This window comes from Macaca nemestrina, chromosome 8 (assembly GCF_043159975.1).
Source record: "Macaca nemestrina isolate mMacNem1 chromosome 8, mMacNem.hap1, whole genome shotgun sequence".
NCBI lineage: Eukaryota > Metazoa > Chordata > Mammalia > Primates > Cercopithecidae > Macaca > Macaca nemestrina.
The window spans coordinates 82,121,017-82,260,177 of NC_092132.1; the positions used below are offsets into that span (position 1 = coordinate 82,121,017).

The following is a 139,161-nucleotide window of genomic DNA, read 5'->3' on the forward strand; positions in this document are numbered from 1 at the left end:
AGAAACTTGACTATTAAAAGTAAAATAATTAATTAATTAATTAATGGATAATACACACACACACACACATTATATATATACATACACAGGCACACCTCGTTTTATTGCACTTTACTGTGCTTTGCAGACATTGCATTTTTCACAAATTGTGGTTTGTGGCAATCCTGCATTGAGCAAGTCTGTCAGCACCACTTTTCCAACAGATGTGCTTGCTTTGTGTCTCTGTGTCACATTTTAGCAATCCTCACAATATTTCTAACTTTATTATTATTATTACATCTGTTATGGTGATCTGTGGTCTATAAGCTTTGATATTACTATTGTAATTGTTTTGGGACTCCACAAACCCTACTCATATAAGACAGTGAACTTACTGGATAAATGTGTGTATTCCGGCTGCTCTACTGACTGGCCATTACCCTATCTCCCTTCTGCTTCTCAGGCCTCCCTATTCCCTGAGACACAACAATATTGAAGTTAGGCCAAGTAATGATCCTACAATGTCCTCTATGTGTTCAGGTTAAAGAAAGTGTTGCATATCTTTCACTTTAAATCAAAAGCTAAAAATATTTAAGCATTTCTACTGCTCAGAAAAAAATATTCCGTCTAAAATATTACTGCTCGTTGGCAATGCACCTGGTCACCAAGATGCCTGGTCACACTTCTCATGGAAGTGTGCAAGGGGATTAATGTTGTTTTCATCCCTGCTAACACAACATCCATTCTGCAGCCCATGAATCAAGGAGGAATTCTGACTTTCAAGTCTTGTAATTTAAGAAATACAAATCATAAGGTTATAACTGCCACAGATAGTGATTCCTCTGATAGATCTGGGCATCTGTGCAAAGTTAATTGAACGCCTTCTAAAAAGAATTTGCCATTCTACATGGCACTAAGAACATGCATGGTTCATGGGAGGAGGTCAAAATATCCACATTAACAGGAGTTTGGAAGAAGTTGATTCCAGATCTCATGATTGACGCTGAGGGGTTCAAGACTTCAGTGGAAGAAGTAACTGCAGATGTAGTAAAAATAGCAAAAGAACTAGAATTAGAAGTGGAGCCTGAAGATGTGACTGAATTGCTGCAATCTCATGATAAAACATGAACAGATGAGAAGTTACTTCTTACGGATGAGCAAAGAAACTAGTTTCTTAAGATGAAGTCTACTCCTAGTGAAGATGCTGTGAACATTATTGAAATGTTAACAAAGGATGCACAATATTACATAAACTTCGCTGATAAAGCAGCTGCCAGGTTTGAGAAAACTGAATACTTTTGAAGGAAGTTCTACTGTGGGTAAGACGCCATCGAAAAGCATCTTATACTACAGAAAAGTCATTCATGAAAGTAAGAGTCCACCAATGCAGCAAACTTCATTCCTGTCACAGCCACCCCCATCTTCAGCAACCATCACCCTGATCAGTCAGCATCTATCAACACCAAGTCAAGGCCCTTGATTAGCAAAAAGATGTACTCACTGAACATTCAACTGAATGTGAGCATTTTTTAGCAATAAAATGTTTTTTAATTAAGGTATGTTTATGGCTTTTTAAACATAATGCTATTGCACACTTAATAGACTACAGTACAGAACAAACATAACATTTATATATATAGGGGAACCAAAAAATTCATATGACTCACTTTATTGTGATATTTGCTTTATTAAGGTAATCTGGAACACAATATCTCCGAGATTTGCCTGCTAAAGAGAGATTGGCATGGCACGGTGGCTCGCACCTATAATCCCAGCACTTTAGGAGGTCAAGGATGAGAGAATCTCTTGAGGCCAGAAGGCCAGAAGGATCACTTGAGACCACTGGACAGCCAGATCCCATCTTTACATAAAATTTAAAAAACAATTAGCCAACTGTGGTGGTGTGTACCTACAGTCCCAGCCTCAGGAGGCTAAGGCAGGAGGATCACTTAAGCCCAGGAGTTCAAGGCTACAGTGAGCTATGATCACACCACTGCACTCCAGCCTGGGTAACAGAGAAAGACCCTGTCTCTAAAAGACAGATAAATCACTAGGTAATGCTAAATTAAAAGTCATATATCATTAAAAATCCTCTCGCTACATAGTATTCCATAAGTAGCAGAGATCCAGAACACCAAAGAGAATTATGTCATTGTGATTGGTAAAACTTAGGCATTGTGAACAAAGTTCTGAAAGTAATTCTTTCCTAATCAGGCAAGCAGGCACATTAAAAAAAAAAAAAAATCTGTGCATTTTATCAACTATGGAAGAAACATCAAGGACCTGCCACAGTCTCAACTATTAGCTGGACACTGTGGGATTTCACTTGCCCTACTTTGAAGAGAAAAGGCTCCTGTTGTCCCTTCTACCCTTGCAGCTTTTTATGCTTGTAGATACAAAGGATCTCCATTACTTTTACATTCCCATTGTACAAATTGAACATTTATTCCATTGTACTATCTTATTTTTTTATATTTGTATCTTCTATTTGTCAGCCATCTCAGATGTTGAAAATGTTATCAAATGACGAAGAACAGTGGGAATTCTTAAGCACTGCTGGCAGGAGTGTAAATGATTATAACAATCTCTGAAAATAATTTGACAAATTCTAGTCTAGCTGTTAACTGTCATACCCTAAGACTCAGTAATTCCATTCCTAGATATGTTCCCTAGAGAAAATCTTTGCACATTTACATGTAGATATGCACAAGAATGTTCCAAACATTGCATCTCTAATAACAAAATAATATAAACAACTTAAATATCCATTAATTTAAAAAATGAATTAAAAATTACAATGTACTCATATACTGGGATATTATGTTAAAGTAGGAATTAATGGATTATAGTTACATGAATCAACATGAATGAATGTCACAAACAAATTTGAACAACAGCCCAGGCACAGGGGCTCACGCCTGTAATCCCAGCACTTTGGGAGGCTGAGGAGGGCAGATCACTTGAGGTTAGGAGTTCGAGACCAGCCTGGCCAACATGGCGAAAACTCATCTCTACTAAAAATACAAAAATGAGCCCAGTGTGGTGGCACGCGTCTGTAGTCCCAGCTACTCAGGAAGCTGAGGCAAGAGTACCATTTGAACCTAGGAGGCAGAGGTTGCAGTGAGCCAAGATTGCACCACTGCACTCCAGCCTGGGCGACATAGGGAGACTCGGTCTCAAATAATAAATAAATAAATAAATAAATAAATAAATAAATAAATAAATAAATAAATCCAAACAACAAAAAACAAGTTACAGAAGGAAAATGCAATATAATGTTATTTACATAAAGCTTACCAATATGCAAAGAAAGAAAATGCCGGCCGGGCGTGGTGGCTCACACACATAATCCCAGCACTTTGACAGGCCAAGGCAGGTGAATTACCTGAGGTTGGGAGTTCAAGACCAGCCTAACCAATGTGGAGAAAGCCTGTCTCTACTAAAAATACAAAATTAGCCGAGCATGGTGGCGCATGCCTGTAATTCCAGCTACTTGGGAGGCTGAGGCAAGAGAATCGCTTGAACCTGGGAGGCGGAGGTTGTGGTGGACTGACATTGTGCCATTGCACTCCAGCCTGGGCGACCAAAGGAAAACTCCATCTCAAAAACAAACAAAAAAAAAAACAAGGAAATGCCCAAAGAGATGATTGATTTGCCCTGATTTTGCCCTGATCACATGGCATGTAACAGCAGAGGTGGAATTTGAATACAAATCTGTCTAAAATCAAATGTCATGCACTTCCCATGACACATTCATTGTCTTGACTGATTTTTCTTTGTGGAAGCAACCTTCCTCCTATCTAAGGCCTATGGCTCACTCCACCCCTTAACTCTAGGGATGCACACATAATCTATAGCTAACCAATCAGGAAAGTCCATACTCAGGCAAAGTAATAGATTCTAAGGGAGACAGGTGGCAGAGCCAGGTAAGTGAGACATAATCCAAGGATTGTTACAAAATTATTGAGAAAGATATCTATTTATGGGGCTTGCTTAAATAATAGAAGACAGTTAAATTAGGTGTTGCAAGTTGCTTTGGTGTCTAGAATGGAGTTGCTAGGCTTATAGGGCGCAAACCCAGACCACTGGTAGCCATCTTTGTTACCACTTAAAGAGAACCCACTAGAGAATGAAAACAACACAAAGTAAAAAAAAAAAAAAAAAAAAAAGACAAATGATGAAAAGAGATAGATCCCTACTATAAACCTGGACTCTTCACTAAGTGAGCCATTAAATTTCCTTTTCATTAGTTCAGCTTCACATAGGTTTCTGTCACTAGCAACCAAAAGTATCCTAATACAATAATTTATTTTATTATATGCATTCATATAACTGTGGTCTTTTCATCACGTTAGTGGGTAATTATTCATTTATTTAAATGTTTTTTGATTACTCTCTCTCTTTCTAAAAGTAAGATCGATGAAAGTAAGAATCATGTCTTATTTTGCTCACCATGGTGGTGTCAATATTGCCCAGAACAACTAATAGGTGCTTATTATATATTTGGGGGGTTGGTTTGTTTGTTTGTTGTTTGTTTTGTTTTTTGGTTTCTTTTTTTTTTTTTTTTTTTTTTGAGATGGAGTCTTTCTCTGTTGCCCAGGCTGCAGTGCAGTGGCCGCAATCTCAGCTCACTGCAACCTCCACCTGCTGGATTCAAGAGATTCTCCTGCCTCAGCCTCCCGAGTAGCTGGGATTATAGTCACCTGCCATGATGCCCAGCTAATTTTTGTATTTTTAGCAGAGACAGGGTTGCACCATGTTGGCCAGGCTGGTCTTGAACTCCCGACCTCAAGTGATCCTCCCATCTCAGCCACCAAAAGTCCTGGGATTAAAGATCTGAGCCACCATACCCAACCCTATATATTTACTGAATTAATAAAAAAGCAAGGAAACATAGAGCTCTCACTTCTTGTCTTCATGGAAGAAGCTCAATAGTCGAGTAAAGTCACACCAACTATCTATGGTAATCCACCTGGTCCTTCATTCTTAAACAGAAATTACCAACCAAGGGTCTCCAGATAATTGGAGAAAACACTTCATAGAACTACAGTTGTCCCTCAGTAGTCATAGGGTCTGCTCCAGGACAGCCCACAGATACCAAAATTCACAGATGCTCAAGTTCCTAATATAAAATGCCATAGTGTTTGCATATAAGCCACACACATCCTCTTATATACTTTAAATCACCTCTAAATTACTTAGAATAACAAATACCAATGCCTACAGGTCACTTCATTTATGTGGATTAAATGTCATACTCAGCATGTTGCAAATCAAGTTTTGTTTTTTTGGGACTTTGTGAAATTTGTATTCCCCAATTCTTTCCATGCCAGCTGGTTGAATCCACGGATGTGGAATCCACAGATATAGATGCCTGACTGTACTGGGTAAAAAAAAATCTATCAAAATGGAGAACTTGAAAACAAAGAAAAAAAATGATAAAAGAAAAAAGAGGCATGGGTGTTCATTTCAGAAGGTTCAAAACAACTAACATAAAATCCAATAATGCAGAATAAGTAAAATAAGGGTGAAAGATAATCAAATAAATGCAAGAATAGAATATTGCAAAAGTAAAGAATGGCACAAATCCTGTTTGGAAGTACCCAGTACCATGAATTTAAAAAGATCCATATGTACACATATTGTAGAACTCAGGTACCAAAGTAAATGCTACAAAGGAAGACGTTTCAGATTGGCACTGGAGTTTTTATCAACAACACTAAATTTAGCTGTAGTCCCAGCCATTTGGGAGACTTGTATGGGAGGATCTCTTGAGACCAGGAGATGTGTGTGGGTTGTGTGTGCTATGGTAATCAGATGTCCACACTAAGTTCAGCATGAATATGATGACTTCCAAAGAGTAAAGGACCACTTGGTTGCCTAAGAAGTGGGGCACTGGTCCAGTTTGGAAACCAAGTGGGTCAAAACTCTCATGCTGATCACTAGTGGGATAGTGCCTGTGAATGGCTACTGCACTCCAGTCTGGGCAATACAGCAAAACCCCATCTCTAAAAAAACCAAGCCAACCCCAAACAAGCAAACAAACAAACAAAAAAAAAACACTAGATTTAGGAAGAAAACAAAGCAATGGTTCAAAATTCTGACAGGAAAACAATTTTGAATCGAAAATGCTACGTCCTTTTAGAATATCAACAAGTGGGACAGAAAACCATTTTTCGCACGTGCAAAGGCTCAGAAACTTTACCATATACTTGTCCTTTATGAAAAAAGGATTTCACACTTGCTTGGGGCCTGTAGCCCCTTTGTTTTGGCCAATTTCTCCCATTTGGAATGGCTGTATTTATCCAATGCCTGTACCTCCATTGTATCTAGGAAGTAACTAATTTGCTTTTGAATTTACAGGCTCATAGACAGAAGGGACTTGCCTTGTCTCAGATGAGACGTTGGACTGTGGACTTTTGAGTTAATGCTGAAATAAGACTTTGGGGGACTATAAGGAAGGCATGATTGATTTGGAAATATGAGGACTTGAGATTTGGAAGAGACTCAGGGCGGAATGATATGGTTTGGCTGTGTCCCCACCTAAATCACGCCTTGAATTCCCACACGTTGTGGTAGGGACCTAGTGGGAGGTAATTGAATCATGGGGGCAGGTCTTTCTGGTGCTGTTCTGGTGATAGTGAATTAAGTCTCACGAGATCTGATGATTTTGAAAATTGGGAGTCTCCCTGCACAAGTTCTGTCTTTGCCTGCCACCATCCATGTAAGACAGGGCTTGGTCTTCCTTGCCTTGGACCAGGATTGTGAGAGTTTCCCACCCACGTGGAACTGTAAGTCCAATTAAACCTCTTTCTTTTGTAAATTGTCCCTTCTCGGGTATGTCTTTATCAGCAACATGAAAACGGACTAATACATTTGCTATATATTCTTTATTCATTTTTCATAATTTATACCTTTCAAGGAATTTGTCCATTTCATGTAAGTTATCAAATTTATGGGCATAAAGATGATAATAACATTCCTTTATTATATAAACTTATACATTTAACATTTATGGGGTCTGTAGTGACATCTCTTTCATTCCTGGTTTTGGTTATTTGGGCACTGTCTCTTCATTACTTGTCCAGTCCAGCTAGATGTGTATTAATGTTACTTATATTTACAAATAACTGCCTTTTAGGTTCTTTGATTTTCTCAGCTGTTTATGTTCTATTGCATTGATTTCCATTTCTCCCATTATTATTTCCTTCCTTCTTTTCACTTTATTTTTCTTGCCTCTTAAAGTGGAAGCTGAGATCATTGATTTTAAACCTATCTTCTTTTCTAATATAAGCACTTGAAACTGTAAATTTTCCTCTAAAGCACTCGTCTAGTTTCATTTCATAAATTTTAATGGATTTTGTTTTTGTTTTATAGCTTTCCTTTTGATGTCATCTTTGACCCATCAGTCATTAGAATGAGGCTTAATTGACAAATATTTGGAGATTTTCCAGGGTTTTTTTCTCTATATGGTTTAAATTCTCCCAAGTTTTTGAGACTTTTTTATGATCTAGTATGTGATCTATCTTGAATGTCCCATGTGTACTTTAAAAAATGTGTATTATGTTGTTGTTAGAAGTAGAGTTTTATAAATATAAATTAGGTTAATTTGATTGATAGTGCTCCTAAAGTTTTCTATATCCTTACTAATTTTTTTTTGTTTTCTTGTTCTCATTGAAAGAAGAGTATTGAGATTCTAAAAGTAATCATGAATCCATCTATTTATTTTTCCAGTTCTGACAATTATTGCTTTATTTTTAGGTCTCTGCCAATGTTTTCATAATTTGACATTTTCATCATTAAGAAATTTCTTTTTTCTTTCTGTTATTATTCCCTGTCCTGAGTCTACTTTGACTGGTTTTTATATAGCCACTCCAGCTATCCCTACACTTCATGTTTTCATGCTACATTTTTTTTCATTCTTTTTTTCACCTATCTGTGTCTTTACATAATACAAACTAACCCTAGAATAAATACTACTCTAATCTGCCCTAATATATCTTAACAGCAAGCCTCAAAAAAAAAAAAAAAAAAAAAAAATCAAGCTAATCCCCAAGTAGCCTGTCAAAATAAAATTCAAATATTTTTTAAAGGAAGACAAAAACCAGGAAGTCAAGCACTTAAAATGCCAACCAAAAATTACCAGACGTGCTAAGCATCAAGAAATGTGATCTCCAGGCCGGGCGCGGTGGCTCAAGCCTGTAATCCCAGCACTTTGGGAGGCCGAGACGGGCGGATCACGAGGTCAGGAGATCGAGACCATCCTGGCTAACACGGTGAAACCCCGTCTCTACTAAAAAATACAAAAAACTAGCCGGGCGAGGTGGCTGGCGCCTGTAGTCCCAGCTACTCGGGAGGCTGAGGCAGGAGAATAGCGTAAACCCGGGAGGCGGAGCTTGCAGTGAGCTGAGATCCGGCCACTGCACTCCAGTCTGGGCGACAGAGCGAGACTCCGCCTCAAAAAAAAAAAAAAAAAAAAAAGAAATGTGATCTCTAATTAGGAGAAAAGTCAGTCAATAAAAATAGACCCAGGAAATGATGGTAATAATAAAATTAATGTATAAGGACAAGTTCAGGTAGTGATGCTGCCTGTATAGGCTGTGCTGGCCTGATCAGTCACATTGTTTTATTCTTATCTCAGTATGGACTCTTCCCAAAAGTATTCATATGGATTATATAAATGCCCCATCTGGCTGCAGCAATGCCTTTCCAGAGCCCACAGCCTCACAGAGATATGTCTTTAACATACCAATCAGTCATCACCCAGGTATTCAACCAAATAGTTATGCTGTTAGTCACAGCCCAAGAGTGAGTAAAAATAAAACATACATGGCCGTTAGGAATATTGTCTTGAGTAACAACAGTGGCTTTGAATTTAGGCCATTGTGTTGCTACCCTATTATAGTCAATCTTCCAAATTTCCTTGGGTCTAGACAGCTGCTGACATCCAGTAGATAACATTAGCTTTAACTTTGGTTCAGCAGTCAGGAAACCTCTCACTCTTTGCCAAAGGCTTTAATGAGCACAGTTATTAGCAATAGAGATCTGTAGTTCAAAGAGATCCTAGAGTCTTTGTGCCTCCCAGATTAGGGCTGCTGAAACAGCCAGTTGCACTGCCTCTATCTCTGCTCGCTGCTAAGATCCCCCGCTAAAAATTTAGCATATTTTCTCGTCACTTTATATATTGGTATCAACAAAATGCCTAAATGAGGTGTGCTATAGATTGAATGTTTACATCCCCCCAAAATTTATATGTTTAAATTGAATCCCCTGTGATGGTATTTGGAGATTGGGCCTTTGGGAGATAATTAAGTCATGAGGGAAGATTCCCTCATGAGTGGGATTAATGTCCTTATAAAAGACGCCAGAGAAGTCCCTTGCCCCTTTTACCATATGAGGACACAGCAAGAAGACAGTCATCTATGAACCAGGAAGAGCCCTCACCAGACATTGTATCTGCAAGTGTCTTATTTTGGGACTTCCCAGCCCCCAGAACTGTGAGAAATAAATGTTTATTGTTTACAAGCCACCCAGTCTATGGTATTCTGTTATAGCATCCTTAATAAACTAAGACAAGATGATGCTGTCTCCAATATTCAAATAATCAAATGGATTGCTGAGCTCCCTTTTTGGTAGTGAGGGCCAGAAGGTAACTCTTCCTTTACTGTCCCAGTGGCCAGGCTTTGAGCCTCATGCCACATTGTTTCCAAGAAATTGGCTGTTCCCTGAATCTTATCAGAATTAACAAGACATCCTGGATTGTCGTGTGAGTTAGGGTATACTCTAAATAAGTCATTGTCACTTATTTTTTTATTGGGGTATGTAGGGGTGTATTAGGGTTTACTAGAGGGATGGAACTCATAGGATATATGTATATATGAAAGGGAGTTTATTAAGGAGAATTGACTCACAGTCACAAAGTGAAGGCCCACAACAGGCTGTCTGCAAGTTGAGGAGCAAGGAAGCCAGTGGTGGATCAGTTCCAGTCCCCAAGCCTCAAAAATAGAGAGGCTGATAGTGCAACTTTCAGACAGTGGCCAAAGGCCGAAGAACGCCTGGCAAACCTCTGGTGTAAGTCCAAGAGCCCAAAAGCTGAAGAACTTGAAGTCTGATGTTCAAGGGCAGGAAGCATCTTGCATGGGAGAAAGACGAAGGCTGGAAGACTCAGCAAGTCTAGTCCTTCCAAGTTCTTCAGCCTGCTTTATCCTAGCCATGCTGGAAGCTGATTAGATGGTGCCCACCCAGACTGAGGGTAGGTCTGCCTCTCCTAGTCCCCTGACTCAAATGTTAATCTCCTTTGGCAGCACCCTCACAGACACACCCAGGAACAATACTTTGCATTGTTCAATCCAATCAAGTTGACAATTAATATTAACCATCCCAGGTGGAGAGACTCTAAGATAGTCTCCAATAATCACCATCTCCTGGTATTCCTAACCTTTTATGATCCTGCCCTTGGTTAGAACTTGCTTCTAACCAGTAGAATACCTCAACATCCAGAAGTTGTCAATTCCTCATTAGATTATATACGAGTGTGATTTCTATCTTGCTAGCAACCTCTCTCCCTTGCTGGCTTCAAGAAGCAAGCAGCTCTGTGGAGAGGCCCACATGGCAAGGAACTGAGGATGGGACCTTCAGCAAAAACCAGCAAGGAACTGAGGTCCTCAGTTCAAGAATCCCTGAGGAACAAAACCCTACCAACAGTCATGTAAGCTTAGAAGCAGATCCTTCCCCAGACTTTTACTGAAGGCACCAGCCTTGGTGGACGCCTTGATTGCAGTCTCATGAGAGACCCACCTAAGCCATGCCAGATTCCTGACACAGGAAAACCGTGAGGTAGTAAATGTGCTATTCTAAGCTTTTAAGTTTGTAGTAATTTGTTACTCAGAAGTAGATAACTAATATAGGGCCTCTCTGCATAATTACACCATGCGGTGGAACTAAACTCCCTGAGGGAGAGAAATTTGTTTCATGTTTCCGTCCACCTATTGGTGGGTATGGGAATTCTCATACTCCTGTTGCAGTACCATAAATATGCACTGAAGCCCCAACCAGGTAAATGCTACTGATCTTAATCTCTTTGTGCATAAAGGATTTAAAAAAAAAGGCATTTGCAATGTCCAAGATGACATTCCAGGTGCCAACAGTTTTGATACACAATGTCTGAAATAGCAGGAATATAACAACTGAATTCAATAGTAATAATCTACCATAATGGAAACCTCTAACCCCTATCAGCCTGTCTAATGGGCACACTGAACTACTGTAATAAATCGCATCTGTCAATACCCCTGCTGTCTTGAAGTCCTTAATTATGGTTTTGTGTTCCTTTTCTCCTCCTGTAATCATATGGTGTTTTTGTTGCCTAACATGGATGGAATTGGAGGCTTAGTAAGTGTGTTTGTCCCACTATCACAAGCAATTCTTCTCAAATGAAATTTATGAGCACTTACAAGTATGCAAAATATCAATACCAACTGTGCATTCAGCAATAAGAGCAATAATGGCAGTGCCTATGTATGCTTCAAGCAGCCCAACACAGATGATTACAGTTACTTCCCTTACATATTTCACTCCCTTTTCAAATCCGGCCAATTGAAGCTGTGGTCCTCACCCCTCAAAAGAACCTGCTAAGATAATCATGTGAACGCTAATACCCAAAAGAGCCATAAAAATTTGTATGCCAGCTGGGCACAGTGGCTCATGCCTGCAATCCCAGCACTTTGGGAAGCCGAGGCCAGCGGATCACGAGGTCAGGAGTTTGAGACCAACCAGGCCAACATGGTGAAACCCCATCTCTACTAAAAACACAAACATTAGCTGGGTATCATGGCGGGTGCCTACAATCCCAGCTACTCAGGAGGCTAAGGCAGAAGAATCGTTTGAATCCGGGAGGTGAAGGTTGCAGTGAGCTGAGATCATGCCATTGTACTAAAGCCTGGGTGACAGAGTGAGACTCCATCTGAAAAAAAGAAATATTGTATGCCAAATCCCTCCATCCTATTCCATTGTATCCTCAATTGAATGCAAGGTCTTCAGTAACTTCTAGGATCAGGGACCTTGGTCCAACCCTTAGTCTATCTTCCTCTTATAGGCTGTCAAATCAGGATATGAGCAAGGGTCAGGCAGCCTCTTGACTTCTTTTCTCCAGTAGTTGGAGGTTGATCATTTTGGAGGAATCTGATTCTAAAGAAGCACTTTGTTTCAAGTGGTGGAAAACTGCCTGCTGAAGCCCACCTGTCCCAGTTAATATCTTTTTTTTTTTTTTTTTTTTTTTTTTTTTTGAGACGGAGTCTCGCTCTGTCGCCCAGGCTGGAGTGCAGTGGCTGGATCTCAGCTCACTGCAAGTTCCGCCTCCCGGGTTTACGCCATTCTCCTGCCTCAGCCTCCCAAGTAACTAGGACTACAGGCACCAGCCACATCGCCCGGCTAGTTTTTTTTTTTTTTTTTTTTGTATTTTTTTAGTAGAGATGGGGTTTCACCGTGTTAGCCAGGATGGTCTCGATCTCCTGACCTCATGATCCACCCGTCTCAGCCTCCCAAAGTGCTGGGATTACAGGCTTGAGCCACCGCACCCGGCCCCCAGTTAATATCTTGACCCAATTACTCCAGTGCCAAACACATCAGTCTCTTCCTTGGGATCCATATCACCTTATCACCAGGTTCCTTTGAAGAGGGTTTGTTTTTATTCCTATCCTTTGTTTTGCCTCATTTTGCAGAAATATTGCTTTGTTTGCAGGGTGTGTCAATCTTTAGCCTGGGTAATCAATCATTCACAGATTCTTGCACAGTGACTCCAGCTACCAACAACAAAGTTAATGTTCCCAACATTTAGGGGTAGATTTTGGTACAGAGGTCGTTTTTGGAGTTGCCACTTTGTCCATTGTACCGTCAGTCTGGAGAAGCTATAGCTCTTGTGCTGTGATACCATATTCCATAGTATTTTCTGGGATTTTATGGCCCTGAAAAAGTCTCCATGAGTTAGCCATAAGTACCTCAGTACAATCAGAGGGCCATGGAAACAGAGATCCAAAGCCTTTCTTTGAAGCCTGATTCCACTCCAATTGAATAGTCTATGTAATGGCTTGAGGCATGGAATCACATATGAGAAGGCCTAGTTGTTGCCTTTCACATCCAACAACACAACCTTCCTCACTTTCTTGTCATACAGACACACCAACCAAGTCTCTAACAGCTTCCTGCTTAGAAATGTTTCCTTCCGGTTCTGCTCAAAAACTAAACTGTTTCTTCTTTAGTTCATCTCTATTTTTTCATGTGCAGCCAAAAGAAATCCATTCGTGCTTTTTGTTTCGCCTGAAAAATCCCTTTAGCCAAACTGTGTTAAAAGTATCTCTCTGCAACTTACCAGGTATGATACTGGACAGACATTTAGCTTCCTTTAGTTGAGATTTCCTCATTTTGCTAATATTGTTCTCATTCTTAACAGGTTGTTCAGAGGAGTATAGTGGATATATGCAAAGAGCTAGGACCGTAAGTGTATTAGGTATATTTTCTATTTTCCATGTTTTCAACTTTCTACCAAGCTTTCTACCATAAGTAACATGAGTCACCTTTTCTCCTAATGACAAATTCCTTCCTGTCCTAACAGGCTCCCCCAAAAATGTCCTCGAGTCCCTTCCAGCTTCCACCTATCCCAAAGTCAAACCCTCATGTAATAGTTTTTCATTAAGCTGCACTCCACTTCCAAGAAAAAATTTCGGTTTTGGTTTCTACTGCGATGTAACAAACCACAACAAAACTGTAGGCACTTAAGAAAACAATAGTTTTATTATCTCTCACACTTGTATAGTTTGAACTCAGTAGGGAAATTCTGCTGGTTTCTCACTTGGTTGTAGTCAGGAGGGGATGAGACTAAAGTAATTCAGGGCCTTTCCTTGGACAACAGGATAGATCAATATTGACCTCCGTGTAATGTCATGTGGTCTCTCCAACAGGAAGCTAGATTTTTTACATGGCCACTCAGGTTTCCCAAAACTGCAAAACTAAAAGTTGCCAGACATATTAAAGCTTTGAGCCACTGAGGCAAATGTCACTTCCATTGCATTCTGTTGGTTAAATGGTCACAGGGCAGGCAGATTCAAGGGGAATATAAGCTATACTTTCGTAATGCAGGGCATGACAAGGAAACCCTGAACAGTCTTATTGGAGATGTACTTTAGAAGTACTTTAGAAAGTACTTGCTACCAGGCTTAGAATTGGCATATTGACTTGATGGGCAAAGGTTTTGGTAGGGGTAATATGGGAGAATCATCTGACCTCTTGCTAGAACAATGCATCTCATTAAGAATAGATTTTGCTATTGTCATTTTATGCAAACATATTTTCACTGACTCATTTCCTGGGATAACAATCTTAGATATTAACAAAAATAGACCTTTAATTCATTCTTAGGAAGGAAAAGGGAGTTAAGGTTTAAAACAGACATTTAAAACAAAAGATAAAACAACACATCTCCTATTGCTGATAAAAAGCAGTGTCAAAATAAATAGAAAAGCTAAAACAAAGCATACTTGTGGCTTAAAGGAACTAAAGGAGACAGGCAGCACTGAATTTTTATAGGATCTATTTCTGTCATGTATTTCACTCACCTGGATGCATCACCTTATCACACTGTTGCAGTATCAGATGCCAGAAGCATTTTCTAGATAAATGAACTCTGCCAGTGGTGTTTATATGTTTGTGGAACAATCAAGTCAATCAGCGATTCTTACCATCTGAATGCTTCTCAAGAAGCAAAACAGTTTGATGATATCTCACTAAACAAATGACATACAATTAGTTGATTGGAAGGACTATCAAACTCTGGGAAAAGTCATGGATTGATTGATTCATTCAAATATTTGTGTTCACAAAACTCTGATGCAGGGCAACTGCTGCTTACAATTTCCAAATAAAAGCATAATAAAAGGCAGTCTGGTAGAGTGCCTTTAAAAAGAGGTAATTCATAAGAGAGGGTGATACTTAAAATTAGAAGACCATCCACTATCTCTAATGCAGGTAGGTGATACTCTCAGTAGCACCACCAATTTGACTGCTCCTCTCTGCTTCATACTGCACAGATAAAATTCAAACCATGGGTAGATAATACAACTAGAGACTACCCATATAGTTGGCTTAAAAATGCCAAAGCTTCACTCTGCATTTTCTATAACTATGCTCTTCCTAATATGATGCCTGGATACCACCATTGCATTCACCTTCAGGTAAGCCATTAGTGGGTTCTTAGAAACATGTCAGCAGGCTTTAGTATTAAGCCATAATCAGAATTGTTCATCCAAACAACTAGCTGAGAGCTGGCTTGGAGTGAATGAGACCATAATGCAGGTACAATTTGATACAGAAGTCTAGAGAATGAAGTCATGTCACAAGAAAAACTCAGAATAAAAAGCATTACTGTGCTTACTCAATAAAGAACCATGGCTTTAAGAATGGAGTAAACAATCTCCATTCTCAATAATAGTACCTGTTACTGTTAGAAGTGTTTGAACTAGAGCAACTCCACCGTGAATAGGGGCTGGGTAAAATAAGGCTGAGACCTACTGGGCTGCGTTCCAAGGAGGTTAAGGCATTCTTAGTCACAGGATGACATAGGAGGTCGGCACAGGATACAGGTCATAAAGACCTTGCTGATAAAACAGGTTGTAGTAAAGACACTGGCTAAAACCCACCAAAACCAACAGGTCAATGAGTGACCTCTGGCCATCTCACTACTACACTCCCACCAGCACCATGACAGTTTACAATTGCCATGGCAATGTCAGGAAGTTACCCTATATGATCAAAAAGGGGAAGCATGAATGATCCACCCCTTGTTTAGCATATAATCAAGAAATAACCATAAAAATGGGCAACTAGCAGCTGCTCTGTCTATGGAGTAGTCATTCTTTTATTCCTTTATTTTCCTAATAAACTTGCTTTCACTTTACTCTATGGACTTTCCCTGAATTCTTTCTTGTGCAAGATCCAAGAACCCTCTCTTGGGGTCTGGATGTGGACCCCTTTCCAGTAACATTACCTCTTATTGAACACTTACATATGCCTGTTGTCTTGCAATGACACTTTGCATAAATTCACTCTGCTCCTAAACAATTGTGCAAGATTAACATGTTTTCTCACTCTTGAAGTAAAGAAACTGAGGCCAAAGGAGATTAAATTTCTTGTCTAATATCACACAGCGGATAAAGGCTGAGTCATACTTTAACTCAGTTTTATGTGACATCAAAGTCCCTACTGGTTCTACTACATTAAGCTGGCTCCAGTAGAGGATTATAAGTCAGTGGCAAGAAAGGGAGTCCACCCAAACCAGACCCATGGGACCATGAAAGGCTTCAGGGAGACACTGATGCTGGAACCAAATCTTGGAATACTAGTATATTTAAATTTACATTTATTTATAAATTATAAGGTCTTGATAGACAGTTCAAACAAAAGATTTAAGGCAAAAAGTAAAACCTCTTCTCTGTCCTCCCCCACAGCCAGCAAGTCCAGCATCATACTTCAGAGGTAACCATTGTTAGGAATATTTTGTACCTACTTCCATTTTCTCTACATACAAGATCCTTTCAAAATCTGATTTAAATTTAAATTATGTATTAAAATCAAATGCAAAATATTTCAATTGTGTATTATACTTTAAAACTCATGGTACAGACCATTATTTTTTTTTTAAGAAAATGCATTAACATCTTCCCACAATGGCTTCCCATCAATGGCTATATAGTATTTCATTGTACTGAAGTTTCACAATTTAATTTTTTCTTTTTTCTTTTTTTTTTTTTTTTGAGACAGAGTCTCGCTTAGTCGCCCAGGCTGGAGTGCAATGGCGCGATCTCGGCTCCCTGCAAGCTCCGCCTCCCGGGTTCACGCCATTCTCCTGCCTCAGCCTCCCGAGTAGCTGGGACTACAGGCGCCCGCCGCCTCGCCCGGCTAATTTTTTGCATTTTTAGTAGAGACGGGGTTTCACCGTGTTAGCCAGGATGGTCTCGATCTCCTGACCTTGTGAACCGCCCGCCTCGGCCTCCCAAAGTGCTGGGATTACAGGCGTGAGCCACCGCGCCCGGCCCACAATTTAATTTTTAGGTGAACAGATTCATTCCCATTTTTTAAATCTGCAATTACAAATAATACCACAAGTAGTATCCCTGTGAACCCACACATTTTCTGTGCACTTATAAACAAAAGAACAAATTCCAGGAAAAGGAATTCAGAGTTGTCTTTAATAAATGACGACTATGGCTAACGTGTGGAGGGTGGACTTGGAGTGAGTAGAATTCTGAGGCTGAAGGACAAGTTAGTAAGCATAGGAACTGTGGGTAGGACAAGGAGAGACAAAAATATCAACAGCAGAAGTGGGTTGTACACATGAAATGTGGCATCAGGATTGTGGAGAAAGGCCTGAAACAAACCTTTCACTTCCCTCTCCCTAACCACCACCACCTGTACATTACACACACACCCCTAGCCTAAGTACAATCCTCCTCTTCTAATGAGTACTCTTCATAAAATTCTATGTATTTTAACCCTTTTAGGTCTCATAATCCACCCCTTATAATGGACAACAGGGTAGAAGACTTTAGAAGCCCAGGAGAGGTCTTCAGGAAACCTATAAAAACACAATTAGAGACAATGCCCTGTAAAGCAGTTGATTTTGCATGATCCAGATTTACACTAATGAAATAAACACATTTCTAAAATTACTATGGAAAATTATCATTATTTTTCTTATACCAGCTACATTTATAGGAGCGATGGGGGTGATTAACAGAATTTGAGTGGGGGCAGACAGAAAAAAAAAAGCCTCTTCTTATGCCACCCCCACATTCCATACACATTATCCAATATGATAAAACTTTCCCTGCATATTGATAAGTGAGATGAGAAAGACTAAGTCAAAATATTATAGTTTTTTCTTTTTTTTAAAAAAAAAAAAAAGCAAAACCCAACACAAAATATAATGAAATCTCAATAGCTCCCTCTGCTGTCCTTTTGTGTAATTTTTTGTTTTGTTTTATTTATCTTTTTGTAATTACTCAACCAGGAGCCACATTAAGCTGGGTAGTATAGAAGAGTATTTGATTAAATGCTTACCACTCTTATCTAAAAGTGGAGGCATCACTCTTGTATTATGACTAATGACCATTTTCTGGTCAAACTTTTTTTTCCTATATGGTAGGTATAGAGGTAGATTTAGAGTGATTAGATTTCTGAAAAGTTCTATATATACTTTAATAAGAAGGAAACATCATCAACCTCTAAAAACCAAACTAATTTTTAAAAATAAAACTTGTAAGTTTCACCTGTCTAGACAATCTTGGACATGTGAAAGCCGAAAAGCCAATGGCTTTGAGAAGGATCTAGAGGGTCTACAGTCGAATGCAGAAAAAGCACTAGCAAATTTAGGGAAAAAAGCAAGTTCTTCTGCATGAGGACAGCCAGGACTCCTAGAAAAAGAGGGGCAGGAGCCAAAGCTAACACAATGAAGGCTTCAACACGGACTGGGCCAGCCAGGCACAGTGGCTCACGCGCGTAATCCCAGCACTTTGGGAGGCCTAGGTGGGTAGATCCCCTGAGGTCAGGAGTTCAAGAGAAGCCTGGCCAACATGGTGAAATCCCATCTCTACTAAAAATACAAAATTGGCCTAGCGTGGTGGTGCACACCTGTAATCCCAGGTACTTGGAAGGCTGAGGCAGGGAAATTGCTTAAATCTGAGAGGTGGAGGTTTGCAGAGAGCCGAGATCACGCCACTGCACTCCAGTCTGGGCAACAGGAGTGAAAGGAACTCCGTCTCAAAAAAGGGAGGGGAGGGGAAGGGGGAGGAGGAGAGGGGAAAGGAGGGGAGAATGATGGGCTGGGCACAGTGGCTCATGGCTGTAATCCCAGCACTTTGGGAGGTGGGCGTTATCACTTGAGGTCATGAGTTTAAGACCAGCCTGGCTACAGGCTGAAACTCTGTCTCTACCAAAACTACAAAAATTAGCTGGGCATGGTGGTACACGCTCAGCTACTAGGGAGGCTGAGGCAGGGGAATTGCTTGAGTCTGGGAGGTGGAGGCTGCAGTGAGCTGAGACAGCGCCACTGCAGTCCAGTCTGGGTGACAGAACAAGACTCTGTCTCAAAAAAAAAAAAAAAAAAAGATGTCATGCATTATGCATTTTTAATTCTCTGAACAATTCTGAGTAAGGATGTTTCTCATTTTACAAATAAGAAAAATGACAGAGGCACTTAATTGTTGGGTCAGTCAACAAGTAAATATGAGTTGAGTATTCCTTATTTGAAATTCTAAACACCAGAATGTTTCAGATACCCATTTTTGTTGGACTTTGGAAGATTTGCATTATATTTACCAGGTGAACATCCCTAATCCGAAAACCCAAAATCTGAAGGGCACAGATTTAGATGAGCTTGACATTGAAGTAGGAACTAGAAAATCAGGGCTTTTATAAAGTCCTGATTCTCTCACTCACTTGGGAAAGTTATAGCCTTCCAGGCTGTTTCTTCATCTATAAACAGGAAGATGAGATTAAATGACCCGCATAGGTCCTTTCCAGCACTCTATGATCTCAGGGTAAATCACACTGTATTCCTCCCCCTTATCTGACCCAGAAAAAAAAAATCTGGTTTAAATGAGAGTCAAAGGTAATTTTGGAAAGAAGAAAACAAGGAATGAAGGGGGGAGGGGGAGAGAAGGCAGCTTCACAAGAGCAGCCAAATCGAGTATTAAAGTGGAAATGGGGATATTATCAAGTAGTCAACTTTCCCTTTGGTAGGAAAAATGTAAGTCACATGGCTTTCTTTCAAGCAGTTACTAGTATCACCAGTTTCACAGACTGACTTCTGGCTCCCTAGTAAAGCTGTCATTGCAGCATCAACAGTAATGATCCATTTGTCACAACTTAAGAATGAGCTTGGAGGATGGTCAATGACTCATTCAATCAGTAGCTGTTAAGGATGCTATGTGCCAGGCAGTGTTTACAGCAATAAAGAAGACAAAGTCCCTTCCCTCATGAATCTTGGTTTATAAAGATAAAGCCATGCACAAATTAACTTTAGATAATTTCTATGAAGTAAATAGAGGATAAGAAAATAGAGGACAGAGTTATTATTTTAGACAGTGATCAAGGACATACTCACTAATAAAGTGTGATTTTAGCAGACTCGTGCAGAAGAGAAGAAACATCTGACACAAGCAGAGAGGATAGAAAAACCTTGAGGTAGAAATCCATGTGAAAGTTTGAGGGAAGACAAGGAAGCCAGTGTGGCTGGAGCACAGTGACAAGGCAGAAGATGGGGTGAGTTGACACGTGAGAGGAAGTCCGGGGTGGTTAAAAACAGAAGAGTGCTGCGTTGGACAGAGGAAACACAGTGAGGTGGAGAAGAGGAAGCAATGATGACAATTTCCTCTGCTTTTGTTACCTCTACCTTTGCTTGGAGTTTGATGAGTTAATAAATTAGTAGTGCTGAAAGTAGAGCAGAGGGAAAAAAATGAAGCTTTTTTTCCCTGGGAGAGTTGGGGTTAGGATAGACAAGGAAGATTAAGGTTAAACAAACATTTCCCTTCAGATACTAAGTATCTTCACAAAAATCCCTTAAAAATATAAATCCATACAAATTTATGACACGTTTGTAAACACAATTTAAAGCTAATTTTGATTATAAAACTACTCGTTATTTTTATAGGCAATGAATCACCAGATAAGGTAAGAAAATGGTATGAAGCAGAAGCAAAAAAATTCACTGATAACTAAAAGCTGACTCTATAGATTCCAAGTAGTAGATACATTCCTTGAGATGAGAATGTGATTTTATGTTAATAAGGTCAAGGAAAGAGGCTGGTGTGCATCTGTAGGAGGGTGGGCAGGCCTGTACATGGCAGAGTTGCCCCAAGGCAGGGCTGCTTAAGTGATCCAACAGAACCTCTTGGGAATATCCATTCACGTAGAGGAACTCAAACTGCAAACAGTCCATCACCGACGTGTATCACCAAAGAGCAGTTCTCAAAGGACATCTGCAATGCCAAATTTATATTAATGATAATACTAAGACTTTTTCACTCGTATTCTTTCATATGTATAGTGTTTTCCAGAGGTTTCCATGACAAGAGATATCACAATTGAATGCAGAAGCAGAGATGAAAATCCAGCTGCTTTCCATTAAGTGAAACAATGCTTTAAAACTTTTCAGCTTTAATTTCCAATATGGGAAATATCAACCAACACAACCACATAAGCAAAAAGTTCTTTGGGTTCCTCAACAATTTGCATTTAAAGGAGTCCTGAGAGTAAGAAGTTTTGCTGCCCAACCTGTTAATAAATGTAAGATTATTATGTATCATCTATCATGAAAATATTACAAATTTGACATTAATAATTTTACTATTAATTATCAGGAGCATACATTAACACCAGATACCTGGGAAAGTGGATCTGAGTATCAAAACCACTCAAGAACCACTTAGGTGGTAGATGCTCATTTGTGTCTATGGTGGGTCTGTGTGACGCTCCTGAATTGCGTTTTGAAAAAAAGATAAAAAATGATGAAACTCCTGAGGTTTTCCTTGAAAACGGCAAAAGCTATGACTTCTTTGTGGAGCAGTTTCCTCACCAAACTATAAGAATGAACTAAAAGGGAAAGAGTGGCTGTGGTCTCTATGTGAATAAAACTGTACATTAATTTCTTTTTCAAATGTGAGCCTTTGTTGAAAAGGTGTTCAAAGTATCTTCTGTAAAATCTTTTTTATCTGCATTCCTATGAAAATCAACACTGACTGATGTGATTTATTTCTACATGTATATGCTATTGACATACTTTCTTTTTTTAATGCATGACCTTTCAAATACTGCCTGGCAAATAACAGGAAATTAAAACAAATTCCAAGATTAAAAGGGAGTATTATGGAGGAAAAAAAGTTAATACAAGCTCTGAGAAACAAGACCTGACATGGTTTCAGAGGCTTTAAATTTAGACACCAAGGCTGGATGGGGTGGTAGATAGCCTGTAATCCCTGCACCTTGGGAGGGTAAGGCAGGCGGATCAGTTGAGGTCAAGAGTTGAAGACCAGTCCATGCAACATGGTAAAACCCCATCTCTACTAAAATACAAAAAGTTAGCTCGATGTGGTGGCATGCACCTGTAGTCCCAGCTATTCAGGAGGCTGAGGTGGGAGGATCGCTTGAGCCCAGTAGATGGAGGTTGCAGTGAGCCAAGATCGCGCCACTGAACTCCAGCCTGGGTGACAAAGCCAGACCCTATCTCTAAATAAATAAATAAATAAATAAATAAATTTAGATACCAAGACTTGGTGTTGGGTGCATTTCTTCTCTCCAACATTTCATACAGGAAATATTTCTTACAGTTTAGACAAGTATGTGTTAGCACATTATATTTTCTAAGTAGAATGAATAATTCTTTCTCTTTATTAATTTACAAAGATATCATAACAGCTTATTATTGCATACGTTCACATGCAGCCACATGCAGAAGATGGTCAACTTGTTTAACGCGGAAGAAAAACGTTTTGGGACTTTAAGTGATACAAACCTGCCTTAAACATTTTAGTTTAAAACACATACTTTAATTCAATTATGTGATATAGGTCCAAGACTACTTCTTTAAATAAGTCTGTTATTTCAATTCCTTAATACTTTTCTTCTATGAAGCATACTTGTATCCACTAAGTGTTTTCAGTGGAATGAGAAGTGAAAAAACACTTGCAAATTAAAAACTTCCACGTTTCATGATTGTCCCATGGCTTTTAAGTTTTCATCCACCTAATCAGACAACTCACCTTTACCAGGTATTCCCAAAGCAGTCAACTTAGTTTTCTTAGAAACAACTCTTTTTCAGTTGCATTTTATCAACTTACATATTTAAATTTCATAATAAAACAAGTACAACTGGAATCAACAAGTTCAGAAAGAAGCACAAACGACTCTAGGAAGGCATATAAACATCAGCAAACTAGAAAATAGTTATGAGATACAAGTACCAATTGTACTCTCAGCACTGGCTGCTTTCCAGGGGACACCAAGTCACTTAATCCGGCAAAGTAGTAATAACAAACAATATATTTGTTGGGGATAGTAGCTTTAATATTAGCATGCAACAACATTATGTTGGAGCTTTCGTATTTCATGTGTAAACTTAAGATATAATCTTCCTTTTGAATATTTACTAGAATAGAATTGCCATCTAAGTTTGTGTATACCAAATACCTCTTCCTTTTAAAGTTGCATGACTTCACTGAGGAAATATGGAAGTAACACATCTGCATTAGTGTTTCCATTCTGTAATGATACCAAACAGATATAATGAAGTGCTTACATCTTACTTATATATTTAAATGACACTAAATATCAAGGGGCATTTGTAATAAGCAGATCAAAATACATCTAATTTTTGTCTTTGGCTTAATTTTATTCTATTGTTTACACATTTTCTTACCATTATTCCCCCATGTTTGCTTTCCTTTTAACCTAATTCGCCTTTGGTTCTGCCATCTGCTCTAGCAGGATAAGCTCTATATTGTTACATTTTACTTGGAAAAGGCATGGCTGTCACTGAAAAACACTGGAAACCAAAGTAGCAAAAACAAAAGATAAGCTATAATTTAACAAAGCTTTATTCACAGTGGCTGTTCTCAGGATCTCAATGATTTAACTCTATAAATTGAAAGTAATCAACTTTGACTACAACCTCTAAGCTGCTAGAAGCAGTAAAGGCTATCCTAAAACATCTTCAATGGCAATCAATAAATTCTAAATTCTCCCAAAGAAACAAAAGAAGATAGTTAACAACTAACTTTTGAGGGCTTGAAATGGGTCCAGGGATTGTACTACACACTTGATAATTACCTCATTTAACCTTTCTGAAATAGGTTCTGTTATCCTTCTTTTATATTTTTTAATTGACCAGAAAATTGAGGCTTCGAGTTAGTTAAGAAGTGAACCTATGATTCCAGGACAGATCAATCAGTCTCTGAAGTCCAAGGTCTTGGCCATTATATTACACAGCAGGCTCAAAAGTATTTCAAAAGAATTACATCAAAAAGCAGATGCCAAGGTATTTGGAATGTTTTTTCAAGGGAATGCACCATTCTAACCATAATATATTATGGTTTATCTCCCTCAGCTAAATCTGAATGACTATCTGTTTCTACCTACAACATAAAATCAAGATATTTTGCTTTTTTTTTTTTTGAGACGGAGTCTCACTCTGTCGCCCAGGCTGGAGTGCAATGGCCAGATCTCGGCTCACTGCAAGCTCCCCCTCCCGGGTTCACGCCATTCTCCTGCCTCAGCCTCCCGAGTAGCTGGGACTACAGGCGCCCGCCACCTCGCCCGGCTAGTTTTTGTATTTTTTTTTTTTAAGTAGAGACGGGGTTTCACCGTGTTAGCCAGGATGGTCTCGATCTCCTGACCTCGTGATCCGCCCATCTCAACCTCCCAAAGTGCTGGGATTACAGGCGTGAGCCAGCCACTGCGCCCGGCCGATATTTTGCTTTTATCTAAATATTCCCTATGACTACTTCAATCCCTTTATTACACACAAAATTAGAATTCAAGAAATACGTATAAGTCTTCATTACAATTCCTCCAATATCCAACTGTCCTGTTGAAAATGAGGGGAAAATGGGGAGTGTGCTAAAAACATATAGGCAAAAAAAAAAAAAAAAAAAATGTATTGGCACACAAGCCTGCTGAGCCCCGGTCACAGACCAGTAGTGTTATATGTAGCCTGCTGGTTTTGACAACACAAAACAATTCTGTAATTTTCCTATCTGAACAAATACCTTAGATAGAGAGTCCAGCAATAATCAGTGCATCATCCAGAGTCACCATGATCCTATCCACATAAACTATCAATCCCAAGAGGTAATGCAGACAATGTCAGAAAAGCATTCCTTGGTACCAAGAGTGGGGCATTAGGATTATTCGCTGCTGCCACTATTTCCTCCTGCTACAAAAAACAAACAGGCCTTCTCTTTCTCTTTTGCTTTAAGCGTAGTATTAAAAGCATGTAAGTTAATAAGCTCCTTGGAATGGATAAAAAATAGGGTAAACTGTTACCCTCCGTTTACAAATGGTATGAAGGACAAATGGTATGAAGACAGATTCCTGTCTTCCCCATTAAAAATATCAGGATAAGGCCGGGCACAGTGGCTCACACTTGTAATCCCAGTACTTTGGGAGGCTGAGGCAGGTGGATCACCTGAGGTCGGGAGTTCAAGACCAGCCTGACCAACATGGAGAAACCCTGTCTTTACTAAAAATACAGAAAAATTTGCTGGGCATGGTGGTGCATGCCTGTAATCCCAGCTACTCCAGAGGCTGATGCAGGAGAATCGCTTGAACCCGAGAGGCAGAGGTTGCGGTGAGCCGAGATCAGGCCATGGCACTCCAGCCTGGGCAACAAGAGTGAAACTCCATCTCAAAATAAAAATAAAAAAAAAAAAACAGGATAAGAGACCATAATTTCCTACTCAAATGTGGGCTGTGACTTCCTTCCAAAGACTTTGTACAGTACAGAAAGTGTGGGGGGGGCGGGGGAAGGGGAGGGGAGGGAGAGTAATGTTATAAAGTGGAGAAACCTAACAAACTCTACTTCAGCCAGGTGATCAAGGTCCAACATCAACAGTCGTAAAAAGCTGGTGGTATGTATCCTTGATTGGACACGATAGAAATGGCACTTTACTAATGTGGTGTTCCTCCCCAAAGCCAGTCTAAACATAAGAAAACCACCAGCCAAATTCCAAAGGAGCAGCATTCTGCAAATCTGATGTTCTGGTGCAGATAGGAGTTTTAAAACATTATCTGAGTATGCCTCAATACGATCAAGGTCATCAAAAACAGTAAGAAGAAACCAAAACCATCAATAGCCAATAGGAACCCAAGGACACATGACAACTAAAGGTAATGTGGTATCTTTGATGAGATCCTGAACCAGAAAATGGGTATTACGTAAAAACTCGGGAATTCTGCAAAATTCACTAACATTTTAGTTAGTGACAGTGTATACTGGTTCATTCATTTGTAAGATGTTAATCAAGTGCAGGGTGCTGGGAACTTTCTGTATGGTCTCTGCAATTTTTCTGTAAAGCGGTACTAAAAATTAAGGTCTATTTTAAAAATACAAATATAATATGAAATGGTAGAATGTAAAAAACAACTAGGATTTTTTAGGGACACACATTATCTTGCTTCTCTTTACTAATGCTTAGAAAAGATGGACCTTTTGTACCACTAGACCATAATTCACGGAAAGTAGTAGTCATATTTGATCAGTTCCAAACATTTATTTTCTGGGCTATTACGTATACTTTGAATAAAGGATGATTATTAAAAATCATACTGGCCAGGTACAGTGGTTCATGGCTACAATCCCAGCACTTTCAAAGGTTGAGGCAGGAGTTCAAAACCAGCCTGGGCAGAAAAGGGAGACTCTCTTACCCAGAAAAAAAAAAAAAAAAAAAAAAAAAAAAAAAAAAAAAAAAGCATGTTTGGAAACCAACATGTTATATATGAATATATATAACATCACTTTCAAAAAAACCCATTCACCATTGCTAGAATAAAGCACAGCCTACAAAGCTACCTATTTAAATCATAAATTATAAAATATTAGAACTGCAAGGAACTTGAGATGCCTTCTACTCCAACCTTCTGATTTTATTAATATGGACACTTACAATAAAAGAAATATTTGATCAGTGTCAAGCCTACTAGTTGGAAATAACTAGGTCTGGTCTTACAACTCTCAATACTGAAATCTTCCCCTAGACAGTAATCTCATTCTGGTTATAGATTGGTCTCTTAGAATTATCTAACACTGTTTTAAGTAACATTCTAATATCTAAATCCTTAAGTGTGTTCTATGAAGGAAAAAGTATGGTGGCAGAAGAAGTGGGGAATCTTCCAGCGTTATTAACCCTGCATTCATAACCTTCCTTAAACAGTAAGCTTTACAAAAACAATTTTTCATTTACATTTAGTCCTAGCGTTATACAGGTAACTAAAATTATAAAGGTGATAAATTCTGAATTTGGTGCACTATTTACAAATAAATCACATTTAAACTGCCATTACTTATGGGTTATATATACATATATATACACACATATATACACACACACACACATATATATAGAGAGAGAGACAGTTCTTTTTCTCACTATTGCACCAAGAGAAATGAGGAAAGAATACATCAAGATTATGCAAACTGTGATTAGAAAGATAGCAACTTTGGTCAGCTAACTTCTGACTGCAAGAATATGTTGGTTCATAGACTAGAATGACTAAATCCAGTATCACCAAGCAAGATAAAGCCAAGCTAAATTAGGCCCTAACTATGATTGACTGTCCTCAATTTTAATATGCTGATGAGACATACACCCTTGCTCTCTCTAGATGACCAGTAATAAAAAGGAGGATTCTGATGCTGCTGCAGTGTAGGCACCTGGAGCGACTCTTTAAGCTTGTGCCTGGGTCACAGACCAGTAGTGTTATATGTAGCCTGCTGGTTTTGACAACACAAAACAATTCTGTAATTTTCCTATCTGAACAAATACCTTAGAGAGCCTAGCAATAATCAGTGCATCATCTGGAGACACCATGATCTTATCGACATAAACTATCAATCCCAAGAGGTAATGCAGACAATGTCAGAAAAGCATTCCTTGGTACCAAGAGTGGGGCGTTAGGATTATTCGCTGCTGCCACTATTTCCTCCTGCTACAAAAAACAAACACGCCTTCTCTTTCTCTTTTGCTCTAAGCGTAGTATTAATCTGTTTAATTCCTCTACTTCATTTAAATAGTCAACTAGAAGGAGTGATATAATCTATTTGTACGTGAAAAATATATCAGGAAATCCGTAAGAGTAGGCAAAAATGTTACATTTTCTGGCAAGCAATACATACTCATGAAGATAAAATGGAAAGAACACAGATATGAGTGAACAATTTTTATTGAAACCCTCAAAGATTAAAGAGGACCAAATGGTGAGTTTGGGTACCATAACAGAAAATCTCACCTAACTGTACCATCATTCACAGGAATGAACAAACCCAAACACGACAAAATTCAAATTCTCATGTAATTGCTACAAGTGAATGTAAATGAACTAATCATTTTATCATAACCTTCCTTTAATCATACGAAAAAGGGAATTTACATGGCATAACAAAAGATATGCAAAACTTAATGAAAACACAATTCTCTTAAATTTCTTAAACTTATTTTTAAAGGATGCAGAATGCACTTGAAATGATTAAATAACTTAAGCTGATTCTTTTTTTATTGCAAACTGTTTTAACATCAGCTTAACCCCCATGCATGGTATTCAAAAAGAACACAGCTTTCGAATTAGAAAGATCACTTAAATTAAAACGAGAAATTAAGAACTAAAATTAGGAAAAGGCTGGATTTCTTTTGAAAGGAATCTTCAAGTACCAATATGTATAGAGAAATACTAATTTTGGTTACAGTTTCCTCCTTACTGTTAAATATACAAACTATAATACCTTTCAAAATAAAATACCCACATAAGATAACTTTAATAAGAAATATTCAAGCCAGAACTTGGAAAAACATTAAGCAAGAAATTTACTGGGCTCATAATGTCTTAATTTGTGATCATTCAAACATTTGATGATGTGTCTCCTTTTGTAGACCCCAGGCTCTCTCCCTTTTGGTCCCCACAGTTAAGAGACATTCAGCTGGTTGTACTTGAGACAACCTGTAATAATTTCATTTAGAGGAAAAATATTTTGCAATATAATGACAGACCAAGAAGGAAGAGAAGGTGGGTGCTCTGGAGAAAACTTATATGAGAAAAACACAAAATTATCACTTGAAAATAAAAAGTTTTTTTTTTTTCCAAAGGAATGCTGCACCCATTTCACTTAAGATTAGAAATCCAGGTTAAAGGCACTGGGATGTACTCCTCACCATGAATAGACTCTCAATTACACTTATTCACATGTCTGAGTCTATTGCAATCAGCCTGCTTGCTGAGTGCTTCCATGACACTCTTACATAAAAACCTAATGTAAATTAAACATGTTTGAAACCGTTTATAATGTAACTAGTTTTATAAAAATATCCAGAGTTGCTAATAAAGCACCAAGAAAAAGAGAACCTCAGGGGGAGGACTCAGATCCTTCCTACAAGGTCACCCTTTTATAATATTCTCTAATAGGACCTCCAGAATGACAACAGTCATCTTTGACATGTCCTACCTATGTAATCTTAGGGATGTAGAACATTGCTGTGGTGACTATACCCAAATGCCACTTTTCATTATAAATAGTTAAGAGACATGTTACAAGATTTCATGGCTTACTCTTAAAAAGGTAAAATAGGTGCAATTTTCCTTTAAGAAAGTCTTTATTTTATAATATACCATTAATATTTTGATGTTCCCTTCAGTAAACACTGATATAACTACACTGGGACTACCAAAGAACTGTGTAGTAGCTATGGTTATCTACAAATACTGTTTTCACTTGAATACAGTATTTGCACATTTTAAAAAAACATTGTACGAAACAAAATTATATAAATGAAAGCCTCAAAGAAATATCCATCACTAGGTTTTTGAGCTGAAGTGACCAAAGACCATAGTAAATGCAAACATTTCTAAACATGATGTAAACATAAATGAAGTAATGCAAAAACATCAAGGTATTCAAATCTACTGTATTGCTATTTTCACCCTTAATGTATCTTTCTACATAGCTTTCTCCTTTTGGAACGGTAATACATGGGGCAGTACATTATTTTCATAACCTTATGCCATCAAATCAATTAATACAGATGCTTGACACATTTAATTATACAAAATCAATTTGCTTCAAGATACAAAATTAATGTTGATATGTAATTAATGAAAAAAATAAGATGTTAAAAAGATAACTATAAGAATATCCAGATATATGCTGTATTCCCACTGATATAGATCTGATCAATAAAACATCAACACATTCACTTAGATACTGATTTAATCCATGGATCAAGGCCATATTTTCAAAGTATTTTAAGGATGCCAGGACACTGCAAAAGCTGGAGAAAAGAGCTGAGGAACAATATATGCTTGCTAAACAAGAACTATGTTTATTTAGCTAGTGAATACCTAGAGTAATAAATTTTTACTTCATGATAGCAATCAGGCTCGCAAACACCCAGAAATAGGAATTAAGGGTTTTAAATGTAGTTATAAAGGTCATAAAAAGTCTGATTAGACTGAGGTACATTTACTCAAAATTTTGAGATTCATTAAGTGGTAGCAAACAAAATAATTCCTCAGACAAATGCACATTTTTCAGTATACATATTAATGGGGGGAGAAGGGAAGAAGAATGTGCATTAACTGGTGAAATCCACCAAGCTGCATATCAATATTCTGTTACACCAAACAGTTTGAAGACAAGGGAAATGTTCTAATATAATTTCAGATTATGTTTCATTTGGCTAAAATAGAGCTTAAGGTTGCTTTGCCATATTAAAAGTTTACTACAATAATTTTTCACATAAACATTTAGACTTGAACTCCAGGACTAAATATGGCATGATTATTTTGCTTTTAATCTGTCAAATAGCTAAAAATCGACAATTTAAAAACTACAACAAAGAAAAAGTTGAAGCAGTGTGACTCTTACATCATTGAACCACTTCTAATGGTTAACTGTTAGTATTTAACAAATTCAAAGAGTTAATGAATCCTTGCATTCATTCAGTCTTCTGTGCCTTAGCTAGGATGCATAATTACAAAAGACAGCAGATACTGGTAAAAGCTTCAGGACAGAAAGTGCTTGACGAAGTTACAGTTCTCAAGTGTGTTTGGTGAGAGTATAAGGGCAGATGCGCTGATGAAAACCATTACGAGAAGAGTCAACTTTGTGTTAAAGTGTTCAAAGATGTCACCTTAAGCAGAAAAAAAGCTTTAATAACGTCTTCTTTTAGGCATTTCCAGAGTCTACATCGTTAGTGTTGTAAATTTAACAGGACATCTTCATATGGTTATTGTTTGTTTCTATTTCTCTCCTGAAAAAAAAAAAAACCACAGAAAGAATTACAATGAAAAACTCTCATTATTTAAAGATTTAAACTATATGCACATATAATGTAAATCATCTCCACATAAAGTTCAAGTACTAATTCAAGTAATTAAAAACAACTGATAATTACCTCTATATACCATAGTGAGATTATTACCACAAAACATTTTAAATAAAGAACTCCCAAACACAGACCACAAAACATTTTAAATAAAGAACTCCCAAACACAAAGACCTATTTCAGGAGAGTATAGATCCTTTCCACATCCCTATTGTTTGTTTATGATGAGAATATAATAACGTCTTTATAACCTTTCAATGAGTTTTTGATCTTGAGGTGTCAGACTAAAAGCTATTGGTTGAGGTAGGGGTAGGAGAAAAAGGTTAAAAGTTGCATTAAACTGCAGTACAATTGCATTCAATGAAGATTTCAGATTAATAAAAAAACTTTAAATCACAAATTTCCTCCATATCTTACACTCTCTCTTTCAGCACACTGTAACTTTTCGCATTAGAAAGTAAAACGAGGCCAGGCGCGTGGCTCATGCCTATAATCCCAGCACTTTGGGAGGCCGAGACAGGTGGATCACCTGAGGTCAGGAGTTCGAGATCAGCCTGACCAACATGTCTCTACTAAAAATATAAAAATTAGCTGGGCATGGTAGCAGATGCCTGTAATCCCAGCTACTGGGGAGGCTGAGGCAGGAAAATCGTTTGAACCCAGGAGGCGGAGGTGGCCATGAGCCGAGATCGCACCGTTGCACTCCAGGCTGGGCAACAAGAGCAAAACTCCATCTCAAAAAAAAAAAAAAAAAAAAAAAAGATGAGTGTTAGACAAATTCAGTTGAATGCTGGCTTATAACATAATTGGGAGAAAAATTATAATTCCTATTTTAAAAAGCAAAAACTACTTGAACAAAAGTTAAACTGAGTCAAATAACGTTTATTAGTAATCAAATATTTTTAATATTTCTGATGAAAAAATGACTAGCATTGTACATGCCTATCAACTGAACACATCAAGTAGTTTGTACAACCTTGTTTTAATGTGTAACTTAGTGGTTCTAAAACAAGTATCAGAGTCACCTACCTGGATGGCATGTCTGGGCCCCAGAGGTCTGACATGGAACCTGAGAATCTGAATTTCTAACAAGTTCACAGGTGATTCTGGACTGCTGGTCCAGAAACTGTACTTTGAAAACCACTGGTGTTTAACACATTATGAGACTCTCACTTTGCTTTTGCTACTCTCATTTTATTTTTGCATGAGTAAAAATAAAATGTTCTGTAACAAATACAAATCATATTTTGCAAGTGGTCAATTTAGTTTTCCATCCCCTGAAAACTGTATTGTAAATTTCAAAGAGAACCTCAGCTGTTTGTTACTAAAAGTCCTTTCTTTTTTATTTTAATACATTCCTGGAATTTGCAGAGCATTATTTCACACATAAAGCTAATAAAAGAAATGTCCTACTACATAACTATAAATGAAACTATTTCATAGACTAACGAGTATCGGTGAGATACACTGAAATGGAAGACTAAAATAACAAAAACAGACACAGCTAGCTAGATTAAGTACATTTCAAAAGAGTAAGCAAAAACAAAAATCCCACAATATCAGCAAAGGAAGAAAAGATAAAACAAGGATTTGGTACCATGAAGCTGTAGTCTAATTTTACAAAGGTCCTACAACTTTTCACAAACCAGTTGAAACATAAAGTTTAATTCACTGCTAAAGGAAACAAATAGCTTTAGATGAGAAATTTGGAAGCATACTCTAATAAGCTAGATACGAAATACATAGAGAGATTAAGTAAAAAGATATAACGGCAATCTGCTCATTCTCCCCATAAAATAACTGATCAAAACTTGAGAGAAATTTCTCAACTCCATGAAGAGTCCTAGAAACTACAGGAAAAAAATGCAACTTTTCTTAAGGATAAGTTAGACAAAGAGTAGTTTAATGCCAGTAAGATGATCAGTTATAACAATGAGGACCACATGTTATGCTGTTTCAGTTTGAATTGTAATCAACTATGTACTTTACATGAATCACTAAAATATACAGATTACATATATATCTATCTATATATAAAATGCATAACTCCCAACTCAATGGACAAGGGGAGAACAAAGAAAATACCCCAAAAGGACAGAAAAGGAAGAATGAGTTTCAAAAAAATCTAGATTAGAAAGCACAAGAGGGTAGAAATAAACATTTGTATCATTTAAACTAGGAGTCACAATAAATGTAGGCCCATCAATGAAACCACCAGATACCAGCTAAGAAAACTTTAAAATCCCATTATACATAATTTATAAGAAATAAACCTAACACACAAGGAAAGAGAAGTTAAGACTAATAGAGACATACAATAACACAAAGCAAATGAATACTCATACAACTATACTAATAACAGACAGTGGACTTAAAGTCAAAACCACTGTTGGAGACACAATGGTCACCACATGCTACATAACAGTTTTTGACAAGCTGTAACAATACTAAACTAGAACTACAATTTTAAATATATTAGTAAGTTGTCAAGTACAAAGAGAAGCTGACAAATTTCTAAGAGAGCAGGAGAACTTAACACATTTACACATTAGTAAAAATATAGATTGAGTATACAGAATACAGAAAACTGAGACAAATAATTACAAGGTACATATTTTACTAAGGTATACAATGAACTACTATCCAGTGAATCTTAATAAATGTCAAAGAATTAGTATCATACAGATCACATTTTCTGACATCAATTTTGGAAATAAAACAGATAACAAGGAAAAAAAATCATGTTTGGTATTTCTAAAACACAGTTCTAACAGTCTCCAAAACATCATAATGGAAATTAGAAAAGAGAAACAAAATTAAAAGCTGACGTTCTGGGGGGGGGAAAAAAACAACAGAAAAGTCTCTGAAATTACTGATTTTTAAAAAATGAAGTCTAGATATGAACACTTAGTATTATTAGTAAATGAAAATGTTAATCATGCTAATATGCCAATAAATCTGAATGTTAAAGACAAAAAAATAACAACTTTAAAAAGGTGGAGTTACTAAGGAGTGCATGGATTCAGTATATATTTGAAAGTAACGTCAACAGGACTTACTGATGGATTAGATCAGGGGTTAGAAAGAAGTATCAAGTATGAGCCCAGAACTTTTGGCCTAAGCAACTGAAAGGAGAGTGGTATCATACCATCTCCTCTACTAAGATGAATCAAGTTTGGAGCAGGCAAAAGAACAGGAGTTATGGCCGCGCACGGTGGCTCACACCTGTAATCCCAGCACTTTGGGAGGCTGTGGCAGGCGGATCACCTGAGGTCAGGAGTTCGAGACCAGCCTGAACAATCCCATCTCTACTGAAAACACAAAATTAGCTGGCTGTGGTGGCACATGTCTGTAATCCCAGCTACTCAGGAGGCTGAGGTAGGAGAATCACTTGAACCCAGGAGGCAGAGGTTGCGGTGAGTCAAGATCGCGCCACTGTACTCCAGCCTGGCCAAAAAGAGTGAAACTCCGTCTCAAAAAAAGAAAAAACAAACAAACAGGAGTTACAGTAAATTTAGGCTGCTTATGAGACAACTAAATAAAGATGTCAAATAGGCAACTGGATACATGAGTAGCAGACAGGGGAAAAAGGTCCAGGTGGAATACAAATTTGAAAGTCCACAGAGCATGGTAAAAATCCATCAACTGAACTCAAGTCCTCCCAAAGTTTATGATCCATTTTTTAAAAACCTCTGCTTTAAGACCAAAAAAACTCCACATTTATATTAGCAAGATGGACTGTGTCTGATAGTGTTACTATTAAAATATTTTAACACAATATCTATGGGCATACTATCAGCTACAGACCACTAGAAGCGTGAGACTAAGAAACGATGAGCAGCCAGGTGCAGTGGCTCAGGCCTGTAATACCACACATTGAGAGGCTGAGGCAGGTGGATCACCTGAGGTCAAGAGTTCAAGACCCGCCTGGCCAACATGGGGAAACCCTGTCTTTACTAAAAATACATAATCAGCCAGGCGTGGTGGCATACACCTGTAATCCCAGCTACTCAGGAGGCTGAAGCAGGTGAATTGCTTGAACCCACAAGGTGAAGGCTGCAGTGAGCCAAGATTGCACCACTGCACTCCAGTCAGGGAAACAGAGCCAGACTCCGTCTCAAAAAAAAAGAAAGAAAGAAAGAAAGAAAAAGAAAAAGAAAGAAAGAAATTATGAGCTATCAGTGATATCATTAACTTTTGATGTTATTATAAAATGAGGTATTACATAGTTAACATCATAATTACATGTACTGGTATGTTGTTGGAAAGTAACTTGGGGATAAAGGAAACCTGAATTACACAAAAACAGCCACGATCCCATATACCCGGAGAAGGACTAAGCCCCTAGTTATACTTTAGAAAAAGACACTGTGGACAGATTCTGAAATTTAAGGGCTGAATCTCTCGAGGAAAAACTAAGTGGTACCGGGCTTCTTCCCCACTGTGAACTAAGCAAATACACTGGAGACCAGCACAGGATCCTAGAGCAAAGACTGGAATTTGTCACATGGAAATGAGCCCGGAAGGAAGTTTACTGAGAACTCCTGTCTTTTTCACAGAGGTTAACAAAGGAGCTAAGACTTCCCTAGACTTCAAACCAGGAAACAGCCTGAAAACCAAGACTTTCTTCAATGTCCTAAGAGGAGCCTACCGCATGCCCTTAACAAGACAAGACAGATAAATGACTTATTCTCCTTGTAATCTTCTGTAGGTTTATCACCATTAGCAATATTTCAGTAACCAGAACTGAGTCTAAATGAGCCACAAGGGAAAAAGTAACTGTGTATCTAAAAGGCCATAGCATTCAAAAGGAAAAGAAGAATAAACACTGAGAACATAAATAACAATAAAACAGAACTGCTGAAGAAGGGCAGTGAATATCTGAAAAAGAGAAAAAGCAATCATATTACTTGATATGAAATGCAACGAACAAGCTAGGAGCAGTGGCTCACGCCTGTAATCCCAACACTTTGGGAGGCCGAGGTGGGCAGATTGCCTGAGGTCAGGAGTTCGAGACCATCCTGACCAACATGGAGAAACGTCATCTCTACTAAATAACACAAAATTAGCTGGGCGTGGTGGCACATGCCTGTAATCCCAGTTACTGGGGAGGCTGAGGCAGGAGAATCGCTTGACCCTGGCCAGGAGGTGGAGGTTGCGCTGAGCCAAGATCACGCCATTGCACTCCAGCCTGGACAACAAGAGCAAAACTCCATCTCAAAAAAAAGCAACAAACATAAAAACAATTTTGTAGCTTAGAATCTTGATTTTCAAATTGAAAAATTCAGTAGATTAATTAAGGGAGAAATGGTCACTGCTTCATTTGTGGAGTAGAATATTAAATCCAAGAAGTATCTCACATCACAGAGCAAGAATAAAGAAATGGAAAGCACAAAAAAAAAAAAAATGAGAAGACAGATCCAAGACAAAAATGAATATTCCAGAAGCCGAAAAAAGAACAAACAGAAGGGTGATAAACAACAAAAAATGTCACGAAGTCTGATATTCCTCTTTGCGGTGGGTGGGGCCTGATTTCCTCAAGTGTAGACTGCACAGTGCATGACTTGCCTCTAGGGTACACAAAGGAGAAAACAGAACATTTTATAGTGGAGAAACCTAGCAGACACTACTTTAACCAATCGAAGTTAAGATCGCTAGTAATAAGATATATGATGAGATGAAGAGGATACATCACTTCTGTGGTATACTTCTTAAAAATCCATAAGCCCTAGTCTAATCATGAGAAAATATCAGCCAAACAGAAATTGAGGGATATCTTACAAAATACCTGACAAGTACTCCTTAAAAATGTAATGGTAAACAAAGCAAGATGGAGAAACTGTAACAGCTTAGAGGAGAGTAAGGAGACATGACAACTAAATGTAATCAATGTTAGTGTCCAGACTAGATCTTGAAAAAGAAAACGACATCAGTGAGAAAACTGGGAAAATGTGGAAAATCTCTGTAATTTAGTTAATATTGTACCAATGTTCATTTCTTAGTTTAAATAAATGTACTATGATTCTGTGTTAATATTAGGGAAAATGAATAAAGAATATACAGAAATTCCCTGTAATCTCTGAAACATTTCTGTAAATCTAAAATTATTTTGAAATAAAGTTTTAAAAAATCACTAAATTTAGTAAACTACAACTTGCATACAACTACCAAATAACAAATACCCTATTGCAGAAATATGTGTGTGTGTGTATATATATTCTATAAGGTATTACTATTTTAATGGTTGCCCTGCTTATCCTTATTGTTTATGAGGATAAAAGTGTTACTGAAATTTCACCCAAAAGTTAAAGCCAGGGAATATATCAGACTGCATTTTTTTTTTTTTTTTTGAGACGGAGTTTCGCTCGTCACCCAGGCTGGAGTGCGGTGGCACAATCTCGGCTCACTACAACTTCCGCCTCCCAGGTTCAAGCAATTCTCGTGTCTCAAGTCTCTCGAGTAGCTGGGATTACAGGCTTCTGCCACCACGCCCAGTTAATTTTTGTATTTTTAGTAGAGACAGGTTTTCACAATGTTGGCCAGGCTGGTCTAGAACTCCTGACCTCAGGTGATCCGTGTGCCTTGGCCTTCCAAAGTGATAGGATTACAGGCGTGAGCCACCGTGCCCAGCAGACTGCATTTTAAAATTAAGAATAAAAATCACAGTGTGCGTGTTTCAAGAAAAGAAGACGTTCATAAACGAACAATGAAATTAAAACATCTAATAGATTCAATTATTTAGGAAAATTAATGACTTACCAGGAATGAAATCTGCATAGGTGGCTGATAGGTTTAAAAAAATTCATGCTAAAGAGTAGAACAAGGGCCAGCTGCGGTGGCTCATGCCTGTAATCTCAGCACTTTGGGAAGCTGAGGCGGGTGGATCACCTGAGGTCAGGGGTTTGAGACCAGCCTGACAAACATGTCAAAACCCTGTCTCTATAAAAATACAAAATATCAGCTGGGTGTGGTGGCGGGCACCTGTAAACCCAGCTACTCGGGAGGCTGGGGCAGGAGAATCACTTGAACCCAGGAGGTGGAGGTTGCAGTGAGCCAAGATTACGCTATGGCACTCCAGCCTGGGCAACAAGAGCGAGACTCCCTCTCAAAAAAAAAAAAAAAAAAAAAAAAAGAGTAGAACAAGGGCAGTAGCAGATGGATAAAACCCCAGCTGCTCAAAGCCTGCACATATGTCCACCTTTAAAGTGCTATAATACTTAGATATGCTTCTAGCATGCACTGTCCCAAGAACAGGATGGATCCTCTGGCATTAAAAAAGCAAAGGACAAAATTGTAAAGGAAACAAACCAATTCCGCACTCTAAAACTAATTTCAAAACTATACAATTATCAGGGGAAAGGAAAATGATTATGTTTTGGGGATGGAGATGTTCTGTTTTGGAAATCAACTCTTCAGATTTCTTCAACTTACATTTACATTTTAATGAGGCTCTAGCATTGCAAAATTCTCCAGAGAGGAAATAAACATTTGGCTTCCTAAGTAGACTGAGTTCTACAAAGGGTTATTTATCTTTGGTGGTTTACAGTACCCTTTATTATTTATCTGTTGAATGAGGGAACACAGTTAAGAAAAGAACTTGCAGGATCTAAATACATGATGACACAAGTTGATTAGAACACAAGATGTGTGCTGGAAGAAATCTCAGGAAAAAAGATCTGGTAACAGAGGCTCTTAAAGCCAAGCAAAGGAATGCATATGCAATTCTATTTGGGATGCCAAACTTTGGGCTCTTTTTGATAAAATAAAAATAATTATTATATTCTAGACCGTCTTTCACATGCAGAATTGTTCACTAATAGTTTAAGTATATCAAGCGTGTCAAATGCAGACAATACCAGAGCTGAATCATCTTTCAATAAATTCAGAATTTTCAGCCAAAAACAGTGAAGTCAATTTCACTCAGAAATTAGAGTGCAATGTAAAGTTTGGTGAGGATTCTCTACAATGAAAATGATTAACTCAACATCTGGTAAATTATATTTATTAACTAGAGACCAACTATAAGTACAATTTTATGCATACAATGTTACTTATGCTGTTAACGAAATGAAGAAATAGTAGTAAAATAAAGGTTTTACTGGCATTCACATAATTTCCTATGTAATTGAAAACATAATATAAACCTTTATTTTTTATTCTAAATATAGAGACAGGGTCTATGATGGCCAGTGTGGTCTCGAACTCCTGGCCTCAAGCAAACCTCCTGCCTCACTTTCCCAAAATCCTGGGATCACAGGCATGAGCCACCACACCTGGCTGTAAATCTCTACATAAATACATGCAATGGCTTAGATATTTCTCTCATTTTTTGCAATCCTTGTTTGATTGAAGACTTAGATATTTCTAGAGTGACACTTCAACATACCTAATTTGTATGTAACTTCCTTGCTTAAAAATTTTAAAAATGACTCCTCAATACTATCAGACTTTAGCTCCTTGAAGACAGAAATTTTCTTAACGAGCTCTAGCCCTTAAAGTGTCTAGCATGTTCAAAAATGCCTGCTGAATAAAATGTCTTCAACTTGTGATTTATCTTTCCAACTTAATCCCTTTTTCTGTACTGCCTCCCCTCCCTAAGTTTTAACTATTTTAGATTACTTCAACATATCACAATACCCTAGGCTCTGAATGCCTGTCTTGACTTTATTATGAAATCCTACATATTATCATTCAAGGCCCATCCTAAAAATTCACCTTGACACCCTGAAACTCCCAATCAAAATTGTATTTGCTAGGAATAAAGATAACATGTTTTAAATTGAATAAGGCTTTAATCTAATTTTTTGGTTTACAAATAAAAATTTGAAGACCTGATAATCATAACAAACACTGCCAGACCACCACAAATTCAAATCAGGTAGCACGATTTGATGTAACCATATGGTCCACCCATTAAAAGGTTCAAGAGTTGTGGCAGGCAGTACCACAATGGTCTCTGCATCCAGGTATTCGCACCCTTATAAATCCCCTCCCCCGAGTGTGGCCTGGACCCAATGAATGAATTGCTTCTAATCAATAGATTTCAGCAGGGGTTCAATCCCCAGTATCTCAAATTAAAGAATAAGGAAAAAAAAAAAAGAAAAGAAAAGAAAAAGAAAAATGAAAGAAATTTAAAAATTAAGTTTTAAAAGAAATTTAAAAATTTTAAAAATTTGAAAAAAATTCAGCAGAGGCCACAGGGTGTCACTTCGGTAATTAAGTTACAAAAGACTGACTTCCGTCCTGGTAGCTACTGTCTCCTCAGCTTACTCTACTGCCCTCTCAGCTTGCTCGCTTTGATGAAGCAAGCCTCCTATGGGAAAGTCCCATGTGGCAAGGAACAGAGTATAGGCAGGCTCTGGCATACAGCCAACAGGAACTGAGGATCTTAGTCCAACAACCCTTGAGAAACTGAATTCTGCCAACAACCACATGAGTTTGGACGCATATCTTTCATCAGCAGAGTATTCACAATGAGACCTCAAGCCCAGCCTTGACTGCAGCTTTGTGAGAGGCCCTAAGGCTGAGGGCCCAGACAAGCTGTGCCCAGATTTCTGACATGCAAAAACTGTAAACTGTATGTTTTAAGCCAACGAGTTTTGAAGAAATTTATTAGGCAGTCACAAGTAACTGAGACAGCAATTCACAACAGACCAAACACTATCCCTACTCATTTAATACAACAAAGGCCAAAGTACAGAGAATGGAGCTGTGATATCTTTCCCTAACTTCAACAGTATTCATGTATGAGTAGGGTAAAATACCCAACAGATTTTTATAAATTAAAAAAAATGTTTAAGCCATTCCAAGAAACAGGTAAAGTCAGTTAAGCACCTCAAACGACGCTTATGGAAGAATAACTCTTATCTTCAGTAAATACAGCTTTCTATTCATGAAAAAATATTTTCTTTCCTTGGACACACATACTTTAAGAAACTGCATGTCACATTTAAAATAAACTATTAAACTGGAATAATTTAATGATTTAAATTATTTGTGGAAACATAAGATATTTCATATCCACCTAAGGTTAAATATATGTGCTATTCAGGTTATGTAACTGCTGAAGAAAAAGATAAATGAAACACAGCTGACCCTTTAACAAACACTGGTTTGAACTGCAGGAGTCCATTTATAATGATTTCAACTAAAGAGATAAAAAACGCAGTATTCAAGGGATGTAAAACATGCCTATATGGAGGGAGAGGCAACTGCAGAGCTTGGGTATGTGCAGATTTTGGTATTCACAAGGGTCCTGGAGTAATCCCCTGTATATACCAAGAAATGACTATAAATGAAATTCTGTCCAATTTAATTACCTCACAATTACAGTATGGAAGAAGTATCTCCCAAAGATCTATGATTAACTTGATACAGTTATCGCATTGAAACATAACCACTATTAATAATCTGAGAAAAAAATAAAAACAAATCAATATAATGTTAACTGAAGCACCCCCTTTCCAATTCTAACTCATAAAAAATATTTACCAAGTTCAGAATAGAGTAACACTGAAGTAAAAACTCAATCATCTTGACTATTCAAAATACCACTCAATGTTTTTATCAAGTAATTATTTAATTAAATATGTAACATTATTTAATTAAATATGTTACATAAAAGTTTATTGTCTCAAAAGTGTTACATCCTGGGCCCAACTTCACTTTCTAGGAAAACATTCTTCAAATTTTACGATGATCAAAGGAAAAGTAGATTTTACATATTAAATTTGTTTCTGTTAATTACAATCAACTTTTTCAGCAACAGAGAACTATAACCATAGAAAAATTTACCAAAGGGTAATAGGATAGATTTCAACCCACATCATTAAAAACCGCCAGGGAAATGTTTGCTGTTGTCACAGGTATAACTATTTTTGAAGTAATTTCTTCTATGTTAACACAAAGTTGAGTACTCTAAGATAGACCTAACATCATTTCAAAGTTATTCCAAATATGAAAAAAAATTGTATCAGGCACTAAAACTTAAATCTTCAGAAATGCCCAACTTGGCCAGGCATGGTGGCTCAAGTCTGTAATCCCAGCACCTTGGAAGGCCGAGGTGGGCAGATGACCTGAGGGTCAGGAGTTCGAGACCAGTCTGGCCAACATGGTGAAACCCCATCTCTACTAAAAATACAAAAAGTAGCCGGGCATGGTGGCGCACACCTGTAGTCCTGGCTACTCGGGAGGCTGAGGCATGAGAATCGCTTGAATCCCAAAGATGGAGACTGCAGTGAGCCCAGACTGTGCCACTGTACTCCAGCCTGGATGACAGAGCAAGACTCTGTATCCAAAAAAAAAAAAAAGAAAAAAGAAAAAGAAGGCCGGGCGCAGTGGCTCACGCCTGTAATCCCAGCACTTTCGGAGGCTGAGGCGGGTGGATCACAAGGTCAGGAGATCGAGACCATCCTGGCTAACAGGGTGAAACCCCGTCTCTACTAAAAATGCAAAAAAATAGCTGGGCATGGTGGTAGGCACCTGTAGTCCCAACTACTTGGGAGGCTGAGGCAGGAGAATGGCATGAACCCGGGAGGCGGAGCTTGCAGTGAGCTGAGATGGCGCCACTGCACTCCAGCCTGGGCGACTGAGCGAGACTCCGTTTCAAAAAAAAAAAAAAGAAAAAGAAAAAGAAATGCCCAACTACGTAACAGCATAAAGAACTAAAATACACAGAAAATTCTAGAGATTTTACTATAATTATGCCTTGCTTATTTCTGCATAAACTGCAGGGCTCCATCTCTTTCGGGGGGATAAATAATGCCATGATTTGAAAGTTTATCTCAATGTTATAGGCAACTGAAAACTCTAATTATTCCTATGTGGAATTAAAAGAGCAACTGAACCAAAAATAGTCTCAGATTATGTTTCCTGATTAATGAAGATTTACAAGAACGAAGGAATATAGGGGGATTTAAATGACTCACATTCACTACAACAATGGAAAAATATCAAAAGAAAGAATCACCTCAATAGTCAAAAGTAGATTCTACTGCTATGCAGATTATTTGAATTTATACTGGACAAATATACTCAGGATTTTTATTAGTTATTTTTCTTTTCCCTTCTATTATTCAGTTCCTCTGAGGGGTTGCCATTATGAATTTAAATAGCATACTAATACAAAAATTGCTTATCAATTCAGACACTATCGATTCCCACTGTACATGAGTAATTTACCATATCACAGTGAATATGGTATATCCCACTTCTATACTACAAGCCACACTATTTTTAATTATTCCAGTGGCTATGCTTATGATTTGAAACAATATGCTTAAGGTACTGTTCCTTGATATATCTTTAAAGAATTATGCTACTGTCAGAAAGATTAGAAAATAAGTGATTTACTCTTCCTTAAACTCGTCCATCTCATAACATTCTGTTCTAAATATAATTAAATCTTTCATATTCTACTGTCCATTTCTACAAATGAAAAACACCAACAGACAGCATTTTATATAACTTCATTGATCAAGTAACACAGCGATTACACCTATAAAAAAGAAAAAATCCTACAGACATTCATACTTTGCAAATGGGAAGAGATTCTTCAAAGCATTTACACATTTAACAAATGTCTACTTCAAATCTACTGTGTGCTAAGCATTTTGCTAGGTGCTAGGGATTCAGCAGAGAGCAAAGTCAATCCTGCTCTTTCAGAGGTTATCTTCCAATATGACAAAGGCTATCTAGAAATTTTATTTCTTTTTAGCTTCCTTCAATTCTCCAAGGTCAGTGGTTCCCAACCAAGGGCCCACATTGTCAGGCGTGAAGGACGATAATGCCAATTAAGCAGGCAGGATGAGATGGCCAAAAGTTCTGATCCTCTATAAACAATGTCAACCTGTGTAACATAAAATACACATAGGGTCCCTGCTAAGAGATATTTGTTCTAGTATAACCAGGTGCTACGGGCTGTTGTTCCTTCTTGAATTCTTTTTCATTCTGCTGAAACACTTTAAGTATGGTTTTCATGAACAGCATGTGGCTAAGCTCTTTTAAGTCTACATTTCTTTTTTTAAGTCTATATTTCTTTTACTCCCTCAACCCTCTCCAACCCACCTCACTGATATAATTAAACACTCATCGTTACAGGTAAAATTCCACAAACCACTCCTCTCCATCCCTCTCAACCCAAAAATAAAGATTTTAAATTTGAGTATCCAGGGCTATAGAATTCTGATGACAGTCTGATTCTCCTTTCTTTGTAGGTAATTTGTCTTTTACTCAGGAAGCTTTTAAAATTTTGTCTTTGTCCTTTTTTATTCTTTTCTTTTTTTTTTTTTTTTTTTTAAGATGGAGTCTTGCTCTGTAGCCCAGGATGGAGTGCAGTGGCACAATCTTGACTCACTGCAACTTCCGCCTCCTGGGTTCCGCCTCCTGGGATTCTCCTGCCTCAGCCTCCCAAGGAGCTGGGATTACAGGTGCTTGCCAGCACGCTTCACTAATTTTTATATTTTTGGTAGAGACAGGGTTTCACCACGTTGGCCAGGCTGGTCTCAAACTCCTGACCTCAAGTGATCCTCCCGCCTTGGCTTCCCAAAGTGCTGTGATTACAGGTGTTGAGCCACCACGCTCTGTCTTTAATCTTTTTTTTCTTTTTAAGAGACAGACTTCTGTCGCCCAAGCTGGAGTTCAGTGGTGCAATCATGGCTAACTGCAGCTTCAACTTCCCAGGCTCAAGCAATACTCCAAACTCAGCCTCCCAAGTAGTTGGGAATACTGGCACTTAACACCACACTTGGCTAATTTTTAAATTTTTTGTAAAGGCCAGGTGTGGTGATTCATGCCTGTAATCCCAGAACTTTGAGAGGCCAAGGCACGTAGAGCGCTTGAGTCTGTAAGTTCTAAACCAACCTGGGCAACAGGGCAAAACCCTGTCTCTACTAAACAAAGGAAAAATTAGATGGGCGTGGTGGCGCATGCCTGTAGTCACAGGTACTTGGGAGACTGAGGTAAAAGAATCACTTGAGCCTGGGAAGTCAAGGCTGTAGTGAACTTATGATCACACCACTGCATTCCAGCCTGGGTGATGGGAGTGAGAACTTGACACACACATACACACACACACACACTCTCTCTTGTAAAGAGAGTCTCACTATGTTGCCCAGGGTAGTCTTGAACTCCTGGGCTCATGTGTTACTCCTGCTTTGGCCTCCCCAAAGTGCTGGGATTACAGCCCATTCCATTTGAAAACATTTATCTGTTTTCTTTAATCATTCCTCCTTTAGATTATTGTTTCCTATACTCTTTTAACACTCTTTTAGAGAAATACAGGAGAACCTCTCTTTCCATCACATCTTTCCCATTCTGTATTTTCATCTCTATTGCTGCGCATTTGAAATTTTTCTCTAATCTGAAGTTTCAGATCATCAACTGGATCTAAAACATGACATTTTATTAATCTGGTTACTCAGATTTTTTAAATTCTGATAATTATGTTTCTAATTTCCAATAAAACTTTCTGGTTTTCTGTTCTTTTTACACAGGAATCCTTCCTAACAATACAAATTACAATTTTGTTTTGTATTTTTAATAATCTTTCACTGCTGGAATTACTACTACTTTTAATGGGGTATTGGTAACTCATTAAGCTTGATTTTACTCAAATATATTAAAATTATGTTTTCAAATGTAATATAAATACTAACTAGCACGGATTTCTCCTGTAATTTGATGTTTCACCAATACCCTTCACTCTGAAATAGAGGGCCTGACATTCCAAGTTTTATATAAGCAGACAGGATATGACAGGTTGGCTCCTCCAGAGGAAGAGCCTTGTTGGTTGCCAAGGCAAGCCAAGGAACTCCTGTTGCCAAAATAATCAGTCAATAAAAAATATCTAGCAATGACAAGAGATGAAATTAGATTTTTAAAGTCCTTATTTGTTGTCATAATCAAGCTCAAGAATTTAAAGAAAAACATGAACATAGGTAGGAAATGATAGAAAGATACAGTAACTATAGACCTCAATGTAAATTTTAGTTAAAATCTCCCCAAACTTGGGGAAGGCAGGTTAGTATAACCCTTCTAAACTTATTATTCAAAATTGTTGTAACCAAGTTAGATCCTTTACCTGATCCTAGACTGGATTCTCTACTAGAAGAAAGCAATAAGCAATTTCATGGATCATCTGAGAATATTACGGTTATGCAAGATAATACCCTTATTCTTTCCTATAGAAAAAAACACTATAGTTTTTTGGGGGAAAGTTACCTCAAGTGGTTCAAAAAGAACCATAAAGCAGATGGGGAAGCATGTTAATAATAAGTGAATCTGGATAAAAGGTATGAATGTTTCACATATTCTTATTCCCCCCAAAATTTATTTTTTTTATTTTGTTTTTTGACATGGAGTTTCACTCTTGTTGAGCAAGCTGGAGTGCAATGGCACGAACTCTCCTCACTGCAACCTCCGCCTACTGGGTTCAAGCAATTCTCCTGCCTCAGCATCCCGAGCAGATGGGATTACAGGCATGCGCCACCACGCCCGGCTAACTTTTTGTATTTTTAGTAGAAAAGGGGTTTCACCATGTTAGCCAGGCTGCTATCGAACATCTGACCTCAGGTGATCCACCCGCATCGGCCTCCCAAAATGCTGGGATTACAGGCATGAGCCACCATGCCCGGCCTCCCCCAAAAAGCTTATTTACAACCAAAAAGATGAAGCAAAAGTATAATTACCAATACTTTTGCATGTAACTACAGTTTAACTATTCTATTATCTTGGCACCAATATATTTGGCCATTTTCCTAATGATGGACATTTGAATTGCTGCCTTTAAAAAAAAAAAAAAAAAAAAAAAAAACTATTGATTGCTCCTAACATTCTTATACATGAAAGTTTCTATTAGGTATGCAACCCAGAAAATAACTGCTGAATTATAAGGTAGATGTATGTTCAACTTTATAGGAAAATACAAAACTGCTTCTTGAAGTGACTTTATCAATTTAGATTCCCATTTGCAACTGTGTAAGAGGTCTTGTTATCTACAATCTTTCCAATACTTGATATTGTCAAACTTCTTAATTTTGCCAAATGAATGGATATAAAATATTCTCACTGTAGTCCTGATTCGTATTCCCTCATTTTTAGTAAGCCTTTATATTCTTATTAAGCTACATGTTTTTTCTCTCATTAAATGCCTATTCACATTTTTGACTGTTTTTCTATTGGGTTATCTTTTCTTAAATTAATACATAGAATTTCTATATAGATTCTTTAAAATATATATTCATTTATTTTAGAGATGGGTTCTCATGTGCTACTTAGGCTGGTCTCAAACTCCTGGGCCGAAGCAATCCTCCTGCCTCAGCCTCTTGAGTAGCTATGAATATAGGCATGCACCACTACACTAGCTTATATACTCTTGACACAAATCTTTAGTCAGTTATGTTCAAATTTCTTTTAGTCTTTTAAAAAACATAGCTGCTTCTTTTTTCTTTTTTTTGGATGGAGTCTAGTTTATCACCCAGGCTGGAGTGCACTGGTGCAATCTTGGCTCATTGCAATCTCTGCCTCCACGGTTCAACCAATTCTCCTGCCTCAGCCTCACAAGTAGCTGGGACTACAGGTACGCACCACCATGCCTGTGCCTGGCTAATTTTTGTATTTTTAGTAGACACAGAGTTTCACCATGTTGGCCAGGCTGGTATCAAACTCCTGACCTCAAGCAATCTGCACACCTGGGCCTCCCAAAGTGTTGGGATTACAGACATGAGCCACGATGAGCAGCCAGGCCTCTTAAACTTTCTTTAAAGCATCTTTAGATGGACAGATTTTAATCTAATCAAATTTAGCAGTCTTTTGCAATTAGTGCTGCCTGTGTCTTGTTTATGAAACCCAACCTTTACCCAAGGCTTCCAAGATACCCACTTGGGGATACGGTACATCCACATACCAGAAGCTTTGAGAAATTCCAGCTAAATACATGAGAGATAAGACCATATTAAAACCAGACACTAATAATGGCTTACAACTACTTTTATTAAAAAAAAAAAAAAAAAGGCATAAGTAGTAAAGAAAATCCTAGCAAAATACCACTGATTTGTTCTTTTCAATGAAGTGAAGAAGGACTTAGAATAGACAGCAGTACATCCTTCCTTCAGCACTAAAATGACAAAAGTATTTGAAAGCAGTTATGCTGGGAAGTCCAAATGCAAGCACAAGCATATCAAAGAGAAAATCTACAAATGAAAATACAAATTCTGCCTACACAAAGCTAAAAGTACCAGGAAGAAAACTGGACAAAAACACATGGTACCCTATATGCTAACCAGCTAACAAGCAAGGAAAACTGGTTCCTAACACAGTGATTTCAAACTTAAGGGACAGTCAAATACCTAGCACAACCCATTATACTGGCTTTCCCTTTTAAATCTCCACAGACTGGTGAATCACTTAACTGGTAAAATCAATTTACAGCATGATTCTCCCATCTCCACATTTGTAAAGGGAAAGGTATATGCAACTAGCACCCAGCAATGAAAGAAATGGGGTGGGGAAGGTAAAAGTACCCATTTTGAGGCAAGTAACTGAACTCAATGATCCTCTTACTGGTTCAATGACTAAACACAAAAAGCCCAAAGGATAGTCCTGAAGCCTCCCCCCAACCACAAAGGAGATAACAAAATTATGAGTCCAGATGAGTGGCTGCCAGGGCTTAGGCCTTGGGAAAGGATGGAAAAACAAAAGGCTAGTATACAAGGGAGGATTTGGGGAATGATGAAACTGTTCGGTATCCTAACTGATAATGTGGTTACACAAATCTACATATGTTACAATTCACAGAGCTGTACACCTCCCAAAAATGAATTTCATTGTACGAATGAATTTTATGAATAAAATACACATATTTTAAGTATACACAAATTCTTATAGGAGCCTTATTTACAATACCCCCAAAAGGAAAACACCCCAAATATCCTTCAAAGAATGAATGGAATAGACACAATGGTCCATCTATGTAATAGAAAACTACCTAGTAATAAAAAGGAAAAAAGAACTGAGTTATACAACGACATAGATGAATTGCAAAGATACCATGCTGAGTGAAAAATAAATGTCTTAGAAGATCATACAGTACATAATTTCAATTATGACAATATGGAAAATGTCTTATAGGGACCAACAACCAATCAGTGGTTCAGTAATGAGAGGGAGAGAGAGGGCTTGACTCTAAACTGGCAGGTCAAGGAAATTTACAATTTTAGTATATTTAATTTTTTTTAGAAGAAAAAGATACAAAATTTCTAAAAAACAGTAAGGACAGAAAGCAGATGTAAGTTTTAAACAGTCCTTTGTGCTCAATAAAATCAAGATGAATTCTAGGATCAAGGGATTCCATTAAGAAAACAGAGTTAAGAGGGGTAGCTGAATGTGACAATAGAAGCAAACAATTACTATCAGTGAAGAATGCAAAACCTCACAAATCACAGAAACAGCACAAATCAAATACACATGAAAAATAAGTGAGCAGGAAAATTCAAATCCTCCAAAAGAAGAGAAAAAGAATAAAGAACCAACAGAACTCAAGGACAAAGATTCAACAAATTTGTTGACATTAATAGAAAAAAGTGGCCTGCAGACAAAGGATTACAGAAAACAATATTCATGTACACGTTTTCACATTTACATTCACAATGTAAAAATAAAGAAAAATCTTTTGTGCACACACCAAAAAAACAGCTATTTACAAACAAAAAATGTAGGCTAGCCTCAGAATTTTCCATAACATAAAACCATTTAACTATAAAGCAAAGCCTATACATAGTACCTTAAGTGAAAAGGCTGTTGACTAGAAAGAATTCTATACCTAGCTAAATGGTTGTTTACATATTCTGACCAAAGACATTTTATGGATCTAAAGGCTTACTAATAAATAATAAGTTAAATAAGATTCAAAATAGAGCCGTCAAAGGTGTGCTAGGCATTAAAAACGGTGGCAGCAATGTGACAGAAAGAAAAACTTCTGCTGAATTAAATTGAAAGGAGATTAATTGAGCAATAAATGTGATTCACGAATCACAAAGCCAGCCAGAGTAGGCTCTGACACTCAAGTGCAGCCCTGTGGTGGAAGATTTATAGACAGAAAAAGGAAAAGTGATGTACAGAAAACGGAAGTAAGATCAACAGCTCGACTGGTTACAGGTTGGCATCTGCCTTATTTGAACAGTTGGCTACATTTTATTCAGCCAAAATTTGGCGATTAGCACAAGAGTAGGCTACGGTCTGTTTATACCTCCACTTGTTATAGTTCGCCATGTACAGAAAAACCTTTAGGCTAGACTTAAAATATGTAAGGAGGCAGCTTTAAGACAAACTTTATTTAACAAAATAATGAAACAATATAAGGGTAAAGTTAAAGTTTAAATCACTGTTGTGTACACAGCTACAATATACATCATAATATAGCTACAAACATATACCTGTCATTAAAAATTTCCTGAAACAACTACACAATATTAACATACCAAATACATTATAACAAAACTAGGATTAAACTTTCAATTGGGTAGGAAAAAAAAAAGACAGAAGGGTGATTATCTCCTCAGTGGTGGGCGAAAGAAAAGTTATTTCCTTGCCATGTATCCTTTGTCCTAAGTAATCTCATCCCACTTCCATACTATCAACTGTTTAAGAACAGAAGGTCCCCATATCTGTGACTCCGACATCTAACTGCCTAATCAGAGATTTTGCTGCCTATAGTTCTCAAAGGTACCTTAAAATCAGCACAATCTAAAAATGAAGTCTCAACTTGCATCCCACCTTTCACACCTCAAATCATTTCTCCTGATGCGCTATTTGTAATGGCAGTTACAGTATGACCACTTAACTGCTAAACTGAAACTCAGTAACTACTTTTGATCCCATTTCTCTCATTTCCCACATTTAAGTGGGAGAAAACACAATTATATTCAGCAACCCATCTAAAAGGTGCAGCAGAGCCTTAAAGTCATTTGTATTAATTACTCCAAAGCAAAGTTTCTAACAATCCAACACAGCAATCAATAACTAGCACCAGAATCACATGGAGTAGTTTATACTTAAAAAGTACACTACAAGTTCCTTTAACAAATATACCAAGGGATAGGTCTCAAGAATCTACTATTTCAGTAAACACTCCAATTAATACTTATGTGACCTAAGGTTTGGAAACTACTGCTCTGGGGTCATTATTCCAACATCTTCCCTCCGAGAAATGTTGAAACACTTCCCTCTGCTGCACACAACCATGAAGACAAGATATTCAGCTTCACCCACAGAAACAAATCACTGACATTTTACATAGAGTTAAATTAAGTTACCTCTTTATCTTAATTTCTACATAGGAACAGGCATTCTGTAAGAACATGCTTTCCATAGTAACAAGCATTATTTACTAGAGGAGCTTCTAATTTAACCCCTACTAAGTTTCAAAAGAAATTTAAATGTATCCCCTATAGAAAAGCCCATCCATTTTCTCTTTCCACCTAAAAACAGAACTCCAATTTTATGTTACAGTTTGGAAGAGAAAACATTCCCTAGTTCAACTTACTCTTGTGGCCCTGTGATCAAATTCTGGCCAATATTTGGGGGGCTAATCCCCATATGGGCCGCTTAGTAAGATATTTTTAAAAAATAAAAATAAAAAAATTCTGGCCAATATAAGGATAAACAGCATGTTTTATTTCAGGAATGTCTCCCTCAATCTTACAGAGGGTACATAACAGAATTAGGAATCAAATTCTGCAAAGCCTGTATTTTGTACAAGTGCTTTAAGTATAAAAATTACAAAAATATAGGCCGGGCGCGGTGGCTCAAGCCTGTAATCCCAGCACTTTGGGAGGCCGAGACGGGCGGATCACGAGGTCAGGAGATCGAGACCATCCTGGCTAACACGGTGAAACCCCGTCTCTACTAAAAAATACAAAAAACTAGCCGGGCGAGGTGGCGGGCGCCTGTAGTCCCAGCTACTCGGGAGGCTGAGGCAGGAGAATGGTCTAAACCCGGGAGGCGGAGCTTGCAGTGAGCTGAGATCCGGCCACTGCACCCCAGCCTGGGCGACAGAGCAAGACTCTGTCTCAAAAAAAAAAAAAAAAAAAAAAAAAAAAAATTACAAAAATACTTCAAGAGTTTTATGTTTTAAAAATATATTTTGCCAGGCACGGTGGCTCATGCCTGTAATCCCAGCACTTTGGAAGGCCGAGGTGCACGGATCACGAGGTCAGCAGTTCAAGACCAGCCTGGCCAACATCGTGAAACCTGTCTTACCAAAAATACAAAAATTAGCCAGGTGTGCTGGCGGGCGCCTGTAATCCCAGCTACTCGGGAGGCTGAGGCAAGAGAATCGCTTGAACCCAGGAGGTGGAGGTTGCAGTGAGCCAAGACCACGCCATTGCACTCCAGCCTGGGTGACAGAGAGAGATTCCATCTCAAAAAAAATAAAAACAAAACAAAACAAAAAATATATATATATATACATGCAATTTCTTATAAACACAAAATTAGAGTAAAACATTTATTTAAAAGTTGTTTCAGCCGGGTGCAGTGGCTCAGGACTGTAATCCCAACATTTTGGGAGGCAGAGGGGTAGGGACAGATCCCTTGAGCTCAGGACATCAGCCTGGGCAACAGGGGGAAACCCTCTACCTACAAAAAAACACAAAAATTAGCCTGGCATGGTGGCATGTGACCGCAATCCCAGCTACTCGGGAAGCTGAGGTAGCAGGATCGCTGGAGCCCAGGAGATCAAGGCTGCAGTGAGCCATGTTCACGCCAGTACACTCCTGCTGGGACAAGAGAGACCCTATCTGAAAAAAATTAAGTAATATATAAAATGTAAATAAATAAATAACTAAAATGTGTTTTAAGTGCCAGGTTCAGTGGCACAGGTCTGTAGTCCCAGCTACTTGGGAGTCTAAGGCAGGACGGTTGCTCGGGGCCGGGAATTTGAGGCTATATTCCATGATTGCACCTGTGAATAGCCACTGCACTCCAGCCTGGGCAACATGGCAAGATGACATCTCAAAAAAAAAATTCTTTGTTTCAAACTCTAAATACATTTTCTCCTATCTTAGTATGATTAATATTATTAGTAATTAGAGCCCCTGGTTAGTTTACAAAGTCTGTTTAGTTACAAATGCCAAAATTTATTCAGCTTTGATGATAAACACTGCGGCCCAATGGCCTTTATCATCTAGGGAGGATGAAGAATGTGCAAGAGGCTAACTCAGCGTGAGTTACCCTGGGAAAGGAAAGAAACGACTCATATAGGACACACACAATACCTTCAAGGGTGTTTGTAGAGTTGTTTCTTAAGTAGTTGGTTTCCTTCACAGAAAATTTTCAAACTCAGAATACTAACAGGCATTCAAGAATACCTATCCATGCACCCCACCAGCAATACAAAGACCCCAAACAAAAAATTACTATATTCTTACCCTACGCATGGCTTCCTCCTCTTCTTGACGCTTTTCATAATGTGCAAAGTCATCAAAGATTGAGGTGGTATGCTTGAAAGTAGCAATTATTTTAAGCACTTGCTTAGCTTTTTCTAGGGGTACCTCTTGAGTGTCCCTTGAATTGGTAACCGGTTTGTTGTCATTATTTTCTAAGCGAATATGCCGTAACTGGTTATTGGGAACATCTTTGACAAAGATCCATTTAACTTCAAATTTGCCCTTCCACTTATCCTGAGACCAGACACCAGCATACGCATTATAGTCCACAACAGACTTCATTTCAGCCACTCCACAAAAATGTCCACTGCCATTCACACTGAAAAGTAAATAGAGTGGGCCTTTCCCATTCAGGGAACGGTAAGCTGCATCCAAACGCTTATTACCATGCTCAGTACTACACCAGATAGAGTATTTAATGGAACGATGTATGTCATCCTCAGAGTAGCTTTTAATTATAAACACACGTCCATTCTTCAGATTCCAATCAAAGTCTTTGGGATTATAGTTGTTTATGGCCTTTAGCTTTTCCAGCACGGGATGCACTTCTACACTAGAAGGTGAAGCACTGACAGGTACAACACCTAAACCAAAGTTTTCACTGCCCGCTCCATTGTTCTGGTTGAAGCCTGCTCCCCTGTTCCGAGGAGCTACCCAGCGATTCTGCAGCTGCTGCTGTTGAGGCTGCACTTGGTGAGGCTGGGCCTGTGGCTGAGGTCCTTGTTGCTGCTGTGGTTGTGGTGGTTGAGGCTGCTGTTGAGGCAGTTGGCTTTGCACCAATGGTGGTGGTTGAATTAATGGCTGCGGCTGCTGGATTATAGTTTGAGGAGGCAGAACTGGTTGGGTTGGTGGAGCCTTTACCACTGACCCCTTTTCATCCCAAGTTCCAATATTCATGTTGTGTTTTATAGGAGGTGGTGGTACAGCAGAACCCCCAATTCCCACATTGCCCTTGGGTTTAAGTTTCGGTTGAGGTTTGGCAGGTTTTCTGGCAATGGCAGCCCAGGAGGTTGGTTTAGGTGCTGCACTGCTAACTGGGGGCACACTATTGGTTGCAATGCTAGTCATACCACTGCTGCTCAAAGCTGTACCTACAGTTTTTGTCACTGCAGCTGTCAGATCACCACCAATTTTCAGTCCAGTCATGCCTTGCTCAATACTGCTAATGCCAGGCACCTTACTCAAAGTATCATTGCCAAATCCAGCCTGTCCATCAGTAATAGCTCTCCCAAGAGAACTAGGTGGATAGCCATAACTGCTACTATAAGCAGAACTTTGTGTTGATTGTCCCTGAGATCCACTTGTCCCCCATGTAGAGAAATCAGCATTACCAGGAAAAAAGTTAAATCCATGTTGACCAAGAAATGGAGGGGTATTTCCTAATGCCCCAGGTTGACTAAATACACCATCTGGTATATAGTGATGTTCTCCATTACTCATTTGTCCATAGGTTGTCAGATATGGCATAGGCTGGTCTCCAGCCGTGGACCACGCTGCTTCCCCAAGAGAATATGGAAATCCAATGGATGGAGCATAGTAACTAGGCATGTACGGATCTGACATTGGTGGATAGCTATTACTCTGCAAAACAAAATATCACAATCAGTAGCGAAATGTCCTCTTAAAAGGGCAAAAAACGAAATCTGAAAGATTAAAATCAAGAAGTTTTAAGTAAATGAAAATAAAAGATGTACCTATTCTAGATAAACAAAACTAAAATTTCAAATCCAATTTTATCAACAGAAAAATTTGCTAATGAGTATTCACATCTTAAAATATTTATTACAAAATAACCTATAAGGCTTTTTTCAGGGACGAGAGTGGGGGTATAATGAGTATTATTTTTGTTTGAAGAGCCAGGCCCTCAGTCACAATTTAAAAATATCTTAATTTCTACAGAAGGCTAATATGTAAACTTTGTGGACACAAAATTACGATTTACAGCCAGCTGTACTTTAACCAACTGATGTATGCAATCACTTACATGCAAGGATTAAATAAACTAGACAACTCTGCCAAATAATAGAAGAATTACAGCTCATCTATATGATGGAATCCAGTTCAGTCATTACATTTTGTACTTTCGTTAAGGAGAAAATGGAGAAATGCTCATAGTCTGAGAAGATTCAAGATTATGTCTATAGCAGGATCCAAATTTCTTTTTGTTTTGCTTTGCCTTGTTCATTTCAAAAAGAAATAAATTCCTCATCATAGTTTCTTACTGGTGGAATAACAGACATGTTTTTCTTTATACTCTCCATTTCCCCAAATTTTACACAATAAACCTATTACAGAACAGTTTTGTTTTCTTAATTTAGAAATAGTGAGTTCATATAAATTTTTTTCCAGAATTACTGCAATTCAATCAACCTTCATTATACTCATCATTTAGTGAACTGCCAAAAATCAAGGCACCAAATTTCACTAAAGGAGAAAAAAAAAAGCTCAAATTTGTTACTAGATAATATAAAAAATAAAATAAAGTATTTTAAATACTTATTTCTTTTGAAGTAAGCTTCTTAGGCAAAAAAAAAAAAAGCTCTGAAACTAGATTTTCGATCTTTGATTTAGGTGTGCTTTTATTCTATTTTATTTTTGAAACAGAGTCTCACTCTGTCACTCAGGCAGAAGTGCAGCAGCGCTATCTTGGCTCACTGTAACATCCACTTCCCGAGGCTCAAGCAATCCTCCCATTTCAGCTCCCAGAATAGTTGAGACCAAGACGTCCAAAACCATGCCCAGCAAATTTTTTGTATTTTTTGTAGAGATGAGGATTTCACCATGTTGCCCAGGCTGGTCTTGAACTCCTGGGCTCAAGCAATCTGCCCGTCTCAGCCACCCAAAGTGTGATTTATGTGTGATTTTAAAGCACTGCACAGAGCTTCACAATTTGTAGATTTACGCAAAGTGAAAAAAATCCACTAATATTGTCAGTACAACTGGTATTACTTTTCAAAGGTCAATACCATTTTGAAGGTTATTTAATTTATATAGACAGTCAAAGTTCTTTGGAGTAAAGTTCTTAATCCATTTCTTCTACTGTTACACTCTTGTCACTATTTCGTGGCTGCTTTTCCACTCATGAATATGTGACAACAACATCACAGTTCCTACCTGGAACTAATTTTAAATTATTTTTCAAAAGGCTTATCATTGAAAACTGAGATGTTTTATTACTAAGTTACTTGTTTTACTATTAAATTACCTTCGGTATACAAAGTATTTGTTATACTCTTGTAACTGTCTACTGTCTATGGAAAGCTAACTTAACATATTGTTTTTTGAAATGATTCTCTGATATGACTAAAATAACTTAAGAACCAAATATAATGTAATAGAGGTTACATTTAAATTAATAATTCTGATGAAGATTTACTGGCTATTGCCAGTTGTATTGTTATTTCTTCTTCCAACACAATCAGTCCTTCATATCAGTGGTTCTACATCTGTGGATTCAACCATTCAGATTGAAAACAGCTGTGAAAAAGAAATGAATAGTTGCATCTGTACTGAACACATACAGACTTTTTCCTGTCATTATTACCTAAACAATACAGTATAACCATTTTTACTGTATTAGGTATTATAAATAACCCAGAAATGATCTAAAGTATACAGAAGGATGTGCATAGGTTACACGCAACTATTACACAATTTTATATAAGGTTCTTGAGCACATGCAGATTTTGGTATCTGTTAGGTGTTCCGGAACCAATCTCCCACAGATACCTAGAGACGACCGTATTTTTGATCCACAACTGACTGAATCTGTGAATGTAGACACTGCAGATATGGAGGGCTGACTATACTTAAAACTGGAAAATTCATGTGTTACTAACTGAACACATTCTTCAGCTATAATGGATACTTAGTAACTCTAACTGCAAATATAGTCAAAGAATGCTCACAATATTCACATGAAAGGAATCAACAGCATGTTTAAAACTGCAATAGTAGCATCTTACAGAAATCAATATTGGAAGTATTGACTGCTATATTTAAATATATCTATAAAGAAAAGCCTGAGGGAAGTTCAAATACACCAACAATAGTTTTTGAAGAAAAAAATCTTAACAAAATTAATGACTAAACTTTGGAAGCTATGAAGATGACACACACAAATGTGTACAATTTGATCACTAAAATATCTACTAAAAATGAAAAGTATTCAGTGCTTCACACTGACAAAAAGTCATTGTGATATAAAACTCTCAAAAGTTTAATAAAAATGAGAAGTTCATCTAGTATAAACGAATATACATTAACTGATTAAAAGATAAAACTGGGCTGGAAGCAGTGGTTCACACCTGTAATCCCAGCATTTTGGGAGGCCAAGGCAGGCCAGCCTGGCCAAAATGGTGAAACCCCATCTCTACCAAAATTACAAAAATTAGCTGGGCATGGGGGCACAAATCTGTAATCCTAGCTACTCGGGAGGCTGAGTGAGGCAGGAGAATCGCTTGAACTCATGAGGCAGAGATTGTAGTGAGCCGAGATCACAACACTGCACTCCAGCCTCGGCGACAAACGAGACTGTCTCAAAAAAGAAAAGAAGGCCAGGCGCAGTGGCTCAGGCCTGTAATCCCAGCACTTTGGGAGGCCGAGATGGGAGGATCACGAGGTCAGGAGATCGACACCATCCTGGCTAACACGGTGAAACTCCGTCTCTACTAAAAAATACAAAAAAACTAGCCGGGCAAGGTGGCGGGTGTCTGTAGTCCCAGCTACTCAGGAGGCTGAGGCAGGAGAATGGCATAAACCCGGGAGGCGGAGCTTGCAGTGAGCCAAGATCCGGCCGCTGCACTCTCTAGCCTGGGCGACAGAGCAAGACTCCAGCCCAAAAAAAAAAAAAAAAAAAAAAACTGTATACTGTCTTCATCCTTTTTTTAAACCGTTAAACATATCCTTTATTTATAATTTTAACTATTTATTTCAACCACTAATCAAATGCATACATTGCAAAAAACGTTGATATAAGATTCTCATGCTAAAAGAAAATCTACAGTTAAATGGAAAAGACAAATAATACAGGAAAGTGGATAAATTCCACATGGAGATGCATAGTAAAGGTGGGCTGAATATGAAGGTAACTGGTTTCCAAGTTTTAATTTTGATTGTTGGCAATGCAATCCAGATTCAGCAGTCTTCATCTGGATGTGGGAGTGGAAAAGCACACAAAGTAGGAAGTTTTTATGTTAATTCTTTATAAGAAAGCATTCAGAAAATTAAACTCAAAATTTATATTGAATATTTTTTTTTTTTTTTTTTTGAGACGGAGTCTCGCTCTGTCGCCCAGGCTGGAGTACAGTGGCCGGATCTCAGCTCACTGCAAGCTCCGCCTCCCAGGTTCACGCCATTCTCCTGCCTCAGCCTCCCCAGTAGCTGGGACTACAGGCGCCCGCCACCTCGCCCGGCTAATTTTTTTTTGTATTTTTTAGTAGAGACAGGGTTTCACTGTGCTAGCCAGGATGGTCTTGATCTCCTGACCTCGTGATCCGCCCGTCTCGGCCTCCCAAAGTGCTGGGATTACAGGCGTGAGCCACCGCACCCAGCCGAATATTCTTATTTCACCATGACAAATGCTGAATTCTACACAATAGTTACACATAAAGTTTTTAATTTGTCTATACCCATAGTGTTATTCAGGGGTCAGGAAACTAAGAAGCCAACAAGTGCCATGTTCAGTCCCTGTCACCTATTTGGGTTTTTTACTTTTAGCAACTCTTATAAAAGCTATTAGCTTAAAGCCAGGCACGGTGGCTTGCGCTTGTAATCCCAGTTACTCCGGAGCCTGGAAAAGGAGGATCAATTGAGTCCAGGAGTTCAAGACCAGCCTGCACAAGAGATTATCTCATTTAAAAAAAAAAAAAATTAGCCAGGCATGGTGGTGCATGCCTGTAGACTTAGCTACTTGGGAGGTGAGGTGGGAGGATCGCCTGGGCCCAGGAGTTCGAGGCTGCAGTGAACTATGATCACACTACCGTACTCCAGTGTGGGCTACAGAATAAGACCCTCTTAAAAAAAAAAAAAAAAACAACCCCCCCCCCCCCCCACACACACACAAAAATTGAAGTGCTTCAAACTCCTGAAGTGACTTCTGATTTAACAACAAAAAGCAAAAAGTTAAGTGATGTTCATTCTAATTTTAATGCTTGTATTATGCTATGTACTTTCTCCTATTATAATTTTCTAAAAGTATAATTTATGCATATCTAATCATAAAAATGTCATAAGAAAAATGTCATAATAATATTCAACCTGAATATTTCACCAACCATAATTCTTCATTCTCTAATTCTATTAGATAACCTAATCCATCCATTCACTTAATAAATAATGAATGCTATATGTGCCAGATACCATGCTGGTTACTGGAGACAAAAAAATAACATGGTCTCCAATCAGGAGCACTTCACAGGTATGGTGAGGAAGACTTATTTACTCTATAATGTGATAATTACTCTAACTGAAGCACAAAGAAAGTAAAACAAAACACTTAAGTACAAAGAAGAGGGAGTAAATAACTGGAAAATCAGAAAAGACTTCCTGAAGGAAATGCCATAGGTGTGTGTACACGTTTGTATAAGACATACATACAAAAAATGAGATCGTGAAAGAAACATTAAGAAAATACTTATACTTGCATAAAATAATGGTAAGTTCTATTTTGCCAATCAGATGGAGAAAGTTGGCAGAAGATGAGCTAGAAAGGGAAGTGGAACCACCACTTTAAGGGCATTCATGTAATAAATGTATTCACTGTTGAGAAGCTACAGTAATTATTTGACATTACAGTGACACAATCAGATTTGGATTTTAAGACTGCTGAGTGGCAGTACAGAATTATTAGTTAGAAAATCACATCAATAGGCAGAACTAATGAATACCTTAACTAGGGACAGTGATGACAACGGCAGAAAACGACAATTTAATTCTCTATATTACTTCTCTGATAAAAATAGCTAAGAACTTACTTTCCCGAACACACAAGCAGACAAACTCAACTTGAGTTTTCCAAATTATTCTTCAAATTTATATGCACAAATTACATGGCATATTTAACAGTGCCAATTAAAATCTAAATTTTCCAATCAATTCAGTCATAAAATTATTCTGAAGAACTATAAAGAACTAATTTTAAGAAATGAAGGACTGTGATTTACTTTCAAAATTACTATAAACTTAATACTTATTCCTTCAGAAACTGAACACTATAAAATAGAAGAAACACGCTGCCACAGAAGTAGAAAGGCCAACAACTTGTTTTAAAGTACCCTTGGGTTTGATATGAACTAGATCAAAGTATACAAAACAATTTAAATCATTAGCAAAAGACGTTAAACACCTTTCCCATCAAAATACTTATTTTTATTTATAATTTTAAAATCAGATAAATGAATTTAATTTTAAAAACACACTGTGTACAGTGTATAAGGACCTTATTAAATAGTTGTATAACTTTAAATTTGCCACTATCTTCTTGAGATCTTTCACCAATAAATCCAGTTTTCACTCATGTATTATGATAGTACTATTTAAAAGGTCCAAACATTTTATTTAATTTTCTAGCTAGGTAATTAAGAGTAACCTAAATTCTCATACAATTTACCTTGAAGATTCCAGATAATTTTCAATAAACCCAGTTTTCAATATTCTACAGTATAACTCCTCTTTAAAATGTAAGTATGTATCTTGCTAGAGATAATTATTTTTAATATTAAAGAAAGACGACTGCTAAAAATATATTTAGTACTGCAAAGGATAGGTAGAACAGGCCTTACTGGAATCAAACTTTACAACTTCTCTTCAAACAGTATACAAATGTTGATTCCAAATGTCATGAGTTAAAACAAATCTTTTAAAACATTAAAACAAATATTTTACAAATGTTTTGTCCCAATGTAAGCCGCAATGATGTAGCTGAAAAAATTCATTTGGGTTCACTAAGGTAAATGCCTTTATATCCTTTAAAAAGTAATGGTTTCCCAAACACTTTTTAAAACTTTTTCTTTTTTTTTTTTACAAGTAAAGTCTTACGCACAATTCCAATATATAGAACAGATAAAATGCAAACCACAGCACTGGTTGCTACACTGGTGGGATTCAGGCACCCTCCACTGGTTTTTCCCCTAGGAAGAGACTAAAGTGCCTCTATGAAATACCAGAAGCTCTCTTGACAAAAATTTTTCCTCCAACAGAAACCCTTCTATGTCCTTGTGACAAATAATAAAAAATTGTAAAATATCTGTTACCAAGTAAAACATGCAAGAAGATTACTTCAGGTAGCAATTTCAAAACTGTCTTTTACAGTCCACTAAAATTCCTTAAAAAAGAGTTTGAAAGGCTGAGTGGGGTGTTCCATGCCTGTAATCCATCTCAGCACTTTAGGGGGCCAAGGCAAGCAGATCACTTGAGGTCAGTAGTTCAAGACCAGCCTGGCCAACACGTTGAAACCTCGCCTCTCCTAAAAATATAAAAATTAGCCAGGTGTGGTAGCATGTGTCTGTAATCCCAGCTATGTGGGAGACTGAGGCAGGAAAATTTCTTGAACCTGGGTGACAGAGGTTGCAGTGAGCCAAGATCATGGCACTGAACTCCAGCCTGGGCCACAGAGCGAGACTCCGTTTCAAAAAAAAAAATAAACAGTTTGAACAAGTCAGGATTTTTTATACTATATCTTCATCTTAAGAACCTCATTTTCAATTATAATTTATAAACTATGAAATCAAGTAGCAAAAAAAAAAAAAACAGTTCAACTGTTTAGCCCTCAAAATTTCTCAAACCTATCTAAACATGGAGATCTTTTTGAAGGAATATTTACTACACCTCCTAATATCAAAATTTCTCAGCAAAGCTGGAAAATACTGCCATATTGCCATAAGTGTTAACTGAGATCACTCTATGAGCCAGAATGTAATAAAATCACACTTCTTTTAAAACTTGCACTACATTTCACAACAAATGATCTACTTTCATAACCTTTAGGTGGAAAAGTAATTTTGCTGAGATCGTAAAGTTTTTTTCTTTCCCATTTATTTCTTCTCCTCCAATGTATGCTAGGAATGTTGCTCAGTAGATCAGAAGGGGTGGTCAAGGGGAAGAAGTAACCAAGAGGTAGATGAGGTTGAACACAACCACCACTCTCCTTGGTCCTAAAAATAATCCTGCATCCCACAAACTGGTAACTATTTTTTGTTCAAATTTTCCCTATAACTCTACTGTACAAATTGTTCAATTCTGTAGTAAGTTTTGGTTCCTTGTTCTTTCACAGTTTCAAAAATCTAGGTTAAAATTTTAGAGTACATTTTTCATTTTCTCCATATATGCAAGCAGACAAGTCAAACTTCAGTTTTCCAATTTACTCTTCAAATTTATGCACATAAACTAACTGGCATCTTTAACAGTGCCAATTAAAATCTGAATTTTCGGCTGGACACGGTGGCTCACGCCTGTAATCCCAGCACTTTGGGAGGCTGAGGCGGGCAGATTACTTCAGGTAAGGAGTTCAAGACCAGCCTGGTCAACATGGTGAATCTCTATCTCTACTAAAAAATACAAAAACTAGCCAGACGTGGTGGCATGTGCCCATAATCCCAGCTACTCAGGAGGCTGAGGCAGTAAGAATCACTTGAGCCTGGGAGGCAGACGTTGGAGTGAGCCAAGATTAGGCCACTGCACTCCAGCCTGGGCAAGAGAACAAGATTGTCTCAAAAATTAAAAACAAACAAACAAAAAAACTGAATTTCCAATGAAATTAATCATAAAATTATTCCAAAGAACTACATAACTAATTTTAAGACCCAAAGCTCTTGAGCATTTTTTGCTTTTTTAATGCAAAACAAAAAGTTTCATTCCAGAATGTTCTCTCTAAAAAAAAACTGGTGAATACTGAAAATGTATTTTCTTCATTTATTTCTATCAGTGGCATATTTTTAATAACAGACAGAAATGGATGCAGAAATGGCATACAGATACCATTGTTCTTCAATGTTTAAATTGGAGTTCTGCTTGTACACAAATACTCAAGGCCACCAGTTACCAATTACTTGCTTTGATAAAACTGTCCATGTCTACAATACGCAAGCAACTGTTTATAAAGCAAGTATGTTTATAAACTCCTTAACTCTATCCCTAACATTAACAAGGCATGTTAAAATTTTCAATAGTTATCAATGAATTCAAATTGGAATGTTTTTAAAAAAAGAAAACACTACACTTGACTCAAAATTGCAGGCAATTTCAGGCAACTAATCCCTCCTCCAAATACACAAATTTCTAGCTAATTAAGCCTTTTAATTAGCTTAAGCTATGAAGATATAGCAGTGACATTAAAAAATTAAGTTCCTTCAATACACACACACACAAAAAACCTAACCATAATATATACAAATAATGGTCACCTTCAAATCTTTATTCTGTATTTCATAACCTAGTTTCTGGTGCCTATACTTTCTGAAGAACTCTCCTGTGCCATAAACCTGCAACTGCTACTCACTACTCACTTACTATGTAGGTACACGAGATGAATGAATCCATGTTATGGTTAATCTCATTAAATAATCTATTTGGAAAATCAATTAATATTAATAAAAGGTTAATTTCCTAAAATCTGAAACTGTCAGAAGACTTACCTGATTTGTCTGGCTACTTAAGTATGGCTCAAAATCATCATCATTTACAGCATCTTTTTGATGAATCGAACCGTTTTGTACTGAAACTAAAAAATACGTTTGTATTAGAAGTGTTGTAGCTATCTTTACGAAACTCACAGCACAATCTAATGTTTTTAATATTTTCAAGCCAAAAAAGTAATCAGAAAAAATAATACTGAGTTATTTTTCCTTTTAAGAACCCTCTTAAGGATAAACTATTTTAGATACAAATATTTATGTGCCACAAATACTTAAAAGTCTTTTGATATATAAGCCCAAGACTACATCAAGCCATATATATACTTCCCCTTACCAAAAACTTTAAGTAAATATCCCAATCTCAACACTGTAGTGAGTAAACTGTTATATAACAATGTTGGAAAGAGTTTCCTAATGCTATATTTGAATCTAAAATAACTATTTCAAGTAGTGTTGTAGGCAATAAAAAAGATTTCTGAATGTTCTCTAACTTTGTTTAAATCTCTAAATTATTTACTCTAATAAAAAAATAACTATTTTTTAATCTCATGTTACAGTAAATATCTTAAATGTCTCCAGTAAAGTTTAGGCTAAAATTAACTTGAAACAATATCACAATGAATAGACTTATAATTATGAAATGTCTAAATAAAGAGGGCTTTAATTCTAAGCCCCCTAAAACGAAGACTTTCACATGAAACGACAAACAAAATTAAGACACAAATGATAGCCATAATCATCCTTGCAACAGATGAGAAAACAAGTCAGAAAATAATTTTGTTCAAAGGTCATCTCCATAAACACTCTGAAGTTGTTATTCTCTGGATGCTGTTTCAGAGTGCTTTTGAGCAGACTCCAGAAGTAAGGTCCTGAATTTGAATCTCAAGTCCCCCACTGAGGAGATGATCTCCAGTTAGGTATTTAACCTCTCTAACCTTTGACTGTTTCTCTGTTTCAGAAGGTTATGAATAGTACCTACCTCATCTCATCTGATTATTAAATGACAGTGTTCAATAATCTTAGATATTATCACATTAAATTATCACATAAAATTACAAGATCCAAATAGGACTAAGATGACTTTAGAACCATTTAAACGGAAGTGTTACTAGGCTAATACTTGCTGGGGTGGCACTATGTAAATATACTATTCTATACTAGTGAAGATGAAAAAAGTTGATAAAGTTTCCGATGGATGTCTACAAATTAGAAACAAAAAGAACTCAATATCTAAAGATTTATTGCTCAAAGGTACAACATCACCAAATTTTATGAAGTTAGGAGGGTGATGGGTTTAAGTTATGTGTTCCTCTGTAATATCGTAACATTTTTATTATCCCTAAATTTTCCCATGAGTATAGAGCACCTAAAATGTAATATTATGAGTTAACAGTGGCTTGGGAGCAAAGATACACAAAATCCCTTAAATCTTTGCCATCCGATGAGTAGCAAAGATCACTCAAAGATATGATGCTACTGTGTAAAGCATTCCAAGTAGACTTCTTACTACACCACATTGCCCCTCAGAGGCCACAAGAGCAACCTGAAGGTCAACTTGATCCTGGCTCCACTAACGTTAATTTAACTACGTCTGATAAGGACTGCATCAGAACTAGAGTTGAGCTAAATATGCTCCATGGAATTTAAATATGTAATAGCCACTAGAAACCAAAATAAAGAGGGTGCCTTAGGTTACTTCTAGTGCCATTATAAGGCTGGGTTACTCATTTCAGTCCAAGAGATTCTGACATACCTGTTCTCCTCTGACACCGGCTTTACTGTTCCTAAATCAAAGGTAGTTATGCCTGGTCTATTACTTCTTGAAAAAATATTCTTCACTATTACATTCATACATGTTACTCAATATTTGCAACAACTAACAACTTAAAAATTATGACTATCTCTCACATCCACTAGGTTCTCAAAAATCTAGTTCATACAAATACAAAAACTGCCAGGCCAGGAGCTCAAGACCAGCCTGGGCAACCTAGCAAGATCCCATCTTCACGAAAAATGTTTAGAAATTAGCCAGGTGTGGTGGCATGTGCCTATAGTCCCAGTTACTCAGGAGTCTAGGGAGGATCACTTGAGCCCAGGCATTCCAGGTTACACTGAGCTATGATTATGTCACTGCACTCCAGCCTGGGCTACAGAGCGAGATCCTGTCTCTATTTAAAAAAAAAAAAAAAAAAAAGTACTTACTTAAAATTTATCTGTATATTATACTGCTATTTTTACTTATTTCTTCTGTTCCATTCTTTCTCTTCTAAGGCTAGGCCTGAGAACAACCCATATACTATTACAAATACAGTCTACAGTCATTTTTAAATGATGCATAAATGTCTACAAAGTGTTAAAATATAGTACAAGAAGTTAATCTACTTAAAAAAAAAGTTCAATTAAAAGTACTTCACATATACTGAGAAGCTATTTGCATTAAACTAGCCCTTAAGTTTTGGAAGTGTATCTTTAAGAAAACGATCGTAAAGACTTTCGTTTTTGAATATTACTTAATGACAAACTAATGTCTTGGAGTCTGAAAACCATTAAATAGAATTGAAATCCAAGCTAGTTCCATAGTCTGTAAAAGTTCTTCAGGGGAAAAAAGAACAGATGACTTACATGATTCTTCGCCTGTTTCCTCTGCTCTATGAAACAGAGTCAAATCAAGATAGAACATGGGCCTTAGGAGCCAGGTGATTCTTTGCTCTGGTCCTGACTACATCAAGTTAGGAAAGTCAACAGATCTGTGCATCATGTTTCCCCACCTACAAAAACAGCGACAATACCATATACCCTCTATCTCCTTACAAGGGCGTTGTGAGGATTGATAAAATGAAGCCTAAAATAATGACAGTAAAGTGCTTTGAAATCATTTCTTGGGAGGATGAGGAGAGAATACAACTGAATATTGCCAAAATGCAAGACATTTTCCACTACTTTCCTGAAAATTAAACCTTAGCCAAATTTAACCTAATTATTTTAAATTATAGTTGTATAAAACAATGCATATGCCTCTCTGTTGGAAGAGAGTGGAGAGGAGGAAAAAGATAAATCCTGTTCCATGAATTTGCTATTTATAAACTTAGGAAGAGGAGAAAGGAGGCAGTATGGCCTAAGACTGTAAGTATGGCATCTGACACTTCCATCCATAGTACTCCCAAATAAAAGCACTGCACACCTTTATTCCAATAAGCAAAAATTCTACTTGTTAATATTAAAAAAAATACAAAGTCAGTGTTAAATTATGAACCAATAGGCAATAATTATCCTTAAATTCCTACTATCCTTTGGTACTAGTCTTGCCAAGGATAATAAAGAGTTCTGATATTTAACACAGGGACAGTCTATTAATTAAAAAAGAATTCAAACTTAGAAAACAAGTAAACCTTGAATTATTACTTATTCTACAAAAACATTTTTGCCATATCAAAGACACTTATTTAGAATTCCTTTTGGCTTCTGTAATGAATTAAGTAATTAAGGATATACAGAAAATCAAAGACACTAAAACTAGGTGTTAGGCTAATGCTGTCAACTGAAGACAATTCAGAAAAGAAACAGAATCTCTGAAATTAGAGTAAGTTGACTGAAAAGGATTATGTGTTCAAAACACTAACTGACACCAGCTTTTCAAGGACATATTATTTTTCATAAGCTTGCTAAGTTCTGAATTCAAGATTACACATATTTAGAATACTGAGCTTGTAGTTAAAGAAAAATAACTTAATAAAAGTAAACAGAATTGTAAAATAATTTTACTAGCTGGAAACAAGCTAAGGCAGAACAGCTTTTCTCAAATACACACATAGCTACTAATATGAGGTTCACTGGTGGTGCTGCCTTTGCCTTGTAATTCTCCCTGCAGAGTCATAAAAATACAAATAACGTATATGTGTATTTGTGCACTTGTAGCATCTGCCATTTTTAAGGAACTTAAATGATTAGCAATACTTTCAGGCCAGTAACATTTTTCCCCTCCTGCCAAGGCTCCATGCAAAGGAGTCTTCCCACATCTTAAAAATAGATTAAGTGAGGAAAGTGAAAAGAAATCCAGCAAACGTAATTGCTACTAGAGCAGCGAACTATTGTAATTATAAGAATCCTCACAACATACCACAGGAATTATGACTAGAATTATTATTTTTATTTTATAAAGGGGAGATTCTGACAAACAAGTAGAATGTTTTCAAGCTCACTTGGCAAGTCAGTAGCCAAAGGCAGTATTAGAACTCAGGACTCCAAGGAATCCCAATCCATTATTCTAACCTTATATGAAATTAATAAACTGAACAACAAGGGGGAAAGAAAGAAAATTTCTTGAGAATAAAAAACTATCAAAATAAACACTTTGTGTATGTGTCTGAATACACCTAACAGAAGTGATACTGACGGATAAAAATTTTTGAAATAACCAAAAAATACTTATTTGCAAACAGTGGATATATTATGCAGTTTATAGATAACTCATGTCTAATATCAAAGATGCCACCAGTGCCTACCTAAGTGAAATGACCACTCATAAATCAAATTTATTTTACTGACTTACAATGCTGTAGAGACTCTTTTAACAAACAAGTACCTCACAGAACTTGTGTACTTACCTTAAAGCAGGTAACACAAAACACTTAGCATTTCAAATAGCCTTGCAAAGTGCCACCTCCCCACAGATCTAGGATAAAATAATTTATGCTAGGCAATAATGACAACAATTTCACAATCTCCAAGTCTATATAATTCCTAATGGGTAGACTAGCAAAAAAAGAAATTAAAGGATCATTCTTTTTAAAATTCACAAATTTTTAAAAACTCATTTAAAATAAATCAATATCCAATTTTATTTCAGGTTTATGCTTACAATAACAAAAAATTCTAGAAACGAAATTTTAAAAATTAAAATGTCTAAATATTTATATACTGCAAGAAAACATCTTTAATAAAAACAAACCAATAAATGTTACCTAATATGGTGCCATGTAATTGGCATGTACAAATTCCACATTTCAAAGGAAATTAACTAATCTACATTTCCAAAACCTATTATTTTAAATTCACCAAATTTGCAATAGCAAATAAATACCCTAACAAGAATTTAAAAGGCACCAAAGACAATCTATATCTAAAAGGCTACTATAGATCTTAATTTCCAATACTGTGTTACTGAAATCAACAAAAAGCAAATTTTAGCGTAATTTCAAGCACTACAAAACGTTACATATAATTTGCTTTGATGTTATTTAATTGGCACTATCCCAAGAAAGCAGTTATTGTTCTATACTTAACTAAATGTCACATGACTAATGTAGTCAGCTGACTGCACTGTTCCATATTAATACAAAACACACTTAAAAAAAAAAACACTTTTCTTTCAATGCTACTTTTACTAAAGAGGAAATTATAAAATTCTGAAAGAAAGTCACAAATTATTTTATTCTCAGCCCTTTATAGAATACCAGATTGATTCATACCTTGCAATCAGGACAACAGTGCAAGATGGCATGCCTACTTAATTCTAATCTCTCTCGTGTTGTTGCCTCCTTGCAACTGACTTCAATAGAATCTGTGATTAACAGTACAATTTTCATTAATGTGATGGAATACTATGTAGAGTTCCATTTTCCAGTGTAATCCACACATGTCAAACAAAATGTCCACTTTAAGAATATACTTGTCTACATACATATGTAGAAATTTTTTGTGGCAGAAGTTACATAACACAGATAAACTGGAAAACCAAAGAAATACCACTAGGTTCACACCAATTCCTGCTTAACTGACAAGGAAACTGTTTCTCGTACTACTTTGGTTTCTATAAAGTGGCTTCAAAGCAACGAACTACCGAAGTTCTGGATAGAACTTGGCTACCTTAGCCATGATGAATATTTTCTCTAATCCTACATTTTTTCCCAAGAGGGAGCAAAAATAAACAAAAAATCCTCACAGAGTTTAAAAGTAACATCAAGGCAACATTGAGCAGTAAGAAAAAAAAAATCCAAACTCACCTTTATTTCCTTGCCCTTTAGGTCTCTGTGTAGCAAGACGAAAGATGCGGTAAAGAGGAGAAAAAGGAAGAAGAGAGAAAGTGTGTTAATCAAAGGCATTATCAAAGACAAGTTATTTTAGACTATCCGCGTAGGAGTAAAAACCCACCATATCCTCCACAGCCACCAATTTCCCAACCACCCCCGGCCTTTAAACCTCCCACCCGCCACTCGGAATCCTTCTCCCAGAGCTCACCCGGTCTCAGCCCCATGTCTGCCGCCCTCAGGATATGTCCTAAGGCCCCTAAGACCGGTCCTTGCCCCCACCCACCGCGGCACCGCGCCCGCCCGCAGGCTACGGGGCCAAGACGTACGCCCCGGCCCAGGCAGCTACACCGCAGCAACTTGCGCCCGGGGCACCGTTATGGGGCCGGCAGCGGCGGCGACGGGGAGGAGCCGAAGCCCCGCGCGAGGGTGGAGCTCCGGGACTCGGGCCTTCGCCGAGCCTGGGGCCTCTGCTCCCTCACCTGATCCACGCTAGTGGCTGACATTCTTCACCGCAACCCGAGAGCCGCCGCCGCCGCCGCTGCCTTGGCCTCTCCCCGTGCACTCACAGCAGTTGGCTGTCGCCCTTGGCCGAGTGATTGTTCCAGCCGCCGCCGCTGCCGCCACTCGCTGAGAACCCAAAATGAGGGCCTCGCGCTCGGGAGTCGGAGGAAGAGGCCCGTCTTTTCCGCTTGCACGCTCCTCTTCCCCCTCTCGCTCTCCGCTTCTCGGGTCCACAATGGCGGACAGACTCCCTAGTCTCACTTCCGCTCCGAGCCTCCCTGACCTTCCGCTCTCCACTCTGACGTCCGCGCTCACCTCGCTCTTCCTCCCCCACCCTCCCGCCGCCGGTCTTGGCTCCGCCTCCGCACCGCCACGTCACCGGAGACGGGACCCGCGCTGACTGCCCGTGGGCGCATGCGTCGTGGAGGGAGGGCGTCGGGGCGTCCGCGAGCGCCAACTTTCAGCGTCTGGTCTGCGGATTCCTTCTAGCCCGCCCCGATGCTGCAGGGCCCTGGCCGAGCGGCGTCAGCTGGAAGGCTGGCCAGATTTTGTCGCACTCGGGGCAGGAAGACGGCCGAGGCGGCGGCCGATGGAGATAGTAGTGCCTTGCTTAAGTCACGGCGGCCGGCGGCGCCCTCCTGGAGGCTGACTGGACGGAGGCAGGGAAGATCCCGGTGAGCGGGCCGGGCCTAACAGGAACCTCCAGCGGCCGCTCAAAGCCGCGGGCACGGGTGCTGACTCAGCTGCCCTCGGGACGGAGTTGCTGTGTCCCCACAAACCCGCCAGTGCAGCTGAAGTGGCGGGTTAGAGCTGTGGTACTCAAACATGTCCAAGCAAACGGGAGGAGCACCGGCGCGGGTTCAGTCTCTCCAAACCCGGTTCAGCCGTTATCTCTGGAGTCAGACTTCGCCGCCCAATTCATGGATTTGTGCTTTTGACTCCCCTCTGATTTTTTTGAATGAATAAAGTTGCCTGGGATACTTTAGTTGCAGAGCGTCTTTTCGACCCTAAAAAGAGGGAAATTTCCATTGAAAAAGTTTTTTTCCACATATTGGCAAACCCAAAGGATGCCAATTTGCAACATGTTGACATTTTCATTGAAATATCTACAATAAAGGCAAACATTGCTTGTCTTTCAGTGATACAGACTCCGTGGAAGGAAATAATTTAAATGACCAAATACTTTCTGTACTTCAAAACCATCAAATAAGTGATCATTTAGAAAGTATAATTGTAGAATCATAAGATTAATTTTGTAGTTTACAGTGCAACAGTATCTTAGAAGCACTGAATAATAGAAAAACTTGAGAGGCGACTTTTCTTGTGAATCACCAAGAGGCATTTTTGAGTTCTGGTCAGTTTCCCTGGCCCTCCCATTCATTGCCACAGGTCCCAACCTGAGCACCCTTGCACTTCCCAAGACTCCCCCAACTCTTTCTGCTGTTGCTCTCAATGTCTCACATCCTTCACTCCCAAACACCGTTTTAGTTTTAATGACTTTGCTGGTACATGCTGTGAACCAGGAACTTGAGAGAGAATATACAAGAGGAGGCTTATGAAATCTTGAAAGCCTTGTCTTTGATCCTTAGTATCATGGCTTTGGAACCCAATCAATTCGAGTTTGAATTCTAGTGGAGCAAGAATTAGTGTTATAACCTTGGTAAAGGCACTGAAACTTTTTTTGTTTGTTTGTTTTTTGAGATGGAGTCTTGCTATGTCACCCAGGCTGGAGTACAGTGGCGTGATCTCGGCTCACTGCAAGCTCTGCCTCCCAGGTTCACACTATTCTCCTGCCTCAGCCTCCCCAGCAGCCGGGACTACAGGCGCAGGCCACCACCCCAGCTAATTTTTTTGTATTTTTAGTAGAAATGGAGTTTCACCATGTTAGCCAGGATGGTCTCGATCTCCTGACCTCGTGATCCGCCCGCCTTGGCCTCCCAAAGTGCTGGAATTACAGGAGTGAGCCACTCTGCCTGGCCTGAAACTTTCTAAGCCTTGGCTTCCTCGTAAGTAAAATTAGGTCCTTTGTGTACAGTTCCTGACACACAAGTAAGCTTTCAACAAACTGTGGCTATATGCAGGTAGTGAATTGTTCCTTTGCTAAAAGATTCCCAGAAATAGTAATCGCTTACATTTATTGAGAACACATTATATGTCATGTTAATTCCCACAGCATCCTTGCAGAAGTGCCATTGCAAAAACTGACACAGTGAGGTTAGGAAACATGCCACGAATAACAGCCAGTCACTATGAGAGCCAGGTTTTGAACTCAGGCAGTTTGACTCCCAAGTTCCCACTCTAATAACTACCAAATAATACTGGCTAATGACATAATATTATGAGCTTCTATTCTCTTTCATTTCTGCTCAACAAACTTCTTCCTTTATGGCTTTTCTTCCTAGCAATGAGGTCTGAACTTGCTGGTAGTGCTAACTAACCTCAAATATAAACCTACTTAATTTAATATTAACAGACTTTTGAAGTACATCTGGGGACTACCTAAAAACCATCTCCAATGCCTCCAGGAGTGTATTAGTCCGTTTTCATGCTGCTGGTAAAGACATACCCAAGACTGACAAGAAAAAGAGGTTTAATTGGACTTAAAAGTTCCACATGGCTGGGGAGGCCTCAGAATCATGGCAGGAGGCAAAAGGCACTTCTTACATGGGGGACAGCAGGAGAAAATGAGGAAAAAGCAAAAGCAGGAAACCCCGATAAACCCATCAGATCTCATGAGACTAATTCACTATAATGATACTAGCACGGGAAATACCGGCCCCCATGCTTCAATTACCTCCCCCTGGGTCCTTCCCACAACACGTGGGAATTCTGGGAGATAAATTCAAGTTGAGATTTGGGTGAGGACATAGCCAAACTATATCATTCTGCCCTGGCCCCTCCAAATCTCATTTCCTCACATTTCAAAACCAATCATGCCTTCCCAACAGTACCCCAAAGTCTTAACTCATTTCAGCATTAACCCAAAAGTCTACAGTCCAAAGTCTCATCTGAGACAAGGCAAGTCCCTTTTGCCTATGAGCCTGTAAAATCAAAAGCAAGCCAGCTACTTCCTAGATACAATGGGGATACAGATAATGGGTAAATACAGCCATTCCAAATGGGAGAAATTGGCCAAAACAAAGGGGTTACAGGGCCCATGCAAAGGGCAGTCAAATTTTAAAGCTCCAAAATGATCCCCTTTGACTCCAGGTCTCACATCCAGGTCATGCTGATGCAACAGATGGGTTCCCATGGTCTTGGGCAAGGAGAATGGAGAGGATATTTTGAAAAATGTTGCCACAGAGCCTAGATTCTAAATAAAAATGCACTCTTCTGCAGAGCTATTAGGGTATGTCAGCCTCCTGGAGCACACATCACAGTGCAAAGCTTGGAAAGGAGAGGGCAGGCTGGATTTAAGGCCTCATTTTTCCCTCAGCAAACCTTGGTGTTTGTGTGTGCCTGTGTTGTTGTTGTTGTTGTTTGTTGTTTTGTTAATTATAGCGACATGGTCTTGCTGTGTTCCCCAGGCTGGTCTCCAACTCCTGGGCTCAAGGGATCCTCCCACCTTGGCCTCCCAAAGTGCTGAAATGACAGACAGTGAAGTTCCATTCTGCACAACTGTAACTTCTGTATGACTGCTTCTATCAGTTCAAATTAGGTTCAGCTACAAGTAGTATCAAGTTCAAAATAACAAGAGGTGAAGATAGAAATCTGTTTTTCTCATATAACAGCAGTTTGGATATAGTCCAGGAGTTGGGTTGCCATTGTATCAGATATCCAGGCTTCATCTAGTCTGTTGCTCCACCATCCTGTTATAAATAAAGTTTCGTTGCCACGAAAGAAACAGCACTCGAATATAGAATTTTCTTTTTAATTCTCAGCAAGCCAAGTTACTTCCATAGAAGGGTGCACCCTTACAGATGGAATAACGGTGAGCACACACTTGGACAAGGGAAGGGAAGGGGTTCTATCCCTGACGGATGTGGCCCCTGCTGCTGTGTCGTTCCCCTGTTAGCTAGGGTTAGACCACACAGGCTAAACTAATTCTGACTGGCTAATTTAAAGAGACTGACAGGGTGAGTGGTTTGGCGGGAAAAATGGTTATGACAGAGCAGGTAATCGGAATGAGTCAGGGTGGAGTAGGTAATGGGAATGAATCAGGGTGGAGCAGGTAATCGAAAAAGGTTGCTTTACGATGAAGTTAAGTTTAAAAGTAGAAGGCAAAGAATTGAACATACTGACATACTGATTCTTTGAAAAGAAATTTAGAACTCATATCTAACAATCCTCATTATGATACCTCTACCTGTGACCCATGATGGCTGCTCAACTTCCAGCCATCATAATCACATTCCCACCAGCAGAAAAACAAAGTTAAGAAAGCACATTGTAGGCCGGGCGCGGTGGCTCAAGCCTGTAATCCCAGCACTTTGGGAGGCCGAGACGGGCGGATCACGAGGTCAGGAGATCGAGACCATCCTGGCTAACATGGTGAAACCCTGTCTCTACTAAAAATACAAAAAAACTAGCCGGGCGAGGTGGCGGGCGCCTGTAGTCCCAGCTACTCAGGAGGCTGAGGCAGGAGAATGGCATAAACCTGGGAGACAGAGCTTGTAGTGAGCTGAGATCCGGCCACTGTACTCCAGCCTGGGTGACAGAGCGAGACTCTGTCTCAAAAAAAAAAAAAAAAAAAAAAAAACAGAAAGCACATTGTTCTCCTTTAAGGACATTTTGTAGAAATTGCATTTTTCCCATCTGTATTAGTCTGTTTTTGCATCACTATAAAGGAATACCCAAGACCGAGAAATTTATAAAGAAGAGAGGTTTAGTTGACTTACTGTTCTGCAGGCTATTCAGGAAGCATGGTGCCAACATCTGCTTGGCTTCTGGTGAGGCCTCAGGAAGCTTACAATCATGGCAGAAGGCAAAGGGGGAGCTGGCTTACACATGGTGAGAATGGATGCAAGAGTGAGATGGGGGAGGTGACATACACTTCTAAACAACCAGTTCTCCTGTGAACTCACAGAAAGAACTCAGTCATCACCAAGGGGATGGTGCTAAACCATTTGTAAAGGATCTGCCCCAGTGATCCAAATGCCTCTCCCCCATCAACATCAGGGATTACATTTAATTGTGAAATTTGGAGGGGACAAACATCCAAACTATATTACCATTTCTGGCTACTTCCTACTAACTAAAACATAGTTTCCTACAAGTATTTAAAGCTAAGTGAAAGCTGGAAAATATATTCTGAGTGGCCATTTGTTCAGTTAAAATGAGGGTTTTTACTACTAAGGAAGAAGGGGAGAATGGTTGGAGAGATAATTAGTAGTAAACTCTGTGCCTAGTAATTTCCTGGATTTGCTTTGTTAACTAGCAGCACTTAAACTTATCTTTGAATTTTACCAGTGTTTAAGCCAAAACTTCTAAGGCTTTCTGTTATTTAAGTAACATACATAGTACATGAACGAAGTGTAGAAAATTCAACTTGAGGATTGGTTGATGCACTTTTAAAAAGAAGTATTCTTAAATATGCTTAAGATAAAATCACTAACAGCTTAGAAAGACACTGAATAAAGTAAAAAATCAGTCAATCTTCTTTGAAACAGAAAAGCCAAAACTTTTCCATTTATTCTTATGTTTACTGCAGGGAAATTTACAGTGACAAGAAAAAGGCAGCAGAAAACATCAAATAACCTTAAGATTTGATTAAAGCAATTTCTTCAAACTGTTTCCTTGGGACTAGCAGCAACATCTAGGAACTTATTCAAATGGAGATTCTCAGGCCCAGCCCTTATTTACAGAATCAGAAGCTCTAGGGTTGGGACCAAAAGTCCGTGTATCAAAAAAAAAAAAAAAAAAAAAAAAAAAAAAAAACCAGTCATGGTGACCCACGCCTATAATCCCAGCACTTTTGGGAGGCTGAGGCAGATGGATCGCCTGGGGTCAGAAGTTCGAGATCAGTCTCACCAACATGGTGAAACCCCATCTGTACTAAAAATACAAAAATTAGCCAGGCATGGTGGTGTGCGCCTGTAATCCCAGCTACTTGGGAGGCTGAGGTAGGAGAATCATTTGAACCGAGGAAGTGGAGGTTGCAGTGAGCCACGATCACATCACTGCATTCCAGCCTGGGCAGCAGAGTGAGACTCTATCTCAAAAAAAAAAAAAAAAAAAAAAAAAAGCATCTTTGGTTGGGCGCGGTGGCTCATGCCTGTAATCCCAGCACTTTGGGAGGCCGAGGCGGGAGGATCACCTGAGGTCAGACCAGCCTGACCAACATGGAGAAACCCTGTCTCTACTAAAAATACAAAATTAGCCAGGTGTGGTGGTGCATGCCTGTAATCCCAGCTACTCGGGAGGCTGAGGCAGGAGAATTGCTTGAACGTGGGAGGTTGCGGTGAGCCGCAATGGTGCCATTTCACTCAGGCCTGGGCAACAAGAGCGAAACTACATCTCAAAAAAAAAAAGCACCTTTATTTTGAAATAATTGTAAATTTATGGAAGTATTGCAAAGAGAGTTCCCATGTGTTCTTCACTCCCCTTTCCGTTAATTTTCACATCTTACACAACATTGTAATTATGCCAAGATATGGGCTTTAAAAAATTGTAATTGACATGGGTACAATACTTTTAACATTGGTACAATATTATTAACTATAGACTACTTAGAGTTCCTCAGTTCTTCCATGAATATTTTTTTTTCTATTCTAGAATACCATATAACATTTCAATGTCATGTCTCTTTAATCCCCTACAATTTGTCAGTTTCCTTGTTAGGTCTTGTTAAGTGTAGTTAGACTGGCATGAGTAGGGCAGGAGAGGGCTCTTCCCCTACCCACTAGGAATGTCGGGTAATGGTTTGGCAATTATCACATTGCCTTTCTAAAAGTGATAAATTGGCAGCTGGTGCCAGGAAGAGGCCATTTCCTGATGGTCCACACCTATTGCACTAAAACGTTAATTGAAAGCAGACATCAGGGAGAAGCAACTTCCTATGTATATGCATTAAGAGACAAAATGGTGGAGTATGATGTCTCCGGGCACTCCACCAGAAAAGGGAAAAAGTCTTAGATTGGCATGCATACGGGCTGGGTGCTGTGGCTCACGCCTGTAATCCCAGCACGTTGAGAGGCCAGGGCAGGTGAATCACTTGAAGTCAGGAGTTGAAGACCAACCTGATCAACATGGCGAAACCCCATCTCTATTAAAAGTACAAAAATTAAGCCAGGCACGGTGGCTCACACCTGTAATCCCAGGACTTTGGGAGGCTGAGGAGGGTGGATCACCTGAGGTCGGGAGTTCGAGACCAGACTGACCAACATGGTGAAACCGCATCTCTACTAAAAATACAAAAAGAGCCGTGCGTGGTGGCCAGCGCCTGTAGTCTCAGCTACACGGGAGGCTGAGGCAGGAGAATTGCTTGAACCTGAGAGGTGGAGGTTGCAGTGAGCCAAGATCGCGCCACTGCACTCCAGCACTCCAAAAAACAAAAACAAAAACAAAAATTAGCCAGGTGTGGTGGTTCATGCCTATAATCCCAACTACTCGGGAGGCTGAGGTAGGAGAATCACTTGAACCCGGAAGGCAGAGGTTGCAGTGAGCCAAGATCATGCCACTGCACTCCAGCCTGGGTGACAAGTGAGACTCGTCTCAAAAAAAAAAAAAAAAAAAAGGATGGGCATGCGTACAACTTCCTAAACACAGTACGCATGCTCACTTCCCAAGGGGAGGTAGGGCACTGTGCCTGCGGGTGGCCCACCCTAAGGAAAGAATCCTGGAAAGGGGTGAGCCTATAAAGTCCTAGGGTCAACGTTAAACATCTCACTTGACCTCGGTGCCCCCTTGGAACTCTTCCAAGGTTAAACATCTCACTTGACCTTGGTGCCCCCTTGGAACTCTTCCAAGTGTACCTTCCTTTCTTTCCTGTTCTAAAACCTTTTTTTTTTGAGACGGAGTCTAGCTCTGTCTTCCAGGCTGGAGTGCAGTGGGGTTTGATTTCCACTCACTGCAACCTCCGCCTCCCAGGCTCAAGTGATTATCTTGCTTCAGCCTCCTGAGGAGCTGGGACTACAGGTGACTACCACTATGCCCTGCTAATTTTTTTTTTTTTTGTATTTTTAGTAGATACATGGTTTTGCCATGTTTGCCGGGCTGGTCTCGAACTTGTGATCTCAGCTGTCGACCCACCTTGGCCTCCCAGAGTGCTGGGATTGCAGGCATGAGCCACCGCACCCAGCCCCATTCCAAGCCTTTTTAAATAAACTTTCACTCCTGCTCTGAAAGCTGGCCTCAGTCTCCTTTTCTGCCTTGTGTCCCTCAGTTGAATTCTTCCTTCTCAGGAGGCAAGAATTGAGGTTGCTGCAGACCCATATGGATTCACCACTGGCAACCTGGATACCTTCTACCGGTAACAGGAATGCTTTTAACTTTTCCTCATTCAGCAAGATACTGGCTGTGGGTTTGTCATAAATGGCTTTATTACTTTGATATTCCTTTACTTTCGTAACAAACTTGCTTTCACTTTACTCTGTCAGCTTGCTTTTGAGCTCTTTCCTGCATGAAGCCAAGAAGCCACTTGTCCTTCCAGACTGAGCCCCAATTTGTGAGTTCACCCTGCCACGGGAGGACAGTACCACAAGGATAGGTGCCTTTCTCATCACATCATATATCATACATGACTTCAGTATGTATATATTGGTGATATTCCTCTTGATCATTTCGTTAAGATGATGTATGCCAGATTTTTCCATGGCAAAGTTAGTATTTTCTCCTTAAGATGAGTCATTAAATCCAGCCCACACTCAAGAGGAAGAGAATTAAAACTTCACCTCCTTGGTGGGAGAGTACTTAGATATGTTATTTAGAATTCATATGTAAGTAAGGCTTGCCCCTTCTCCCCCATTTATTCTTTTTTTTTTTTTTTTTTTTGAGATAGGGTCTCACTCTGTCACCCAGGCTGGAGTGCAGTGAAGTGATCTCAGCTCACTGCAACCTCCGCCTCCCAGTTGCAAGCAATTCTCCCACCTCAAACTCCTGAGTAGCTGGGAGTACAGGTCCCTGCCACCATGCCTGGCTAATTTTTGTATTTTTAGTATAGACAGGATTTCACCATGTTGGCTAGGCTGATCTCGAACTCCTGGCCTTAAGTGGTCCACCCGCCTTGGCATCCCAAAGTGGTGGGATTACAGGCGTGAGCAATGGCACCCAGCCTCCCCCATTTATTTATATAACAATGGACTATGAACCCAAAATATGTGAGACAGGTCTTACTCAACTTTGAAAGTTTATTTTGCCAAGGTTAAGGACACATCCATGACACAGCCTCAGGAGGTCCTGTTGACATGTGCTCAAAGGGGTCAGGGCACAGTTTGGTTTTATACATTTTAGGGAGACATGAGACATTAATCAATATAGGTAAGATGCACAATGGTTCAGTCCAGAAAGGTGGGACAACTTGAAGTGGGGATGGGGCGTCCAGGTCATAGTGATACAGAAGGGCTGGGCTCCCTGCTAAACCCTACCCTTAAGCCTGAAACTGAGGCCCTAAGTAAAAACAGCCAACCCCATTTTTTCCACCCAAATGTTGCCTGTTTGATCTGCCATGCCCATATCATGTGCCCATAAAAAGACTTCAGCTGGCAGAGCAACATAAGCGACTGTTGGGGATACAAGCAGCTGAGCATTGGGCATACAAGTGGTTGAGTGGTGAGCAGAGAAGCAACTGAGCATTGGAGACTATGGATAGACATGGCTAACTTCAGATGTGCGGGTTCAGAGAGAGGCCTGGCCGGAGATGGCCAGTCTTCAGGGAAAGATCACTTTTTTTCCCATACCATCCATCCCCTTTCTCACTCCCCATTCCACTGACAGCCACTTCCACTGCCCAGTAAAATCCTCCACATACATTACCCTTCAATCCATTCATGTGACCTGATTCTTCCTGGACGCCAAACAAGAACCCAGGTACCGAGAGGGCAGGGGCTGCCAACCTGACCCTTTCAACTGTTTGGCATTTGGCCATCCCCAGATGGCAGAGATGAAAGAGCATTGGTTGTAACATGCTTGGATGCTGCCACGGGGCTGCACAGAGCCTGCTTCCATCAGAGGGTAACAACAGGTGGGTTACAGCGTTCATTTGGTTCATTTGCTCCGGTTCCCATACTTGCTTGCTTGCACGTTCCCTCTCATGAGGAGTGGCCAGCGGAGGGCTAAGCGAAACAAACTATTCCCGTTCCTGCCCACGAAGGGGGTCAAGGGAATTATCCCATCTGGATAGGTAGATAAGAGACAAATGATTGTATTGTTTTGAGTTTCTGATGAGCCTTTGAATACACAACTTATAGTAGTAGTCACTTATGCCTTTGTCTAGCTTAGCGAAACAACAGGGCAAAGGAAGCAGTCACATATGCATTTGTCTCATGGGAGCAGAGGGATGACTGAGTTCTTTCTGTCCTTTGTCTACAAGAAATTTCCTTGTGGGAAAGTTGTGAGGGAGGTATACAGCTTTTTTATCTTTGTAGCTATTTTATTTAGGAATACAATGGGAGGCAGTTTTACCCTACAGCTTGACTTTTCCCTTTGGCTTAGTGAATTTGGGGTCCAAAGTTATATTTTCCTTTCACAAGACTTAGAGATATTTGTTTTATTCTTTAGGTTGTAATCCAGTACAGTTATTACTTATTTTATTGTTCAAATTATTCTAGTTTTAGCCTTTTGAAGATCAGGTTGGTTCTTGTGTCTTTTTGACATGTCTCCAACCATTTTTGTTTTTTGGTAGCACTTCACTTTTGAGCACAACTTTCTCATTCATTGTCAGTTTACTACAGGAAAATTTACAATGACAAAATGGTGGGTGTGGTGCAGTGGCTCACACCTGTAATCCCAGAACTTTGGGAGGCTGAGGCAGGCAGATCCCTTGAGCTCAGGACCAGCCTTGGTAACGTGGTGAAACTCCATCTCTACAAAAACTACAAAAATTAGCTGGGCGTGGTGGCATTCACCTGTAGTCCCAGATACTTGAGAGGCTAAGGTGGGATGATCACTTGAGCCCAGGAAGTTGAGGCTGCAGTGAGCTGTGTTTGCACCACTACACTCCAGCCTGGGCAACAAAGTGAGACCCTGTCTCAAAGGAAAAAAAAAAAAAAAAGGCAGCAGGAAATTATTTCCTGGAATAAGAGGATCAGCAACACAAGGAAGTTCATTGGAAATGCAGATTATCTACAGCCCACCCCATAGTTATTAAATCAGAAATTTTGAAATTTTGGTTGCGTTGCAACAATTTGTTTAATAAGCTCTACTCATGATTCTGATGCACACTAAAGTTTTAGAAGCACTACACTAAAATTTCCCCAGAGATGGAGGTCAAAAATTTATCCAAAGAATGGCTTAATTCTGTTATTACCCCTGGTGAAAATATTTCTAAAGAACTGCTGGTTATTTACATTAAAAATAATGCAGACAAAGAGATATGGACAGATACTTTACCAAAGAGAATATACAGATGCCATGTAAAAACCATGAGTATATCCAACATCTTTAGCTATTAGAGAAATGCAAATTAAAGCCATAGTAAGATATCATTAACCACCTATTAGAATGGCTAAAATAAAAAAAGAGTGACAGCACCAAATGCTCGTGAAGTTGTAGAGAAACTATGTCACTCCCATGTTGCTTAGGGGATTATAAACTGAGGCAGTCAATATGGAAAACTGACAATTTCATAAAAAACTATACATACAACTATCATATGAACGAATTGTTGCACTTTTGGATACCTGTGAAGCTGCCATTGTAAAATTATAACTGAGACAGTGAAAGAGATCTTAGCTAACCAAGTCCATTTTGCTTCTAACCTCCAAATAATGCTTGCTCATCCCTGGGCATAGGTTGAACTAACTTTGGGAGGAACTTAGTTTGTAGTTTAAAACAAAGATGATAAAAGCCCTTTCCCAAAACAGACCTCCTTCTTGTCTGGGGACATGACTGCCTTTGTAGGACTAACAAATTAGCCACAAGATTAGAAATTATAGTTTTGGAGTCATGCACCTGGAGAATAACATTATTATTATAAAACCTAAGATCACTGCTTGAGATATTTTACAGCCCCTGCACTTCATGAATCAGCTGGCACTGTCCAAGGGACATGAACCAGAACGACTCCATCTTAAATGGGGGCTGGGTAAAATAAGGCTTCTCCTACTGGGCTGCATTCCCAGGAGGTCAGGCAGTCTAAGTCACAGGATAAGACAGGAGGTCAGCACAAGGTCATAAAGACCTTGTTCATAAAAGAATGAGATAAAGAAGCTGGTCAAAACCCATCAAAACCAAGATGGTGACAAAAGTGACCTCTGGTCATCCTCACTGCTCATTATACACTAATTACGATGCATTCACTTGCTGAAACACTCTCCCACCAGTGCCATGACAGTTTACAAATGTCACCACAACGCCAGGAAGTTACCCTATATAGTTGAAAAACAGGAACCCTCAGTTTTGGGAATTGCTCACCCTCTTCCCAGAAAACTCCTGAATAATCCATGCCTTGTTTAGCATATAATCAACAAATAACCATTAAAACAGCCAAACAGCAGCCCTTACGGCTGCTCTGCCTATGGAGTAGCCATTCCTTATTCTTTTACTTTCTTAATAAACTTGCTTTCACTTTATGGATTTGCCTCCAGTCGTTTTTTGCGCAAGATCCAAGAACCCTCTCTTGGGGTCTGGATCAGGACCCCCTCCAGTAACAGCACGACCCAGACTAATAAACTGGCTCATCTGATCTTGTGATCCCCACCCAGGAACTGACTCCGTGCAAGACAGTTTTGACTCCTTATGATTTCATCTCCTTACCCAATCAGTCAGCACTCCTGACTCACTGGCTGTCCCCAACCCACCAAATTATCCTTAAAAACTCTGATCCCTGAATGCTTGGGGAGACTGATTGGGGTAATAATAAAGCTCCAGTCTCCTGCACAGCTGGCTCTGCGTGAATTACTCTTTCTGTATTGTAATTCCCCTATCTTGATAAATAAGCTCTGTCTAGGCAGCAGGCAAGGTGAACCCATTGGGCAGTTACACTTAACCCAGAGAAGTGAAAATTCATTGTGCCCAGCTAAATAATAGCCCCATAATGATGTATACATCCTAATCCACAGAATTTGGGAACACATTACTTTACATGGCAGAGGTTTTTTGCAGAGGTGATTAAATTAGGTGGATTAATGAAGCCAAAAGCAACAAATGCCAGCAACCTCTAGAAGGAAAAGACAAAGAATGGATTTTTTTTTCCCTAGAGCCTCCAGAAGAAAGGCAGACCTCTGACCTCCCTAAGTGTAAGATAATAAGTTTATATTGTTTTAAGCCATTAAATTTGTGATGATTCGTTACAGCAGGAATATAAGTCTAATGTACTTTCATATTCATGCAAAAACCTGTACACAAATGTTTATAGTCACTTTATTGGTGAGAAATCAAAATGAAATCCTAAGACCCTCAACAAACTGGACAGACTCCCTCTTGGCCAAGGGAACCCCAGAGAAACCTGGGGTTGGACACATCTCCTTGTACCCCTCTTTATACTCCCTCCTTATACTCCCTCCCTTACTAACCACCATTAGGCTTTCTTTCCTAAGAGTTAAACAGAAACCAGCCCTTTGGAAAGACTCACTCCACCCTGATATCAACCAACTGCCTGATGCTGCCCCTCCCTTTTGAAGTTTCAACAAGGTAACCAACTAGCATTCCTTACTGATAGAGACCACTGACCATGGAGTCATTCTGGCCAGTCTACAGAGGATGCACAGTGAGAGTTTTTGTTTTTACTATTTTTATTAAGACAGGATCTCACCCTGTCACCCAGGCTGCAGTACAGTGGCATGATAATGGCTCACCGCAGCCTCCACCTCCCCAGCTCAGGCAATCCTTCCACCTCAGCCTGACAAGTAGCTGGCATCACAAGAATGCCCCACCACACCCAGCTAATTTTTTGTGTGTTTTGTAGAGACAGGGTTTTGCCATGTTGCCCAGGCCAGTCTTGATCTCCTGGGCTCGAGCAATCCACCTGTCTCAGCCTCCCAAAGTGCTGGGATTACAGGCATGAGTCGCTGTGTCTAGCTCAGTGAGGCTGTGTCCTCTGCTTCACCTTTTGATGTCGGGGGGCCAAAAACGCTCCCCTCAGATTGTTATGGCCACTAGTTTTTGAACATGGGTCCCTGAAGAGGCATGAAGCTCAACTGCACATGTAGGTTTCTCCTTTCATGAATATTCACGACTGCTCCTATTACTTATTGAATATGTATATTTTGCTACTTCATTTAGCATAAATCCATGTCTTATTCTTTCTACCCTCAAGTGTCTGTTTTCAGCTTCTGACCAGAGGCTGCATTTCCCAGCCTGTAAGAATGGCCAACCTACAGGCTGCAACTCTTTATAAGAAATAAAGCTCTCCTCTCCAAATTTATGAACATCATTCTTCAGTTGACATTTATAATAACACAAAACTGGAATCAACCCAGATATCATAGTGACTGAATGGCTGAATAAACTGTGCTACACTGACACTTGGAATAAAAAGGAAAGGACTTTTGACATGTGCATCAACTTTGATAAATCTCCAGGGAATTATGCTGAGTGAAAAAAAACAGTCTCAATGGTTCATATACTATATGAATCTATTGGGGCTCAGCAAGTGATACCCCAAAGACTGGCACTTTGACATGCTAGGAAGCCTTGCATGCTGCCTGAAAGTCAAGGTTTCTCTAACCTTGTCCTTCCTTCTCTCCCAAATGCAGAGAAAGACTCTCTTTGGAGTTTTCTTGTCTGATCAACAAAGCTTTCTTTCTAAAAGAAATTCCAATGTCTTAAATCCGCTCCCTAGAGATCTCAGAAAATAATTGGAAAAGATTAACTACTGGAAAAGAGATGAGGCTAGGAGTAATCACCATGCCCAACACACTTTTCATCTATTCTTCCAAGGGCAGCTCCCAGAGATTACCTGGGGGACTTCATTCACATAATAAGACAACCTTAATTCCTGTGCAACTCCATTCCTCACTTTCCCATAATGTCTGCCTAACACCTCCCAGGTTCATTCACTTCTCTCTAATGATTTACTATCCCTCAGAAGAACTGTCTACATTCCCAATCTCCTTCCTACTCTATGAAAAAGGATAAACAGGTTTCTACATCTCTTGGGTTATTTGGGTAATCATTCTCCTGCTCTTCCCCTATAGTGTGGTCATTTAAAAAAAATTATGTGTGATTTTTTTCTCCTATTAATCTATCTTTTTCCAGTTTATTTTCAGTGAACCCGCAGAGGGTGACGGGTAAACTTCCCCTAGAATTTATTTATATTAACATTCTCAAAATGACAAATACAGCTGGGCGCAGTGGCTTATGTCTGTAATCCCAGCACTTTGGGAGGCTGAGGTGGGTGGATCACAAGGTCAGGAGTACAAGACCAGCCTGACCAATATGGTGAAACCCCGTCTTTACTGAAAATACAAAAAAATTAGCTAGGAGTAGTGGCACATACCTGTGATCCTAGCTACTTGGGAGGCTGAGGCAGGGGAATCGCTTGAACCCAGGAGGCGGAGGTTGCAGTGAGCCGAGATAGCGCCTCACTGCACTCCAGTCTGGGCAACAAAGCAAGACTTTGTCTCGAAAATAATAATAATAAAAGACAAAATTAGAAAATAGAGAACAGATTAGTGGTTACTAGTGTTTAAGGAGGAATTGGGGGCAGTAGAGACGTAGAGTTAGCTATAAAAGAACAACGCAAATGACCTTTGTTTTGAGGGAAAATTTTGCATCTTAGTGTATTGATGTCAATGTCCTGATCGTAATTGAAAGATTCTCTCCGGGGCCTGAAAGCTTAAGGGAATGAATAACTTCTCCCTTCTCAGGCCCAGTCCCAAGGCACAAGACCACTTGTGCCAGCAGCCTGCGAGATAGCAGCCAGCAAGATAACAGAAGCAGGAAGAGAGCTGGCGGGAAGACACATACCCGCCTGAAGACTCAGAGAGAGGCCGTCTGGATACCACGCATAGCAGTTACATCAGACTGAGGCACTTCCTGTTTGCAGGAGACTATGAAACCCCTGCCCCGTTCTCATTTGGTACTGACGCCATTTTAGGCCTCAGCTCACCTGCACCCAGGCGCTCATTAAAACAGCGTGTTGCTCCACACCACCCGGTGTTGTCTGCTGGCCGCTCTTGGGGTTCGAACTGATACAAGAACCTTTCAGTAATATAGAACTCTAGTTTTGCAAAATGTTGACATTGGCAGGAAACTAGGTAAAATTATGGAAACAAGAAGCACAGAAACTTTTTATTAGTAATTTAAAATATTAAAAAGTTGTGTTAAGTAACGGAATCATAAAGAGTCTGAGTCGTTGCTAGGTAAATTAAAATATTAAAACACTAACTATTACATATAAGGTAAAGTTTATATACTTTGGCATCTTATGTTTAATATTAAAAACAATATATTTAGATCTGTTAATTAAAAAATGAGAAGACATTTTCCTCAAAATTATGAAATGGTTTTAATCTATTGATACTGATATAAAACAGTTCAAAATCACTTCCTAGTTTTCTCACTGGAAATAAGGCTTACTAAGATATAACATTGTAATTAATATATGTAATTAAAACTGCTAGATACAAGAGGAAGACTCTTTATGCAAAGTATCAAAAAAAAAAAAAAAAAAAAAACAGGATGTGGGCTGGGTGTGGTGGCTCATGCCTGTAATCCCAGCAATTTGGGAGGCTGAGGTGGGTGGATTACCTGAGGTCAGGAGTTCGAGACCAGCCTGGCCAACATGGTGAAACCCCATCTCTACTAAAAATACAAAAGTTAGCCGGGAGTGGTGGCGAACACCTGTAATCCCAGCTGCTCAGGAGACTGAGGCTGGAGAATTGCTTGAGCCCGGGAGGCAGAGGTTGCAGTGAGCCGAGATCGTGCCACTGCACTCCAGCCTGGCCGACAGACTGAGACTGTGTCTCAAAAAACAAACAAACAACAACAACAAAAACAGGATGTGTTTTTCATGAAGAGCATTATAAAAAATAAATGAGATACAGTTTTTTTTAATACTTTAATTTTAAGTTGAGGGCTGCAAGTATAGGTTTGTTACATAGGTAAATTTGTGTATTGGGGTTTGTTGTATAGATTATGTCATTACCCAGGTGATGAATATGTACATGTGTTGGTTACATGTGCTCCAATATTGTATGATATTTCTAAATTCTGATATGTCTTGGTATATGAAAAGTACTAAGCTTAGTACCCATTAGTTAATTTTAGTTATTAAATGTATTAAGCCTAGTATCCATTAGTTATTTTTCCTGATTCTCTCCTTCCTTCCACCCTCCACCCTCCAAACGCCCTGTTGTGTGCGCTCCTCTCTATGTGTCCATGTGTTCTCATCATTTAGCTCCCAGAAGATGTAGTTTTTGTTAAAGGCAAAGTACTTTTGTCTAGTTTAGAGGCTGGACACATTTCACATTTTAAAAATTATGTAGAGAAACTAAATGAATATTAAAAGTTGGGAAAAGAAGACTTTTTAAAAATTTGTAAAAAGTTATAAAATTTTATAAAAAAACTTTTGTGGTCAAAGCAGATTGAGATTGCATAGATTTATTTATAAGTTTTTACTAAAATTAGCTTTCACATTAATAATATACTAATGCAAAGGTCTAATTTGGTTTTCTTATATGAACAAGATTTCAGTGTAGTATTAATAAGGGATATTAAAAGGTTTTGTTCACCTTTTGTGTAAACTGCCAAAAAAAAAAAAAAGAGAGAAGGGAGAGAGGGAACGATAGATTCAGCTGGCTTTATGCTGTCTGTATTGGGTCTTTTGATTGGGAAACTGAGTCTCCTCTCTCCAAGAGTAAAGGTGTTTGTTTTTTGAAACGTCTTGTCACTTTGGCTAAATGACTGACTTATTTTATGGTGATTTGTGATCCGATTTTGACATCAATCATTTTATACTTGATCTTAGCCAAAAGGCTGAGAAACGACAAGTATCTTAAACTTTGATATTTGAAATACTTCCCCCAAAATCAAATTTCAAATTCTAAAATCAAGTCTTTTTCACCTGACTAACTTGGAAGTCCCTGGACGTCCAAAAGAGACATATTAGGCTTGTTTGGCATGTTAAAATCACATGGAAAGCACTGTCAAATAAGAAATGGTGTTTAAATTATATTTGTATACATATACATGTGTTGGTTACATGTGTTCCAATATTCTATGATATTTCTAAATTCTGATATGTCTTGGTATATGTTATCAGTCATAATATGATTTTACATTAACTTCTATACCACAGAAATAATCAAATTTCTTTGTCAGTTGCGTCTTTGCATCTTTTTTTTTTTTTTTTTTGGAGACTGAGTCTCACTCTTTTGCCCAGGCTGGAGTGTAGTGGCGTGATCTTGGCTCACTGCAACTTCTGCCTCCCTGGTTCAAGCGATTCTCCTGCCTCAGCCTCCTGAGTAACTGGGATTACAGGCATATGCTACCACACTGGGCTAATTTTGTATTTCTAGTAGAGACAGGGTTTCTCCATGTTGGTCAGGCTGGTCTCAAACTCCTGACCTCAGGTGATCTGCCCACCTCGGCCTCCCAAAGTGCTGGGATTACAGGCGTGAGCCATCGCTCCCAGCCTCAGTTGCATCTTTAATCATGGCTGTTCTAAGTCTTGTTATCCACAGAGAATTGTTTTTGTTGTTATTTCTGAGATGGAGTTTTGCTCTTGTTGCCCAGGCTGGAGTGCAATGGCATGATCTTGACTTTCTGCAACCTCTGCCTCCCAGGTTCAAGTGATTCTCCTGCCTCAGCCTCCTGAGCAGCTGGGATTACAGGCATGTGCCACCGCGCCCAGCTAATTTTGTATTTTTAGTAGAGATGGGGTTTCACCATATTGGTCAGGCTGGTCTCCAACTCTTGACCTCAGGTAATATGCCTGCCTCGGCCTCTCAAAGTGCTGGGAATTAAAGGCATCAGCTACCGCGCCCCGCCAAATTGTTTTAATTTGATTATCTTAAAAAGCCATTTACTATTTGTTAAAGTCTAAACTTTGCCTTTTCAAAGAAATTTATGGAAAGGACACTGATAAGTACTGTTGAATATAGATTTCTGATAACTTTGGAGATCATACCATTGGATGAGGTTAAAAACTTCCAGATCTCTAATTAAAAGCTGATGTATTCATGAAGATTGCTAGGCCAACGTCAAACAAAACAAGAATTCATTATATGGGCCTTAACTGATAAAAGACTGATATAATTGTTTATGACTTTTGTTTTCTGAAACCCTTATGATTCCTTTAAAAAAATTTTTTGAAGAGACAAAGACTGCCTCTGATTTTCTCTACTATTCTAATCTTCCTTTTCTTTTTCCTTTTAACTTTAAAATTTTATCCTTAGAAATTGTATCTAATTATGTTGTCCAGGCTGGACTCAAACTGCTAGCTCACGAGATCCTCACACCTCAGCCTCCAGAGTAACTGGGACTACAGATGCGTGCCACCACACCAGGCCTTCTTTTTCCATTTTGTTTTCCAGAGTCAGTAAATCATTTTATATTTTTCTTTTGGTCATTTATAGCTTACATTAATTGGGTAAAATATACTTTTTTGAGCAAAATTGAAACATTTACCTTTCTCTCTACCTGATTTCTCCAGAATTTAAAAACTATTCATGAGTATTATTTTATGACACTGTAGTTATTTGCCTAAGTTCAATAAGAATATGTTTTCTTTTGTATCAGGACATTGGAGACACTGGTTATTTTACCAAGGCTTTCATTGGAATGCCATATTTTCAGATATGAATAGACTGCTTGAGGAGTTGATGTTGTCTTTATAGAGTTGATAAAAAGCCCCTAGCATTTTGTGGGAGCGAAGTGGTTATTGGGCTGTGCTTGAATCTGTCACTCCCTCGGTGTCCCTGTTGGGATTCCCAGCAGCAGCCTAGCAGAAAAGTGAAAGATGTCTGAATAGATTCAGGTAACCGAAGATGAGAACAATTAGCCCATTTAAATACCACCAGAAAACAATGGGACGGCGCTGCTGTCCATGATTACGGCCAAGGGGCTCGCAGGCTTTGCTACAGGAATCCAGTGTCTCAGTGTATGAGAGGTTTCCGGCTGGTAGAAGGAATTCTGCATGCCCCGATGCTGGCTGGGGAAATCTGGTATATGTTTTCAACTATCCCAAAGACAACAGAAGCAAAATGGATGAGACAGATGCTTCATCAGCAGTGAAAGTGAAAAGTGCTCGATCTCCCATGGAAAACAACTGAACAGGATCTGAAAAAACATTTTAGTACCTTTGGAGTTCTTACGGTGCAGGTCTAAAAAGATATTAAGACTGGTCATTCAGAGGGGTTTGCTTTGTTCATTCTGTGGAATATGAAACACAGGTGAAAGTAATGTCACAGCGACATATAGTAGATGGACAATGGTGTGACTGTAAACTTTCTAATTCTAAGCAAAGCCCAGATGAAACTTTGAGAAGCAGAAAAGTGTTTTGGGGGCAGTACAGAGAACATGACTGTGGATGAGCTGTCGCGGTTCTTCTGTGAGTACGGGGAAGTGGTAATGTCTTCATCTCCAAGCCATTCAGGGCCTTTACCTTTGTTACATTTGCAGATGATCAGATTGCTCAATCTCTCTCTTTTTAAAATTTATTTTTGATTTTTATTATACTTTGAGTTCTAGGGTACATGTGCACAACGTGCAGGTTTGTTACATAGGTATGCATGTGCCATGTTGTTTTGCTGCACCCATCAGCTCGTCATTTACATTAGGTATTTCTCCTAATGGTACCCCTCCCCCAGGCCCCCACTCCTTGACATGCCCCGGTGTGTGATGCTCCCCTCCCTGTGACCAAGTGTTCTCATTGTTCAGTTCCCACCTATGAGTGAGAACATGCGGTGTTTGATTTTCTGTCTTTGTGATAGTTTGCTGAGAATGGTGGTTTCCAGCTTCATCCATGTCCCTCCAAAGGACATGAACTCATCCTTTTTTTATGGCTGCATAGTATTCCATGGTGTATATGTGCCACATTTTCTTAATCCAGTCTGTCATTGATGGACATTTGGGTTGGTTCCAAGTCTTTGCTACTGTGAATAGTGCCGCAATAAACATATGTGGGTTGCACAATCTCTTTGTGGAGAGGACTTGATCATTAAAGGAATCAGCATTCAAATACCCAATGCCAAACCTAAGCACAATAGCAATAGACAGAAAGAAGTGGAAGATTTGGTGGTAATCCAGGTGGCTTTGGGAATCAGGGTGGATTTGGTAATAGTAGAGGGGGTGGAGCTAGTTTGCAAAACAACCAAAGTAGTAATATGGGTGGTGGGATAAACTTTGGTGAGTTCAGCATTAATTCAGCCGTGATGGCTGCAGCCCAGGCAGCGCTACACAGCAGTTGGGGTATCATGGGCATGTTAGCCAGCCGGCAGAACCAGCCAGGCCCATTGGGTAATAACCAAAGCCAAGGCAACACGCAGAGGGAGTCAAATCAGGCCTTCAATTCTGGAAATAACTCTTATAGTGGTTCTAATTCTGGGGCAGCAATTGGTTGGGGATCAGCATCAAATGCAGGGTGGGGCAGTGGTTTTAATGGAGGCTTTGGCTCAAGCATGGGTTCTAAGTCTTCTGGCTGAGGAATGTAAACAGTGGGATTGTGGTTGCTTGATATAGAATGGTGGGAATTTAAATTTTTCTAAACTCATTGTAAAATACATATGTACTAAGAATTTTCAAAATTGTTTTGTTCAGTGTGTAGTACATTCAGTAGTGTTTTTGATTTTTCTTTAGAAAAAGGAAGAGCTTAAGGAATTTTATGCTTTGTTACATGAAAGGTTGAAATATTGAATGGTTGAAAGTGAACTGCTGTTTGCCTGATCGGTAAACCAACACACTACAATTGATATCAAAAGGCTTCTATAATATTTTATCCCTGGACTTGTCAAGTGAATTCTTTGCATGTTCAAAATGGAAACTATTGATTATAACTACATTCTTTACTCCTTGTTTTAATTTGAACCCCACCATATGGATTTTTTTCCTTAAGAAAATCTCCTTTTGGGAGATCGTGGTGTCACAGTGTTTAGTTCTTTTGTTTTTTTAACACTTTTCTTCTCTCATATACAAAAGTACAATAGCCTTCATTTAATCTCTGCAGTTCATCTCATTTCAAATGTTTATGAAAGAAGCACTTCATTGAAAATAGTGCTGTAGATATTCTGCCATAGGAATACTTCTTCTGTCTACATGCTTTCTCATTCAAGAATTCATCATCACGCATCACAGGTTGCGTCTTTGATGGTGGGTGTTCCATTTTTATCTACTATTCTTTATTTCATGGAGTAGTATCAACGCTGTGAATGCAAGGCTGTGATATGGAACCAGAAGGCTGTTAGAACTTTTGAAACCTTGTGTGGGACTGATGGTGGTACCGAGGCATGAAAGGTTAGTATGAGTGAGAAAAGGAGAGAGTGTGTGCGGAAACTTGGTGGTGCATAATGGATATGTTTTTATTTTATTTTTATTTTTTATAGAGTTTCGCTCTTGTGGTCTAGGCTGGAGTGAAATGGTGCAATCTCGGCTCACCACAACCTCCACCTCCCAGGTTCAAGCAATTCTCCTGTCTCAGCCTCCGGAATAACTGGGAGGCATGCTCCACCATGCCTGGCTAACTTTGTATTTTTAGTAGAGATGGGGTTACTCTCTGTTGTTTAGGGTGGTCTGGAACTCCCAACCTCAGGTGATTTGCCCGCCTCAGCCTCTCAGAGTGTTGGGATTACAGGATTACAGGTGTGAGCCACTGTGCCTGGCCAATGGATATTTTTTAACTTGGCCAGATGTGCCTCTCAGTCCTGTGGCTTTGATGAGACAATGTGCAGAAGGCAATGATAGCAAATAATGTATGAATTTTTTTTTTTTTTAGACGGAGTCTTGCTCTGTCACCCAGGCTGGAGGGCAGTGGCATGATCTCGGCTCCCTGCAAGCCCCGTCTCCCAGGTTCACGCCATTCTCCTGCCTCAGCCTCCCGAGTAGCTGAGATTACAGGTGCCCGCCACCACACCCAACTAATTTTTCTATTTTTAGTAGAGACGGGGTTTCACCATGTTGGCCAGGATGGTCTCGATCTCCTGACCTTGTGATCTGCCCGCATCAGCCTCCCAAAGTGCTGGGATTACAGGCGTAATCCCACACCACGCCCGGCCATGTATGAATTTTTTTTGCATTCAAAGGACATCCACATCTGTTGGAAGACTTTGAGTTTTTGTTCTTAGATAACCCACATAAGTTTAATGTGTTAAGTGAAATGATACTTGTATTCCCCCTACCCCTTTGTCAACTGCTGTGAATGTTGTATGGTATGTGTTCTCTTCTGTTACTGATCTGTAAGTGTGGTAATGTGAATTGAAGCTGATGGTTTGAGAACACGGACTGAGCTTGCAGTGTGCTTTGCAAGAGTGCTTGGAAGCAGAGTTCGCCAGTGAGCTTAGGTGTCTCAAAAAAGAGTGGAAGTTCTAATGTCTGTTAGCTACCCATAAGAATGCTGTTTGCTGCAGTTCTGTGTCCTGTGCTTGGATGCTTTTTATAAGAGTTGTCAATGTTGGAAATTCTTTTTTTTTCTTTTTTTTTTGAGACGGAGTCTTGCTCTGTCGCCCGGGCTGGAGTGCAGTGGCTGGATCTCAGCTCACTGCAAGCTCTGCCTCCCGGGTTCACGCCATTCTCCTGCCTCAGCCTCCTGAGTAGCTGGGACTACAGGCGCCCGCCACCTCGCCCGGCTAGTTTTTTGTATTTTTTAGTAGAGACGGGGTTTCACCGTGTTAGCCAGGATGGTCTCGATCTCCTGACCTCGTGATCCGCCCGTCTCGGCCTCCCAAAGTGCTGGGATTACAGGCTTGAGCCACCGCGCCCAGCCGGAAATCCTTAAATAAAACTGATTTAATTTTTAAAAAAGCCCCTTGGTAAGACTGGCCTGGTACATTGTCTATGCTGTTCTTTCACAAGATTCTTGACCTATGGTTAGTGAAGAATGTTACTTTCTGACAGGCCTAGGAAACTAAGATATTTTGAAACTTCAAGAAGAGAGAAATTCACCCAATTTGGACATGTATTACAAGCACAGTCTGATGGTGAATCCTTGACTTGGCTTCCTAGCCTTGAGACGTTTTAAAAACTCTAATCTGGATGGGGCATGTGGTTCACACCTGTAATCCCAGCACTTTGTCAGGCTGAGGCAGGAGGGTTGCTTAAGGCCAGGAGTTCGAGACCACCCTGGCCAACACAGCAAGACCCTGTCTCTACTGAAAAATAAAGAAGCTGGTTGCAGTGACTCATGCCTATAATCCCAGCATTTTGGGAGGCTGAGGCAGGCAGATCGCTCGAGGCCAGGAGTTCAAGAGGAGCCTGGCTAACTGGTGAAACCTATCTCTACTAAAAATACAAAAGTTAGCTGGGTGTCATGGTGCATGCCTGTAATCTCAGCTACTTGGGAGGCTGAGGCAGGAGAATTGCTTGAACCCAGGAGGCAGAGGTTGCAGTGAACCGAGATCACGCCACTGTACTCCAGCCTGGGTGACAAAGTGAGATTCTGTCTCAAAAAATAAAAATAAAAATAAATAAATAAGGCCGGGCACTGTGGCTCATGCCTGTAATCCCAGCACTTTGGGAAGCTGAGGCAGGCGGATCACTTGAGGTCAGGAGTTCCAGACCAGCCTGGCCAACATGGTGAAACCCTGTCTCTATTAAAAATAACAACAACAAAAAAAATTAGCTGGGTGTGGTGGCGGTCACCTGTGGTGGCGGGCACCTGTAATCCAAGCTACTTGGGAGGCTGAGGCAGGAAAATTGCTTAAACCCAGGAGGCAGAAGTTGCAGTGAGCTAAGATCGTGCCACTGCCCTCCAGCCTGGGCAACAGAGCAAGACTGCGTCTCAAACAAAACAAAACAAAACAAAGCACATTTCCAGCAAAGCCAATTTAAAAGGAGCCTATGGCTGGGCACAGTGCCTCATGCCTGTAGTCCCAGCTACTCGGTAGGCTGAGGCAGGAGAATCGCTTGTGGACCTGGGAGGCAGAAGTTGCAGTGAGCTGAGATCACCACTGCACTCCAACCTGTGCAACAGAGTGAGACTCTGGCTCAAAAAAATAAAATAAAACAAAACAAAACAAAACAAAACGAAATAAATCAACAAAGAAGCCTATATGGCTAATCACTATTCTTGTTGCACATTATGCAAATAATCAGGCCAAGTATAATAACACTAATTTTTTTTCGCTAATAAATTGGTCTTTCCGTGATTTCTCATTGGTAGAGAAGGGGGACTATAGTGAGAAAAATTACGCTTCAGAAGGAAACTATAGTGCAACTGTTAGTTATTCGATTCTAGCTCTGTTCATCATATTTGAGCTTTTATTATCTTCCCACAATTTGGACTAAATTCTGAATTATTTCCTGGCTACAAGAAGTCTCTGCCAGGCACGGTGGCTAATGCTTTAGTCCTAGCACTTTTGGAGGTCAACGTGGGAGGGTCAATTGACCCCAGGAGTTCATGATCAGCCTGGGCAACATGGTGAAACCCCATCTCTACAAAAATTCAAAAATTAGCCATGATGGTGTGTCTCTGTAGTCCCAGCTACTCAGGAGGCTGAGGTGAGAGGATCATCTGAGCCCTGTCTCATCTGAGTCAAAGCTGCAATGAGCCCCAGTCTGGTCGACAGAGTGAGACCTTATCTCAAAAAAGAAAAAAAAAAAAACAAAAAAAAACTGGTTGTCATTTTCTTCATGGTGTTTTCAGTTGACTCCTTAATGGAATGTGTTTTGTTGTTGTTGTTGTTTTTCTCATTCTGGCATACAGATTCTTTTTTGTTTGTTTGTTTGTTTTGTTTTTTTGCTTATAAATCTTATGTGTTACTAGAAAACTAAAGTCATGAATTCCAAGGACTAGAGTGATTCAATAGGCCATAGCAGCTCTATAAACCAGTGATTAACTGAGGTCTCATTTTTGTCATTCTGTGATGCCATACCAAATCAACTTTTGGGTACTCTTTAAAAATTCTTCACTGACAGCATACTGGCTTGTGCCTGTAATTCCTGTTATCTGGGAGGCCGAAGTGGAGACTTACTTAAGTCCAGGAGAGGGAGACCAGCCTGGGCAATATAGAGAGACCCCATGCATGTATACTAAAACAAAATTCCTCATTGAAATGTCTCTTTCTTTCCCTCTTGATGTGGGACAGGACTATCCAAGAATGGGCCCTGCGGGTGACAAAGAACACCCTAACACTCAGATTTGGATAATCAATGGTTTCAAGAAGATAGTTATTAAATTTTTAATATTTAATACTTTTTAAATTTCTTTTTTGAGACAGAGTATCACTCTGTTGCCCAGGCTGGAGTGCAGTGGCGTGATCTCGGCCTCAGGGCAACCTCCATCTCCTGGGCTCAAGTGATCCTCACACCTCAGACTCCCGAGGAGCTGGGACTACAGGCACATGCCCTCAAACCCAGCTAATTTTTGTATTTTTCGTAGAGACAGGGTTTCCCCATGTTGCCTGAGCTTGTCTCAAACTCCTGAGCTCATGCGATTCTCCCACCTTGACCACTCAAAGTGCTGGGATTACAGGCATGAGCCACCACATCTAGCCAATGGAAAGATTTTTTTTTTAATCAAAAGGGGAAATTTGAAAAAATAAAATAAAAGAAGAGACACTTTATCTGAGGAATATGAGTCCCTTTTAAATTGTCAGGCCCAGAGAAGTACTGGAATAAAACAGCAGTCATGTTACTTCACCTTGAGCCAATAATTACCTCTTGAGTCCCGGCGCAATGACTTAGGTCTGTAATTCCAGCACTTTGAGAGGCCAAGGAGGGCAGATCGCTTGAGCTCAGGAGTTCGAGGCCAGCCTGGGCAATATGGTGAAACCCTGTCTCTGCAAAATATACAAAAAATTTGCCAGGCATGGTAGCATGCGCCTGTAGTCCCAGCTGCTATGGCGGCTGAGGTGGGAGGATGGCTTGAGCCTGAAAGGCAGAGGTTACTGTGACCTAAGATTGCATTACTGAAATCCAGCTTGGGCAACAGGGTGAGAAGCTGTTTCAAAAAGAAAAAAAACCAAAAATCCAAAAAAAACCCCTGTTGAAGTCACTTGTTACGTGGGCTCTAGACTAATAATGCCGAGTAGGCATAAAATGCCATACACCCTATAGTTCAACAGTGTATCACCAATCACTAACTATTGTAAGTTCTGTAAACCAATGAGAATTCCTGACAAAAACCTGTGTAATCACTCCCTCTGCTGATTCATCCCTTTTTCTTTAAAAATGGGATCCTCTCCTTTGTTCCCCAGAGCACTTCTCAAGGTAACGTGGAAGTGCGTCCTGGTCTGCAGTCCTCAAACTTGGCCCAAATAAACTCTCTATATTAATTTTGCCTCAGCTTCTTCCTTTTAGGTTGGCAAAGTGTATACTTTATTGTCTGTATTCTTTCTTACAACATATATGAATCTACAATTATCTCAAATGACATTAATTTTAAATAAATAAGTGGTCACATCTCTCTTAAAAAGTAGGGTAGATATGAAAAAATAGTATGATATTAAACGAGAATGTGTAAAAAGTTATATTTTATTTTACATGCGTGCGCACACACACACACATTTTTGAGACAGGATCTGCCTCTGTCACCCAGGGTAGACTGCAATGATGTGATCATAGTTCACTGTAGCCTCTACCTTCCAGGGCTGAGGTGATCCTCCCACCTCAGTCTCCCGAGTAGCTGGGATTATAGGCTTGTGCCACCATGCCCAGTTAATATTTGTATGTTTTGGTAAAGACGGGTTTCACCATATTGCCCAGGCTGGTGTTGTACTCCTGGACTCAGGTGATCTACCCAACTTGGCTTTCCAAAGTGCTGAGATTACCATTGTGAACCACCATGCAGAGGCTATTTCACTATATTTTTGAAGAATGTTTAACGTTATTTAAAAAAATTTAATGTTATATGAAAAGAAATCTAATCAGAATGATTTCAATCTTTTAATTTACTCTATACATAAAAAGACTGAGAAAAATAAAATGTTAATTCAGTATTAATTTATATAGTTATTTTCTCCTCCTTGTAACTCTTCCAGAGTTGAGATTATCTATTCTTATAATTTTAAAAAGTTAACAAGAATTTAATGTATAAAGTAGATAAGGCTGAAATGATACAATGTCTGGGATTTGTGTCAAATGCAAGGAGGAGAGAAGGAATTAGAAGGTTAAAGAGAAAACAAGTTTGGCTGAGTTGCTAATTTTTGAGGCTGGGTGGTACATCCCCAGGGTTTCATTTTACCGTTCTCTTTACTTATCTATTTGAATTTTTTCATAACAAAAAATTTTAAAAGAAGAATTAGCATATACAAACAAATGTACAGTCGATTTTTTCTTATCTGCAGTAGTTCTATAAAGTCATCTCAAACATTGAATTAGAGATTATGGAGTCATTGCTCCTGGGTGTAATATAGCGTTAGGTTCCCTCAAGCCCCTGGTCACAACATTCTCATCAGGGGATAACCAGGTAACCTTGTTTTATTCCTGTTTCTGTGTAAAGACACCTTATGTAATATAAACTGTTGATTCATTAACAACGAACTCAAGGCCAAAGCATTATAACTGCTGCCTGAAGGAGGTTTGTTTAACATACTTAATTTTCTTCATAAGACACATTACAACTTCTTCACTTAGAAACTCTGGACAGCACTTCAGAACTACACTTCGGAGCCATTTCAGACAACAAAATCACTAAGAAAAAGTACAAAAATGTAAAAAATGTGGCGCTAAGAAGATCACAAAAAGGAAACTTGTTTACTGTGTAAGAACCGAAAGAAAAAGGCAGAGCATCATCTGGTTTGAGTTCAGCTAGGAAATGGGCCTCCTCCAGCAATGCAATTTGTTTTTTCTGTTCTGTGCATGTATATGTCTGTGACCATGAAAGCACTGGAGTGTTGATTTGGGGATTACAAATTTTTTTTTAGAGATGGGGGGTTGGGGTGTTCGCCACGTTGGCCAGGCTGGTCTCGAACTCCTGGCATCAAGTGATCCACCCGCCTTAGCTTCCCAAGGTGCTGGGATTACAGGTGTGAGGCACCATGCCTGGCCTACAAATAAATTTTAATGAGTGGACATATTTGCAAATACAGAATTTGCAAATAATGAAGATTGACTGTATTTAAAGTAACAAGCATAGTGATTGACACATTGTGATACCTAAGTGTTCCTTCTTGTTGATATAGACTATGATACTGAATTATTAAATATTATTGTAGTTCTCTAAGTTAAATATGTTAGAAAGCAATGTATAGATTAAACAGATATGTCATTTGTAGCTGATTAAAAGTGGTGGTTGGGTCGTAGAAAGTTGGACATAACCTCGTAGCCTATGAGAAAATCAGCTTTAATATGAATGTTTTAAAATTAAAGTTTTTTGGCCGGACATGGTGGTACATGCCTGTAATCCCAGCTACTTGGGAGGCTGAGGCTGGAGAATCGCTTGAAGCCAGGAGGTGGCGGGTGCAGTGAGCCGAGATCATGCGACTGCACTCCAGCCTGGGTGACAGAGACCCTGTCTCATATAAAATAAATAAATAAATAAAGTAACAAAATAAGCAGAAATAATAACAAAATACTATATTGGACAAACCATGAGTCCAGAATTCTGTAAGAGGCAGTGATGCGCTTTACCACATTCTCACACTTACAATTAGCAAATAATCTTAAATTCATCTTTAGAAACCCATCATGAATATTTCATTCAGGAATTACAATTATACTTATTAAGCAGGAGACTGATTTTGCAATATTTATTGGTCTCTATCCAAACCCCCTCTTCTCTTTTTTCCACATTTTCCTTTTGCTTCTTGATCCTTTTTCCATATTTAAGCAGCAGCTGTACTCTTTGATTTATACTCAGGGAAAGGATGTGGCTACAGAAAAAAATAAGGTTGGGGGAGTCTCTTCCTGGCTTTTGAATTTTAAAAGCAGAGACCTACAGATAAAAAGAAGAAACTGATGAATAGACAGAAGAGTTAGAAGATATCGAAAGAATACAACCCTTCATCTTCCATATCCCTATACACCCTTTGCAAACAAGAATCCCCAAGGTTGAGAGGAGTTTGCAGAGTCTGAGAGGAGGGGCGTGGGAGGGCCCGAGAGAAAGAAGTTGCCCTTGCTGAGCTCCAGAGAGCACTACCCCATGTGGGGGCGAGAGGTCCATACCACTTCCTTACTCCAGCAATGCAGACTTCAGCAATGTGCTCAGACTCACTGGAAGCAGCTGTGAGTTGTGTCCGCGCAGGTGCGGTCTTAGCCTCAGGAGAGTTCCCCTGAGCCAGGTTTCAGGACTGGGGTAACCGAATGGGTCCCATGGATCCAATAATGGAGAGTAGAGGAGAGACACCCTGGCTCAGTGGAGTCTAGAATAGGAACAAGGATGTCTCCAGAGAAATCTTCTTGGACTAATTCAAAATGGCCAAATGAGGAATGGATATCTCAGTAACTGAAGGGACAGATGACAGTGAGGATAAAAGAGCTTCGTTTTAGTAGGACTTTGGCTCCATACAATCACAAGAGGAAAAAGAGGGAAAGACATGGAATTGACCAACACGAAATTTCTACTAGCCTTGTAAAACGATGCCGTGAAATACAAATAAAGTGGAATTGTAGAAATCAAGTTATATTTCTTGCACGTCTGAGTTTGTAGATGGAGATTCTGGCCTAATATGCCTGTTTTATATGTTCAACATATAAAGCTTAATTTAATTTATTCAACATTTACTACGTGCCCCTCATGTGCCATGCAGTGTCCCTGCCCAAGTTATGATTATAGTCCAGTGGGAGGCAGGTAGTAAAAAATAATTACAAATCAAATAAATGTTAGCAAAAGGAAGTACATGGGAGCATGTGGCAAAAGTATTTAAACCTTATAATGGTATGGTAAGTGCCTTCTTGAGAAAATTAGTAAGTTTAAGCTGAAACATGAAAAATAATACCCAAGGCAAAATGCAGGGGCAGAAGAGTAGTAGAGGGAAGGGAGGGAAGAACATGTCTCAGAATTGAGAGGATAGAATCAGTACGGGGAGAGCATAGAGGGCAAAGGGAAGAATATTAGTGGCTAGGGCTCAAAAAACTTTTTAGATTTTTATTATATTATTTCTTTGCTGGGTAAGTTGGCTACAAAATAAGGTAAATCCCGTATTTCGGTATAAAACAGGGAGAAAAAGTGTAGTAATTATTTAAAATAGCATTCTATCATAATGTTCCAAATTAACTTGCAATGAGAGTTTCTGAAAGATTCTCCCTGGGGCCTGAAAACTTAAGGGAATGAGTAAGTCCTCCCTTCTCAGGCCCAGTCCCAAGGCGCAAGACCGCTTGGCACCAGCAGGGTGCCTCAGCAAGATAGCAGAAGCAGGAAAAGAGCTGGCCAAAGACACATACCTCCTGAAGAGAGGCCTTCCGGGGTATGGCGTAGCAGTTACATCAGACTGAGACACTTCCTGTTTACAGGAGACTGTAAAACCCCTGCCCGGTCTTCATTGGATACTGATGTCATTTTAGGCCTCAGCCCTCCTGCACCCAGGCGCTCTTTAAAACAGCGTGTTGGCCAGGCGCGGTGGCTCACGCCTGTAATCCCAGCACTTTGGAAGCCGAGGCGGGCAGATCAAAAGGTCAAGAGATGGAGACCATCGTGGCCAACATGGTGAAAACTCGTCTCTACTAAAAATACAAAAAAAAAAAAAAAAAAAATTAGCTGGGCGTGGTGGCACGCACCTGTAGTCCCAGCTGCTCAGGAGGCTAAGGCAGGAAAATCGCTTGAACCCAGGAGGAGGCGGTTGCAATGAGCCGATATCATGCCACTGCACTCCAGCCTGGTGACAGAGCAAGACTCCGTCTCAAAACACCAACCAACCAACCAAACAAAAAAGCGGTTCTCCACACTGCCTTGTGGTGTTTGCTGGCGTGCTCTCGGGTTCGAACTGACGCAAGAGCCTTGCTGTTTCAGAGTAAAAAGATTTTCACTCCTACACCCTGTGCCTATCTCTAGACATTATCTGTAGCTTTGCATGGTTTCCAGACGGGGATTCGGTGAACTTTAGAAAGATTGGGTACTCTTGTAATTATGTCACTATCTTTACAACAATGGATGGTGTTTACAAGTAGAAATTAGTTTAGAACTTTAAACCACTTCCATTGGAACTCATTACATTTCAAATATTTCTTTCAATCAGAGTGTGACAATTTGTTCTACTTCTGAGTTAATGGTATCCAACTACATATATTTTAGACAGAGTCTCGCTCTGTCGCCCAGGCTGTGGTGGATTGGTGCGATCTTGGCTCACTGCAATCTCTGCCTCCTGGGTTCAAGCGATTCTACTGCCTCAGCCTCCCGAGTAGCTGGGACTACAGGCGCCTGCCAACAATATATTTATTATGTTATATCTGTGTAGGTTGGCAATTCAGAACTTAAAATGCTTTCTTGCACTAAACTAATGTAAATGGTGACCTACACAAGGATATACATTCTGTAATGTTGCTGAAATGATTTATTCTGCTTGAATTTATTTATTCTTGACATTTGATTGTCATTGTTCATGTGAGACCTGTCCTCGAGATCCGTCCTCTTCTTTCTGTTATTTCTGTTCTTTTTTCTCTGCATTCCACAAAGTATTAATTTATTAAGCCCGCTCTATTTTACTTCTAAGTATCACTCCAATATGTCACTTTCTCACCATTCCCACTCCTGTTTCTTGAGTTCCACTTTTCATTATTTCTCACTTTGACTTGTACCTCCAGACTGCTTTTCAGCCAGCAGCATTTCTCCACCCTGTTGCCGAGGTTTCAGGTCTTGTTGACATACTTTCTTACTTAAAACCCTCCATGGTTCCTCTTTACTTAAAGTAAGAGTAGTTACTTTTTAGAGTAGTTGTCTTCAAATTTCATTGAACCCATATCCATAACCAGTAAAACAATTTTGAGGATTCAATGTAGCCTAATTCAGTTTTTGTAATTTACGTATTGGTATTATTGTACTAATATTAGGTGTAATATAGATTATATCATAAGAAGACATTTAGTTCCTAAAAATAAGAACATATATATTCCTACTTTTTTTTCTTCAAATTAAAGTTTTCTTTTCACTTTTTCTTTTTAAGACAGGATCTCACTTTGTCACTCAGGCTGGAGTGCCATGGCATGGTCTTGGTTGGCTCACTGTAACCTCGGCCTCCCAGGCTCAAGGGATCCTCCCACCTTGTCCTCCCGAGGAACTGGGACTACAAGCATGCACTACCACACCCGACTAATTTTTATTTATTGATTGATTGATTGTAGAGCCAGGGTTTCACCATGTTGCCTAGGCTGGTCTCGAACTCCTGAGCTGACGTGATCTGCCCACCTTAGCTTCCCAAAGTGCTGGAATCACAGGCATGATGTACCGTGCTGGGCCTATATTCCTATTAGGTTGGTGCAAAAGGAATGGCAGCTTTTGTCATTTCTTTTAATAACACTTTCTAGCCGCTATAAAGTACTTAAAATTCTCAGTGTACTGTTATTCTCTGTCTCTTTGCACAGATTGTTCTCTCTACCTGGAAATTCTTTTACACTCCCATTCTCCCCGGCCACCTCTTTGCCTAATGCATACTCATCCTTCAGGGCTCATTTCTATTACTGTCCTCAAGAATATCTTTCTTGATCCTTTATCCAAGATTGGATACCTTTCTCTGTATATCAGGAGCATTCTGGGAATCCTTTATGTTGCCTGTGTCTCTTAAAGCTCCTTGAAGATAAGGATGAGGTATTTCATCTTTGGGAGCTAAATGATAAGAACTTATGAACACAAAGAAGGAAACAACAGACATTGGGGCCTCCTTGAGGGTGGAGATTGGGAGGAGGGAGAGGTGCAGAAAAGGTGACTATTGGGTGCTGGGCTTAATATCTGGGTGATGAAATAATCTGTACAACACACCCCTGTGACGTGTGTTTACCTATGTAACAAACCTTCACATGTACTCCCAAACCTAAAATAAAATAAACATTTTAAGGTATTTTATCTTTAATATCATCATTGGCTAGTATAGTACTCATAGTGAAACATTACTATTTTACTGAAAATAATTTGGAGGAAAGCAAACTGGTCAACAACATGTCATTTGGGTCATGGGGATGGTTTTGTAATGTTTTATGCATCTTTAAGCATTTTTTGCTTATTTTTTATCGCCCCTCCCCCTCCCCCCACCGTGGCGGATTGTACTTTAAAAAAAAAAAACACACAAACTAGATTTAATGTACAAAGGGATTGTACTTTTTAATACTAACTTATTTTCATCTACTTTTAACTGCTCTTCAGTGTCATTTCAAAAATTTGGGGTACCCTACTTGTCCAATAAATGGTAAATTGCAAAAAAGTATGTGTGACATTAGGTTGTAGAAAAAGGACACATATTGTTTGTATAATAGAATATTGAAGGATATAATCTAAGGTATTGGTAATCATATTTTATTACAAAAATAGATTTGCATTATTAAAACTTTTTGCTCCTTACAGAAAATCAGAAACTACAAACAAGCAAATGAATAAAAGAACAGTCAAATTTTGGTGATTTAGAGACAATTGCTACATGGGAAAAAGAAGATAGGTATATGAATTGAGGATTAGTGACTAGATTAAGAAAAGTTTACTCTTGATAAGATTTTTGGAGGAGGATATAGAATATTAAATGAATTTGATGCTAATCTAGGAGGGGTAGCTTGAAATAAACAAGGAACTCTTTTGAGGGATAGTAAAAATGCCTATGGCACAACTTTGCTGAGGGTACCTGTTGTGATGGTGCCCAGTTGTAGCTAAACTGATCTTTCTACCTCAGATTAAAGCACAATTTGTTTATTTTATTCACCTACCCTGAATCAAGATGAATTAAGCATACATTCCTGAATCTAAATTTCTAGACTTATTTTCTTCTACTTTTCCAGCCAAATAATGTTCCTCATGCTTCTACTAAATTCTTCCCTTTCTTAATCTAGTCACCAATCCCCAATTCACATATATATCTTCTCTTGACTTTGTGTCTATGCACATAGAACCATTGCCACCAATCATTGTGTACTGAAGCATATTCACCTTTTGAAGCTCACCTAAAATACTTCCTTCCCCATGAAGTCTTCACTTCTCACCCCATGCCTACTACTCAACTACAAGGAATCTCTTTCTTTTGATCCTCCATAGTACTTTGTATTTTACTGATGGCCTTTAAATTCTGGTAGCATAGAAAGGGGGGCAGAGAGGTGAATTCACAATGTGTGAATTTACAATGTGAAGTTCTTTGTAAACTGAAAAGCGTTGTAGAAATATATGATGTTACCACTGCCTCATCCTCAGAATTACATTCTAAGCTCCTTTAGGGCAGACATGATACTTTATTCAACTTTTTGTCCAGATTACCTAATGTAATGTCCAACACATAGTTATTTAAAAAATATTTGCTAAATAGCATATAGTAGTTCTCTTCTGCCTTCCTTGGTACTGAGGAGTGGTCATGGATCTTAAAGAAATGCTTCTTGTTTGTACTAAGCTATTATTCACAAATTCTAAAGAAGTCTTTTCACTGACTATGAATGATGATAAGATATTCATCTTCCCTATTGAGTTTGTGAGGTGTTGGTATATAAGGTTTATTTCCAGGCTACTTCCAGGCATCATGCCCAAATGTCGACTCTTTGATGAACAGATAATGAGAAGTTGTCTTGGTCCTTTAGATCTGGGGCAGTTTATGGACATGTGCTTGGTATAGGTGAAGGATTTTTAGTGTAATGCTTTCTGTAATGCCCTTAGAATACAGACAGCATTTTAAGGGCATTATAGAAAATGTTACACCATCTGCATGACCCAAATGACATGTTCACCAGCTTGCTCTTCTCCAAAAGGGCTTTCTATAATGTCCTTAGAATAGAAGGAGAGCAGACATGCTTCTCTGAGTGACACATTTCAGGACACCTGCATTCACTTTGGAATATCTGCTGCACATTGTCTCTTGCCTCCAATCTTGTTTTATGGTGCCACCAGGATTTTCCCCCTGCCTCTAGGAGTCTGAAAAGGTAACAAATTCCTTCCACAACAGCATTTTAGATGATCTTGTTATTTATGCCCATTATGAACAGGTGGGACTCAACATAAAATTAAGAAGCCTGGCTCTCTCATTCTACTAGCTACTTCTGGACCATACTGAACTACTTGCCAAATGACATAAATTTTCGTTTTTAAAATGTGAGTTATCAGAGTGGGAGGGTTGAGACAAATCACTACTAGATACAGAATTATGTTGTTAGACAGATTTATTCATCAGAAAATTTCCTTTATAAATGTGCATTCATTCATGCACACATATTTACAGAAACATGTTTGTTTCTGCACAGACCATTCCTTTCAGTTCAGTACCCATTATTTGTAGCCTTAATTTGTGCCAGACACCATGCTAGCTCCTGAGCACGGAGAGACGCATGAATTGCAGCCCTGTCTTATGGAACTTAGATAAACCCTCCAATATGCTTTAGAGTTCACAGGGAATTGGGGAAGATCAATAATTTAAATTCACTATGACATGTAGGGCAGCAGACACAAAGTATAACATTAGTGCATAGGAAAGTAATTTTATCACAGTCTAAAAGAACCAAGGAAAGCTTCACAAAAGTGGTAAAAGTTTTGAAGGATAAGTAGGGGTTCACCAAGCCCAAAGGTGTAAAATGGTGTGGCAGTTTTGCGGTACTATAGTAAGTAATGTATTTGAGGAGATCTGTGAGATGATCCATTAGAGTACCAGGTAATATATTAGAGCTTCTATTTAAACAGAAACATTAATTAAATATATGCTTAGAAGCTATTTCCCTGTCAGATTAGCAAAAATCCATAAATTCTACATACTCTTTTTTTTTTTTCTTTTTGTTTTGAGACAGCATCTTACTCTGTCACCCAGGCTGGAGTGCAATGGTATGATCATAGCTCACTATAACATTGAAATCCTGGGCTCAAGCAATCCTCCCACTTTAGCTTTTCAAGTAGATGAGGCTACAAGCATGTGCCATCATGGTCACCTAATTTTTGTATTTTTTTTACAGACAGAGTCTCACTATGTTGCTCAGGATTCTACACACACACACTCTTTTGAGCACCCTCTACACTGCTAGTAGGAATGCAAATTAATATAGCCCCCAAGGAAGGCAATTTTGAAATATCTATCAAAATGACAAACACACATGTCCTCTGACCCAGTAATCCCTCTTCAAATAATTTATCATATATACATCTACACATATATATTTGCACACTTGCAAAATTATATGTGTTATATAGGTTATTCATTCTAGCATCATTTGTAATACTATTGAGATTCATCCAGATTATTGCATGTACCAGCACTCATTCCTTTTTCTTGCTGATAGTATTTCATTATAAAGAGATTTATTCATTGTTTTTCCACGTTTATCCACAATCTATTTAACAATAAATGGATATGTGTTTTTTCCCAAATTTTGGCTATTATGAATAAACATTCACCTTTACCTCCTTATGGTATTTTGATTTCTCTTGATTGTCTTCTTATGGACTTCTGAGGGTTCTTTGCATATCCCATATACATGTCCTTCATCAGGACATTTCAGGGAGAAATTTTCTCCCAGTCTGGGACCTTTTTTTTCCCTTTTTCACAGTAGTTCTTCTAAAGACTGGAAGTGTTCAATTTTTATTAAGTCCAATTTATCAATTTTATTTATTATGGTTCATGCTTATTGCATCCTATCTAATAAATGTTTGCCTTAAGCAAGGTCACAAAGATTTTCTTGTATGTTTTCTTATAGAAGTTTATAGTTTTAGTTCTAACATTTAGAGCTGTTATTTATTTGAATTTAATTATTTGTATGTAGTGTGTACATGTTAATTTCCAATAAAAACTTTAAAAGTTTCTAACTTTGTTGACCTTTTGTTGGTTTTGTCAGATTAGTATTACTCCACCTAGTGGATACCTAAAAACACACATTTTATCTGTCAGTTCATATGACATTTTAATTACAAATACAAAAGTTGTTTTTTTCCATAAAATAAACAAAAGTATTTTGACACCAAATGTTTTTAAAATTATGATATAATTTTATTTTTGGAACAAATATATCACCTATACAAATTCTCATATCTCCACATGCTTAGGAAATTTAGAAAGAGATTTTTAAAAACATATTCTAAAGTCTTTCAATTTAAAATGAAGCACTTCTGTGAGATTCCAATGCTTTTAAAGATTTGAAAATACAGCACCTTCCAGTTAGTTGACATTAGAAAACAGCTACTTGACATTATGAAAAGTGGAAATGTATTAAGTTTTCATTGATTAAGTATATGAAATTGAATAGCAAGTATTGGATCTACATATTTTTGTGAGGTATCTTTTAAAACTATAGCTGATTATCAAAATAAGCTGAACTTATAATTCAGCTTTTGATTGTTGTATTGAAAAGTGATCACTCAAAATTTTAAAAAATGATTATGCATATTCACTCAGTACTCAGCAAAAATATTAATAGTAAGAGCAAAAAGTATCTTTATAACATTAGTAAAACTAAATGATTTTAAATTATTTCTTCTTTATATCATACTGTAAAATGCTTGTCTATATTTTATAATACACATAATTTATAAGCATTTAGTACATAACAATTAGCAATATCCTTAGTCCTAGAACTTTGGGAGGCCTAGTCAGGAGGATTGCTTGAGGTCAGGAGTTTGAGACCAGCCCGGGCATCATAGCCAGACCCCATCTGTACAAAAAATTTTAAATTAAAATATTAGCCAGGCATGGTGGTGCACATCTGTTGTATCAGCTACTCCAGAGGGTGAAATGGGAAGATTACTTGAGCCCAGGAGTTTGAGGCTACAGACAGCTATGATCATACCACTGTGCTCCAGCCTGGGCAGCAGAGTGAGACTCTGTCTCTTAAAAACAAAAAGGAAAAAGAAAATTCCAAGCTTAGCGATCGGAAGAATGGTGATATCATAGACAGATATATGAACATATTTAAAAAGATATTAGTTCGTGATGGGAGAATGTTGAACTCAGTGGTGAAGGTTAAATTTGAAGTCGTTTTGGTAAGTTATTATTTTTCTCTACATTTTGCTAAAAAAAAAAACAGATTGAGGAAAAATGGATTGAGATCCTTAATGGATAAAGGTCATGTACAAATCAATAGAAAAAATAAACACATTTTCAATGAAAAATGGGCAAAAACAATAGGCAGGAATTCATCAAAGAAAATACCCAAATGACCAATAAACATGTGAAAAATGTTCAACCTCATAAATAATTTATGAGATGTGAAATTAAAAAAATAATAACTTGTAAAGACGATCAGAATACGCTTTAGCAGAATTACGTTGCTTCTTTAGAGAAATGATTCTTTTACATAATTAGACTTGAATGCACTTAGAATATACTTAGAATTGCTGAGTGATGGAAATGAGAATCTGAGAGGGAGTGCAGCAGGGTGATGCCACAGGACAGATGGGCCAGGAATGCTCTGAGAGGGGCTGACAGTTGGAGGAATTAATAGTGACTACACCAAGTGGAGAAGGCAATCTTTCCCAGCATATCTGGAGAAGTTAAGAAAGCACCAAACAGAAAAGTATTTTGCAAATACTTTTCTGCCAAAAGTTGCAGAATCTTAGGCACATCAATACAGAACATAAAGTTTGTCACGTGCACTCCAGTATCCAAGAAATGGAGAAGTGTTATTTGAATATCTAAGAGGATGCCCTAGGAATTCAAAAGAGAAAAATAGATCCCATTAAAGCATAATCATCAGGGGAAATAGAATTCCTCCAACTCTATTTGGAGTCTACAGAAAAAATTAAGGAACAACACAATTATGAAGAAACTTCCTTTTACCAGCTTCAGGACTTGTGGTGTATTTTATGGCAAGTCTTCATCTTCATCAAGATTAATGCAGTTAGCTAGTTTCTTTCTCAACATACTGCTGATTCTTTGAATGTCTAGTGACTACCTCCTATTCTAACTGAATGAAGCTTAGAAACCTCGGAGTGCGTCCTCATTTGCAGGCTGAAATTTTTAGGCCAAGTTGTCGTGCTATGTAGAATGGACTTTCAGGGCCTCAAGCCCTTGTTTATCTACATTTGGAAAGAAATTTTAAAAAATTATAAGTAGATTCTGGATCTGACCTTCAGCATACATACTTCTTTGGATCATCTATCTTCTTGGAGAAGTAGTAACCTTCATTCAGATGCAATTTTTGGTTAGTCTTCTCAGTTTTCACAGAGGATGTCAGACCTCTGACTTGTCTGATAACACACATGAGTCTATTTAAGTGACAGCAGAGAAAATCTGCAGTTTCAGTAACAGTCAAGCATTACATGTCAATTGCTGAGATGTTATCAATATCTTAGCTGAGTGAGAGAAGTCATGTTCTGGAAAGACTGACAGAGAATTTATACTTTGTGCTGGCTGCTGTGGTGTCCTGCCCGGACCTGGCCCTTCAGGACTGACACACTCATTTCCCCAGCTGCTCACACTGTTGGCTACTGATGTCTCACAGTTCCTCTTCAGAAATCATCCTTAGCAGAAGGAGGCTGACTTATCCAAGGTTACGCCCCCTCCCTGGAGACAGCTTCTATCCAGTTATTGGTTGGGGTGAGGGCACAGGCGATTTTCTTTCCTTCATCTCTGAAGGGCGATCCAGATCCAGGGCTCTCTCTGGGATTGACTGACGCCCCTCCAGCTGCTGCATCACAGTTTAACTTCTGCCCAGTTTACTTCCCTGGCTCCCCTAGAGGTGTTCCTCCTGAGTGCATGCCCCAATAAACTCCCTGCGTGCAGATCGCTGTCTCAGACGCTATTTCCATAGAGCCTGAACTAAGATGTAGTCTGAATATTCTTTTAGGTATTGTAAGCTCAACACCTGGATCTAGCTGGATCATAAGAGAGATGGCTTTCTTGGTAGCTTACTAGTGGTCACCATAAAATTGCTTACTTTTAATTTGTTTTAAGGAGTTACCTCTGCTTTTGTGGGGTGATTCCTTAAAGAACAGCCTGTCTGGCACAGGCTGGGAAATTGTGGGAATAACGGCAAGTTACAGTGGCTTACGCCTGTAATTCTAGCACTCTGGGGGGCCGAAGTGGGAGAAGTGCTTGAGGACAGGAGTTCGAGACCAACCTGGGCAACATACTGAGTCATCCCCCACCTGCCCATCACTACGTAAAAAACCAAAAAATTAGCCAGCTGATAATGGTGCATGCCTGTGGTCCCAGGTACTCAGGAGGCTGAGGTGCAAGGATCTTTTGACCCCAGAAGTTTGAGGGTATAGTGAGCTATGATTGTACCATTGCACTCCAGCCTCAGTGACAGAATGATACTCTAAGAAAAAAAAAAGTTATAGTCGCTATTCTAAACTTGCCATTATTACCACAATTTCATTTCTTTTTTAAAAATTAAAAAAATTGATCACTGTTTCTACAATTTCATTTCTGCATTGGCTGCATGCAAAGATGTATAAATACAGATAATGATCATAACAGTTTAGAAATAAGACAATAATGGAAACTATGAATATTCACCACATAGACATTAAAGTTTAAAAACACGTGTAACAATATATTCATATTGTTGAATTGTTTAATCTCATTTTTTAAATGCCCTAAATATGTTCATGAGTGAAGACGTATGAAGTATGTCATGACAGATCATGACATTAGATGTATAGTAATTAAATACATTGAAGTAAAAGCTGAAACCACATTATTCTTACAATTTCATAAAATGGTATGCATTTGACTCATTTTATTTATTTTTTAGAGACAAGGTCTCACTCTGTCACCCATGCTGGAGTGCAGTGGCACAACCATAGCTCACTGTAGCCTGGAACTTATGGGCTGAAGCAATCCTCCCGCCTCAGCCTGCTGAGTAGCTGGGATTACAGACCCACGCCACTGCATCCAGCTCTCATTTTTATTTAATTTCAGACAGTTATTATGTTAATAAAATGTGTGTGCTATAAAAATTTAACATTTTATTAAATCGATTTAATTTTTAAGCAAATTCTATGAATGTTCTTCAAAATAAAGGAGTTTTAAGGCTTAGTTGTGATAGGTTAATTTTAATAACCATGGAATTACTTCCCAGCATAACTAAATTATTTATTTATTTAGAAACAGAGTCTTGCTTTGTAGCCTAGGCTGGAGTGCAGTGGCGCGATCTCGGCTCACTGCAACCTCCATCTCCGGGTTCAAACAATTCTCCTGTCTGAGATTCCTGAGTAGTTGGGGTTATAGGCCCCCACCACCATGCCCGGCTAATTTTTTTTTTTTTTTTTTAGTGGTTTCATCATGTTGGCCAGGCTGATCTCCTGGCCTCAAGTAATCTGCCCCTCAGCCTCCCAAAGTACTGGGATTATAGGCGTGAGCCACTGCACCTGGCCAGCTAAATGATTTTTATATCTATTTAATTTGCATCAACCAACTTATAGCTATAGTTACTGTTTATTGTCTCTGTACACTAGTTTTTTATTTGCACAATGTGCCATTTATTCCTATTAACCTTATGAAATTGACTTTCATCAAGTTTTATTGAGAACAAACTGACCTTCAACAGATTTAGCCTGAGGTTGCTTATCTAGTTCATAGAATTTTTGAGACTCAACTTCCAGCCTATCTTTTTCAAAGTTTTTTCTTTTGCTTATTTGCCAAGACATATGTTCAAATTACATGTATTTTTACTGAATCCGTCCATGAAACACTGTAATAAATATTTAATAGCTTGATATAACCAACGAAGTGTTAAATGAAAACAGTGTTACAACATAAACTTCATTTTGAAATGTAAATATATACCCATGGACATAGAAAAAAATGTCTGAAATCACATACATACTTGAATGGGGGAATTATGAATGAATGAGTTTTAACCTAGTAGACTTTTTTATTTTGTAAAATACATAAGATGGGTAAGTTTCAACTCATAACTAGAAAAAAATAGTTTTACAAATATAAAGTTGCTTCCATTTTTTTTTTTTTTTTTTGAGATGGGATTTTATAATGTTGCCCAAGCTGGACTCTGACTCTTGGGTTCAAGTGAACCCCCCTTCTTAGTCTCATAAATAGTTGAGACTACACGGCTTCTCATTTTTAAATGGAGCATATTCGTTTCCTTGATCACTTTAGGAAGTGCAATTTACTTTGAGCTGACTTTAAAATGAACTCAGTTCACTTTATTTTTCCTTGTTTGAAAGAGAAAAAATCCAATTTATTTCTTCAAAATTTCCACTAGGTGGTGCTAAAGTAAAATTAATTAATTGCCTTTTTTAAAAAATCCACTCGTTCTCAAACTTTAGATCTTAGTTTGGTGTTCAAGGTGTGTTTGATTTCCCCCACTCAATCTCTTCATTGTGTTACTGCTGATAAACAAAAGCAGATCAACTTGTTGCAAGTCTAGAGCTGATTTAATGAAACACCTGGAAGGTGACATCTATCAAGTATTATGGAAAATAAATTGACTTATGTTACATGACAAACAAGCAATGATCTATTAAAAACATTTAAAAGACATAATTTCGACCCATATAACTGTGAGGTCCTTTGAAATAACAGGTGGTACCTGGACCATACTTTGTAAGCCATTAATTTACAATATTGTACTTTTAGAAATTTGGGTAAGTAATTTTCCAATTACCAGTAGTTCTCAACTTTCAGATATACAGTTAAAGTAATAAAAAATTATGGCACACTTCTGATCACATGCACTTATGTGGCATTACCTATGGTATTTAGAGCAGTCTGCAAAAACTGTGACTTAAATCTTCTCCCTTGGCGCTGTGGCCCAGAGGTCCTTTATCAATGAGGCTCAGTAAGTTTCCCCCTTTACTGTATGTCTGTTCCCCAGTGATCTCTCTGGCTCATGACTACAGATATCACAAAATTACCTCATTGTAATACATGGTATTCAGCTTTCTTCCTGGTTGTATCATCAATAAATGCAGGTTAATTTTAATGAAATTAGTTGTAATTTTATGCCATTACACTGATTTAGCAACTAAAAAATGTGCAAGTTTATTACTTGTGAATAAATTTATAGACTGTCTATAAAAAGGTTTTTGTGGAAGACTGAATAATGGTTCCCAAACATATGAGGGAACTTCAAAAAGTTTATGGAAAAATGGAATTAAAAGATAAAAATAAAATGATAAACTTTATTTCTCAACATAACCTCCATCAAGGTCAAGATACTTTTTTTGTAAGCAATGATATCAGCTGTTTAGTCCATTCCTAAAGAATTGAGAATCCTGGGAATTTAACCATGTTAATGTAGTCTTTTTAATCTTACTAACAGAAATGAGTTCCTTTTAAAGATTTTTTTAAGATTAGGAAACAAAAAGAAGTTGAAAGTGAAATCAGCACTGTAAGGTAAATACCTAATGATTTCCCACCAAAACTCTCACAAAGTTTCCCTTGTTTGATGAGAGGAATGAGCAGGAGCATTGTTGTGGTGGTGAAGAACACTCGGATAAAATTTTCTTCAGGGTTTTTCTGCTAAAGCTTTGGCTAAATTTCTCAAAAACGCTCTAATAATAAGCTGATGTTATTGCTCTTCGGCCCTCCAGAAAATCAACAGGTAAAATGCTTTGAGCATCCTGATACACTGTTACCATGACTTTTACTCTTGACTAGACCCTTCACCTCTTGGTAACCATTGCTTTGATTGTGCTTTTTCTTCAGGGTCATACTGGTAAAGTCATGTTTCACCTTCTGTTACAATTCTTTGAAGAAATCCTTCAGGATCTTGATTCCACTTGGTTAAAATTTCCATCGAAGCTTGTTCTTGTCTGTAGCTAATCTGCATGCAATGGTTTTGGCTTCCATTGACTGGAAAGTTTGTTCAAATTTGTTTCTTCAGTCAGAATTGTGTGAATGAAATCTGTCAGGATATCTATAGTGTTGGCTATTGTTTGTGCTGTTAACTGTCAGTTCTCTTTAATTAGGGCATGAACAAGGTACATTTTTTTCCTGACAAATTGATGTAGATGGTCTGCCATTCAGGGCTTCATCTTCAACATTGTCTTGTCCTTTCTTAAAACAAGTATCCAATTGTAACCTCTAATTCCTTTGAGGCACTGTCCCTGTAAGCTTTTTGTAAAGCATTAATGATTTCATCTTCTTTCACCTAAGCTTCACCACAAATTTGACGTTTGTTCTTGTGTTAATTTTAGCAGAATTCATGTTGCTGTGATAGGGGCTTTTCTCAAACTGATGTCTTATACTTTTTCGTGCCTTAAACTAGATTCTGTTTAGACATGTTGTAATAAGTTAGTATGAGCTTATTTTGGTGCAAAAAAAAAACTTAAAGTCCGTGCATAGTTTTTTCATAATATGTATTTTCTGTGAGTTTTTTGAAGACCTCTCCTATTTATGTCTTATTCTCTGGAACTTGTAAATGTTACCTTATATGGCAAAACACACTTTACAGCTATGATCAAATTAGGGATCTTGAGATAGAGAGACTATCCTGATTATTTAGGTGTGCCTGATGTAATTACAGAACTCATTGTAAGAGAGATACATGAGGAATCAAAAGTTAGAGAAGAAGGTGATGTGATGATGGAAGTAGATGAGTGGTGATGACATACTTTGAAGATGGAAGAAGAAGCCACAAGCTAAAGAATACAGGCTAGGCTGGGTGCGGTGGCTCGTGCCTGTAATCCCAGCACTTTGGGAGGCTGAGGTGGGTGGATCACTTGAGGTCAGGAGTTCGAGATCAGCCTGGCTTACGTGGTGAAACCCTGTCTCTACTAAAAATACAAAAATTAGCCGGGCGTGGTGGTGGGTGCCTGTAATCCCAGTTACTCAGGAGACTGAGGCATGAGAATCATTTGAACCCGAGAGGAGAAGGTTGCAGTGAGCCAAGATTGTGCCACTGCACTCCAGCCTGAGCGATAGAGCAAGACTCAGTCTCAAAAAAAGAATATAGGCTAGAAGCAGAAAAATGCAAGAAAATGAATTCTCCTTTAAGATCCTCCAGAACAAACCCACCTTGTAAACACCTCAACTATAACCATGTAAAACTGATTTTGAACTTCCAGTCTCCAAAATCATAAGATAATACATTTGTGTTGTCTTTTAGAAATAGGGTCTCACTGTGTTTCCCAGCCTGGAGTGCAGTGGCTATTTACAGGCCTGATCATAACACATTACATCCTTGAACACTTGGGCCCAAACAATCCTCCTACCTCATCTTCCTGAGTAGTTGGGACTAGGCACATGCCACTGCACCTGGCTAAATTTGTGTTATTTTAAGTTACTAAATTTATGGTAGTTTGTTACAATAGCAATGGGAAATTAATATAGTTGCATATTAGTTCCTTATACCCATAAATATAACACTGCTGCATATATTTCAGATTCATAACTTGCCTATTTTGTTGAAATATAAAAATTGTGATTCATTGGAAATATACGGTCTACTTTTGGTAGTTTTATTAACTAATTTGATTTTGCTGGAAGAAGGTTTATCAACATGTATCAAGATATTTAAATACATTTATACTCTGACTATAGAGTGATTCTAGATATCTAAGGAAAAATCTGAATTTTAAAACATACTACAAAGCTATAGTAATTAATACAGTGTTGTATTGGCATAAGGATAGACATATATAGATCAATGGACTAGAATTGAGAGCCTAGAAATAAACACTTCTCATTGACAGTTGGTTGATTTTCAACAAGGGTACCAAGACTGTTCAATGGGGAAAAATAATATTTTCAACAAATGATGTTGTGGCAACTGAATATTCACATGCAAAAGAAAGAAGTTAGATCCCTCCCTCACACTTAATACACAAAATTAAGTCAAAGGTTACAGCTAAACATAAAAGACCTAAACCTAAATGTAAAGGCTAAACTTATAAAACATATAGAAGAAAATGTAAGAGTAAATTTTGATGATTTTGGTACAGGCAAAACCTTCTTAGATGTGACACCTATAGCACAAGTGACAAAACAAAAAGTACATTGAATTTCATCAAAATTAAAAACTTTGCATTTCAAATGCAAAAAAGTCAAAAGACAACCCAGAGAATGGGAGAAAATATTTACAAGTCATGTGTCTGATAAGGAGTTTACATCTAGAACATATAAAGAACTCTTACACATCAGTAATAAAAAGATAATTCGATTTAAAAATGAGCAAAGGATATAAACAAATATTTCTTCAAAGAAGAGATACAAATGGCAAATAGGTACATGAAAATATATTCATCATCATTAGACGTCAGGGAAATGAAAATCAAAATTATAATTAGATACCATTTCACATCTGTTAGTATGGCTATAATAAAAAAGTCAGATAATAACAAGTGTTGATGAGGATGTTGAGAAGTGAGAATCCTCATACATTGTTGGTGACAATATGAAACATTTCACCTACCTTGGAAAACATCCTGGCAGTTCCTGAAAAGGTTACACATAAAGTTATCATAAGATGTAAGCATGAGGTTACATCAATAGCAGTTAAATGGGAATCTTTTTTGCTCTTTCTTATCTTTCATCCTTCAACCCTCTTCTCCTTGTCCTTTTAAACCCTGAAAGGGCCATAAATAAGATGATGTCAAATGAGTGGAATTTTCAGTTAATTCTCCTTTTTCTAACTGCAGAAAGGCCAAGCTGGGAGTCAAGTGCAATTTTATCTTATTTTTTAATGTTATTATTTGTGCTCTATAATTCAGAGAAACTTTTCTTGTAACAAACTATAGAAATGATCCCTGAAAGTCTTTCAGGTGACAATTTAATTCATAGTTGTGATTCTTAACGTGATTATTACGTAGGACTAAACATTGTAATTTCTAAATCGAGACTGTTTTGCTGAAAATAAGGGATCATGGGAATGATTTTTAAAAAATTTTCCAGTGGTTGGGAAAGAATTTCTTCCAATAGACAGATTGTAAAGCCATACTAGGATACAAAAATAAAGTTTCCTTCTGATTAACTTCCATGGGTCCTGGTTATTCAATGTATTGGTTACATATTAACAGTGTTTTAATTATAAATTTATTTTTATAAAATGATATTTTTATAAAACAATGGGCATTGCCATATTATAGAAACAAACATAGTAGAAAAATATAAATTATTATATATGTGTGAGATATGATTCACATATGTAATAATTCATCCATTTATAGTGTACGTCTCAATGGTTTTTAGAATTTTAGTATGTTCATAGAATTATGCAGCCATCCCACAATCCATTTTTTGACAGATATTTAATACTGTACTGACTCTTTCCTTCTCCATGGTATAGATCAGGGTTTCTCTTTTTTTTTTTTTTTTTTTTTGAGACGGAGTCTGGCTCTGTCGTCCAGGCTGGAGTGCAGTGGCCGGATCTCAGCTCACTGCAAGCTCCGCCTCCCGGGTTTACACCATTCTCCTGCCTCAGCCTCCCGAGTAGCTGGGACTACAGGCGCCCGCCACCTCGCCTGGCTAGTTTTTATATTTTTTAGTAGAGACGGGGTTTCACTGTGTTAGCCAGGATGGTCTCGATCTCCTGACCTCGTGATTCGCCCGTCTCGGCCTCCCAAAGTGCTGGGATTACAGGCTTGAGCCACCGCGCCCGGCCTGATCAGGGTTTCTCAATCTCAGCACTCTTGCCATTTGGGCTAGATAATTGTTGTCTTGTATAGGATGTTAATCACCATATCTAGCCTCTACCCATGAGTGTAATGCTTGTATCAGTTGTGACAATTGTCTGGAGCTGCAGGCCCCGGCCATAGCGAATAATAACTGACGATTAAAAACGCCTGAGCTCTATTCATTTCCACCTTCTACCTCCTCCCTAGATTTACCTTTTTCCTTGTATTAATACCTCATAAAAGATGGCGCTCTTCCTGCTTCTTCTTCACCCATTTTTCCCGCTCTCGCGAAAATTACTACCTGACAGCGCAGGTGCAACATGACGTTGGACCAGAGAAACCAATACCTATCTGGCCACACCTCCACTATGAGATCATTTTTGCCTTGGCCCAACCCCTTCCCCTCCAAGTGTATATAAGGCACTGCATTACCGCCATTAAACGAGACTTGATCAGAGCACTGTCTTGTCTCCATTTCTCGTATCTCTTGTTCCCCAAATTCCCACCCCCTCCTCCAGGGCCTGCTTCGACTATCCCGCGGGCCGGGATAGACAATCAAAAATATCTTTGGACACTATCAAATGTCCCCAAGGGTGCAAAATAATCCCCGGTTGAGAAAGCACAGTTATAGATGATGTACTTTCCAACAGCTGAACTCTACCCCCTCAACTTCTGTTTTCTATTCATGGTCTGTAGAAGACATACTTCTGTCCACAGCATGGTCTGCTTCATACAGACTGTTTTTGGAACCTGATCCCTCCAGACAGCTTCCCTTGGACGGAATTTAAGGCAGCACCAGGCTAGCTCTTTTTACAAATGTGCTCCAAATCTCATTCATGGGAAACACTCAGCATTTTTTTTACCCTAACAAGCCCTGAGAGTGGAGACACTCAGCTTCCCTCCTCTCCTCTTGCCATAAAGCAGCTCACCAACAGGTCTCTGCCTGGTATGCTTTCCAACCAAGAATTACATGCTAGTCTACGACATCCCCCTAATTACAGGGGAATCATATTAGCCCTCAGAGTGACCCCATTGAGGGCCAACTTTCTTGATGTAAAAAGAAAAAGAGAAAGCCTTCCTTTTCCCTTCCCCACTGGGACTCAGCTTCAATCTCTCTGGAGAACTCCGTTTTATAAATCTCCCCTTCGTCTCCACTTTTGGCCCCTTTATATCCGAGATGAGGATAAGGTATTCAAAAGTTATGAGCAAGTTTTCAGACAATCATTCTGATATTTCTACAGAGTAATTTGTCTTACAAATCACATTGGTATCTTATATCTAAATACCTTAGGGTCTAGAAAATGTCCATTTTATCATCCTGTTCCAAGTTTAACAATGTTGTGAATGGTTAAGTAACTTATAGTGTATGTTATTTGATAAAATATTATGCAATTATTAAAGTTACCCTATAAAGAAATACAATATGTTGGTTAAAGAAAAAGCTATAAAATATTTTTACCTTATCATTTTATTTTTATTTTTGACATAGGGTCTTACTCTATCAGCCAGGTTCGAGTGCAGTGGCGTAAACATGGTTCCCTGCAGACTTGAACTGTGAGCTCAAGTGATCCTCTCACCTTAGCCTCCTGAGTAGCTAGGGCTACAGGCATACACCACCATGCCCAGCTAATTTTTTTTAATTTTTAATTGTCTTTTAGAGATGGGATCTCACAATATTGCCCAGACTGGTCTCGAACTGCTGGGCTCAAACAATCCTCCTGCCTCAGCCTCTCAAAGTGCTGGCATTACAGGTGTGAGCCACTGCACCTGCCTTACCTTATCATTTTAATATTTAAAAACATGTATTTTAGACAAAAAGAAGGAATATACTGAAATAGTAATTGTGACAATCTGTAGATGGCAGGATTATTATTTTTTAAAATAATTTTATGTTGTTCTCAAATTTTCCACTGTAAGCATGTATTTTTTAACAGAAGAAAAAGGTGTTGTATGATAATAAAATGAAGTTTGGTCATAATTACATTCTATTCCTCTTCAATGTAAATATTGTTAAAACTCAGGTACAGTTAGACATCCAGAAAATCTAATTTATTTCTTCTTTGGAAAGCCTCTTGTTGCCTCAGGAAAAGTCCAAACCTCTTGGCATGGCATTCCAGGCTCTCATCAGGTGGCCTTTTGCCTGTCATCTGCCTCTTGGCTCTCAGTCCCCATGCCCACCTCTCCCTTCTGTACCTGGATATGTATTTTTGGGCTGAGAACCTTGCAAACTTTATTTCTCAGACTCCTTTGCTAGCTGGCTTCTGGTCAACTTCTTTCTACCAATGAGAAGATAGTGGGAGATTAGAAGATGGGGGGAAAGGAAGAGAAATGCATCCTTCATTGTGTCAATATTCTTTCAGAAGCAGTCAGCTATGGAAAAGTGTCTTTTAACTGTCTCATTGTTTAACGGGCGCAGCCCATTCCCAGTGCTGACTTCCTCAGTCCCAGCATTAGCACTCAGATCCTGCTCGTAGTCTCAGCATCTGCTAGGGGCCTCTTCCTCATGATCCCAGCAGTGCTCTGTGGTGGTCCCTCCATCTTTCAGTGGATCCAGCACCAACTCAAGGGCTCTTCCTCTGTGGTCCCAAGCACCAGCCCAGGTGGAATCTCCTCTACATTACTGGTCGCTGGTGACACCAACTCTTCCCATTATTCTTCCAATTGTGCACATGGTAGGTGCTTTCTGACATTACTAATCTTGGCATTTCATCACTTTATTCTTCTTTTTACTTTCTCAGCCCTTTCGATACCTGTGCAAGCAATAATCTGCATTAACTTTCTGTTACTAGAAATGCTTTTTGTCTGCTTTCCTAATTGGCTCTTGACATCACACATCACATCTGCTTAAATTTCACTGGCCAGAATTCAGGCACATGTCCCACCCAACTGCAAAAGGAGGGTGCGCTGGGAAATGTGGTCTAGCTGCCTGTCCAGCAAGGAAAACACAGATATAGGTGGTACCAGTAGTTTCTTCCACACTGCCTAACGAGGCACATAATAAGTTGACCATAATGCAAATGTAAATGATTAGGAGATTTTTTTTTTTTAAAGAATATAATCGTCTAAAGAAAACCTAGGGGTGTGTGTGTGTGTGTGTGTGTGTATACATATATATATATATGTATATACACATTTTGTTTTTGAGATGGAGTTTCACTCTTATTGCCCAGGCTGGAGTGCAATGGCACGATCTCGGCTCACCACAACCTCTGCCTCCCAGGTTCAAGTAATTCTCCTGCCTCAGTCTCCCGAGTAGCTGGGATTACAGGCATGTGCCACCATGCCCGGCTAATTTTGCATTTTTAGTAGAGAAAGGATTTCTCCATGTTGGTCAGGTCAGTCTTGTACTCCCGACCTCAGGCGATTCACCTGCCTCGGTCTCCCAAAGTGCTAGGATTATAGCTGTGAGCCACTGCCCGGCCCAAATCTAGGTACATTTAACCAAAGACCTGAAATGAGTTGATTTGTTTTCTTTTCTCTTTTTGTTTTTGGCAGGGTCTCACTCTGTTGCCCAGGCTGGAGTACAGTGGTGCGATCTTGGCTCACTGCAGCTTCAACCTCCTGGACTCAAGCCATGGTCCTCCTGGGCTCAGGTCATGATCCTCCTACTCCTCTTGTGAATGACACAGCTTGGTCAGTTCTCCTGGAGCTATAGCAACAGGATGCCCCCTCTCCTGCTTGTTACATTCAGTTAGGGGGATTTCACAACAGAGACTTCAGGCCTTAACTTTTAAATATTTAGCGAGAAATCTCTGAGTTTACCCCTCCTACAATGAGCATGTTTGTATGTCGTCCTTTATATTCTTGTCCAATAATTTCCTCAAAATAAATCTTTGGATTAAATTACATGTACTTTTCCCCCAGAGCATTTGAATATGAATTGCCAAACAATCTGGAAATGTGTGCCAAACTATACTCCCACTCTCTGTGGTGTATTGTTCTGTATAAGTATTGGTTTCCTAATGTTCTTCTCAACAATCATGTTGATCTTTAATCTTCATTTAACCAATTCTAATCTGATGTATTAAAATAGTATTTCTGGCCAGGCATGGTGGCTCATGCGTATAATCCCAGCACTTTAAGAGGCTGAGGTGGGTAGATCACCTGAACTCAGGAGTTTGAGACCAGCCTGGGCAACATGGCAAAACCTTGTCTCTACAAAAAAATTATTTCTTTGATTATAGTTTATGCAAGCTGTATAAAAATACATTTTGGAAACATTTAAATCAGGAAAATACCAATTTTTTTGTGTAGTACAAAAAAGCAAATACTGTTTTGAAATATTATTTGAACTTGGCTAATAGGATGAAAGTTAATTTGTATAGCTGATCTCCAGAACTAACTCAAAGGGCAAGGCTAAGTAAGCACATGCTGGCATTGGCCTTTGGATATTTACAACACTGGGTAGCCAACTCCTTTAGTACACTACCCTAAAAAAAAGTAGGTTACCACTGAATAAACAGACTACAGATGCCTGGGTGCCTCATTCTTTTTAAAAACTCTGCCTTCAGATACTTATTCCTATTCCCAGACTACGACAATCTATACAAATGACTTTCATGTAGCGGAGTAATTATGTGTTAACATTCTCTGAAACCAGACAAATTGGCATTTTTCATATTCTTAATCTGACGTTAAATTATAAGTGTAACAGAGAAAATAGCTTCCCTCATATAAAATTCCTTCCTCAATTATGACTCTGCTGCTGTCATCCTTGCTGGGAGTGCGACATCACTTGGGAAGAGGGCTTTTCTTAGTGTAAATTCTAGACGCTACATGCCAAGTAGATATGGCTATTTAGGTTTGTTTTACTTTTATACCATATAGAAGCTCTTTCATGACAAAGAAGATTTTTATACTTTCTAGATATAACATTAATCATATTAATACTGTCATTTAAGATATTACAGGGGAAAAAGCAAATTTTAGATTGAATATTTTCAAATATTTTAGAACTATAATGCTTACACCTAAGGAAGTATCTAGTCCAATTCCTCTCTTTTTAGACAAGGAAAACAGATTGAATGATTTTCTGTCACTTAACTTTTGAAACAAGCTGTTTTAGCTTGGTGATTCCAAAATAAAGTTTCAGATGATCTTGCAGTGCCTACAACACAGAAAGCTCTTACCCACGTATATCCTATCTCCCATGCTGTCAGTGGCCTTCAATTTCCCTAGACCTCATTTATGCCATGAATACTAGCATGACTTTTATCCATGGAACAGGAGGAATTAGTCAAGCTCACGTGTGCTATGCCTTTTAACTTCCTTTATTGTCTGCCTCTGGATCCCTCTGATCCAGTTTTCTTTCCTAAGGCTTTGACTCTAAGCTTGGAACTGAATTTGGACAAAAATGTGTCTCAGGGGATTACATGGACTCTTTATCATCAGCCAAATGCTAAGGCAAAGCTGTGGAATTGAGTCCTCCTCCAACATGAGAGAGAAAAGGATGTCTTGTGACACACCCAGATAACTGGTGGCCAGAATTACGCTTGCTAAGATTCGGGTGCATGGGGCTTGGCTTTGGTTAGCTACCTTGGTCTCACTTTCCCAAAAAGGAAACCTCTGTATTATGGGCACCCTATTTATTCCCATCACTTGGTAGAATTTGCAGAATAATTGTTCAGAACTATAGTATTGATCCAGATTTTTACATTACCCATCCCTTTTGTTCCTTCTGAGCTGCAGTCAGAGATTGCTGGTTGGTCCACAGGAATAAGCAGGGTTAGATTAAAATGTAGGCAAAAACTTAATAACAACTAATGCGTATAGAATTTAATGACAAATGTATGATAAACCCTGAAACACAATTTCTTTCTCTCCAGTCCTCAATTTTGTTAAAAACAAATCATAATGGGACTGAGTTGTTTGTAAAATAAACTTTAGTCTTATACTTGGCCTGATCATTTGCATAAAGTGCAGCAAGAATAATTATTTCTACATAGGCTTTTAAAATTGGCTTTCGTGGAACTCTATTCTGCAAAGAATCTCAGATAGGACTTTCTAAAGCCGAGCCCAGCCATGAGTTTGTACCCTCAAATACCTGTGAGTTGGGTAAACTTCTCTCTTCTTGAGGTCCCAAGAACATGGAGTTCCTGGGCCTGTTAGAAAGCGACATTCTTTTTTTTTTTTTTTTTCCCATTGAGACAGAGTCTTGCTCTGGAGTGTAGTGGCATGGTCCTGGCTCACTGCAACATCTGCCTCCTGGGTTCAAGCAATTCTCGTGCCTCAGCCTCCTGAGTAGCTGGGACTGCAGGTGTGCACTACCATGCCCAGCTAGTTTTTGTGTGTTTTAGAAGAGACAGAGTTTCTGCATGCTGGCCAGGCTAGTCTCAAACTCCTGGTCTCAAGTGATCCACTCGCCTCGGCCTCCCAAAGTGTTGGGATTACAGGCATGAGCCACCGTGCTCAACCAGAAAGTGACATTCTTTCCTCACTCATTCTTTATTTGCAGATTAGGAACCCTGTCTACACAGGGACTGTGTAGAGAAGTCCAGTTTTCCCAAGGGAATTTTACTGGCTCTGCAAGTCGAGCTTGACTCCTTAAAAGGAAACATACCCTTCCAGTCAATGTTTTGGTAAAAAAATCAGTTTCTCCAGTTGTGTCTTGTTGCAAAAGGAAATGAATTTTTATTATGCTGATGCAAACAACTATATTGTCATAAGTTAAGAATACTAATAGCTAGTTTCCAAATTCTGGAGAAGCCAGGCAGAGAGAAACAAATATGCTCCAACTTTTGTTCTCAGGAATATACCTTACTCAATTATTAAGGTCCATAAATAGCTCAAAATCAGTTTCTTTGACTCTGAATAACAAAACAAGGATCAGCAATGTTCCAAGCAAAAGTCGAAAAACATTACTTCAGTTTTCTATTAGTTCAGTCCATTCTGTTAACTCTTGTTCTGTTTGATATTTGTGAACATTTCAGCTTTTCATGAGTCCTGTACGTTTTTCCTTTATTCCAATGTTATAATCTCCAAAGTTATCAGAAACCTGCATTTGAGAGCACCTGTCAAAGTCCTATAGCTGATTATAAACCAACTTTTGAAAATAATCAAAACAAAACAACAATTGTCTGTGAATAACAAACTGTCCAGGGTAGTTACAGTTGGAAACATGATTGACAAAGAAATTTGGTTACCTCCATGGTTTGCAATAACTTAACATAAAAACTTCATTATGATTGATAGCATATAATCACCTTTTCTCATGTGCCCATACGGGTCATGAAAATAATGCAAGATTTTCTGCTTTTTAGTTAAGCTACAATCTGGGTTCTTGTGTCACGACCAGGAAAACTTAGGCACGTTGATACATTGAAAGGTGAATACGGTGGTATCTATTTATTTATTTATATTTTTTGAGAGGGAGTTTCACTCTTGTTCGCTCTTGTTCATTGTACCCCAAGCTGGAGTGCAATGGTGCAATCTCAGCTCTCTGCACCTTCCACCTCCCAGGTTCAAGCAATTCTCTTGCCCCAGCCTCCCGAGTTGGTGGGATTACAGGCATGCACCATCACGCCCAGCTAATTTTGTATTTTTAGTAGAGACAAAGTTTCTCCATGTTGGTCAGGGTGGTCTTGAACTCCTGACCTCAGGTGATCTGCCTGCCTTGACCTCCCAAAGTGTTGGGATTACAGGCGTGAGCCACCGTCCCCAGGGGAGACTGGAATTTATTAAAATAAAGCTCCCAGTGAAAAAAGGGTGTCCTGGCAATAGGCTCCCACCTCACAAATTGAATACCAGGCCACCACACATGAGCTGAAGAGGCTAGGCTCCTCTCCCCTGCATAAGGTGTGAATTCCTGGTGGCTCCACCCCATTCTCCCAGTGTGCAGGTAGACTCCTGGTCTGAGCTACTCCACATTTATTTATTTTCCTTAATGCACATAACACATGTTCCTTAACACAAGGGACAGAATTTTTCACCATGGGCATGTTTGAGCAAGTCCCCTGTGCACAATGACCTGGGTGGCATTTGGCTGTCTCCTCTCTCTATCACATGTTTTTCCATACAATTATCATCCCCTGTGGCATCAAAATTCAGAATTTGTTAAAAGAATCCATGAAAGGACTAAGCCCCATTGGTTATGAACTCTAAGCCAGCTTTGCAATTAAATAAAACTACCATATTTTGACTTTGGGAATGTTGAGCACTGCATCCGATTCATCAACTCCCCCACCTATTTCCCATGACCATTGATTTATACCCATGACCTGCTGGTTGGCAAGGATTAAAAGATTGTACCAGTTAAAGCCTCTATGGAAAACAACATGTGAGTTCCTCAAAAAGTTAAGCAGAGAACTACTGCAGTACCCAGAAAGTCTACTCCTGGGTATATATCCAGAGAAACTGAACGTAAAGACTAAAACAGGTATTTGTATACAAATGCTCATAACAGTGCTATTCACAATCACCAAAAGAAGAAGCAACCCAAGGATCCATGGACAGATGAATGGATCAAGAAAATGTGCTGTATACATAAAATGAACTATTATTCAGCCATAAAGGGGATGTAATTTGATATATACTACCACATGGATGGCCCTTGAAAACATTATGTTAAGTAAAATAGGTCAGGCAGAGAAAAACAAATATGGAACCATTCCATGGATTTTTATTGCACTGATGCAAACAACTATATTGCCATGAGTTAAGAATACTCACAACTAGTTTCCAAATTCTGGAGAAGCCAGGCAGAGACAGAGAAACAAATATGCTCCAAATTTTGTTCACAGGTGTATTACAGAGTATTATACCTTACTCAATTATTAAAGTACATAAAAAAATCAAAATTAGTTTCTTTGATTCTGAGAAATGAAACAAGGATCAGTAATGTTCCAAGCAAAAGTAAAAAAATATTACTTCAGTTTTCTATTAGAAAGCTTTAGCTTTCTATTACATAGGATACATATAACAGGCAAATTTATAGAGACGGAAAGTAGAATAGAGGTTACCAGAAGCTGGGGGAGTAGGAGGAGGGGAATTATCGGTTAATGGGTACAGAGGATTGTTGAGAATGATGAAAACGTATGTACAGATAGTGGTGAATAATTTGGGAATGAACATGTTAAACTGAACTTGATTACTTAATTGCGTACTTACAAGAGATTAAAATGATAAATATCATGTTACGTCTATTTTACCACCAAAAAAAATTGCGTCATTATTTTATCTCTGATTTTGCTTCCATGTCACAATTTGAAGCCAGAGGTCAAGGAAACCCACTGAGGAAGCCAATAAAGGCCAACTTTGTGGCACACAGAGAATTGTGGGAAAGAAGAGTCGGTGTACCTGGAGTGGAAATGGAAACTATTCAGCACACTTGTCTGTTACATTATTATATGTTAATTGGGTCTGGTGAGCAGGATATAGCCAACAAATGAGGTGCTTTAGTAAGATGGCACATGCCAGAGGACAGAAATGAGCCTCATATTAGTTCAGGTGCTGCCATGTCAGTGAGGAAAGAGGCACATCGGATTGGCCCCTTGGATGTTAGAAGCAACATGTTACCACACTGGAGCTTGCTGCTCCAGACTACTTGGCATCCAGCTGTCAGGCTGTCAGTGTTGTATGGGGCATGAAGTAAGAAAAGGCTTTGCAGTAGGTTCAAGCTGTAGCACCAGCTGCCCTGCCATTTGAGTCTTATGACCCACCCAATGGTGTTGGAAATGACTATGGCAGACAGAGGGGCCTCATTAGGAGAATCACAGTGCATACTTCTAGCATTTTTTAGTAAGGGCATGCCCTGTTCTGCTCACAACACTTCTTCATTCAAACAGAGCTCCTGGCTTGCTATTGGGCTCTGGCAGAGACTGGAGGTCTGACCGTGGAACACCAAGTACTTATCTAACCTGAATTGTTCATCATCAATTTTTTATTACCTGATCTAATGAATCATAAAATTGAATGTTTGCAGCAGTATTTTGTTGTAAAATGGAAAGAATATATACAAAGCAGGGCTCTAGCAGGTAAGGAAGCATAGAAAAATTTCATAAGTATGCAGCCCAAATTTTCGTGGTACCTCACCCTACTGCTTTGCCGTCTCTCCCGTAACTCCCAGCTATGGTGTTATGAAGAATTCCTATAATTAGTTAATAGAGGAGGAAAAGCATGGTCCAGCTTATGAATGGGCCAACACCATAAAGGCACAAACTGGATGTAAACAACTACTTCATGACACGTTCATTCAGGTTATCCCTGAAAGATGATGGTAAAGGGAAACTTTCCCAGTGGGCAGAACTTCAGGTACATCTGGCTGTCTGCTTCATGTTGTAGGAGAAAAGGCCTGAAATACATATCTACTCTGTTTTATGTACAGTGGCTAATGGGTTGTTGGGATAACAGATTTGGAAACAACAATATTAAATATCTGACAATCAGGCAGATGGGTGGAAATGTGTGGATGTATCTCCTGAGATGGGCACAGGCTTCAAATATAAATACCCTTTGGAGACGAGGATTTCTGATGGAAAGGTGATGATAAAAGGTTACTAAAGGTCTCCACTGCAGAGGAGTCTCTCAGTAATCAAGAGGATAAGGCAACCCATCCTGTGTGTGATCCTTTTAATTGCCAGGCACCCTATTGTCAATTTAATGGGTTCCATTACAAAGTGGCAATTACATGATGGCAGAAATGTGCGCTATATACGTAACTCAAAATCCTGACTTCCCTTCACTAAGTCTGAACTGGTTCTTTCCCAATTTGACATCGATGTAATGAGCCCCAATATGGCACCATTCCCTGGGGAGACAATTCAGCGACTGACCTGTTGATTACACGGAACCCACTTACATAAAGGAGAGGCAGTAATATGTTCTCATAGAAAAGTTACACATTTCACTTATAAATTGGCTTTCCTCACCAAAGTAGCTTCAGAAACACCATTGTGGGTAGACTTACAGATGTCTTGTCGTCACCGTAGTATCGCACACATAATTGCTTCAGACTGAGAATTTATTTTATGGCATAGTAGACATAGTGAAGAGCTCATTCCAACAGAATTCACTGGGTTTGCCAGCCTCCTTACCACCTAGACACAGTTGATTGACTTAGAATCAACTAAAGATTGACAAAGAACCAAGCAAGACTCAATTATGGTGCTACCTGAGAGAAAGCATCCTGCAAGATTTATAATTTGCGTTAGAGGATATCGATATACCTTAAACACATGGCCAATATTTGGTGCAGAAACACTATTGCATAAGACAAGGGTCAGGAAACAATAGATAAAAGTGACTATGTGTCTCTTACTATTACATCTAATAACCTACTTACTAAGTTTGTTTACTGTACCAAAAAGCTTTGATTCAGAAAATTTAAAGGTCTTAGTGCCCAAGAGAATTATTTGATTAGAGAATACAATTATGGTTGTAATAAATTAGAAACTGAAACTGTCACATAGCCATTTACAACTTCTCTTACTATTGAATTGACCTTCAGAAAAGGGGAGTCATAGTGCTAGCCAAATTCTAGCCCCTGCTGGGATTTTCATGAAGAGACTTTTCATGATCTGAATTACTAAGGAGAAATTGGGTTTCAGCTATAGAAGAGGGGTAAGAAAGACCATATTTCCACCCGAAGGAATTCACCCAAGAGTTCTATGTTATGTGGTAATAATTAAGAAAAACTACATTAACTCAACAAAGTTAGGGGCACCAAGGACTCAGAGCTTATGAAACAAAGGTTTGGGTTATCCCATCAGATAGATTCTGTCCCACTGGTAGAGAATATGAGAACCATGAATAAAAACTGAATGAGATTCTCCTCTCCTCTTGTTTTAATGGTTTTGAGAGCTTGACTTGTGACCAAGTGGGAGCACTGTCATTCTGAGTGTGATTTTCACGTTATGTCCAGTAGCCCTGTCTGAAAAGTCTGGAACCCAAGACACACACAATTTTAAGCAAAACACTTTTTGTTCCAAATGTGTCAAGCTCTCAGGAGAGTTTGTCTTAATAAAAAGTTCCATCCATAAGAGACTTTTGTCTTCTCACCGTTGTTGCCTGGTTAGTTCTGGCAATATGCAATCCCAGGAGAAGCTACCTAGTGTCATGGATTAACAGGTCTGTTAACAATATCCCAGATCTGTGGGATATTGGCAGCACTGTATGCACAAACGCTATGTTTTTTTTTTTTCTTCCCTGAGACTTCAGCAGAACAAGCACCATTCATAGCCATCTGTGGCAACAAGTATTTTACTATCTCAGCCTATTCCTCGGAGTGAATTCTCTCTCTCTTTCTCTCTCTCTCTCTCTCTCTCTCTCTCTCTCTCTCTCTCAGATAATCATTGAGATTGCCTTTTCTATGCTCTCTCCAAGAAACTTCTCTTGCTTATATGGTGAAAGCTTATTCTAAATCTGGAAAAATACCTCCTGGGGTTTTCATGAAGAGACTTATTGGACTGAGTCCCGACAAGGATAAGTACACCACTGGAAAGTTGTACTTCTAAAAAGGTACTTTTGGGGGTACTCTTTTGTTACTGATCCTTTTCCCTTCCAACAACAGGTTTTGATTGCCTGTCTTCTTCCGTCTCTGAGAGCACAGGAGGCTTTTGGATCTTTGTAGGTAGATGGTCAGCTGAGAAGCTGAGACCCTAGAGAATATGGCTGTACAGAAACGTGGGTTATTCCCTGTTTGAGGCTAGTAAAACTTTCCTTTCTTTGAGCCATCTTTGTTGTAGTCCTGCATCTTGTGAGAACTGCTTTGCAACCCTTTGGAGCTGTCTAGGGCGTCCTTAGTTTCAGTAATAACCTTGGTTAAGGCTTATTGATTTTAGTGAGTCACTTGGAAAGATACTTTTGGTTTAACAGAAAAAAAAAGTTCAAAAGCCAGGAATATTGGCTGGTTGTGCTGGTGGAAATCTGATAAGAAATTTGAAAACTTTTTTTTTTTAAAGAACTCTAAGGTCAGAAGCCAGCTTAGCTGAAAGCTGATAACAAGTTATGAATTTTTTTTTTTTTTTTTTTGAGAGAGAGTCTCGCTCTGCCGCCCAGGCTGGAGTGCAGTGGCATGATCTCGGCTCACTGCAAGCTCTGCCTCCCGGGTTCACGCCATTCTTCTGCCTCAGCCTCGCGAGTAACTGGGACTACAGGCACCCGCCACCACGCCCGGCTAATTTTTTGTATTTTCCGGTAGAGACGGGGTTTCACCGTGTTAGCCAGGATGGTCTCTATCTCCTGACCTCGTGACCCGCCCGCCTCAGTCTCCCAAAGTGCTGGGATTACAGGCGTGAGCTACCGCGCCCGGCCAACAAGTTATGATTTTTATTTTTAAAGGTCTTTCTACTTTTTCTCTTTTGGACCCTGTTCCTGGAAAGTTTTTTCAGTCGACTGAAATCATTTTTAATAAGGTGTTACTCTCAGAGGGGTTGGTCCCTCTGTTTGCTTCCCTTCTTGTTGGCATGTTTTTTTAATGAGAAAAATGCAAAACTTCATTCGCCTTTGGAAAGCTTAAAATCTCTCCCAATTGACTCCTCTAAGACTTGTTTTTCCATTTACTTCCACTTTGGCTCCTCCTTCCTTTTGCCACATAAAGAAATCTAGAGATTTCTAGCCACCCTGAGACCCCTTGAGGAACCCAGAGAAAGGTGCCACACACCTCCTCTTTAAGGTCTTTTGTCTTCCTCATGGAGTCGCAAGAGTTATGGACAGGTTTTTCTCAGGTCTAAAACTCTGCTTTCTTTTGCATTGAGTTCCATGATCTCTCCTGTCTTCCCCTCCTCTCCCCTCCCCTCCCCTCCCTCCCTCTCTCTCTTCCCTCCCTCACTTCCTTCCCTCCTTCCTTCCCTTCCTTCCCTCCCTTCCTCCATTCCTCTCCTCTCCTCTCCTCTCCTCTCCTCTCCTCTCCTCTCCTCTCCTCTCCTCTCCCCTCCCCCCCTCCCCTCCTCTCCTTTCCTTTCCTATTTTACTTTAAGTTCTGGGATACTTACGTGGATTGTGCAGATTTGTTACCTAGGTATACATGTGCCATGGTGGTTTGCTGCACCTATCAACCCGTCATCTAGGTTTTAAGCCCCACATGCATTAGATATTTGTCCTAATGCTATCCCTCCCCTTGCCCCCCAACCCCCAAAAGGCCCCAGTGTGTGTGTTCTCCTCTCCATGTCCATGTGTTCTCATTGCTCAACTCCCACTTATGAGTGAGAACATGCAATGTTCAGTTTTCTATTCCTGTGTTAGTATGCTGAGGATGATGGCTTCCAGCTTCATCCATGTGCCTACAAAGGACAGGATCGCATTCTTTTTTATGACTGCATAGTATTCCAAGGTGTGTATATGTACCACATTTTCTTTATCCAGTCTATCATTGATGGGCATTTGGCTTGGTTCCAAGTCTGTACTATTGTAAATAGTGCTTCAGTGGACATATGTGTGCATGTGTCTTTAGAGTGGAATGATTTATATTCCTTTGGGTATACACCCAGTAATGAGATTGCTGAGTCAAAAGGTATTCTGGTTCTAGATCCTTGAGGAATTGCCACACTGTCTTCCACAATGGTTTAACTAATTTTCAATCTCACTAACAGTGTAAAAGCATTCCTATTTCTCTACAGCCTCACCAGCATCTATTGTTTCCTGACTTTTTAATAATCGCCATTCTGACTGGCATTAGATGGTATTTTATTGTGGGTTTGATTTGCATTTCTCTGCTGATCAGGGATGATGAGCTTTTTTTCATATGCTTGTTGGTGCATAAATGTTTTCTTTTGAGAAGTGTCCTTTGCCCACTTTTTGATGGGGTTGTTTTCCTTGTAAATTTGTTTAAGTTCCTTGCAGATTCTGAATATTAGACCTTTGTCAAATGGGTAGATTGAAAAAATTTTCTCCCATTCTGTAGGTTGCCTGTTCATTCTGATGATAGTTTCTTTTGCTGTGCTGAAGCTTTTTAGTTTAATTAGATCCTGTTTGTCAGTTTTGGCTTTTGTTGCAATTGCTTTTTGTGTTTTAGTCATGAAGTCTTTGCCCGTGCCTATGTCCTGAATGTTATTGCCTAGGCTTTCTTCTAGGATTTTTATGGTTTTGGGTTTTACATTTAAGCCGTTAATACATCTTGAGTTCCATGATCTTTTTGGCTTTAGGGGGTACCAGGGATTACTGTGTTTTGTGAGAAAGCACTTAGCCACTGTGTGTGCAATAGCTACCAGGTCACTGGCAAGGGCAGCAGTTTTGGAGACGTCTGAGAGCAGTTGCAGTAAATGGTTATTACTGCAGTGGGCTGTTCATTTCTTTGTGCATTTAGAGGGGGAAAAAGAACAATTTAAACACTTTGAGGCTGTGGAAACATTTGCCTTCAAGGGCAGTAAGATTCCCATTGGAGACAGGTTGATCAGAGAGTGAGCTGATTGATGTTGGGTCACCCACTAGCATCAGGAGAATATCTTTTGAGATGTACCATGGAAGCATTGCATGGTCCATTCTCAAAGCATTTTCCTCTTTTGTGAGGATCTACACTGGGAACAACATAGATATTATATACCTTTTCATGTGATGCACCTCATGAAACATTCTTGCCAAAGTAAGATTGAATCTAAATCTAACCAATCCTCTAGATCTAACTATTCTTTACCAGAAATGCAGAGGAAAGAAAAACAATGTAATGATGCCAATAAGAAGCAATCAGAAAAATCCGGAAGATGGTAAATGCTAAACAAAATTGACCTGGTTATGCAGACAAATTAATAGCATTTAAAAAAGAGGGAGGCTATTCTTGACACTTACACACAGCAACCAAATGCAATGTATGAACTGTATATGGATCCTAATGTGAAGAACTTAAACAAAATATCTTTGAGATAATCAGGGAATTTTGAATATAGACTGGGTACTAGATAATACTGGGGAATTGTTGCTAATTTTTTAAGTGTGAAAAATGGTATTGTGGTGATGTAAAAAGTTTATTTTGTGGTATTTACAAGAGTGTGATATTTAAAATAGTGTAATATGTGGGTATGTCTTTAAAATATTTCAGCTTATTAAAAAGTACGGGAGGTGGATAAAACAAGATTGGCAAAATATCATTGATTACTGAAGCAGGCTGTACATTGGTATTCATTACTATTATTTTTACATATGTTTGAAATGTTCTATGGTAAATATTATTTTATAAATCTTACATAGAGTTTCCCAAGTGATGTGGGGTAATATTTGTGCTTCAGTGGAAAATTATGCATTACATAGACTCTAGATGGCACCTCCTGCATTATTTGATTCTCATTCTATTGAAGCTATTTTACAATTCTATAAACTGTAGATAACTGATAGCAATTGTAAATAATTCTTGTCTAATAACATGCTAATTCTGTCATACCTGGAGGAGTTTTGATTGACCTCTGTCTCTCACTGTGAAAGAAGTTAGTTTTGCCTCCATTTGCACATCCCTTTCAACATGCTTTACTCCATGTAAATGTGTGCTTTTTTTTTTACTTCTTCGAACTTGCAATAACGTGTCTACTTTCCTCCTTACCAGTTGAATAAAATCTTTAACACATGTTCACTTTTATATATGTGTACGTGTCATAATTTTATCTTTTTTGAAAAGTTATCTTTCAACAGAGAAAAATATTTGTCTTTTCTCTGAAGCTGAAAGTAAAATAAATCAGTATACTTATGAATTATTATGTTAATAAATAACTACATGTTAAGTAATTTCAGAGTAAATTGTAAGGTAGCTACAAAAGTCAACGAACTTTTCCTTCCAGTTTTGTTTTTATTTCCTCATACCATTAGTTCCAGAAACCCCTTTGGAATCTTTCAGCCAGAGGCCTGGATGCATTTTCGGTAAACACAAGAGCTCACCAGACAAAAATATGAGCATAGAAAATCTGAAAACACTTCAAAACAAAAATTGAGTAATGTCTCTTGAAAGCTTGTGCCAAGAAATCTAAAATTTTTATACAAATGCAAAATAACATTGTTGAAAGACAGAAGCAAGATCTGTATAATTTACCCCCAAAGTAATCAAATTTTAGTGTAAAATTGTCGCCTTATATGTCTGCCCCATCAATTCTTCAACGTTTTTCTCTCTTTCCCATAGTGGTGCAATCTTTTCTACCACTGGACTAACCACTGATATTGGCATTGCTTCCCACTTGAGTTACAGACATCCGCTGCTTCCTCTGCCACCTCTTAGGTATTCGGGGGCCACCTCTCGCCACCATCTGGGCTCCACGTAAGCTTCATTTTCACTGAGTTTAATGGCAATCAATCAATCAATCAATCTTATTGATTTCTTAGAAGAGTTTCACAGATGCAGAAATAACAGATTTATCAGTTCTAAAAAGGGATACTAAGCTGGGCACAGTGGCTCACGCCTGAAATCTCAGCACTTTGGGAGGCTGAGGCGGGCTGATCACAAGGTCAAGAGATTGAGACCATCCTGGCCAACATGGTGAAACCCCATCTCTACTAAAAATACACAAATTAGCTAGGCATGGCAGCGCGCACCTGTAGTTCCAGCTACTCAGGAGGCTGAGGTAGGAGAATCGATTGAACCTGGCGGGCAGAGGTTGCAGTGAACTGAGACTGCGCCACTGCACTCCAGCCTGGCGACAGAGCAAGACTCCGTCTCAAAAATAAAAAATAAAAAATAAAAAATAAAGGAAACTAAAATGAAGGAAACCAAAAATATGCCATTCACAATATACTCCTTTGGTCTATTTTGAGATGGCTATTCAGAGGGACTGCCAACACAAGAATAGCCCTGAAAAGCTGTCTTTTATGGGGGAGATTTGTATCTGCAGAGAAAATCCATATAGGTAAAATAAACATCCAAGCTTTCTCTGTGGCTTCCCTTCTCTGGATCTAGGAAAGATTAACTTTTGGGAAAAAGGGACTAAAAGTTGGACACCTTAAAGGTTTGCTAAGGAAACTGCTACCACAGGCTCCTGTCTTATTCTTTCTGAGAGCTCTTCCCTGGAGGATTTTATCTGCAAAACTAGATAAGCTCTATGCCATGCTTTCCTCCCTCACTTTCCCATAACCAGTGTCTCCATCTCTCCCCGAGAAGCCCCAAGCCCCTGTTCTTTTTGTAACCTCAGGATGGTATAAAACTTCATTACCTGGCCCCTTCTATAAGTCTCATACTTTGTGTATGACTCCCTTGTTTACACACGTTAATATACGTGTGTGCCTTTTTCCCATTAGTCTGCCTACTGTCAGTTTGTTTTATAGACTAAAATCATGGAACTTTCAGAGAGGAAGAAACATTCTCTTTGCACCTTCAACAGCTATCGCTAGATAATGTCCCCGATCTCTCACTGAACTTTCTGCCCAATTTCAAAAAAGCAGATGCTAATTGCTAAAAACAAGTAGGAGATTGCGTTGAAAAAAATCTTCTTGAAGGGAGGAAAACACGCTCTATAGGCCCTGTCTTATTAATTTACTTTTAGACACTTAAAACTTCTAGAAAAGAAAGACTACCATTGTCTTTTAATTCTTCGGAGCTTCCAGAAAGGCCTTGCACAGGCAGCCCCTCTTGACTAGTACTTTCTTCTTTCCCCTTCTCTCCTTTGGCTGGCAAACGTTCCCAGTACATTCACTAAGGCCATGCAAACAGCCCCTTTGTGAGGCCTTTCCAGATCTCCTAGGGAGTGTTGGTAGCGTTCCTCTGTGTTCTCACACCATGGTCTCCAAACCTGTTTTGTGCACTTGTCACATTGACTCGTAAACCTTTACTCCAATAGCTCGGTCTCACTGAGTATAAGCCAAAGCTAGGAATCTTTTGTCCCCAAGTATAGTTGCTTTCTGATTGGATTGGGATTATTTACTCTAATGCTTCCCATCTCCCTCAGAATAGAAGCCAAAGCCCACAGCCCTCCAGTCCCAGATACCACTGGGCCAGCTCGCTCACCTCACTCAGGTGTTTATTCCAGCATCACTATAGGTGCTGCCCACGTTTTGGCTTTGTTTCCCTATAGCATTGACTGCCATTTCTTATATCACATTATTTACTGATTTATCTTGTTTATCATCCATTCCCTCCCCCCAAAGAATGAAAACTCCTTGAAAGCAAGAGTTGTGTCTATTTTGTTCACAGGAGCAGCCTCAGTACCTAGAACAGGGTCATGCAATCACTCTTTCTTTAATAAATGAAATGGCAGTCTCTTTCTCCACCCTCTGAGCTCCTTAAAAGCAAAGATTTGGTTTGTTTTTTTTCCAAATCCAGCATTTAACTGAAGCATAGTATGCATTTAATAAGAAACGGTTTCATGGATTCTCTCTCGGGAAGACACGTCAATTGTAGGCTAGTTCCAATACGGAGAAATCAAGAAAAGGACAATGAAACAGCCTTTCAAGTTTCCACATTATTTCCCTACTTCATCTTCATTCCCCAGGCTTTCATAGACACAATCATATAACAGCTTTGGACTGTCTATTTTAGCGAGTACAGATGCTTAAAGTTTAGTGGTGGTGGAGTGTAACAGAGTAAGTTTATGGTGCTAAAAATATTTGGAGGCCAGTCATTGTGGCTCATGCCTGTAATACGAAAACTTTGGGAGGCCCAGGCAGGAGGATCACTTGAGCCCAGGAGTTGGAGGCTGCTGTGAGCCTTGATCAGACTGCTGCACTCCAGCCTGGGTGACAGTGAGATCCTGTCTCTAAATAAGTAAATAATAAATTAATAAAACATATAAATATATAAATATTGGTGGGGAAGGCGGGCAGGGCACTAGCTAGTCACTTATTTGTGTCAGAAACAGGGGCCGGTGC

At 38.9% G+C, this 139,161-nt stretch overlaps 1 protein-coding gene, 1 long non-coding RNA gene and 1 pseudogene across 5 annotated transcripts; 1 reads left to right on the forward strand and 2 right to left on the reverse strand.

The window, feature by feature from the left end:
• Positions 1-27,944: 27,944 nt before the first annotated feature.
• On the reverse strand, positions 27,945-71,043 carry LOC105482214 (YTH N6-methyladenosine RNA binding protein F3). 3 transcript variants are annotated; one of them, XM_011742223.3, is made up of 6 exons: positions 70,694-70,975; positions 70,188-70,212; positions 66,808-66,953; positions 64,186-64,271; positions 53,537-55,135; positions 27,945-31,037 (listed from the first exon to the last, which is right to left on the reverse strand). In XM_011742223.3, exons 3-6 carry the CDS (start codon positions 66,863-66,865, stop codon positions 31,014-31,016), a joined length of 1,767 nt encoding a protein of 588 aa, XP_011740525.1. In that variant the 5' UTR covers positions 66,866-66,953; positions 70,188-70,212; positions 70,694-70,975; the 3' UTR covers positions 27,945-31,013. The 3 variants fall into 3 exon arrangements, with proteins under 3 accessions (XP_011740525.1, XP_011740527.1, XP_011740528.1); XM_011742225.3 differs by lacking the exon at positions 66,808-66,953 and having other exon boundaries at positions 70,694-71,043; XM_011742226.3 differs by lacking the exon at positions 66,808-66,953 and having other exon boundaries at positions 70,781-70,975.
• A 19,671-nt stretch (positions 71,044-90,714) lies between these two features.
• Positions 90,715-92,407, forward strand: LOC105482216 (TAR DNA-binding protein 43-like; annotated as a pseudogene).
• An 8,191-nt stretch (positions 92,408-100,598) lies between these two features.
• LOC105482215 (uncharacterized) lies at positions 100,599-119,737 on the reverse strand. Of its 2 annotated transcripts, none has more exons than XR_011606509.1 (4): positions 119,688-119,737; positions 118,254-118,407; positions 102,228-102,506; positions 100,599-100,779 (listed from the first exon to the last, which is right to left on the reverse strand). It is a non-coding gene; the product is annotated as an uncharacterized lncRNA (long non-coding RNA). The 2 variants fall into 2 exon arrangements; XR_987456.2 differs by having other exon boundaries at positions 119,668-119,737.
• Between the last annotated feature and the right edge of the window lie 19,424 nt (positions 119,738-139,161).

Excerpts from the sequence above, each read along its gene's own strand:
- LOC105482214 (XM_011742223.3), bottom strand. The coding sequence starts at position 66,865 with ATGTTCTATCTTGATTTGACTCTGTTTCATAGAGCAGAGGAAACAGGC. Across the intron at positions 64,272-66,807 it reads GGAAACAGGCGAAGAATCAT|TTTCAGTACAAAACGGTTCG; the intron begins GTAAGTCATCTG and ends CGTATTTTTTAG. Across the intron at positions 55,136-64,185 it reads TAAGTAGCCAGACAAATCAG|AGTAATAGCTATCCACCAAT; the intron begins GTAAGTCTTCTG and ends TTTGTTTTGCAG.